We start from the raw sequence: 127941 nt of genomic DNA on the forward strand, positions 1-127941 counted from the left end.
TTAAATGATGGCAAGATGGAAACTTAATTAGTCTAGCAAGGCTTGGAGGTAAGTGTATTAACTCAACAGATTTGCAAAAAAAAAAAAGAATCTGCAGCTCTATCTGCTTGCAAAAACATTTTTAAAAAATCATAATGCAGAATGAAACATCTACACACAAAATCAGACTTGTAAATATGACTTAGCTCCAGGCTGCTTGTGGTATTGTTTTTTCTTCCTTTCTAGCTTTACAGAAAGGATCTGAATAGTTGTAAACACCGCAGTAATGTAAACATTAGTTGTTTGGGAAAAGATGACAAATGATCTCCACCCAGGCAAAAATAAAAATAAAAATCTGTGCGCATTTGAGGAGATCCCTGCCTACCTACCTACCTGCCTACCGTGGAGTTAAGTTAGACTTTAACCATGAACATGTCCGATCAACAGAGATTTTTAAAAAAGGAGGAAAAAAAGGCGCCTTGTTTTTGTTTGTCACCGTCCATTTTACTGACAGTAATCCGTCTGAGCGCTCGTCTTATCGGCCACTGAGGTGTGCTTTTATTTCGGTGCTTACACATCCCCGCCTGGTGATACGTGTTGTCAGCTGAGCGGAGAGAGAGAGAGAGAGAGAGAGAGAGAGAGAGAGAGAGAGAGAGAGAGAGAGAGAGAGAGAGAGAGAGAGAGAGAGAGAGAGAGAGAGAGAGAGAGAGAGAGAGAGAGAGAGAGAGAGAGAGAGAGAGAGAGAGGACAGCCTGCTGCGGTACAGCCTGTTCCCGGCCTGGCTCGGCACGGAACGGGTTACAGGGTCAGGGTGTCTATTGGAACACAGTGTTCTCATCAGCGGCGGCGGTGTGGTACAGCTACAGTACAGCCGGAACATTGTGTTACTTTGTGGCTGCTTTCCAAGACCTGCCCTTAATTTTACACTAAACGCCCTCCCACAACTCTACACGTTCCTTCTCTCTCTCTCTCCCTCTCTCTCCCCCCCCCTCTCTCTCGTGGGTCTCTACCTCTATCTCCCTGTGTCATTTTAAAGTCTAAGCTCCATGTGGCTACTACTACTACACCGGCATCGTCACCGGAGAGCCAAGGCACAAAAGAGGGGCGAGAGAGGAGGCAAAACAGAGACGCTACCCTACACCCAGAACATTTAGTACCCTGGATATGAGACGAGGAGGGAATTAGGAGGAAAGGAGAAAAAGGAGAAAAACAAAACCCACCGATTGACATATCAGCCGCTTCGATTTTTTTACACAACACCACAGGAAAATGTAAGTCAATTTATTTCCTCTTTTCTGTGCGTAAAAGATTAATTTAGGAGTCAATTAAGCCATAATGGTTTCCTTGCGCTTTTCTGCTCGCGCCTGCCTGACTTCCACTTGTTATACATCTTTTTATTATCCACAGTCTGCCGTGATCCACCGGTTAGAATAAAAGAATAAAATAGCGGGGCTGCATGTGGAGCCATAGGATGGATGCCGAATTGGCCACACGTGTGGGGGCATTTGAGGCTACAGCTGTATTCTACTGCGCTCTGGAAAATAAGGTCTGATTAAAGGCTGTGTGTGTTTGTAGGTGAGAGAGTGCGGTGAATGTGGCACTTGGCTGTGCTGTCTCAGCGGAGGTGGATGAGGACAACAGTTTACATCCAGAAACCCTGTAGGCTTAGGTGTATCTTCATAAATGACAGGTTGTGTAACTGTTTTCTCAGAACTGTGACGGTACACCGTGGGTTCATTCTGCAACCCTGCTCATTTTTGAACCAAGTTGCACATTACTGGGCATGATGGTGGCCTCTGGATAACTTCAGAAATGCATGGGTGCCACCGTGCATGTGTTTAGATTTAGTCTAAAGGTGGGCAGATGGAAGCAGATGTGGCCCTCCTGAAATGGACTCAGGTAGGAGTCCCACAGATGAATCACCCTGCCTCGGGGAGAGAGTTAACCAAGATAAATGACTTATATGTCCAAGAACACTAAAAGATAAATAATTGAAAAGCCACCACAGTGTTGCCTTACACCTGAAAAAACAAAGCACCTAGAATTGAGGGTTTGTGGTGTCACGTCATGTTAAAAGTAGCACTAAAACCCTCTGCAGCTTTCCCAAAAACATGATACCCCTTAACTTCACAGCATCATTGGAACACCCTGTGATGGAGGCTGTGAGGTGGAAATTTAAAAAAAGAAAAGAAAGACAGAGCACTCTCATGTTAGACAAAGCTCTGCTTCAGGATGTCAGCTTATAGGTCTGCCATGTACACTGTGTACTCACATGTTCACATGTGAATCAGCAGTGGAGCACGGATGTGAGACAGAATGTACAGATACTGTGTGCGTATGTGAAGGTGCTGTTTGCTTCATTGTGTTCTTGTTCCTGCATTCCTCCGCAGGCTATCAGAGTTTAGGTACATGAAGTCTACGTGCCTTCTTAATTTGTAAATATTTGCAGCTTGGTTCCCTTTTTCCAGTGTTTACTAGTACGATTCATAAGCAAACAAATTAAATGTTACTATCGACTCAATAGGTAACTTTTACTTATGTGAAATTAATAATGATACAATACATCACATTTATGCTCCCGTCGATTTATCCCAATTTAAATCACGTGCTAATGCAAATAAAAAGGTAGGCTTAATCTGACTTAATAAAATCAGCCTTTTTTCTTTGTCCAAAATTTGAAGCTGAGATGTATGTGAGGGGGTCTCAGATTGGTGAACACCATCAGGCTTTGCCAGCGGGGAACTGTGAATAGAAGGAACATTGTGTTCAGAGACACACACACACACACACACACACACACACACACACGCACATGCACGAGTTGCATCTAAAATAAAATCCATGAAATTTAAAAGACACGGGACAAGGTGCTGCTGCTGAGAAATGGATATTTTGCGCTGCTGAAGAGTTCCATGTACAAACATTTGATCTGCTGAAAGTGGCACCAAAGTGAGGGAGCCGAATAAACTGTACAGATGTCAAAAAGACAAATCTTTCTGGTTTCACCCTTGTGGGTTCAGCTTACACTTCTTTAGATCTCATTTGTTGCGTGTTGATACGATTAAGTACAAATTTTGCGGCTTAATTCTTGTGTTTACATTCTCTTGGAGACCTGCAGCAGAGCATAGTTTTTATGCATCTGGCATGTAAAGGATGTCAGACGGGACAGAAGATGGAAAAATCCGGAAGAACTGATGCAGGGAACGAGGAGCTGCTGTTCCTCTCTGTTAGAACAACCTGCCCCTGAGCAAAGTTTAGCCTCAAATCATCTCCGTGGAAATGTTAAGTGGCTGCTGCTGTGTGCTGTCCGGTGTACCCCACCCTGTCCCCCGCATCAGTCCCCCGGCCTCTACAGTCAGAAGGATTTTATGTAGTTTGCCAAAGGCAATGTGATTTAAATGTGTTTTAAACACAAAAACAGAAGAGCAAAGGTCTGTCTACACTTCTGGACCTAAACTGGGGTGAGAATTAAGGTGTGATAGTGATTAAACATCAGTGAGATGATCTCACATCCTTATTTATACAGTTCCTCTTATAAACACAAGAGATACAAATAAACAAAACAAAACAAAAAACCCCACAGACTTTATTTAAGTCTTTTTCTCTATGGATTCACTGATGTACAACCAGCATGCATTCAAGCATTTATTTAATTAAAATTAAACCACGTTTTGCTTGCAATACATTGATTTTAAAAAGAAAATGTCCTGTCTTCTTTGCTTGCACTTGTTGGTCAGTGTGAAAACACAAATTGCTTGTCCAAATGCGGAGTCCAAAAATTGCACATTGATTTCTGCCTTACCAAAAACTCCACAGCAGAAAATGCTCCCTGAAAAAAATAGCTTCATTATGTTTAGAAAAAGTATATTTTGTATCCAGTTTGGCCCGATAACTGTGTGCAAACGAAGAGACTATTTTAGCTGAAAATATTATACGTCTAAATATAATAATGTTCCTACAGGGAGAGCTCTACACGATTGTCTTTGACAAGCAAAAAAGCATTTGTTGGTCTGCCTGACATGTTCTGTCTCATTGTAAAAGTTATTGCAATTCACTGCTCCGGCCAACAGTGCTAACCTTAGTAACATCTCAACACGGAGCGCAGCAGCTGTGATCTGATGTGAGCAAGTGTTAACGACTCAGCTGTTGCATGTGATAATAATCACTGGATAGTGTTTGCCAACATGCTTAACATAGCTAAGTAGCTTTTTCATTGTCTTCAGACAATGTCAAGATTATTGTGTCAGGGCGGGCTGCTAGTCGTGTGCGTTGGTGCAGAAACATGTAGACAACAATTGCTGCTGTGATGAGAGAAGCAACATTTAGCAGCTGTAGCATCAACATGTAATTAGTTTTATTGCTCTGGCAAAGCTGCCGCCGAAAGTCTTTTTGCCACATGGAGGCGTGAAATGCTGGCAGCTAACTTCTGTCTATCTGTCAGTCTGTCAGGATGGATATCAAAGATTTTTGGTGCAGAAATGTTTCCTTCAGTGTCAGATGTTCTATTTCCTTATTATTTATTGTCACTGGATTATGATTTGAAATTTGAGTACTTCTTGTACTCGGGCAAGGTACTTTTGCCACTGCTTGTGTTTAGATAGCATTTTACATTTGATTGCATTTCAATTCCTGGGGAAAAGCATTTATCCAAGGTAAAACACTTCCGTGGTATTAAGTTTAAAATATACGATCTTTGGTCTCTACTTTTTATTTTTAAAGTATCATTTAGGTGCAGCACCAAACCAATCGTACTGGCACTATTATAGAAAAAAATAATTAAATGACATATAGTTGTCGTGAAATTATGAATTACTCTACTTCTGCTTCTAAAAATAAATATCAAACTTTAATACCTTTTCGGTACACTACAGACAGGTAGGAAAAGTAAGGCCACATTTGTAACATATTCATTTATTCTTAGATAAGATTGTCTTCATTTTACAAATTGACATGTATTTATATTTGTTTTCTTCACTGTGATTCTAGAAAGACTGTTGGTATTTAGATAGCATGTTCCATATTTATCATCCCTCTTTCCCCCACTGCACCCTGTCTTCCCCCGTCTCCCATCCCCCTCCCTTTTCCCACTGCCCTGTGCACAAGCACAAATGTGCACAGGGCACTCTGGAATAGTGTTGTGCAAATTGGTCCGAGAGACTTATCAGTCCCATTTTCAAGGCTGTGCTCTGACACCGGATTTTCTTTCAGTGCTCACTGCTCGTAGAGATATTCACTGAATCTGACAAAAAGTGTACAGGATTAGAATCCCTGACTTTACCTTTGAATTAAAAAAAAAAAGTCAAATATCTCTAAGCAAGTCTCCAAAAAAAGATGATACCACTAACCAAAACTCAACTATCATATTAGTACTAGATTAAAAAGTATATCTATCTATATTTGTGTAAGACAGGATATCAGAACTTGTTAATACAAATTAGTAAAACTTAAAGTACAAAAAGATGGCATGTCTTAACACAATATAAAGTATATCTCTACAATAGTGTTACGCAGTGGTTCATAATGATTTTGTAAAAGGGGAGAATGACAGTTTTTAGTCTGATTTACATGCTTTTATTTTGGTAAGAAAGCTAGTTCATTTATATACAATATCTGTATATAGTGAAGTAAAATATAAGAAAACACAAGAAAAAGAGAGTTATCTGGATATGATGATCCTTCACTTTATATTTTATTTGGCTAAAACAGTCAATACATTAAAGAAAAGCTGCAGAGAGACCCAGGAGAGTTTACATTAAATCATACTACTATTATACATACTGTATCACAGCACTGGAAGACAAGACCAAACCCCGATAAGATATTATATCAGTGTATCACCCCAGTTCCCTGGTCAAAATCAACATTTTCACCTGTGTCATCCTAAACACGAATAGAGATAACGTGACTCTATTTGTGATGCTGCAGCTTTATCAGTACAGTGTGTGCGAGTGTGGTTGAGCCCACGCTTTCTCTGTGCATATGAGGCTTTTTTAAGAGAGAAATCTGGAATAGTGTTGAAATGCTTCTTAGAAAATAAGCAGTGGGGACGTCTTATTCTGAATGAGGCTTGACTGTACTGCGGATTTAATTTCGGTGCCCGTGAAATACCCAGATGTCATTTATGGGCTGTCAAAGTGCACAAAGGGCCATAAAGGAACAGTGTTGTACATACTGTACCTCTGTGAGTACAGTGCATGTTACAAAATACAATGTGTGAAGTAAGCAACATCTTGCTGCCTTTAGGTTTATAGTTATGCAATTATCTGTGAAACTGAAACTGGAAATATATTTCTGGTGCTGGACATAGATTTAGAACACGTGTCCTTAAATAGCTGCAAGTTATGTAATGTGGTGGAAAAAGTCATATTTACTGGGTGGATTATGGAGATCTCATTGATAGTTTTTATCCAAGACCGTCATTTTTCCAGTCCTGCTCCACAATCATGCGTCGCTTTTCTTGTTTTAAATTCCCAGAGTGAAATAAAGAGACACACGGACATGTAGTTAACGGTGCTCTGATTGCTAACATGTCGGCTTGTGTGTTTATATCTTTTGCAGTGTTACTGTGTGATGCCCACACACAGAAATGACCACTGATCAAGATTTGTCTATGGATGGCCAGTCAGCCAGAGCTGTGCTTGCTGCAAAGGGCATTGATGTAACACCCAATAAAGACCAAGGAGTTATCAAGGTATTTATTGTCATTGCTACCGTTTATTTGTCTATTTTATACAAGGAGGAGAATTAAAAATCACAGAGGGATTATAGTGACTGTTTGATGCTGCTTTGATAGTACGTCTCAAGCCTCTAGAGAAGGTAGGTGTTATAGGAACAGTGTACTTTATTAACTTCCACAGTTGTTCTTACTCATTACAAGCTTCATGAGGATTAGACACAGCTCCACATCTCCAGGAATGTTTGAAGTTCACACTTCCTCTTTCAGCTGATCTGCGTATTTCCAGTTTGTCGCTATCAGTCTTTTAGCCGTCACGCATCCGGTTGTTACACTTTACATTGTTGTGTTTGGACCAGGTTCCTTCAACAGTGAAATCAAAGAGGTACATTGCTGGATGGCAACCAACAGTATTGCCAAGAAGCTTTCCCAGAGATTGCATAATGTTCTACTGGAGTGCAACCTTAAACCATATCATAAAAAGTGCCTTTATCTGGTTTGCAATGACAACAAAGATCAGAGCTAAAAATACCCATCCTATGTGATCTGTCAGGGGTTTGTACAAAATTACAATTGATCATTTTTTTCTTTAGCAATGTAAATGCCTTGAGAAGTGCTTTCCAGGCATGATCCCATTCTTCAGTTGCAAAGGATATACTAAAGTCAGATTGTTGCTTCAAATTTTATTGTACAAAGTAAGACTCCTGTCATGTTTTTTGTGTCTCCTCCTCTTTGGGTCTTACAGCTGCTCTCTCTGTAATTTCCTTTGTCCAGTGGTTAGTTGAAGTGGAAATGTGTCTTTGTGTGTGCAGGTGGTGAAACGTCAGGGACTAGATGGAGACCGGCCAATGATCGGGGACAGAGTAACGGTCCACTACACTGGGAAGCTGCTCACGGGGAAGAAATTTGACTGCAGTCGAGATCGTAAAGAACCTTTTTCCTTCAATGTAGGCAAAGGTAGGTGACTTTACATAACTGTCAAAACTGATGGTACTTCAGTGTTGTCTCTTTATTAAAGGAGTAGTTTAACATTTTCGAAAATATATTTATATACTTGCTGGGAGTTTGATGAGACAGATGTTACTCTCATTTCAGTTCATTAAATATGAAGCTTCAGCCAGCTACCGGTTAGCTTAGCATGAAGCATGGAAAATAGGTAGCCTCACTCTGTCCTGCTAATTTGCTTCATTAATGATGTTACCAAAAAAAAGCAATCAATTTGTCTTACATTTTTCCAAGTGCCCACGGGTGTTACTAATACAAAATACTGACTGATATTGAAATATTTGCATTTTAAGATTTTTTTCCATACTTGTCTCCTCTCAGCTCTGTGAAAACACAGCCTGCAGTTCAGCCGATAGCCCCTGAATTATTGTCATGTGACTGCTGGTCACATCTGAGTCAGTAATGACTTCTTAGCTGCGCAGATTTTTTCTCTCGAATATAGTGCATAGCTAGTTGCTCCGTGTTTTTAGATTCATGCTAAGCTAGGCTAACATCTTCTGGCAGTACCTTCATATTTCACAAACAGATTTGACAGTATATCAAACTTTTCACCCCATTTTTAGTGACAAAGTGATTGAAATGTCTTGACCGAAATAACGATCAATTCCTTTAAATTTCAGATGATTGTATGTATATTTGTTACATAACCTTTGAGGCATTTTTTTAAAAAAAAGGCAACAAAATCCCTTCATATTTTAAATTTGTTTCATCCACTCCCATGCAGGACAAGTCCTCAAAGCCTGGGACATCGGCGTGCTGTCCATGCAGCGAGGTGAGGTGTGCACGTTCTTGTGTAAACCGGAGTACGCTTATGGAGCTGCTGGAAATCCCAACAAAATTCCTCCCTGTTCTCCAGTAGTGTTCGAGGTAGGTGTGCCTGCGTCACTGCTGCCTTTTGTGCCGTGCATTAATTCTGCGTCGCACCGAGGGACTTTGATAATTGAGGAGTACGGCTCGTGTCTCTGCAGATAGAGCTCTCTGGTCATAAAATTAACTGGTTTGTCTATTTTAATCCCCTTCACTCAAACAGCCAGTGTAGTCCAGTCTGTCAGCCTGGACCTCAATGGGGATACAGATCTGATTATTCTGAAATTCTATTTCATTAAATAGATTATTCTATAAATATCTCATCAAAGATATTTATAATTTAAAGCTGGGGAAATTCAAAAGAGATGTAGTCAGCAGCTCTGCTTTACAAGTCACCCCCCTCTATAAACACAATTTATTCATAAACATGAAGGCTTTACCCCCATTTTACACCTTTTGTCGGTGTTTCAACTTTGCAGACTAACTGTGTCAGATGTTAACAAGTGTTTTATAGCAAGGTGTTGACTTCACATGTGACTGATGATTATATTATGCAAAAACAGACCTATTAAGGTTATATTAGGTTATAAATTAATGTATTTTTTTAACCATTAAAAATACTCCAGCTTGCATCCATATGTGGAGGCTGGTGTCTAAACTTATGAGTACAACCACAGTGAAAAATCTTTGTAATAATATAAAACAGTTCTTCAAAGCATTAAATGAAATTGTTGTCACCCATAAAATCTAAAACATTTAATTTAATTTAATTTAATTTTTATGAATTTACTACACAATACCAATACTTAATCTAGTGTGTTTTTGGCTATGTATGAAATGTTGTTATGCTGCCTTATAATATAAATATGGTGCAGTAAACCTCTACTGAATCTTGTTGCTCTTACTCTAAATCCCACAGACAACTGAAGGAACAGTCATTGCAAACTTGAGTCAATTTTTGTTTAAATCCAGAGAACGTTATTTTAAAAGTTAGCAGAGATTCAAAAGTTTCCAAAGACATCCAGGGTGAAATTGAGGAAGTTGTGTCCAAAATGATGAATGAGACATCAGTAAAGCGTTGGATAATAAAATCTAGCTTCAATAAAGAGCTACAACAATGCTGATGTATTTGTAGACACACTAAAGAGGTGGAATAAGAGGAAGCCCAAAAGGCACATTGTCTTTCAAAAAAATTGCCAGAATCTGTAAAAACAGAAAGCATTGTTTGATTCTTAACTTTCTGATGATCCGTCGACTACTTAGTCAATGTTCAATTAAGTCGTGAAAACTTAGCCACATCTAAGCTAAAATTGTGATTTTCATTAAAATCTCTTTATTCTACATGTCTTATTAAAGCATCTGCCAAAAGAGAAATATTTGCTCTAACCAGGTTTGGTAAAAGATAATTAGAATTTTCTGCCTCTTGGCACAACTGAGAAACCTTGCCTGACTCTGTAACTAACAGTCCTGTGAATAATAAAATTGAGGAACTTTTCGACTAAATGGGGCTAAACTGCAGGCTGTGTTTACACAGAGCAGAGAGAGGACAAGTCTGGAAACTAATTAAAAATATTAGTAGTAAAACATTTATAGTATATAGAGCCACTTTTCTTCCAGTATTGGTAACACATGTGGGCACTTGGAAAAAATGTTCAAATTGATTCTGGTTTTTCTTTCAACCTTTGTAAAATAAGTAAATAAAGATATTAAACTTGTGTTTTTTCCTCTCGTATGATTTATGTCTGTGTCATACTGAAGAACACAGAATACACTGCGTCATTTACAGTTAGATCCTGACTGATCCTGTCCTTCATGTTGGGAATAATTTAATATTTAATGAAGTTACCGCTGTTATGTCACATGAGTAAATGTGCACTGGAGAGGTTTTTGAGTTCTTTCTACTTCTAGCTGTGGTTGTACTGTTTCCACAGAGGTCAGGACTTTATATTTTCGTGAAAAATGAGCCCTCAGCAAGTAAAAATGTGACAGGAGCAAAAATGCTCCTGTCACAATTGATATTTAGTCATTTTGCATGGGAAAGACATTTACTGGTAATAACTGGCTGATCCATTGTATTTATCCTATTAGACATATAATGTATACACACACACTGTATGTCTGAGTTCACAGTGTACTTTTATCTCCAACAGTCATCATTATGTCTTCATTTGTTTTCTTGTTTTCTGTGATGACTCCTACTTATTTTTCGTTATGTATTTGGTTTTCTCCACCCACACCTACTGTAGCACCATATACAAAGCTCTGCAGAGCTGGAATTTGTATTCTGCCTTATATCACTATTTGTGAAGAACAATGATGGAATCAATTTTTGCAACAACGCAGATGGAGCTGCTCAAGTTTGAAGGTGAGGCGCTCACGGACGACGGCGGCATCGTAAGGAGAATAAAGGTCAAAGGGGACGGTTACACTAATCCCAACGATGGAGCAAGTGTTGACGGTAACAAGATTATTTGTTTCTTAGATAATTATGGATATTGTGTTAAATAACAAGTACATTAAATGGTAACATCAGAGGTTAAGCTGTGTCATGTGTCCCACAGTGCACCTGCAGGGAAGTTGTGGAGGCCGATTGTTTGACTGCAGGGACGTCAGCTTTGTTGTTGGTGAAGGTGAGGATAAAGGCATTCCCCTGGGAGTGGACCGAGCCTTAGACAAGATGCAGAAAGGAGAGTGCTGCGTACTTTACTTAAAACCAAAGTAAGTTACTAACAAAGCTTAGAATCTGTTTGCTCTCTCGATGTACATACAGTGAAGCCTCTCTGTGGGGTTTCTTTGTGAATTATGTCAGCTGGATTTTCATGCTGCGTTGGCTCATTCATTACACTTGTAAGCCCACAATGCGATTATGTTCCCCGGAACTGTTTACTTGATGGGACTTACAGTGCTGCTTCCAGTAAACTTTCATATGGGTGACCAGGTGGGGTCACTGAAAATCATTTGGTTGTTACACAGAATCCAAAAGTCATAACTGAATTTTAGGAATTCTATGCACTTTAGTTTGTTATTTTACAGTTATTGTCATTAACTGTCTGATGTGCATAGACTAACATAGACAGGAATAGTTAGCATTTTGGTTATTGGGAAGACCACCTTTCAAAATAGCCCAGGAGATGATGCTGCTGTAGTTGTACGGAAAAAATTCACTTACAGACAAGACAACCAAAGTATATTTCAATACAGACAATTTTGTCCATGTGTGATGATAATTTATTAACTACATCAACCTATGGAACAATAAAGTCTGTTTTGTTTATACGAGGTTACCTTTTGCCATATTTTGGTGCTTATTTTAATAATTAGAGAGGCCAGATCCACTCACACTGCTGCAAATATCCTGATGTGAAACAAAAAAATCTGCCTAGTACAAAAACACCTCTTGTAACTGAAAAATATTGTGACTTTAGTTAATGGATCAGAATTTTACAGTAAAATATTATCCAGCTGCGATGGAGCTCATGATTCCAATGTGTGACAAACAATGTAACTGCAGCCTAGAAACTATGTCTCTTTGTGTGGCAGCTCACCCGTCTGAACACAGAATACACTGCGTCATTTACGGTTAGATCCTGACTGATCCTGTCCTTCATGTTGGGGATAATTTAATATTTAATGAAGTTACTGCTGTTATGTCACATGGATGCAACTCTCTTGTTCATATGGGTCCTGCTACTGTTTGATGCTGCATGTGTGTGATAAATGTGGAGGACAGGTTCTAGCAAACTAAATTTCAGCTCCTGCTAATGTTTTGCCAAAATCCAGATTGCATTCATTATTATTAAAATTTGATGTGACTGTATTTGTTGTAGCAAACTTTCAGTTTGTAATAGATGTGAAACTGAGGAGCAAAGAGAATGAGATGAAACTCGACATACGTTAAAAAATGTTCTGTAATTTTGGTGAGGTCTGTGTGGGTACTGCTGTCAACTGAAGGCATGCAAACTGCATCTTTTGCTCTCTTTGGTATGTTTATGGACGGGTTATAAAGCCAACTGGCTGCTGTTTTGCATCTCTGTTGCAGGTCAGTTAATGCTGCTTTCACTTGCACTGGGATACTGTAGTTCCATTAACTGAAACTTACACATGGGAGGTTCGTTAAGTATAGTCAATGAATTATACTCAGATCTAGGATGGCCACTGGGGTTTCAGTGGGGCTTCAGGGTGGCTGTGGCCAGTGTTTGAGAAGTGCTCTACGTAGTAACATTTATGTTTCACACAGTGTGCAGTCACAAATCATCAAATCTCTGACAATTTAATCGTAGTCTTTTCAGTGGTGGAAAACACTCACTGAAAGTAATCTCAGTATGAATGAATGTCTACATAGTGTGGATATGGTACTGATACTGACCAAGTGATATACTTCACTGGTCAAAAACGTACATGTACAGTGGTTTCCACGTCTAAACTGTCAGGCTCACAGTCTAAAAGGCTTGAAATTTATCATTATTTCTGCTCATAGTATTCTCCTTTCATAAAAATAGCTCATATGTAACTTAGTTCAGCTCGCTTTTCATGTAGTTTTGTTTGTAGTTTTGTTTCCCCTTTTTTAAATTAGAATTTTTCATTTAAGCATAAATTACATGCAAACAATAAAGGTGGAAAATATGAACGGAAAACACATGCTCAGTAAAGCCCAGACCACAGTGTATCACTCCCTAAATTTAAATGTCACAAACGTCAATCAAATAGACAGGAAAACAGAGGGATTATAGAAACAAACAGTACACAGTGTACTGCCCTAACCACATCATATCATTCCCACAGCTGTGCCCACACCAGCCCTCCCCGTCATCCCTTCAGGCAAAAGCAAAACAAAGTACTGGTGATAAGTACTAGGAATACATAGCACACTAAGTTCAAACTAAAAGTTCAAGTAGCCTAATAACACAGGAACAAACCTAAAGGGATACAAACAAAAGACGTAAATGTTTCTACGGTTCAAATAAGAAAAAAATCCATACTTATCTCTAGAGAGGAACTTTTCCATCCGTTTCTGCAAATGCGCCAAAAATCTTTTTCAGACACTCCAAAATTTCCTGAAATGTGTTGTATATTTCTTGCGGTATATGTGTAATCATACCATATGCTCTTCAATCACTTCCACTTAGCATATTATAGCTTTTCCAGTTAAGAATTATTCGCCTCTCTGCTTTCAAAGTATACACGTTCACTGTGCATTCTGGATCTGTTTTATATTTAAATCCTTGGATGTATAATATAAATTCTTAGTCTAAACACAAGTCTATTAAAACCAACTGTTGCCCAACCATGTTGGGTAGTTTTTTCCATAAATTCATCACAAATTCCCTCAAAAATGAAAGCGGGTTTATTTTACATGTTTGCATTTTGAGACTGTGTTTTGAATAGAAGTTTTTACTGGGGTATTATATTATGTTACAGGCAGGATTATGACTCTTAATGTCATGTTTCAAAATAACTGTTCTTTTTTTTTTTCCAATTTCTTTAGTGTTGTTAACAGGCTCATGTCTTTTATGTTTACAGATATGGCTTTGGAAGCGAAGGTAAACCAGAGTACAACATTGGACCAGACAAAGACGTTGTATATGAAGTTACCCTCAAAGACTTTCAAAGGGTGAGCACTAGTTTTTACTTTCTATGGTTTAATGAATAAAACAACACATTAGATTAGAACTGAATAGAAGAATGTGCAATTTTGGACTTGGGATTGGCTTTTCATTTCTTTCTATCTACTCCATAGCATAGTTATGTACATACTTTGATCTAAAACATAATATCTAAATTAATTCACTCTCTGGGAATTTCCTAAAGGCTAAAGAATCCTGGGAAATGGACTTGAGTGAAAAGCTGGATTTGGTTGGTGACGTGAAGAATAAAGGGAATCAGTATTTTAAGGTACATTTCCTATGCTGGTCTTATGTCTTATCAAAAGATAATTTTTATCTTGTTTCTATCTTTGTAAGTAGCTGTTCTGTTTCTTTATTAGGCAGGACGGTACTACCAGGCAGTCATCCAGTACCAGCGCATCACTTCGTGGTTGGAGATGGAGTGTGGTTCTGGAATCGAGCAACAGAAGAGGATACAAGACTATATCGTGACAGCTCACCTTAACTTGGCGCTGTGTTTCCTGCGGATAAAAGAGTTTTCACAAGTCATAGACAACTGCAACAAGGTGAGCTGCATGACCCTGATGATGCTCCATGTCCTCCCTCAGTGCAGCTGCTGAATGTCCTGCGTAGTTTTTGTTGCTAATTGATATTGCGACGCTGTGTATGTTTGTGTCAGGTAATTGAGCTTGATAAGAGCAATGAGAAGGCTCTGTATCGTCGGGGGGAAGCCCGGCTCCTCCGCAACGAGTTTAGCCTGGCCATGGCGGACTTTCAGCAAGTGCTGCAAGTCAACTCCTCAAATCGTGCAGCTCGTGCTCAGATTTCCATCTGCCAGAGCAAGATTAAGGAACATCATGAACAGGACAAGAAAACCTACGCCAACATGTTCCAAAAATTTGCAGAACGGGATGCCAAGGTCTGTAAAATCACTACCCTTGGCTAAATGTAGAACATGTTGTCAGCCTGACTTGTTTTTGTGCTTTGCTCTTCCCCACTTTTTCATTTTGTTTCTTTTTCTGTTCTTTTTTCTATTTCTTTTCTCTTCCTTGAGAAATCACCATGTTTCCTAGAGTTTTACTAATAAACTAACAGTTGTTTTGGGATATTTTACAATGGAAAAACTAAATTGAAACAAAACAGCACCCATGGCACCCATTGCATTTATTTGTATTGAGGCAAATAAACAAGACAACTAAGCTTCACAACCACTAAGAGGTGGAGTTATTTTATTTCAGCCTGTACTGTAACAGGACCAGGTCTTTTATTTTTCCAGCTCTGGAAGATACATAAGAGGCTTTTTAGGCATGTCTGACTTCTGTAACTCCTTTCAGAATAAGTACATTTACCTTTTCTATTACTCATGATCGGCCATTTTGGGAATTATGGTGTAAGTTACTGATCCATCCCTCCAGTTCAGTTAACATTCTGGCACTAAACTGTGCTTCTGTATCATCCCAGCACTTCTACAGGGTGATACTGACCTCTAGTGTTGAGATTGAGTTTCTCATCTATTGATGCCGAATCCCTTTTCTGTCAAAAACAATGTCAAGAGCATTTAAAGCAAAAACACAATATTAATTTCATTGAAGTCAAAATAGTCTTCATTTATTTAAATTAAATTCTGTTTACCTAATTTTTGGAGACACATTTTATAAAATGGATAAATTGCTTGAGTGTTCAGGATGTATTGATTTCTATCATATTTCAGCTGGTCTTTAGGTATGAAGTATCACAAGAAATTCTCTTTTAGACGGCTGTAGTCATTCGTACTTCATCTGAAACATTGTGTCTCCTGAACAGACGAGGAGGACGAAGAGGAGGCGGGATGAGAGCGAGAGGAGCGGCATGAACGGAGAAGTGGGCATTAAACGGCGGCGGAGGAGTCAGGACTGCCTGCCATAACAGTGACGTTTGAGGGGGAGAAGAGAAAGCTTCCCTTTGCTTTCCAGGTCGGGGGCAGAGGCAGGAATGAAGTTAAATAAAAACCTCTAATCCAAACTTCTTTATCCCCAAATCCAGCGTGACCATTCCCGCATATAAAGTAGAGCGTAAGCAGGGACGTTTGCAAGCCACACAGCATTTCCCGTCACATGGACTGTCCAACTGCCAGGACGCAGCTCCCAGTGGATTTAGTTCTACAGAATCAGTGAGGTAAGACTGGTGAGCACTTCAAGCCCCCGTATTTTATTTTGAAAAACTATGGTTTGATTACTTCAAGAATGCAAAGAAATCTCATTTTCTTTGTCGTTAGCCTACTGTGTAGAGTTGTCATGTGCCTCCACAGTGTGCTTCTGATTCCAAAACCACACTTGTTGGTTTTCAGACCTCTGACTTGTGTTTGGTATTAAGCCTTTTTTCGGGGCAGCAGCATGCATGCACCATGAGGTGTTTGGGATTCAGACTTGAAACTTTGCTAATTTTTAAATGTGCAATATGTATTTAGATAAAAGGTTTAACAAGTTCTGTTAGCTCAGTGGTATGTTAAACAAAAATACAATCAATCCTGCATTTCTGTTTTGGCCACAACTTTGAATTTGGTTGACAATGAAGAATCAGAGTATAGGCACTTACATAAGCCTACGTTCACTTAGAGTTGGAATATTGTTAAAATCTGCAAATCAATGACTTTAAAAAATATTCTCCTGACCTAAATGTTTAATATGGTCTTAAATCACAGACACAAAGCATAAATTCTCACCAGACACCAAAAGCATTTAGCAGAATCTGAAAAAAGCACAAACTACAGATTGTAAATTCTATAAAATCACGACTCTGAAATTGTACAATACTCACAATTTAGAGCATTTGGTTATTGCAACTCAATTGTTATGAGATTTATTTCCAGCATTCGGCTGTTTCCTATAAAGCCAAATCACTACCTGGTCCTGCAAACCCAAACTGAGGTCTGGAGTTATTATTTCCACAAAACACAATTCAAATTTGGTGCTTGGTTTTGGGCAAAGATGAGGCATTGTTTTCCTAATATGAGCCAGGCAGCGGTCATGCACTAAAATAATTTATTCCTGAATACATGCATGCTGAAATCTTGTATTTTAACCATTAACCATGTGAGGCAGTAAATGTAGTTTATTTTACAAGAAGCCAATCTTGTATTGTAGTTGATCAAGCAAGCAAACAACAGAAGATAGTTGTCTGTTGAGTGATAACAGGTGAATTCTGTGGACTGATGGCAGCTGCAAAAACTTTAATAAAATAAAAAAAAATACAACAGAGAAAATATACACATATAAAAATGAATGTTTTCGCTCCTGAGCTTCAATAGAATTTAGTGACTGATGACTCAAACTTTCTTCTTCTGTTGCACTTATTGTACGTTGATCTGTCAGCTAATTGCATAAAGAGCATGGCACAATCTCCGATGCACATAAAACCGTCATTGAGCAGGTAAATACATGCAGCATTATTTCAGCTGATCAAAAAAAAAATTATGATTGAAACCGACCACAAAATGAATGCACTGCATTTCTGCCTTTGTATTTAGCAGGGTAAATGTAGTGAGTACAAGTGAGTGAGGGACATAAAAACTGCAATTTAGCTTTAAAAATAATCCGAACCACAGCTTTCTTTCAGCTTTTAACAAATGTCATGAATTTTTCTGTTTTGGTAATGTGATCAGCTACATATCTTTACATTTGTGCAGTTATTTTTGCCTCAGTCCTGAAACAGGTGTTTATTTCGCACTCAATCTACTCTTTTTTAAACTTTTATTTTTAAGTGTGTGAATGTTAGTGTAGTGGACAATGATGCACTTTGGTAACTGTTAAACCAACACTGTTATCTTTTCATAAACTGTCTGGATGAAATCTAGACAATAATTTTGAGATGTTTTATAAACATTGGTTCAGAATGAAAACCTCAGCTGTCTTAAATATTTTGTGTAAAAAAAAAAAAAATCAACAGTGTGTGTGTGTGTGTGTCGATACGTATTGTTGTATGTTAACAAGGTTTTTAAACAGCTTGTTGCTAAATGTTTTCAAGTACTGCTGGCTCTAAACACTCAAACATTTTGTACAGTGGAGATGAGCATGAAGTACTTTTTCTAGCCATTATAAATTGTATTTAAGAATATACAGACTATTTTACCCCACTGTCAACTACAGCTAAAAGTAAAAGATTGACAGGCCTCCTACTGCTACATTGACCATTTTGATAACTTGGACAAAAGAAAATTCCAGGAGTTATTTTGACAAAGAAGCAGGATAAAAAGAAACGGGGCGTTAAACTGCAGTATGGCCAATGTGAGATTAAATTCAAATTGAAATGTTATGTCATAAAAAAATGTTTACATGTATCCAGAAGATTATTCCCCTGTAAAGCAAAAAAATGTGATCAATGTTTTAAACCGGCATTTATGCAAAAGAAATATTTTCAGAAAAAAAACTGCATATGGTACCTTTGTTCATGTCCTCTTTATATATTTTTTTATTTTTTTGCACTTTAAAAGCATTAAATAAATCCAAGAGTTGCATTTAAAGAGCAATGTCATCTGCAGGTCACTATATTACTGTGTAATTACATCTTTACAGAGCTTTTAGCATTGGAAGAGCTTTTCTCACAAAAATGGTTAAATGGGGAGAAGTTTTTAGCTTTCATCAAAATTATGTATGTCAAGTTAATATATGAGTTGACATAAAACTACTTGAATTGCTATTTTTCTGTGTTTTATAACTGAAAATCTTGTTCCAAGTATGTTCCATGTAGAATATATTAGATACTTATATAGACATAGTTCAAGCATATTTCAACCAGGCATGTCTTTGAAGCTCATATGTGAAGTGAATGAGAGCTGCAGATTTTTACTGACACCCAGGATTCGGTGATAGACTGTATAATAAAGTTGGACGTAGCAACTGGCTCCAAAAATGAAGCCTACCTGAAAGTGTCAAAAACTTGCAGTACCACCACGTCCGACAGGGGGTGGCTCCATAACGCTCCATAGACCCCAAATCTACAAACTGAAACAGGAAAGACCGCTTTTCTACAGCTCAGGATTTTTTTCATTAGTTTTCATGGTGAAAACCAGAGATCAGGTGGCCAAGCTGAAAAAAAAAACAAAAAAAACCCAAAACAATATTCAATTTTAAATAAAGCCTTAAAGTTTTAGTCCAGGCAGGGGGCGGGGCTACGTGATTGACAGTCTGGTCTGGAAAGATTGACAGGTCCTATGGAGGAGGCAGCCCGGATGCTCATTCATCGTAAACTCTGTCCTCCTCCTTTGGATTAATTCTGATATAACTGTTAGTTTATTTATCGGTGGAGCAGCAGACAGTTTTCCTGCCCGTTGGCTTGTTTTAACCAGTTTTCTACCTTCGGCTGATTCTACCAGCAGACACTGAAAAGACTCTGATAGTTTGGTAAGTAAATGTTCATTTTCTTAATGGTGCTGATTTTAATGCACTTTATATGAAACTTTAAGTGTCAGATATAATGTATGCCATGCACTCCAGATGTTGGTGGGGTTTATTTCTGTGTGCGTTGACCAGAGAAGAGAGTTAGTATCCAGTAAATATTACCTTTTATGTGAATTAGCAAAACTAGCTGCTCAGTCGTAGCCTGATTAAAGTTGATGTAGCAGCATTAAGCTAAAAATGTTTGTGTTGTGTAGTGTAATGTAGTACTTTTAGTTAATAAAACTGTCTGTGGAGATGCTGGTTCACATCGATGTAACATTTAGAAAACCTAAATGTGATTAAAACATTAAGGTTAAGGTTCTGTGTTGTCAGTAGTCCTGAACATCTGCTGAGTCTGATGTTAAACTGGAGAAAACAGTAAATCCACTCTCTAATCATTCACATTGTTTAATGACCGATTCACATTGTAGTATTTTTTACTGCATAGAAGATTGGAAAAATAAACTCCCAGAATATGACCAAAATAATGATTAACACTACAGTTACAGTTACTACGTCCCGACCTCCTTCAATCTTTTTTTGCGTCTCTGGCTCCACATATCCAAGATGTCAACCAGGAAGTAGCAAAATATTGGCTTCACTTTCTCAGTGCAGAAACCAATGGTTGACGTCACGGTAGCTATGTCCAGCTTTATTATACAGTCTATGGTTTACCTACTGTAATTACCCTGAATCGTTCACACAGTCAGAGGATTTTGTTAAAGATGCGGTGGCTGCCTGTTTTAGTCAGTCGGGGGCAGCAGAAACAAGTTGTGACAACAACACATCTAGACATCTTAGCAAAAGGTTGCTTATTTACATCCTGCAGTTAACATTGTCATTAATCTTCCACCTGGTAATTCTTAGTCCAATATTCTCTCTGTTTTCGCTGTTTTTGGTCTTTACCATCTCCTAAGAGATATAAATAATGGCCCTTTATCAGCAAATTGCCCCATTATGTCCACTGGTGGTAATTCTCTGATAGTATACAAATATTGTTTACTGACACTTTTACATTGAAGTTGGTTCCTTTTTCTGCCATTAGCAGTGATCCATCTGAAGTGGAAAGTTCCGATTTCAGTTGCATATCGTGGGTTTTCAAGAACCGAAGGACATTCCAATTCAAATACACATCTTAAAAGCTTTTTGTTTTAAAATCAAACAAAGGTCTTGTGACGTCTTTCAACCAGAACAGATTGTAGCTGTTCTGGTTGAAAGGTCCAGAACAGCTACAATCTGGATGATGTAATGAGATTGTTTACCTCCTTTTCCAAGTTCAAGAATGACCTTTAAACCTCAGCTATTAGGCCAACTGAGGCAAGATGTCCTTAAATTGCTCGAAAAACAAAACAGAAAATCTAAACATCCTCATGACTCCATGACAGCTGGACAAACTCTATCTGCTACTTTTCCAGCTATGTTACAACCTGCTTGTTTTGATGCGTTTAAGGACACAAAGGTTTTCACCTTAGGATTCTTTTAATAGTAACAGTGAGCCACACAGCTCAGGAAAGGATTTGGATCTGTGTAGTGTTCACAAAACAAATCAGTTCTGAATTTATTATCAACATTTTATTAGCAATAACAGAGGTCAAACTTCACTATAGAATGACAATAAACTGCTAAGTGATGTTTGCAAATGATTAATGTTGTACTACTGTCATCTTATTGTAGCATGAAATACTGTTTTCTTCCCATTCAAGTCAAATCAATTTGAGCAAATAACAAGAGTAAACCATTTATTTGAGCATTTAACACTTAATCACATTAACATCCAACTGCCTCATTCATGGATCATATTTCAAGAATGGCGAGTTGTTTGCATAGATTTATATCATGAGATCAATCCCACTATTCAGCCCATCACACAAAAATTTAATACAACACTAAAATACTGGTTGTTTATGATGAATTTACTATTAACAACTGATTATGTTCAGTCTGACCATGTCAATTTAAACATGAATTCTCACAATTTCTGAAATCACACACATTTTAAGAAAATAACTCACTGATTGATCCTTAAAATGTCATATTACAGCATTCGTATGTATACATGAAACTCTTGCCACAAATTTCCATGACATACAAAATCATACAAAATGATAAAAACCTTCACCTGAAACCTTGACAAATGAGTATTCAGTATCAAAACTACAATTAAACACACCAAAAGTACAGTAAAATTTTCTCGATAGAATCTATGTAACTGTCAAAAGATATACTCTTTTTTTTTTTTATTCTGACTGGTAAAGCCAACAGATTTGCCGAGTCACTGGAATAGTCCCTTTAATTCAACACCAAACACGACTTTGCAAATGCTGGATAGTTTCATGCCTAGTGAGCAGTTGATGCACAATATTTACATATTTCTCAGTAATCTGGAGAGGTCAGAAACATTTCAGTGCTGGAAAGCCTGCTGGCTCGGTTGGTCAAGGTGCTCACACTGTCCAGAGTTTCAATCAAACCTTTATTGCTCAACATCCTCCCTTCTGTCGCTGCTCTTTTTGTTTTAGTTCACACTGTCAGCCGGAAACTGAATTTATGTCACTCACAGAGACCTAAAAGTGACTGTATGGCTTATTTGGCAAATGTGTATTACTGTTGCTGTACTTCAGACAGATACACAACTGTTGGCCTGTACCACAAAATGAGATTAGCAGTGAGATTAGCTGACAACCAACCAATCAGGTCAGTGAAGAAATTGAGTGATCATTCGTACAGGATCATGACAAGTACAAAAGTAATGAGTTTACAATAAGGCAGTAAGCGTCTCCATTTCAGATCTTATTTTAAAATATTGCTTGTAACAGGCGGAGGAGAGTTTACGATGTTGAATGCATAAGGATGGTCATATATGCATTTAACTGCACAATGTACCTTTAATTCCTGAAGGGATTTTGGACAGTGTCAATGCTTTTACATCTTATTCTATCACTGTAGTTCAGAACGACATGAGGCGACTTTGTGATGATAAGTGCAAAGAAAAAAATAAGTAGTATTAATCCATAATAAACTTACTATTAATGAGAATGAACGAATAAAAATGCAACATTTCGATAAGACACAACATGTCAGTTATTAATTACTTTTCTCACCTTCTTCCCACTTTGGCAACAGAACATGATACATTTCTATGATTTTGACCTTTTTTTATGTGTATCATATATTCATAATAGTTTGTTCATCGCCAGACAGAAACAAACAAACAAAAAAATACTAAAAGCACTTATCATAATTCTCGTTTCATCTCATTTCATTACACTGAGGGTTTTGTAGTTAACAAATGTGCCTTTCTCAGATGAACATGTGCTCACTGGCATTTGAGAAACGCAAAATTATCTGAGTGCTCATGAGCAACTTTGTGATTCAAGATGACCAGTGTTAGGGTTGGATAAGCCAGGTAATTCAAGAAGAACCAGACTAAATTGAAATTACCCTATGATACAGGCCACTGAGTTCAAATGAAACTAACAAAATAAGCAAAAAAAAAAAAAACATTCATACCTTTATCTTTAACGGATCAGAAATTAAAAAAATAAAAATATAAAATGTCAGTTTAAATTTGAGTATTGATACTTATTCATGGGGCCATGAAGAGAGTTTAAGGTCCACTTAAGTCATTTATCAAGCAGCAAACTCCAACTATTCTCAGTTTCCTGATTACTAACTGTGAGAGATTCTGTAGTTCACTGTTTTGCATTATTGTAAATTCAATATCTTTGGGTTTTTGGAAAAAAGACAGATGTCATCTTGGAAACTATGATGTGATGTTTGTCACTATTTTCTGTTATTTTATAAACTAAACAATGAATGGATTAAGCAAAAACAAAAAGACAATACATTAGTAATGAAAATTAGCTGAAACCCTACTGCCTAGTTTTCAGTCACAGTGAGTGAATGTCACATGATGACAACCTTTGTACCTAGATTATCTTTATCAAATCATTTCTGATGAGTTTCAAACTCTACAGAAAATATAATACATTTTTAAGTGTAGCACTCTCAACCATGGGGATTTCAAATTATATTAGAGCGTTCACCAGGTTATTATCAAGAAAGCAGAAAAAGACAATATTTCTGAATTTTTAAATTGAAGTTCCTTTCACTGTTGCATTTTTGTGAATTACTGGATAATCTTAAAAATTTCAGGCTCTTTATGAATTATTCAGATGTCTGTGGTTGAACTCAGTAAGACTGGCAGACATACCCAACCAGTTACAAGAATTTACTCTAGTTGGTCTATTCTCACAAAGATACTATCTTGTCCAGAGATGAATGCATGTCGAGCAGTTCAAGAGCTTTCTTCTCTGATTTGGTCAAAGGCAGGTCTTCAGCCGGAGTGCACAAGACCGAGATCCTCTACCAAAGAAGAATTTTTGTTTTAATAATAAAAAACATGAATCAAAGGTTTTGGGGGGATCCATGTTCATATACAAATAGGTTACCTGTCGCAGTGTACCCGGAGTGACGACCAGGTTGTACACCATCCAGAAAGGAACCATGAGTGTTGAGGAGAGTGTGAACCACCAGCCAAGAGCGTAACCCCACCATGGATACATAATTGAGTTGTTGAATTTCAGGGGCGTGTATTTGACCAAGGAGAAAATAAATGTTCCCTGAAAAGAATTATGGAAAAAATAATTACAGAGTTGAAATCTTGTAGGAAATGTGACAAATGTGTCTCAAAATTACTTGCAGTATGATTTAAATAGTCTGATTTGAATACTTTGATCTTTTACACGTTGTTAGGTTACGTGGTCTTGGTCCTGGGACATGTAGTTTTAGCCTCAATCTTTTAGTACGAGTTCATGTTTGTGGCCATCAGGTGCATATTAAAGATACATCAATATTCTCCACTTAAAATATAAACACTTTTTCAACCAACTCACAGAACTAATGTAATGCTTTGGTTAATGGTTGACATCAGTAAATAACAGCTGGCAGAATCCTGCAGTAACAACTGCCATTATAGCCAGCAGATCTGCCTTCTTGTTCCTGTTTGATGACCGATGCTGCTATCTTTGCAAGCTGCACACGTGTTGTACAAGAATAGAAAACTTGACCTCCCGGAAGACATTAACTAAGTGGGTGGGCTTAGCTAACTTTCAGTGAAACTCACCACACAGATTACTGGAGTGATATATTTCAAACAGTACTTAATCAGGGATAAAGGCTTGTATCCAATCATGTCCTCTATGTTTCCATAAAATCGGTCTGCACCTGTGAGTTGATGGAAACACAGAGATTAGCTTTTTTTTTTTTACTCAATGCAAAGAAGCAATATATAGTAAATTTCCCTTGTTTATAAACTCACCATATACCCATCCAATGCACAGAGACTGTAGTGCGGCAAAGAGAAGTATAGTCATCCCACTACAGGCGTAGTAGTCAAACACCTGGAAGATGTACAGTCCACCCTGTGTGGGAGACAGCAGCATACTTCATCATTGTCTTGCAGTCTTCAGTTAATAGGAAATGTGAACAATGTGACAGTTTAATTTGATCTTACCTGTGTAACCATCACTAGACCAATGAAAAAACATCCAACACTGATAGCAAGCAGCAGAAGTTTACGTCGATGGCCAGTGTGGAAGAAGGCTGGGTTCATGTCAGAAATTGCTGTCACAAGAGCTTCCAGACCCACAAACTGAAAAATAGACCTCACAGTTACATTCTCAGTAATACTAAATGTGGCACAAACATTAGAAGTGTGGGGATTTAGTAACTACTCAGAGTACACACTGTGCAATCTTACTGTAATTATTTTTTTAATGACAATAAAGATTAGTAAGATAAAGGTAAGATAAAAAAACTTTATTCATCCCCAGAGGGGAAATTCAGGTGTCCAGCAGCCCACAGTGTGCGACATACATTCAGACTTATCCATACACAGTAAAAAAGATAAATAGTAAAAAGATAAATAACAGGTTAAAAGCCACTATCAATAGTAATAAAGTGCACATTAGCAAGATCAGTTGTACAGTCTTATTGCGGTCGGTACAAATGACCTCCTGAACCTCTCAGTCCTGCAGCGCATAGAAAGAAGACGTGCACTGCAGCTGCTTGGCTGAGCGGCCACAGTTTCATGCAGGGGGTGCCTGCTGTTGCTAAGGACGCACTTCATCATGCTTGTTAAGATATGTGTGAAAAAACAAGTTAAAGAACTATGAGAGAATGCCTGAGACAGATTTTTGTCATATTACCAAGTAGGTGATGAAAATGTTGAAATGCCATTCTTTAAAAAAAAAAAAAAAATCCTGGCCCCTTATCTTGATCCACACCAACATGCAGTGTGATTTGTCATTCCTTGGCCAGTTGCTGAACTTTCCACTGAAATCCAGTGGAATCTGTTGAGCAGTTACTGAAACATCTGGATACACACAGGCAGATAACAGACTGAAAATGTCTCTCTGGACAGAGGTAATGAATCTGTTTTTCTTTAAAACTGTGATGAACCCACAGACCTTAAATCAATAGTTAAGGTTGAAGAACCTTAAGACTAAAACTATAACTTCAATAAGATGGTTGCATAGAAGTGGAAAAACAGGCACATGAAAATATTTCATCATTTTGTTTCATGCTCATTAAGAATATATTACCTAATTTAAAAATAGTTTTTAATGGAAAAACAAAACTACTTTTCTCATTCATCGTAAGTGTAAAAAAGTAATCTGACTACCTCACTGTCTAGTCCCAGTAGGATGATCATAATGAAAAAGAATATCGCCCAGAGCTGAGGAACAGGCATCATGGCAACTGCTCGAGGATAAGCAATAAATGCCAAGCCGGGACCTGCATATGGGAGAATAAGAAAACACAGGGGATGTCTGGTGACTTTTTTGGCTTGCTGAATCAAAATAATTGACCTTTGTGCATTCAATATATTTTGCAGTATCTACTTTTCAAAAGGGCAATGCTCATTTATACAAATACTCATCTTTAATTCACGTACTTAACTATTTATTTACATTTGCTTTCATAAACCCACCTGCTTCTGCCACTTTTGATATGTCTGTGTTCTGCTCATATGCCATGAATCCAAGTGCAGAGAAAATGGCAAAGCCAGCAACAAAACTGGTTCCACTGTTCAGAAGGCACAAATACAGACAATCCCTAAAAACAAACAAACAAAATTATATAGCATATCACACCATTTTGTATTAAATTAATTCAAATTTCACACTTGTCGTGCATACTTGTGACATAAACCATTTTTTTAAATCCATATTATTAGCACAATGAAAGTCATAAAACTAAGGAGATGGGTTTTGACATGACTAATAATTTCCTGTTTTGGAAGAAACTATGTGTAATTAAAAAAAAGGCTTTCCTTTATATAAACTACAACTTATCAATATATTATTTGCCTAAATTAGGCACTGGACAGGCTCTGATGCTCTGAGAACATCCAAAAAACTGAACAAAAACAGAAGCAGATGTTTTGTCAAACTTACTTGTAGCAGTTATTGTCATACTTATTATAGCTGCCAAGTGCAGTTAGACACCCAATGCAAATAGCGTAGGAAAAAAATATTTGTGTTCCAGCATCCATCCACACCTGCAAGACAGATAATGGTTATTGCTTCCCGCCATCTACAATAAGTTACATATGAAAAGTGTTTACAGTGTTATGCTTGCTGTTGCAAGTCTTGAAGGAACATTTATTAAAGTTTTACACTGCTGTGACATTGGAAAGAAATCATCTACAAATGCAGTTACATTAAGAATCAAAACTCAGTTCAAAATCATGTATAAGTAACCAGACTTTTGGAAGTCCTGAACGGTAATGTTCCCGGTAATTTTGTTTGGTCCATTACTCCATTTAGCTTCATTTTCCTTGGGTAAAATGTAATTATATGATGAAAGTCAAGATCAAGCTCCTTCTGGCTTCATCAATACAACAATTCAATGGAGAGGCTTTGATTTTTAAACAGTGTTCCTTCCTCGTGTCATTTAAACGGAGAAGTAATGAAATCTGTACATGCCTGGGGATCAGTGAGGCGGGATGGGTCTGGGTAGAGGTAAAACTTGATCCCATCTAAAGCCCCAGGCAATGTGACTCCACGCACAAGCAACACTGCCAACATCACATATGGAAATGTAGCAGTAAAATAAACCACCTGTGAAAGAACCATGGGGAGAGTTAATTTGTGACAAAATTGTGGAACCTGGATTATGTTCATAACATGTAATATAATAAATATTGCTTAATTTCACTTGGAAAGCACATATGAAATGTGAATTGCACTTTTTGGTTTATGCTGATCTGTTGTCTGTGAAAGTACAGAACTCCATGACTCACTATCCTAAAGCCTAAATGGGAAGGAGTTTTAATTACTAAGAAAAAATGTATCTGTTAATTTGGTTTTGAGTTTAGTGCCATTGTATTCATTAGCGCAGAGTTTTTAGCTGAATGCTATTGTTTACATGGAGACATTCTCAAAATGGCTACATGCAGGTGTTCAGCAGTTAATTTTCATCACATTGACTTAGCATGTTAGCATGCAAACCTTTACTAATTCACATTAAACACAGAATACAGCTAAAGATGGAGGAAAAGTCAGAAACAGATCATGAAACTGACTAGTATGTACAGTGTATGAAAATGGAGTAATTCCTATGATCTCAGGGCCCCATGTATGCAATTTATATGACATTAATATGACAATTAATATGAACTCGTCAAGAGTGTTTCTGTTTCCTAGCACTGTTTGCAGCTTTGGGCAACTCCATCTTTGGACTAGCTCTACTAGAAGGAATGCAGTTGTTTCAGTGTCTTCAGTTAACACTGGTGCTTTTCCTGCACAGACAGGCCAAAATATCCAGTGTGGAAAAAGTCTGTGGGACTGATTAGAGACTAGACTTTAGCAGTGCTTCTTAACCTTATTAGAAATACTTGTATTATAGTATTAATTACCTATTATTTATGTCATGCAACTGCTCAGTGTTTTATTAATAATCATTTGCTAAAGTTACCTTGATAAGCATCATATAGCTTTTGAAACTATCGTGGTTGAGTGGTGAACAGGAGGCTTCTTGTTGATGTATGAAGTTGTCGGGAGCATCACATCTCTGTATGTTTGTGTTGTGCTTGTTGGACAGGTGTTAAATTGCCTGTACGGTTTTCATTACTGGTAAATTTTATTGTCAGTATGGATAATAACATTGGCGTTGCCTAGTATAATACAGTCACACCTGTGCCATGCCCTCCTGTGTGCGTGTGTGTGTGTGTGTGTGTGTGTGTGTGTGTGTGTGTGTGTGTGTGTGTGTGTGTGTGTGTGCGCGCACTTGTATTACTCATGTTGTGGGCCCATAAACACATAGTCGCGTTCTGAGGACCAAAACCCCATTACACAAATCATTAGTTTTTAAAGTGAAGAATTAGTTTAAGGACATTTCCTTTTTTGTGAGGACCTTAATCGTAATCACAATTTTAAAGGCCATTTGAAGTGGAAGACTTGGTTTTAGGGTTTCAGGTTAGTATTACATTAAGGTTAGTTGAAGTTCAGTCAGGATTGGACAAGCTCAGCCTTGCCCTTCCTATAAACAGTAACTGTCACTGAGTCACTGAGTACAGAGACGAGGAGAGAAAGAGAGGCAGAATAGCAACAATTATTGCTCAAAAACAAGATTAAAAGGGTGTTAAAGTTGTACAGCATGCTCTGGATTCTTTTTTTTAATCTTTATTTATTTTAGCACATTCCTGACCCCTCATGGTTGCAAAACCAAGGTTAAAAGGAGAAGAAAATGGAAGAGAACTTCAAATTTCAATGAACCATAAACTTCATACAAGTTCACTCTGTTCTTAAAATGTTAATTAAGAGTATTGATGAGGGTAACATAATTTGGTACAATTACTAGGTAGAATATAATGGTTTTTTTTTTTTACCAAACATAATACTACTTTACTCATGTTTAAACAGTTACTTGGTATTTTGTGTACAGCTTTAGAAAATGATTAAGCCTTTTTCCTACCTTCCCGGTAGACTTTACTCCTCTCCAGACACAAAAGTAACAGATGATCCAGGACAGCAGAAGACACAGCGCCAGCTCCCACTGTATGCTGCCTAACTCATTGATGCTTCCTGTGATATTCAAAACTCTTCTCCTGTTAATCATAGTTGTATCAGTTAAAATTTGCAATTTCTGTCACGTTGACAGGTTGTCCACATCAAGCTTTAGCTTGCAGTTGATATTTTTTACTCACTCCCAAAACTCTCTCACTGGTGATGTTGCATTTTCAGATATGGTCATGTTAAAATAATCAGGCCTTTGATCAAACTCCACACAAGCATCTAAGAGAAACAGGATATTTAGAGCAAGTCAGTTGAGGAAATGTGCATACATTATCAACTCTTACCAAACTCCTGAATGAACTGATTTTTCTTTTTATGCTGGCATATAAACTGCGCTGTCATTAAAAAAAAAATCTGTGCTGTCTTTGTAATTATTTTGCATCGGCTATTCAATTAATGACAGCAAAGGTATTAAAATACCATTCTACATGGATTTAGTAACTGTTAGTAATCATTTTCTTTTGTATGATTGTAGAATATTGTTCAAGAGATTGAAAGTCAACCTCAAAACCACTTAAAAACTTCAACTGGATGTTTGTAGTTCAATATACAGAATGGCATATGCACTGAGTTTAATGCTAGATAGCTGTTTCCATAGTCAACTGCTAAAGAGAGGAATTATTTTGGTGATTTTCATTAATCAGAATTGAAACTATTTAACTGTATTGTTGGGGGAAAAACATATTATTGTGATTTATGTGTGTGGAGGGAGTCTGTAAATATGTTATGTAATGAAAACACCACAGCATGCAGAGCAATGGTGAGCCTTGAACTCAGCACTAACTTTAAATAAATTCTGTTACGTAATTCATGATCATGGACCAGGAAAACATACAAATCATGCAAAATAATAAACAGTCCAGTTTAATACAATTTAGAAGTAAATACCAACAGTCTACCAAAAATACTGTAAATTTGTCAATTACCTCGCTTAACCTGTACAATAGGCAGTACAGTGTGTCTGATGGAAAAAGTAATATAGGCCCAATAGTATAGTAATTTTCTATCAGGCTTTGTCCACAATAAAAATGCTCCGTTACAGTATCAAAATACATTGTTTTTGTTTTTTAATATATTTTTATAATAATAATTAATATAAAGATTGATAATTATATAAAAACCTGCAGCTAAGTGAAGGATACTTAATGTTAAGCTCCTTAAGACATAAATTGTTTAAAGCAAAAAATGTTTAGACACAAAACATACTCTTCAAATGCAGGGATTTGTGGCAATAGTGATTGCTTTCTAACCTAGTTGAGAACCTGACACACTAGTGAGTTGTAGAATATACAAGTAGCATGTGACACAAGGAAATAAGCCAGTAGTATAATTATTTCCCTAAACTTTATCAAATTGCAATCAGTCATGATAGCATTCATAATATTCAAGCATTTTGATGGTATTTATACTTCTTTTACTGGATCATACCTGTGTTCCAGCTGTTTCTGCAGCTCGCCCAGGGAAGTTCAGAGGTAAAACAAGAGAAGAGATACAGGAAGGCCCAAGCCAATATGATAATATAATAGATGCTGGAGTATAAAACAACCACTTGACTGCCATAACCCATTCCTGAAATAAACAACAACAAAAAAACAGAAAGTCTTCAAATTCCAGGCTTAAGACTTGAAATATGAAATATCACATCCATATACATTAATGCAATGAACTATATGCACTTTGATACCTTGTTGGTGACACTTTTTTGTGTTTAAATATCACAAATCACAAAATATAGTTTAATTACATAAACCAACAAATTTAGAAGAGAGTAAACAATTAAGTTTTAAAGTTTTATAAAGGCAAATATTGCAGAAAATGCTTCAGTTACTCAAAGCCCAAGGTCCCAAAATAAACATTATTCAAATGTAGTACAATATTTTTTTAAAAATGCCATCAAAATTTGATCTTGCCAGACAAATGAGGGATGCAGCCCAACAACTAACTGTTGTTAAAAAGTAAAAGCACTGTAGTTGAGACTTCACGTTAAAAACCAATCCTTGTAACTCATTCATTTGTCTCTATTTGGTAGTAGATGACAAGACAGAGACAGAGGAGACAAGAAAAAACAAGAAATGAAGATTAAATTAAGGCATGCAACAAAGGTCCCCTGGCTGGGGGTTAAACCAGTGACGGTATTTGATGTCAAAGAAACGATCTCTGACATTTTGACAAAGACTTTTTTTTCTCAGCCAAAGAATTTCAGCAGCAGACTTGTTATAAACAAAAACAATTTAGTGTGGAATACAAGCGTGAGACATGAGTTCAGCTGAGGTTCACTTTAGCAGGAATTTAATCTGTGCTAACATCAGTGCTTGTCAAGATTTATATTTCTTTTAGGAATTTCAGTGCTTATCTCCTTTCTACAGGTAAATATTTTCAACATGTCCTGACAAGATTTGAAGCAAAGGGGTGAGAACTCAATTGCCACATGGCTTTGCAAGTATTTGCATCTGAAACTTCATGAGGTATATCGGCTCGCAAATGATTTATGACATCACATTACAATACAACATACATATACGCATGTAAAAATCTTGTCTGTAAAGTCACAGCTATAGAAAAATACATAAATTTTGCATGTTTATCATCAACAACGGATACAATTGAAACTATAAAGCATTCCTACAAGTTTGAAACTCATATTTTGGGGGAGTTTTTTTTTTTAGACCCAAAGCCCCAACTTTGTCATACACATTGAGCATACATATTCACATATATTATCTGTCATCAGCTTATAGGTGTGTTTTGTAATGTATAACTGATGACTCAAAAGCTAGGACTGTTTAACTGCCTGATGAACTGTTAAGTAAAACCTTTCTAACACAAGAAAATATTTAACTTGAATGTAACAACATCATATCAATCAGTTTCAGATTAGTAGCAAGTTCCCATCCTAAGTTGGTGGTAAGACTTATTAAGTTTTAGATCACTGATCGTCCTATTGAGGACAGTGTCATGTTCCATTTTAAAATATTTTTGTTTTCCACCTTTTATGATTGAATTCACTGATAGATTTGCATTTCACACTGATAGTAAATCTAGATCTTTACCTTCAAATAGGGGACAAATTTTCTTCCAGCAGGTAATGCTTCCTTGTTTAGTGTACTGGCCAAGAGACGTCTCCAGCAGAAACAAGGGAATGCCGCAGGTGAAGAGGAAGAGTAAATAAGGGATGAAGAAAACCCCTGAGGACAGTTAGAAGTTACATCACATAAGCTGGTTGTGGGTTAAACACTTTAATAAATCTAGACGCATCACTCTGAACTAGTTCGTGTGTAAAAGTTTGTGAACATTGCATTTCTTCTTTATATAATATTGGAATGATGCATTAAGAAAACTACAACAACTATTGTTGGCTCTTTTTCCAACGTCAGTTCAGCAGATTGTTTATAACTTCATTGCATTGTTGTGTTCACCTTGTAGCTTTTGTGTGGTTTGCAATGCATTTCTTTATGCCATTTATGCATGAACATTTCTTAATTTGTGCTCAACTGCATTTTCCCCCTAAATGTTGTTTTTAAAATCCTAAATGTGTAACTAATATTACAAAAGATTTTTTTAAATTCATGTGCCTGTGTTGTGTCTGTTTGCTAGTGGTGTAAATTCCAATCTGCTGAACTCTCTTGGCCACTGTACAACAAGACCAGGTTTTTAAATTTCATACCAAACTATGTAATGCTGCACATTAGTGCATTGTGAATATGCAGAAGCACATTGCAAAAACAGCATAATGATTTTTGAAGTCTTTTCTTGTAATTATGAAATTGAATCATAATCACAATATCTTTAGCCTGGGGGTAGTTACTCCTAAACCAAGGATACATAGGTAAACACTGTAGCCATGTAAGTAAAGGTAATATTTACATAGTTTTTCTGAACTGCTGATAATACATAGACAGATGTTATTGTGATTTAAAAAAAAATAATCTAAATTGAATATTTATTTCTTATTGCCAACAAGTGCTGCCACAGAGTTGTTCTGCGCTTATGAGGAAAATAATGTTTATTTTCTTTAACCGTGACGAACTCACCTCCTCCATTTTTGTAGCAAAGGTAAGGAAACCGCCACACATTTCCTAAACCTATGATTTGTCCTGCAACAGCCAAGAGGAATTCCAGTTTGCTGGACCACTGTCCTCTGGGGTGGGTGCTTGGCGCAGGGTGATCTGTGCTTGTGCTCAGCCTGAACTTGACATCTGTACCATAGGGCTTATCCATTATGCTGTAAAGAGAAGATAGCAAAATTCTTGTAGTAAGTTTAACATTTCTGATCAGATAAGATAATTTGGGAGGCACTGACTGTGGTATTCATAGACCATCTGGCTATCAACAGCGATGTGTTATTCATGTATTGTTGAGCTGAATCTCAGGAAGTGGAACTAAATACTACACTTCCCAGAATGCACCGGCAGCAGCAAAGAGGTGCTTGACACCTGATCAGTGATCACTGATTGAAAGCACCTGGGAAGGACTGGCGGAAGCTCAGTCAGTCAGCCAAACAATCTTCAGAAGAGAAAGACATGAGGAAAGAACAAAGAAGATCCAAGTCCACTCATGGATTCAGTCCAAAGACACCAATGGTTGGTGAAATGTTTATCTGCTTTTCTGGTGGTTTGAGGTGTTTCTTGATATGGCCAAGTTTATGTTAACTGCTCACTGTGTGATTGGTTAATAAAAGCCTGCAGCATTTACTCCATTTTTATGTCAAATGAGTTTCAATTAAGATGTTTCATTTTGATTTTAAGTAAAGTAAAAATATAGAAAATATATATGTTCTGTTAAATGTTAAAACTTTACTAAACTTTACTAAAATGTTGGTTATTCTTTATTTGCTTTAAAAAGGTTTAAGTGATTGATTCATTTAAATGGTTAAGTGGGTAATATGTCAACTTTTTGGTTCTGTGTTTGATGGTGTGAAATTTGTTTCTGTCTTTAAAGGTTTACAACCTATTGAAATATCATGACCAACCAACTAAAAGGAAAATAAAAGTTTGAGTTGGAAATTTGAATTGAGTTGTCCTCATGTCCTTTGGAGGGAAAGAGAGGTGGACTTAACATGTATATAATTATGAATGGATTTTATTCTCTAAATTCTAACTATGAGGTCAATTTTCTTGTTGCTTATCGGTCCCATGTAAAAAAAAAAAAACATACCAACATAATCATAAACCACAGCAGAAATAATGAGATCATTAATAATTGTATATTAATATCCATTATCCACACAATGCCAGCAGTCTTGCTGCATTAGGTCAACAGAGGGTCACTGCAGCTTGGCATGAGGGTGAGTCTTTTTATCAATGTTGCTTTTGTGTTCCTGCCTTCAATTTGATGTGGGAGTGAAGTAAATAGACTGGAAAATATGTGCTATTACATTACGGTTAAAAAGCTTCTGTTACGGCCAGCGCCTCCTACCCCGTGTGTGTGTGTTTTAACCAAATGTTGTGAGTATGCAAATAGGGCTGTGTGATCCCCACTCCCTGGTTGGACCGTGACAGCAGAGGCGTGGCTGCGACCAGGAGCCCAGTGATTGGTGCGGCGATCCCCAGGCTGACCAACCGAAAACTGCCACCTCCTTTAAAAGAGTTGTCAGTTCAACTGAACGGCGCGGCTGACTTTCAGCGTGCCATTCTGTGTTCGTGTGTGGTCGAGGCAAGATTGTCTGTGTGATAGGAATTGGGTGAGGGTTAGAATCAAAAACTGATACAGCCTCATTTCATTCCAGGTAGTTCCTTTTGTATAGGTTTCACCAGGATTAGGGGTGCTGACTCCTGTGTAAGTTTTGTTTTGTCAGTTCCCATTTAGTGAGTTTTTTTTGTTCCGTTTTTCTTTTGTCCACCGCGATGGTAGTGTTAAGTTCTCCTTATGAGAACTCTTTTTGCTATTTTCTTTGATTTGAGCAGCATCCACCAGCCCTCTTCCTTAGTTTTGCCTCAGTTTGTATAGTAACGTGCACATTTCTGTTCAACCTTTTCTGTAATAAATAATTTGATTTTTACCACCAACAACTGTTTATGTTGCTTCCCTTCCCCCCCGAGCCGGGGTTGTAACAGCTTCAAATCTTGAGATGCTGAAAACAATTGTCCAAAACGATTTTAGTGATCATCAAGTTAGTTGACTGACAGGACAAGTATGAAAATCAGACTTATTCACACCAGAGACTGGCATTTAGGAACTAGAGTACAAAGCACTAGATAATCATCAAAGTTGTGTTTTTGAGACTAGTACCAATATGGATATTTATGATATAAAACAACATATATACAAAGATACATTTGCAGATAGTAATTTAAAAAACAAAACAAAAAAAATGCAGAACATATATAAGTAAGTATATGGATTCCACAATCGTGATTAAAAAGTACAGTGGTGACACTGATTCCAAATGCTGTAAATCAAGTCTGGATTTCTGCTCTGCAAGTTGTTCATATCAGCTGGCATGTTCATTGGGACGATATATCTGCAGAAAGCTAACAGTAACCTGGGGGAGTTTTTTGTGAAGTTCTGGAGAACACATCATTAAAGTCTAACATCAAAGGAATTAATGGAATTGTCTAAATGGATCTACTTTTGCAAATAATAATCCTGTCAGAGATGAGGTGGAACTGGACATGTTCAATATGTTTCTCTTGGATATGCACTAGCCTACATATCAAGTGCATACAGTTTAGCATCACGTGGCCTCTAGAATCAGAAGGAATTATTTATAGTAGTTAGTCTGATGTGTTTCTAAAATACTGACATATTTTAGTGCAAATGTAACAAATTCAAGTCAACAATGTGATCTGAATATATATTTCTACCATTGTCTTGTTTAGTCTTTGACCTGCACTATGTTTCAGTAACACACATGGTTAGTGTTTATTCCCTATGAGATTCCACTGTTAGGATTTTATCACATTAGCATGTCAGCATGTGTAAAATGGTGCACTACAAGTAAGAACAGCACATTTGCCAAAGTCAAGGGTCTTACAAAGCATGACTAGATACATATGCAGTGTTTTAGAAATTTAAAGAGACTAAGGCTATTGTCAACAGTCAATAGTACTCAGTGTGTAGGCAGGTTTTCACAACTGAAAATATATTTTTCTTGTTTGCTTAGGGAGTCTAACCTGAATGGAAGTCTTGTTGGTCCACATGAGGAAGTGTCTTTGCTCGACAAATGTAAGCTTAAGTTCTATTTTCTCATATGCACCTTTTTAAAACTAAAGCAGTCTCATTCAAAACTCCTCTGACACTCATACATGTTCACCGTACAATTACTTGGCATTTTCATAAATGTGTTTCATACTTGCCTGTGTATGTGGTTGTACTACACAGTTTGGACACCTTTTGCAATTGTTTTGACAGATGTTTCACGTATCATGATTTTAATAGGAATGCTCATTTTTAATTGTTTTTTCTGCTGAAAAAATATATCAAAATGCTGATGTGGTCATCATATAAGCAGGTGCCCTTATGACCGGATGATATGATTTGTATGCTGGGAAAGCTCGGTAGTACTAAATACTTTATTGATAACAGTATACTGTGAAACACTATAGCTTGTATACTGCCCTTGGATATACTGAGATTCAAATTAGATTTATATTAAATGCTGAGCCCCATCTGGAAGACTGCTTTTTGCTGCTCACCTCTTTCAGTCACTCCAGAACTTTAGAGATTGCAATGTCTTTCTGAAAGACATTTCACTGGGATTTCAATGTGACGATGCCTGTCAAGGTTGGTGTCTACATAGTAGTCTCCTCTGTTTGTGTTTGCTAGAGAAATTTCTCTCCTTGGTGTTAGGTTCAAAAAGGCTACACAACTGCTGTAAGGCAGAGCAAAGCTGTTATGTTTATCATGTGTTCACTTTTATGTCTGACAAACGCTGTCACTGAAAGACAAAGTCTTTTGGGACAGAGCTGCTCAACGTAGGAGGAATATAGTCACTCACAATCTCAGTTATTGATATTTGTACTGAAAGAAAGACCATTAACAGATTCATACACACATCAGTGACCTTGGACCTGTTCAACATCTCAAGAACACTCGAGCAGAAGGAGACACAACTGTAGCCGCAGACAACTGGCAATCCAAATGTTTTTCACATTTCAGACGTTGTTGAACTGTCTTCTGATAAGTCAGAGGTGACGGGCACAAACACGATTAACTGGTTGGGAAGCATCTGGCTCACATTCAAACGCCCAATGGCAGACTGACAGCAAGCAATTAAAATTGCGTCTTTAGAACACATTATCCTGTGTTACACTTTGTGTCCTTAAGTTTTTAATCAATAATTTGTAATATTTGTCAAAAGAATAACAATTTGTAATGGGTCAACAATATCAAAGCCATTCTGGAAAAGAAAAAAGTTAAATGGTGTACATACTGAGCAAGCAACATATTTTGTAATGATGGTGCAATATCAGGGTTAAACAAACAGGTGACACAAACCCTAAATTAACATTATTTTGGAACCAAAAGAATAAATTCATCCTAAGTATTTTCCTGCACAGCAACAACACTTGTGTTAGAATGCATCTGTCATTAACTACACAGCATCTAGGAAACCACGGGGTATGTGTGCAGCGAGGATAGCTGAATGAATCTCCCTAATCCAGCCTTTTCATTAGGTGCTGTGCTTTTTATCAATAGGCAAAGTCTTAGTGTGAAGGCTGGACTGCCCATCTTTACAGACACACAAATGTTGTGTACTCCGTTTTGTAGTGTTGTCCAAATGCCCAGTGGCAGTTAATGCACCCTACTCTATATGCCAGAGTTCAATGTAAGATCACGAGTCTGCAGATATGCTAGATGCTCTGAGGCTGCACTTAGGGCAAAGGTTAGCTAATATGCTCACAGTGACATGTTAACATGCTGATTTTTAGCAGGTTTACGTCTACCTTCACCACCTTAGTTTAGTGTGTTCTTGCTAGTTAGCCTTAAACAGAAATTGCAGTTGTGGCTGATGGGAAAGCCTTTAGTTCTTTAGATTTTTGAACATGACATTTTCAAATAAAATTCTGACCAACCTGTAGCCATACATTTTGTAGATAATTTCAGATTAACCATACAGAAAACCACAGCACCCAACATGGATAGCTGTTCTACTAGCCTATGCCAGAAAATGTTTTGCCTGGTAGAAGCTAGTAGAACAGTTGCCGATATCTCAAATTAGTTTCATAGGAAACGTAATTCCTTGGATGATTAGGTAATGAAGGGAAAAGGTGCCTTGCATGGCTGTACCTGTTTGTTATCTGTGCTGACATAAATTCTCATCAAAAATCCTTTAGGGCCTTCTTGGAAAATAACAAGTTGAATGTGCACAAACAATATTTACACGTGAGTGCCAAGAACGACTGCTGACAACAACCTTTGGTGGTTTAACAAAAATATCTCTGCTAATATTTTTTACTCTACAGGTGACCAAACTTTGAGAAACTTGGCAGTGGAAAGAATTGTTATTGGTCCCATCTGCAGGGTATGTTCCTTTTTTTAACCTCAGCCCACTACTGGCAGGGAGGCGTGGGCTCAATGGAAAATATTTTCCTCTTTCTGCTTTGATTGCTTCAGCACAACAAAACAGATGGATGAATGTTTTGATTATCCCACCATTTTACAACCCAACTAATGCTTACTAACTGCATTTTGTTGTTCTGCTGTAAATCCACATAAACTGCTGGTTTTTATTACATTTATTACAATTATTAAATTATGTATCCAGTTTTGTCTAAGTAACTCTCTAAAAAGAGTTTATTACTATTATCCAGTTGCATAACAGTAATTGCTCAAATATTTGTACAAGAGGAATGTTTTTGTTCTAAAATGCTAGCTTTTTGCAGCTGTGCTCACAGAGCAGCCTGAGGTGTTACACTAAACAAGGGAAATAGCTGCTCTCACTGCAGTGTAGCCGGTAACCTTTGGCCTAGATAATACAGCAACAAGCGGCAAGCGTTAGACCAGCAATAAAAACCCATTTGTCTTTGAACTGCAAAGATAGCACATGTTTTCTGATAAGGAATTTCAAACCACACACAATTCCACTCACAGTTCAGACAAAGAAATTCATACAGGAACAAGCAGAAAAGTAAACGTCCTGTGACATTGAGGGAAAGGGAAGAGTACCTTAGAAAGACAGCCTCACGTCAATGGTCTGTTGTTCTGTGTTACGCTTCCATTCCAGTCTATTCATCTGGTGCCGTTTGGGTAAAATACAAGTCTAGATGGACCAGTCACACCAGCACTAGTGCCATTCGCAGCTCTGACCATGAATGAGTCCATGAGTGGAATTTTGAGAGAGCTGTGTTTGAGCGGTCTGACAATGAGAGAGAGCACAGAGAGGAGGGGTTGGAGTGTTTCTGAATGAGCAACTTAAGGCGGAGACTGTTCCACCAGGCCACATGGTCTTACAGTAAAGCGAGCAGAAGGGGATTTGCACATTAGCCAGCCTAGTTGTATGGCTCTATAGGTACCTCCACTCCAGACTGAATAAATGCAACAGACTTATTATCTGACTTTTCCGCAGCGCCGCCATAAGGTTAACAAGAATATTGCTGGATGTAAAGTGCACCAGTATTTTGAGTTTGGAGATAATTCTTCTTGGTTTCTCAGACACACCAGCTACAGTGCCTACAAAAAATATTCATCCTCCCTTGGAAGGTTTCCATATTTATTATTGTTTAGCATTGAATCATGGTCAAATTAATTAGACTTTTTTGACCAGAATATATAACAAAAAAAGACTCTTCCACATCAAAATTAAAAAAGGATTTCAGAAAATAATGTCAAATAATTCAAAATGTCAAAGTCATTGTAAGTCTAAGTATTGAACCCCTATTTAAAGTGGTTCGCTTAATTCATGCAGTTGCAGCCAGTCGGTGTTAGAAGTTGCACAATTAATGAAATGGAGATCATGTGAGAACAGTGAAAGTGTCTCAAGTGATTGGAGTATAAAGACACTTGTATCTGTAAGGTCCGGTCGCTGGTAAATCAGTACTCCTGGTTATAACTACACCACAAAGACAAAAGAACACTCCAAGCAACTCCATGAAAAAGGTTATTGAAAAGTATAAGTCAGGGGATAAGTCAAGAAATTTTCTAGTGTAAATTACCAGCTTTTTGAAAATAAAAAAAGCTTTCTTCATTTCATGTCTTTAGTGACTAGAACACTGAATGCTACACTTTCTTTGACCTTCTGGATGATAATTTTCCAATAGGTGCCAAACACTGTTTTTGTGTGATATTAAATTGCCACAGGACAATTTTTTCACTGATGAGTTATCTGCCACAGTTATTATATAGTCCGGATTCTATTTTAATCTTTTTTGTAGTCTGTAGCCATTGCAGCCATAGATTGCAACATGGGTGTTTCACTCTCATCTCCCCTTTTGGATCCAAACCATGTCCTTTACATAGTTCTCTGATTTGGACTGTATCATAACAACCACTATCTAATATAATGCTTTGTCAAGTTTCGAAACCAAAGAGTGAAGTGAAAATGAAAAATGCCTGCATACAAAGCAATGGGTCAAGCCCTGACTCTCTGAATAATCTTTACATTGATATTTTATTCTATGTTTTACTTACTGTGTTGTAGGGAACATTTTCAAGTTAGGCTATATGTGACCCACTGCTCTGAGTTCTGAAATATCTAAAAATTGTGGAGTATCACTAGAATGGGAGATGCTAACACAATGCTGTTGCATCGCCTCCAGCTGTTGCCATAAAACCAAAGACATGAAACAAATTAGCAACATGAAGGTTGCACGCTTTGCACTGGTAAAGTAAACTTTAATTAGTGACTTGGTTGATCATAACTACTCATCCATCCATGTTCCTCAATTTATCTGGGGGAAGGTCATGGTGGGAGGCAAGCAGGGCATTCCAGACATCCCTCTTAACAGCAGTGCTTTGCAGTTCCTCAGTTCCTCTTGGGAGCAAAAGGCATTAACAGACAGATGAGATATGTAATCCTGCCGTGAGCTTAAAGTCTACCCTGGGATCTTCTCCCGGTTAGATGTGCCTGAAAAACCTCCATAGGAAAGCACCCATATGTAAGAAACATAATCAATGGCTGGTTACAGGAAGGAGCAAATCTGATCTCTTGCCAAATGTCCAAGTTCTTCGGCCTATACACAGAAAACTCATTTTGGCTGCCTGCATCTTTCATGATCTCATTGTTTCAGTCACTAACTGGAGCTCATGACGAGCTTTTCTTTCCAGCTCACTTCCTGCTTTACGACCATGGTCATATACAGTGTCCACAGTAATGCTGATGCTGCACAAATCCGTCTTTCCACCTCACATCAATTGTGAACTAGATCCCAAAATACCTAAACTTCTTCACTTAGGAATGATGGAGCTGACTCTCATCCCTTTCACTTCACACTCAGCTGCAAACCACCCCAGTTTGCACTGAAAGTCATTGTTTGATAAAGCCAACAGAAGCACATGATGAACAAGAAGGAGAGACAATTCTGAGGTTTTCTAACCGGACACCCTCCTCATCCTGGTTGCATCTTGAGACCGTCTCCATGGTTATCACAAACAGGACTGGAGATAAGGAGCCTCTGGAAAAGTGTTTGACTTTGTGAATAAGCCATCAATGGCCCCGGTTCCTTGTACTTCTGCAGTACCCTCTTCAAGGTTCTTTGGGGGATACAGACATAGGCCTTCTCAAAGTCCACAAAACACATTTGGGTCTATTTTAATGCTCTCTGGTAGGGAAATAGATAGTGGGACAGCTGACAGTTACAAAAGGTTACATCTGAAATGGCTTCATGTTGGGCAGTAACAGGTTAGTTCAATTTTGGTTGATGTTTCCATTTGTTGACTACAGAAGAAGTAGTTTTATGTTTTATCCCAGTGCAAACTGAATGACAAACATCATTCCACTGCATAAATTCCCAACATTTTTAGTGAGATCACAACTTTAATGTTCTCAAACCCCACATTTTAGTTTATACCATTTTTTCCTAGCCTGTTTTGGAAAAGTGATTGTGCCTTATATTTTAAACAAAAGGGAAATTTATTGAAATAATATTTGTATATTTTCTATTTATGTTCTGCTGCACTGTGCTGAATAACACAGAACAGTCAGAGCGATGCCTTTGTTTTCCAAAGTTAGTTTAACCCAGGTACTAACTAGGGCTGCACAGTGGGTCAGTGGTTAGCACTGTGGCCTCACAGCTCAAAGAGCCACGGCTGGGGCCTGGGATTTTTCTGCATGGAGTTTACATGTTCTCCCTGTGCATGCGTGGGTTTTCTCCGGGTACTCCAGCTTCCTCCTACAGTGTAAAAACATGCTGATGTTAACTGGTGATTCTAAATTGTCCGTACGTGTGAATGTGAGTGTGACTGTTTGTCTGTATGTGTGGCCCTGTGGTAGACTGGTGACCTGTCCTGCCTTCACCCTAAGTCAGCTGGGATAGACTCCAGCTCCCCCACGACCCTAATCAGGATTAAGCAGCGTGTAGATGATGGATGGAAGTTACTAACTAGTTGTGTAATAGTAGACTCAGACTCTTGGTCGGATATCTGAGGCTTGAGTGCCTTCTTCTGTTGGTAGGCTACATCACTCACTGCTGTTATCTGAAGTTGGAGTTTATTGCAGTAGAGAACAACAACACCAGAACAAGTTGTTATTGACAATGCTCTGATTCAGTGCCACAAAGCAATGCTAAATTTTACAAGCAGCACTCACCAGGGAATAAGGTGGTGATCAAATCTGAAGCGAATACAACCTTCACTTTGTTAATCTTTTTTTGTTGCTTCTACACAGCCTTTGTACACACTGACAAACCATATTATTGTTATAGTGAAATATTTAACATTATTCTTTCAACAAATCAGTTGCAAAATGTTTTGGGGGGAAATAGTGCAGAAAGTAAAATCACAGTGGTTTATCAGACGAAGACCTTAAGACAACAAGTACTAACTGAAGTTTGTGTAAAACAACAGACCTTTAACACATAATCAAAGAATGCCAGCATGGTGTTGAGAAAGTGCAAGGAAGCGGAGGGAGAACATATTATACAACCTTACACACACTAAACTATACAACTACAAGATTATACAAGATATGATTAAAAAAAATAAACACGTTTTTCTTGCACACAGGATATATGCAAACTTTTTGCAAACTGTACATTTTTGTTAATACACCTTTTGCTGGTTACATAGTGCTCTAAATATGTAGTACCTTGTAGTAATTCTGTGAAAAGCTTTGGTGCTAAATGTTCATAACAGTCATTTCAGCCATAGGAGGACATGGATGCTGAAATTAAGCCAATACTAGTCACAAACCAATGCTCTTTATTACCCGTAAAATTAACTCAAAAAGAAAAAGAAAAAAGAAAAAAAAAACAATAAAAGGAACAGAGTCACCAGAGCATTGGACTGTTGTGATTTTTTTTTTTGTCTGATATTGTTGATATTGCTTGTCTGTTATTGTTTTGTGGCATTTGAGGTAACATGCTGAACTCTTCTGTGTTGAGTGTAAAGCTGTGGCAGAGGGCTGAGGATGCTGGACTGCAGGGCGTCTGTATTGGGAAAGAGACTGACTCAGAGGGAGACAGAGAACAGATCAGCTCAGGTCACCAGCTGTGCCCTTCTATCAGTAAAACTATTTTGTGGCTAACAGAAATGGTTTACTTATTCTTGTATTTGAACGCATGTTCCTCACATCAAGCAGGTTTATTCATTTACTCTCGTTTTCATTTCCAGCATTGTTTGTAAAATTTGGCATTCTGTTTTGCAGCATCAGTTGCATACCATTTCATTTGCTACTGACATGGAAATTGGTTTCTGCATTAAAGTTTTGAGTCATATATAGCTTTACAAAGGAAAATATGCTCTGTTCTCAGCTGCCCTTAAACCCAAACAATTACAAAAACATCAGCAGAGTCAAATATTTAGTTCCACAGCTGTCAACTGGTCAGTCCCAGCAGCAGAAAAGTCATGATGCCACTTTATCTCACCGATCGTTCTTTGGTTCTGAAAAACTCACAGGGCACAGACTTCCGTTGTCAAAGAGATCCCTGTAAAGTTACTCATATTAAACTGCACAGAGTCATAGAGCAAATGTTTTCCTGCAAGGTGACACATTTATTCCTTTTCAGGGAGGTTTCATTTTGGTAAATTTGCCATCTCTTGAAGGTTACTTTATTGAATGTATAGTGCACACGGTCATAAGAGGGGCAACACAGTGACTCTGCACAAACACCCAAAATCTTGTTCTGCCAGATCTGTTTATTGCATGAAATGGGAGTAACAATATCAAACTCCATACATTGTACATGAGTAAGCTTTAGAGCAGGGACGTCTAACTCAATCACAGAGGTGGCCAAAATTTAAAAACTGGGTCAACATTCATTACAATTTGTTGTCCGTTTGCTCTCCCATGTTTATATATGTTTTAAACTTGCATTGTAAACCTTTCATAGACCATTTCATGAGGTAATCTCAACTCAAGGTCTGCTTCCTCACTGTTTTAGGAGCTCTGTGTGAAAGGTGCTTTGCTCATCTGATGTCATATAGTTTCAAAGTGCAGAGGTTTCGTTTATATGACACGCTGCTGAGTTATCTCTCTAATAACCATGAGAAACGCATAAACCCTCTGGCATCACTCGGTAAATGGACTTTGAGATTATGTTATGCGCTGTTTAATAAATGCTCGCGCTGAATTGCATAATCCACTTTGACACTGCTGTAAATGTTCGGACAAAACTGACCTTGAAATTTGAAGAAGTACAGTTGCTTCTGTAATATGAAATAAAGTGCATAGTCTCTGCACCGATTTACCAATGTCTGCAGATTATACCTTTATGTAACTAAATGAAAATCAATCACAGACTGTTGTTAAGCTACACAAGGTTGTTCAGTTTAAAAAACTTCGACACACGGTTCTTGACAAATAGAAAGAGGAATCAGACCTGATGCATACTCACCATTTGTCGTCTTTTGAAGTTTCTTGATTTTCTTGTGGTTGTCTTTCTACATTTGTTTTATATTCTTCCATTTTGAGACACTCGTTGCTTCAAAACTGATGGACGCTGTGTACACCAGCTGTGTATCTCCGACAGAGGAGCAGGGCATTAAGTACACTAGGTGTAGGTTGAACAAATCATTCTCCCATTTGTTAATCTCTTATCTTTGACAGCCTCTTTCAAAGCACTGTGCCGGCTCATGTGCGTTCAAAGAAACACAGCTGTCTCCTGAGCTATCAACACGAAACTGCTCTCAACTCAGCCGCACATAATTTACATATTTTCTAAGGCTATTTTATAATTATAGGGTGTTGTTTTCATTTTGACTTCTCTCAAGAACCTTTTGATTGCAATGTGACAGGCAATAACTATTTCTCTTCTGGCCACAAGCTGAGATCAAAGCTAAATGTGTTTTTTATAGGTTGCTCACACCATCCAATGATCCTAGACTTTCAGTCAAACAGGTAATTTCTCATTGTGCATGCATGTGCAAGCAAGAAAAACGGAGCTCCTCGAAGTGTTTTTCTTTACACACTGAAAGCTGAAGACATGTGCAGCTAAGAAACATGGTCACATGTTTAAAAAGCAAAGTCAAAATAGTGGGATGTTACTTGGCAACAAAAGCTCTTTGTGTCTTTTAAGGAGGAGGTTGTGTCAGGGTCTCCACCTCCATCCCCGCCTCAGCCTCCACCTGACCTCCTTTTTCCTCTCTCCCTCTCCCTCTGTTGTCTGACGGACAAAAATGTTTGTGCTATAATTTGTTGCATGATGGATTCTGTTTTGCTTTACTAACTGATATCAGCGTGATAATACGTGATGTTATCTTTCTCGTCAGTCATATTTGTGTGCAGGTCCAAGTGTTACATAAGCAAAACTGAAAAAAATAATTATTTTTTTCTTCCAAGAACTTGCTCAAAGTTGTGGGCTTTCTCTTTAAATTGTTATTATAAGGTCTTGACCTTATTATTTAAAGTATTACAAGTGTTACAACCTTTAAATCACTAGCAGGTGAAGTATAAAAAGTGACTCCTGTTACAGTGCAATGCTCTGCTGGCAAATCTTAGGCTCATGTGGATATTACTTTGACATGTCCCACCCACCTGAACACACATTCCCACGGCAAAGGCACCCACGAAAGACAGCAGCCTCCTCCAACAGGACGATACGACCCGCTACACTTCAAAAACTTCCCCAGAAATGACTCGAGGAACACTACAAAGAGCACAGGGTTTTAACCCATTTATATTGGGATCTGATTGAACATTCACAAGACAGTTTTTGGTTTTTCATGCCTGATCCATGGAGACAGACACCAGACTGTCCCTCAGTTTCTTTGAAGGCCTTCTGAAGATCATTGGTTCCCTCTAGTGTCAGCTGGCATTCAGAATATGACCATAGACTGTATATGTATTTCTCATACAGTCTATGTATGACTGGGAAACCATCAGCTGCAGCATATTTATTTTAAATGATCTAGCTGTACAGAATCCATATTTGGTATGATATGCATAAGGAGTAGGACTTTGTGACATTATTCTGAAAATTAAAAATTAAAATACACTGGGTACACACATCTGGATCACATTTTCCACCACACAATGCTTTTGTAAAATGGTAAAATAAATATTTAATAACACAAAATATAGAAAGAATTACCTTTAGCTTTAATTGTCTGACAGAGAAATGTAGGGTTACATCTTCTCCTCTGATTAGGTGCTTTTGTAATGTGATTTGAATGAAGGAAGGGAACAAACTGTCTCAGGTTGCCTTCAAACTCAGTTAAAAATGTAGTTTGAACCAAAATGTTTTGAAAATACATTTATCTGAAACCTCTAAGGCACAAGGGGTGAAGTATTACAGTCTTACCAGAAAATCAGTCCAAAAAGAAAACAGATGTTATTGACTCATGTTTCGCTCATCTGGCAATTAAATGACTGAGTTTTGAAAGGCTGTTTCAGATGTATTTCACAAAACTAGAGGGAGACAAATAGTCTGCATGTGAGCCTGTAGTCCCAAGATAAAGAAGAGCCCCTCAAGTGGTTATCTCTTTTATCATGACCGACAACACAGAAACTTAAATTGTGTGTGTGGTCGGGCATTATTCATGCTGTTGGGACCTCAGTCTGTTTAAACAAACACATTATGGCAACTTGTCTCACTAAGGAGACAAAAAGAAGACTTGTTTTGAGGTTAGGGAAAGGGTTAGAGTTGAGCAAGTGTGTAGATGTTTAAGATTAAAGCAGTTCTCCAGAAACTAACTGTAGGTCAGTGTAATGCCGTCAGAAGTAGGAAATGTGGGCTTTTGTGTTTGTTCCACTGGTTTCTATTGGTTCGAAAGAAAAGACTGGTTGTGTTAGTCCCACTGGCCACTCCTCACAGAAACCCACTTCACTCAACTTGGAGAGAAGCTGGCAGTTTTATTTCAGAAGACAGAGTAGAAAACGCCTGCGCTGCTCAAGGTAAGGTGTGAATAAGATGTTAATGAAGTGGTTATTAATGCAGTTAAACCTGGAGTCACATGATTATTTTACTAAAAATCTTAACTTTAAGGCAAATGTAATGCAGGTATTTCCCTTTGTATGTTGTGTTTTCATTTATTGTTTAGTATTTGGTAGGAAATGTGTTTGACCCCAACCATCTGGTATAAGTTTGTCTATTCACGCTATTGGTTTTGCCTCAAATGATAATTATAATTTGGAGATAAAATACATTGAAATACTTCTGATGAAAAATATATTTCTCATATTGTGTGTTGATTGTATCTTGGTATAAACATTCAGGGGTTTAAATATCAATAGGTAGTAGATATAAATTGGTTTTTACACTGGACAAACTATAATAAAATTCATGCGTTGGAAAGTTTTGTGACTTTTACTCGACATTATTCTGCTAGAACTGTTACTTGTTAGTTGTAACTACTTGTATCTAGTTCAGAGTTTGGAGTGTACAGTATTAAACTTGAACTTGACAGTTTCATTAATTAAGAAAAAGGAAAATAATTGTAAAATTAAAATACATTTGTGAATGCATTCTAAGACACCTTTAATGTAAAAAATAAAGAACTTTAAAAAAATGTCTATTGCTATTTTATATTTTGCATGTCAATTCATTGCTCACTTTTTTTTGCTTTTATTGATATTTTTGTGAATCTCATAAGTAATCTGTAAAATAAGAAGGAGAAATTACAGATTTTCCCATCAGTCTATTTGCATGCTAGCATGCATAGCTATGGTAAACACTTATTTAACACTGGTAGGTCATTCTAATTGTGTTAGCATGGCAAAGTTAGCATTTAGCTCAAACAACTGCTGTGCTAAAGCTTTTAGGTTGCAAGTAGGGTTTATCTTTGAAACTTTGAAATATGTTTCTGTCTTGCATTTAACATAACTTAGCAACATGTTGTCTACCACATTATTCGCTGACATACAGTGATTTAATGCCCAGTTTACTAGGTGTTGAAATGGACCCACAACCGAGCTCCCAGCTGAAAATAACTCTGACAAACTCTGGGAATAAACTGGGACACGTTCAGGCCAAACCTCAGGAGAGGGAGCAGTGGTCCAACAAGCTGGAGTTCATCCTGGCAGTGGCTGGACACATCATCGGCCTGGGAAATATCTGGAGGTTTCCGTACCTTTGCTACAAAAATGGAGGAGGTAATTTTTTGTTGTTTTGCTGCCTAAAAGACTGTTTGGCCTTCTTGCCAGAGATAAAGGTTGCATTCACTTACCCGTTGGCTTGTCAGGCCACATTTTTCAAATGCACATTTAAAGAAAAACCCAGTCGTTCATCCTTTGTTATAATGGAAACAGCAAGAAAAATAACAATGACTCGTTGACATGTTAAAGCACAAACTATGTGCACATATTTCTAAAACTTTTTTTTTTTTTTGCTAGGAGTTTTCTTGATTCCTTATGTCTTGTTTTTGTTCACCTGTGGCATCCCGCTCTTCTTCTTGGAGACATCTTTGGGCCAGTTCACCAGTCAGGGCGGAATAACATGTTGGAGAAAAATCTGCCCCCTTTTTGAAGGTAGGTTTTTAGCTTGGACTTTCAGCTATGTATGTTAACTTTATTTCATGTATGTAAGACATATAATACTGTTAGTACTCGTGCATCAGTGCGCTTGACAAATAATTCCCAAACTAATGGTGGACCCTCTCAAATTTATCTCATTTTTAAAAAAAACTTTTCTCTAAGTTTATTATAAACATTAGAGACTTTCATCTATTTGGATCTCAATCAGTCATTAAAATGAAATCACTGTAGTAGTTTAGATGGAAAATTGTACTTTTGCTCTTCCGTGGGAGGTCACAGTTGAGTGGTTTAACCTTTACCAGGGTACTGTATTTATAAGTTTATATGTTTTTAACTGCTATACTGAAAAGCAGCTCATAACTTAAACTAAAGTGGAGTAAAGTAAGTGCAATATACCCCTTTGAAATGTGATGGAGTAGAAACAGAAAGTGTCATAAAATGCTTTTAAGTGAAGGGTACAGGTGATTTTGTACCTGATCTTTGAGTTGAATCAGTCTAATTGTGAAGGTCAGTTTTGGTAATTTTCCATTCACTCTGTTCTTGGCCTTATCTCAGTGTCAGATGTCTGTAAGCGAAAGCTGAGTTTTATCATCACGGTTGCAGTGTGACAAAACTATCTCTCTTCAGGCTTAGGTTACGGAAGCCAAGTGGTTGTTTTGTACACTGGGGTGTATTACATCGTCATACTGGCTTGGACATTTCTCTACCTGTTTTCATCCGTCAGGACTGAGCTTCCATGGGCGAGCTGTGACAACAGCTGGAACACAGGTAGCAAGACGTCATTCTCCAGCTGTTACACACACACTTTGCACCGAGTTTGGATTAGTAATCACTTCCTATTCACAATCCCTTTGATTATTTCATGCTAGATGGCTGTGTCGAGCATGATCACAATCAGACGTCCCCTCAGCTCCTGTATGGAAACGGCACGTCTTCAGTTGTAGAGTTTTGGGAGTAAGTATCATGAATGAAATCATTATAAGAGTGCTGCTGTTTCTGGTGTATGTTACTCAATATTTTCTGTTAAAGGAGGAGAATATTAGGCCTATCTGAAGGAATTGATCAGATTGGCAATATTCGCTGGGACCTGGCTCTCTGTCTACTTCTTGCCTGGGTATTGTGTTACTTCTGTGTCTGGAATGGAGTCAAGTCCACAGGGAAGGTACAGAACAAATGTAATATTAAACTGTAATGTCTGATTTCATGTAAACTCTTCTCTAAATCTATGAAGTGTTTAATTTTAAAAAATGCCACCAATATTGGTTGTGCATTAGGTGGTATACTTCACAGCCACATTTCCGTATGTGATGCTGGTGGTGCTGCTTGTTCGTGGTCTTACATTACCGGGGGCCCAAGAAGGGATCGTGTTCTACCTCTACCCAGATCCGTCTCGCCTCACTGATCCAGAGGTACTGCTATTTATTATATATTCAGCTGGTGCTGTAATTTATGTACCTCCGTTTTGTTTTGCAGTATGTACTTGGAGGATATTGTTGAAAACCACTGATTTGACCTGATTTGGTGTGTTGCAAGCAGCCTCGTAAATATTTAGATGTAAAGCTAAGGGATGACCATTTTACGGTTGTTGACTTGATATGTGGCTGTACAGGTGGAATCAACAATCACATAAGTCAGTGGGCTTTATCCTCTGTAGCATTTGAACATTTTGTTAGAGGACATTTTACATTTTGTTTCCATTTATTAGTATATGAATGTAATTTCTCTGAGAATGTATTAACCTAAATTGAAAGTAAAATGAAATAAACTGAACATAACCTTATTGAAATCCAACAGGTGTGGATGGACGCTGGCAGCCAAATCTTTTACTCCTATGGAGTTTGCACGGGTGTTCTGACATCACTGGGAAGCTACAATAAATACAACAACAACTGCTACAGGTTTGTTTTTTTTATTTCTTTACTGACTGTAACTCTGTTTAAATGTGTTGAAACTGCTTATTGTTACACTGTAAAAAAAAGTAACATTTCAAACTATTTATCTATCTATTTATTAATTTATTCATTCATTCATGCATTATATTTTTAAAAATGGTATTTAGTGCTTTTACAATGTTTGCCCATAAAATTACACAATTTTTAACCAAAGTAAAATCAGTATAAATACTATTATGTAACAGAAAAACTTTGTATATTATAGGCAGAAAAATGCTCAATTTTTTTTTCAGCTGTTATTTTATAAATTTTCCGTTTTGCTAAATTCTAGATAATATCAGGTAAAATCACAAAAAGTATTAATTTACATGTTGACTATCAAGCGATCAAAAACCTGTTTTATTTTTAGATAAATAGTAATTCTTTCTTTTACAATGTGACTGTCAGATTACAGTTTTGCTGTTTTCAAATCAATTTAAAAAATGTAAAATTTTTACAGGTATGTGCTGTTATTTTCAGGATTTTTGCAGTTAAAATGTTATAATATTTAACAGTTTTGAACTTTTCAAATCTGTGACGCTCTTTCTGCAAGATTTTAACCATTTGTTTACTGTAGTCACTGTAGTTTTCATGCTTTCTAATGTTTGAATTTTTCGCCTACAGAGACTGTGTCTACCTGTGCCTGTTAAACAGTCTAACCAGCTTCGTAGCTGGCTTTGCCATCTTCTCAGTACTGGGTTTCATGGCAAAGGAGCAAGGTGTGGATATATCGATGGTGGCTGAATCAGGTATAGACGGCTGAAGATGCATACTCAACAGAAAATCAGAGCAATACCGTTATGAGTTGCATGATAATGTGACCATTTTTTCTCATGTACCTTTGCAGGCCCAGGGTTGGCATTCATTGCTTACCCTCGTGCTGTGGCATTGATGCCGCTTCCTCAGCTCTGGGCGATTTTCTTCTTTGTTATGATCATTTTCTTAGGGTTGGATAGTGAGGTAGGACCATGGATCAAGTCTAATTCTAATGTAATAGTAAATTCTGATACTACATCAACACAATTCATTTATAATAATACAAACTAATCTCTCTTATCACCACAGTTTGTATATCAGGAGGCGCTGGTCACAACCATCTCCGACATGTATCCTTCCTTCTTTCAAAACAGCTGTCGTCGTAAACTCCTCCTTCTTGCCATTAGTGTTGCAAGTTTCCTTGTTGGCCTTTTCATGGTGACAGAAGTAAGTGGTCTGAGATACTGATGTGCATAATTAATTAAGTCTATATTTATAGGATAAATGAAGTAAAATGGTTAGCTATCCTTAACTGAAGAAACAACATTAAGTGCTATGTTCATAAGAATACTGCATCTCTCTAAAACATAGTACCTCCATCAGTTTCTCTGCTCCTGTATATGGACTGTTCCCTCAGAATAACACAGTGTGTTGATGGTACAATGTGTGGTTGAATTTCAGTGATGAATCCTGTTTCTTCATATTTGCAGGGAGGCCTTTACATTTTCCAGTTGTTTGACTACTATGCCTGCAGTGGAATGACACTTCTACTGTTTGCTGTCCTTCAGTCTGTCTGCATTGGATGGGTTTACGGTGAGGTTCAGTTTTCACTGTTGGATGTATTTTATAAACTGGTATTTTACAGCTAAGTACATTTTAAACCAGCAGTTTCACACCTGTTTCCAAGACATTTGACTTTTTTGGGGGGTAAAAATCATTCACATAGAAAAGGGAAACATTACTAATGTGGTTTAAATAGCCGTACGCTTGTGCATACATATCTGTGATGATTAAATTAAGTCATATTTTAAGGAATTCAAAGTCATAACATAGTTTGAAAAACAAATCTTAAAGTGCTAGTTGAGATGCCAAAATGTACATACAGGCCAAATATGGCAAAAAAAAAAAAAATCTGAAAATTCTGCAGATACAGGGTTATTCAAAAAGAATGAATCTATTTCATTATGCAATATTTTTATAAAGAAAAGCAAAAGAAAATCCAGCCAAGTCACAAGTATTCTACTGAAAAACAACTTTTATTTCCTGTCTTACAAGTGTTCAATGTGTCCACCACCTGCAGCACAGGCAACATCAATGCGATAAGAGAATTCCTCCCAGATGCGTATCAGCATATCATAATCCGCTGAGTTGATTGCTGTTGTTATTTGATGTTATTCAACGACCTTAAAAATCAAATAAGAGTTGATTGTGAGTAGAATACTTGTGACTTGGCTGGAGTTTTTTTTTTTTTTTAATTGTTTTTCCTTATTAAAATATTGCATAATGAAATTGGTTCATTCTTTTTGAATAACTCTGTATAATACCTATATATTTTGTGTACTAACCCTAACCCTCTACAGGTGCAGATCGTCAATATGATAATATCAAGGACATGATTGGATATCGACCGTGGCCTTTCATGAAATATTGTTGGCAGTACGTCACACCAGCTATCTGCACTGTAAGTACACATGCCTGCTGTCTAACTTTGTACATGCGATCCAGCTAACAGCGAGTGTATCTGACAGCTGTCAGAGTCTTCTGCGCTTAAACTAGTCCATGTCTCAACCAGATGGACACCAGCTCCATTGATGGCCTGCTAGAAGTCAAGGCTGCTGAATCTAAGTGAAGTTAAATATTTATCAATCCATGTATTTTTCTAGCTCCTCACTGGTGTCTTTCTCCTGAAGAAATATTTGATTAAATAATGATTTAAGGAACTCAGGCGTGTGTTCTTTTGGCAGAGAATTTATTTTTAGATAAGCTAAGGCCGAGATTGCAGCTGTATTCAGGCATTCCATAAAAAGAGCTAGTAGCATAACTTGAGTGGATTTTCGGATTTACTTTTTTATGTTTCATTTCAGTCACAGATGGGTCAAAGATGCATATATATTACACAGTTATTCAGTTTGATTGAGTTAGAACTGACTAATGTAAAACAGAGAGAAAGTTGCACATGGACATTAGATATCAAAGTTTCAGTATGCAAGAAAGAGGAGAATTTGTGTTTTTACAGATCTGAATCAATGTTGGTATGAGGCTATGAATATTGTGTATAACATTGGAGACTCATTTTCTGTTTAATGTTCTTTTAAACTACATAAAATGATTAACTATAAATTTGACTTGCTATATGTATAATACAAATCTGGTAATTTAGAGTTTAAGTCTTTTCTTCTGTTCTCTCTGCTTGTACATTTTCAGTGCACATTTCTGTTCTCCTTGATCAAATACACCCCGCTGAAATTCAACAACACCTATGAATACCCCTGGTGGGGCTATGCCCTCGGAGGATTCTTCACTCTTTCGTCAACCCTCCTGGTTCCTCTATGGATGTTATATGCTGTGTGCGTCACTCCAGGAACACTGAAACAGGTACAATCCCACGTTTTTACTGGAACAAATTTGGGTGGTTCAGTCAAGGCCACTATTTTCTGTGGCCTCAGTAGCTGTGTAAACTAGTGCAGGTGATAGAGGAAACACTAAATTTCAAGCTGACACTGACAAAAGAAACTGTTTGATCTGGATGCTGTGTGAAGTCAGTACTGACCATGCTCATTGCTTTGATTTGATGTTTTTGATTGGTGTCTAAAGGTTCAAACTGATAGTATTGATTGATAGTTAAATGTTCAAATTTGTACCTGCTCTCTATTCATATCAAAAAGAACAAAAGTCTGGCTGTGTACCTGTTGTTAATGATATTTAGCTGTAAATATTGAGCTCATTAGCCATTACTCTTTATTCAGAGAAAGCATAGCTATGGCTCAGCATATTTTACTAAAGTTAATGATAACCTGTTGTCTTTCTCTTTCATCACACAGAGACTGAAACTTCTATGTACCCCATCAATGGACATTCCAAGAGCAACAAAGAAAGCATCAAACCATGAAGCATTTCAGACTTTCACAGAGCTTCACACCCTGCGCACGACAGAAAGTTCCACTGACAAAGATGGCAAAACTCAGACATTATCTGTTATTTAAACAGCAATGAATGAAAGACTTGAAAAGCGAGGAATGCAGATTTTCTACTTGGCAGCCAAGAACGAAGGGCATATTTCCACTGGGAGTAAGCTTAACACTCTTTCACTAACACTACTAAACTTTGTCCACTCAGCGGGAGAGCATCTCTGAGTTCATCCATTATGTATAAATGCTGGTTTGAGTCTACGTAAGATGTTTTTGCCCTGGGTTCAAGCCTCTAAGGCTACATGCATGGTGTCCTGTCTTCTTAATGGAGAGTCCTGGAGCACTGTGCACCTTGTAAAGAGCTGCAGACACAGCTCAGGGCTGGAAAAAGCCCTCAACTTCATAAACCTTCTAAAAAGACACTGGAACTGCTCATCAATCAACCACAATGCAGAAAAGGGCAGATCTCTGTAGCAAACAAGTAAATGAAACATTGATTTACCTTTAAGGTTCATTGTTGATGAAATGTATCATTACTTTGGTCTCACTGTTGTGCAGGCTTGGTAATCTCTGCACTCTTCACTATCTACATGCCCTGGCTGAGGAGTGTCTGCTGACTTCATGAGAAAACTGAGTCTGTAATGTTTGAAGGACAAATGCTACAGATGTATGAGCCCTGCCCTTTCAACTGCAATACTGACTCTGCATTTCTCTGCTTTATCATCCTTTATCATACTTTAATAAAATACAAATATTGTTGCACATTTCATTGCTTTATTATGGCTCATCCAAATTTTCACAACAGTTGACATGAAAAATGAGAGTTTGAATTTGTTTATTGTACATTTATATGACCTTTGTGCAGGTGTTTTTTTTTTTGTTTGTTGTTTTTTGGCTGTTAGACCATTCGTTGTATCAAGTGTGCTTGAGATGTTGAGGAACAAAAGACGGGTTTTGGTATCATTTTGTTTTCTGGCATTTAATGAATTTATACATATTCATGTTTATACAGCACTGACATGACAGGTTTATAAAGGTTATAAGCAATAAAGAATTTTGAGGTGTTTTGCAACAATTTAGGTGTAATTTAGTAGATTTCACAAGTAAATAAGACTAGGCCTGTACACCTTCAGTCACTGAAACTGGCCCAGCAGGCTGTAATTCAACACATTGCGTGTTCACAGCTTTTACTACAGAGTAATTGCAGGGTAAAATGAAGCTTCAGTGCTCAGCCATGTTACACTTTAAGTACAGGTTATTTAGGCTGCTTTAAAAAGTGTAGTACGATCCCTGTTGTAAGTAAAAGCTATTAACAATAAAATAAACTCCAATTTTGTAGTTTATAGTTTCATATTAAGTATATTTTAAGCACTACTTTTGACAGGTTTTTTGCTTTAGGATCATTGGATGTTCATATTTTATTTTCTTCAACCAGGCCAAGGCTGTCTGGTAACAGCACACTCAAAAGTAAAGACAAACTGTAATCATGGCTGTAGCACCAGCATTAAATGGCAGCTCATTTTTGGCGGGACTGGTATTGTACAAAGATGATTTCCTGACACTACTGGCCTCAAATTGTCTGCACTTTCTTGTGTTATCATAGACAAAAACCATAAAGCACCATATTTTACATTACATATTGTCAAAAGAACTTAAAAAAAAAACTTTGGAGACAGTAGCAGTTGGACTTGCTGATGAGTTAAATCCTCATGTTACACATTGGTGAGGCTCCACATTATACCACTGAAACCAGAAGTACTTGTACAAGTGTTGATCAGGCTCTGCTCTGGGCAAGACATCAATGGCAGGCTGGCACATTGCATGGCAGCTCTGCAACATTAAGGCACAAATATTAAGTTTTTCTGAAAACTTAGCATTAAAAGAGCAAAGATGTTAATACAAGACAGTTTACATCAACATAGCAAAAACTGCCCAAAATAAAGAGAGTCAGTGTGAATAATTAAAGAAACACATACTGTGCAAGCTAATGTTGTAGTACTCGAGACCGGTCTTGAGACCACTTTTTGAAGATCTCGGTCTTGTCTCGCGCTCGACCGGTCTTGTCTCGGTCTCGGGCACAGAGGACTCGGGATTTTTACTGCGAGACCAGCCGAGACCATGGCTTCACCGACAACACTGAACTACCTCTCAACTGTCTCATTGGGTCAGTAACAGCTTTGTTGTGATTGGATGCAAAACTCCCCGCCTCAAATGTAACCAATAACTTAACTGATTTTTAATTTGGATGATTTTTACGGGCTGTGACCTGTCACCTACCCCGCCCCTCTTCACACGTACTCCGCTACAGTTAATGCGGGAGGCGGAAGAAGGAGTCTGCTACCTGGGAAAGATGTCAACTAACTCTGCTGTAATAAAGTTTGGCTTTTCTAACCATAAACAGTTTATCTGTAAATCAACGTCAAAAAGAAAACCCACCGCTATATGCAAATTCTGCAACGCAACGCTCACTGAGGCGGCTGGAACCACACCAAACTTTTATCGACACTTGGAGAGGAAGCATAAAGAAAGGTAAGCTAACGCTACATGGCGCTAGCGAAGTAAGCGAGATAAATTCAGCAAGCTGTAGTTTGTGAATATATATATATATGTGTGTGTGTGTGTCTGTACATGTATATATAGGGAAAGGCATGTGGTAGTGTTTTACGCTGGCCTTGCGCTTCTCATAAACGATAAAGAGACAGGCTACATGAAGCTTTGTTTATGTTCCATCAGTGTTAGCTAATGTTAGCTCTGACATAGCGGCACATGTGACAGAGGAGTGTCCAGTTCAAATTATGCACCCCGTCTATGAAAAAGTTCCATCTCACGTGTGCAACTTGGCCTGGCAATGTACACACTTAATTTTAGTGCCAATTTTTAGAATTAAAACACACAATTGCATAATAAATGTGTAACTTAAATATAAATTAAAATAAATATGTGTATAAGTAGAGAGGGTTTTTAGCTGAGGGGGCATTATAATGAAACCCCATCGTGCACGTTTAGGTCACAAAATGTTGCAGTCTCTCATGCTTCTAAAATGCAACCAAACACTACTTTAAACTCACTTCCCATGATGTAATTTTTAAGGGCCATGTTGTTTGTAGTGTTTATAAACGACCCTTTCATGTGTTTATCCTTGGTGGTGAGCTTTGAATAACAAAGTATTTGCCTCAGCAGTTTGTCAAGGAAATACTTTCAGTGTCTGACCTCTTTGAAGATACATTGACATGTTATATTTCATTGCATTTTAGATGCTGATAAACATAAATACTTGAAAACAAGACAAAAATGAAGACGCAAGTATTAAATATTTGTTTGATACGTTCCATATTGAATGGTTGTTTGTCGTTGCAGACAAGAGTATTACAGGCAACCTTACACTTGCCTAAAAACTACATTGAGTAAGTACTGAATAAAATGGTTAAGTTAAATTTGATATGGTCTCGGTCTCGACTCGGTCTCGCTTTGTCTTGGTCTCGGTCTTGACTTGGTCTCGATCCCTCAAAGTCTTGGCCTTGTCTCGGTCTCGATACACTGTGGTCTCGGCCATGTCTTGGCCTCGGTTTAGGTGGTATTGACTACAACACTAGTGCAAGCAGCGTCTTCACCTTTTGTCCTGATCATAATTCATTCTCAGTTTTGACCTCCAGGAGGCACTGCAGTTCTGTGTTCACGACATACTACTCCAACATCAGTGGACAGTATTTCAGTACAGTAAGGACTCTGACATCTGCTGCAAAATTAGATCCATGCTCCCAAGCAATGTGTTACTTTTATTCCCCTGTTTGTGAACACTCAGAATGTTGTATCAAGATATGCTCTGCAGCCTAGATCCATTAAATGTCCTTGTTTGGTCTTGGAGGAAAAGGAATGTAGAGTGAAATTAGGTTATGTTAAGCACTGTGTGTTTTAATTGCAGCAAACATGGTAGAATGATGCTACAGTTACACAAATATGTGATTAGAGGAACCAAGTTGACAGGAGGACTGTCGTGACCTGCTGGTCGATCTGTGACATTACACACAGATACAGGACTGACCATGAAGCTTGTGCTTTTGCTTTGCTTTAGTATTTAGGAGTGTTAAACTCTGATCATGTCTGCGAGCAAAAACACCAAGCTAAAACATCAAGGAAATACACATCATATACAGCTGTGTGCAGAAAGACAAGTAATAAAAATTCTCTAACATCTCATAAACTCATCATAAAAGTAATTTTTAAATGCGTGAAAGAAAAGAAAACAACCTAATTTCAAATTGAGTTTGCAATGTGACCAGGATTAAAACAGCAACAGAATCAACACAAATGAATAATATAATCATTTCAATCAGTGCAGCAGTGCTGTTACCCAAACATACATGAAACAACCTCCACGATTATGTTTTACCGAGTGAACTGTGCTAAGAAGTGTTCAAGACCACCAGAGGGCGCTTCAGCAGCAGACGCAGACATCCAATCAGTGTCATCCTTGTTTTAACCCCCAGATTACTTGGAGCTTCAGGAAGTTACCACACAGGAAGTTGTTGGGCTCTTAGAAAAGCGCCATATCACACAAAAATATTTAAGATGATGGATGTGATGAAGTCACTGTTTTGTATCTGTGCAGTGGTCTTCACCATCACAAATATGTCTGTTTGTCATGTTTCTACCTTTTCCTCCTCTATTCATTACACATCATATTGTGGTGTATTTAAATGTATATATTTCATTTTTGGAGTGAAGTTATGAAAACGGGAGGGACAACATACAGTGACATAGTGTGACCCTCATAAATATCATTATTATTTAACAGTTCCACAACAGTTGGTTAACACACAAGCTGGGGCTAGTGTGAATGCTAATGTGCTAACAGTACCAGAATAGAGAAATAAGTAATGCTACTGCTTCAGTCCACTGGGAGGTGACATCTGATGGCTAAACTGTCGCATTGCAGTACACGAGGCAGTGTGAAGCTTGTGCTCTGGATTAATATCTAGCGTATAAACAGTGATATACAGGCAGAAAGTAACGACTCAGTATGACGTGGTGTCAATAAAGCTGAATCAACGCCTCTTTGAAATAATTCTTTATTATCAACTGGATTCTGAACTTCACAAAGGGAGGGTTAAATGTAGGGCTATTGCATAAAGCTGCTCTAGTTTTAAGCTACATGCACCAGATTAATTGCCAAGTGTGTATATAACACTTCCTGATACGACGAGAAGTATTAAACAGATTCCTAGAAAGTGCAGTGATATTATTCACATTCAATATTATGATTAGTAAATGATGACAAGATGGATGGTTAAAAGACTGTTTTTGTGCAATAATGAAGAATTTAAGATTGAACTCAACATTTAATCAAAATTTTAATGACAGACTCATGATGGTATGAGATTTTTGTAAGAATATACCACTGCCCGGCTGTTTTTATGTATTACAGCCATTATCGTATGCATTAATTGTATTGTGAATTTTACACGCAGGATTCTACTGTAACGTTATGAGAATTTGAGAATGAGTGGAATGCAGAGAGAGGATATTGAAATGTTACTGAATAAATATGAGGATTGATTATAATTTATTGGATGCAGTATCAGTGTTTTGTAACATCAAGGAATGTAGGTACTGGTCAGGAGAGGTGAGCATTAAAGCGTAATCGTCGATGCACACGAGTGTCTCGGCCTCTCTGGAAGCAGAGATTAGAAGTGCGCTGATCTCCTTAGATGGCACAGCGAGTGCGTGAGAGCAGGGCATGAGAGTTCGCCTATTTCACGTTTCTCCCATTATTGTAGAACACTTTCACAGCAGCTTCTTTATAATTCAAATCTTCACAGTCCCACTCTCCAAAAACGTGATTGTTTTGCAGTAAAGGAATCGATTGTCAGGATTAATTTACATTCAAGTCAAACGATGTTTATGTTTTCAGGAGAGACAAACGGTCTGGATCTCTCAGCTGCGTCTTACCTCATTCCTGCATGACTGTTGTGTGAAACATTTAGAATTTAGCAAACAATCTATTTATTAATTAGGCAGTTTTGTTTTTATTCTACTCTTGATATTTGAGCCAGAAATATAAAAGGCAAATAAGATGTTGCATACATTGTGTTATAGTGCCTGCTCTCTAAATGAGAAATTTGAATTTGTTTCTAGCTCTATTAGTCACTGAACTCTCTTTCAAACCTGTGGATTCATGTAAATAAAAAAAAAATTACACCTTTCTTGATAAGTTGTCTGAATCTTTAAATGAAAGAACGCCAGAACAAATGATTCTCGCTCCACATGTCTTGCTTAGACAAGTCTCTTTTGCACAAGTTTCAGAAACAACGGCAAACTTCAAATGCTCACCGTATCTTTGAAAAAATAAGTAAAATGGATAAAATTCAGAGGCTGTTACTGAAATACTGAATGTCAGTAGATGTTTTTGAGATACTTCAGGGCCCGCTGTTGCAAAAGCATTTCTGAAACTGTATGTTTAGTGTGTTAGTGTGTCATACTTTCACTGGTTGACACTTGATGTGGCAGAAAATGTTCTAGATCACTCATATAATGTTTCGTCCTGACCCACTGACAGATTAGTTACAGTTCCTGTTTGCTTCCTGTTACACTTTCAACAGACTTAACCTGCACAAGAGTGTGTTAAGTACTTGTAGCTGCAAAGCAGAAAGCTGATCCCAATTAACCGTTGTTTGCGTGTCACTTTAGGCACGCAGGCGTCACTGTGTTCATCTAAGCTTTTTTGGCCTTGTCACCTGCCTCAGGCTTTTATATAAATCTCATTTAGTGCTCAGCTCTCATATCCCCATTGTGCCAGATGCCCCAGAATTAACAAATCCCCGCTTTGACCTTCCAACAGGCTATCTATCTATCTATCTATCTATCTATCTATCTATCTATCTATCTATCTATCTATCTATCTATCTATCTATCTATCTATCTATCTATCTATCTATCTATCTATCTATCTATCTATCTATCTGTCTATCGTAAGTTTTGAAATAAGATATAAGACATTCGTGGTCTTGCATCAAAAGTTAGATATATTAGCACTAAAATGCACTTTTGGACAGGTCACTTCCCTATACAAAGGAGTTTTGATGTTGCAGCCTTAATTGCTCCTGATTACTAATGCTAGCTTTTAAAAAAAAAAAAAAAAAAAAAAAAAATATATATATATATATATATATATTTTTTTTTTAATTTATTTATTTATTTTTTTTAATAATTTTGCCATTTAAAAGAGTCTTTTATGCTTGATTTTTCATAATTTTGTTATTGTCACAACAGCGTTACATACATTTGCTTTGAGGTTCAAAGACTGTTTCAGTCACTCTTCCAAAAATAAATTTTTAGTGGTAAAAAACTGAATCTTTTATGTATTTATTTACTTGGCCTCTAATTAGTAATTAAGTCACAATTTACTTGAATGAGGATGTATATGTTCACCTAAATTTCCGCCAGATTTAGATCTATCTATATACATTGATGTATTTTTCACAATTTTTGTTTTTTAAATTCAAGATAATACATTGAAACAATACTTAAACAATACTGAACAGCTAATAAAGCCACTATCTGTCTATGTTTCTATCTATCCACAATTACAGTAACACAAACTATAACAGGAGTTTTGCAATTACAATCCCGTAAAAATTTAAAATTAGATTGCAGTTTTCTTCAGGAGATTGTTTTAATTACACTGTACTCATCTTTTACATTTAAGAATAAGAGAGACTAGATTTTATTCCCCAAAGCTAGAGCAGCTAACGGTCAATTTTATTATATCCTGGCAGACATAAGGGGCAGTGATGCCTATGTGTGTCTCTTAAACAGAAATATCTTGATTGTGATAGGAAACATTTGACCTTCATTCTCTGCCATCAGAGAACCTGACAAATGGAGTCAGAACGTGGCTGCGGTAATCACTTTTGACGACTGTGAATTGAAGGAGATGCCCGCCGTGACTTCCAGACAACCTACTAAACACCTCTAACTTGCGTAGAAGGTGTGAATCCAATTTGTGAAGATTGAAGATTAGAAAGGGACAAACCCCTCCGGTTTAACAGCTTGCAAGTGACAATTTTTGGATTCTAAGCGGATAAACACAAGCTCCTTGATCTGGAAATCCCACTTGTGGGAATTGGCATACTTATGAAAGCTGTGTGACAGATGGTTTCCTGTTCCTGTACATCCAGGGTACGCCCATAAGTAATTATCTTATCATTAGATTTTGTCCAAATCACTTTCTCGTGAAGTGTCAGCAGTCTGAATGTTTGCAAAAAAGAATAATCTGTTTTGGTGATAGATTAGGATATTGTACTGTTTAATTCAGCTTTAAGTGCATTACAAAGTAAAAAGCTTTTGCACTTGGAGCTTTTGATAAATTCTCTACATAAATAGCACTAAAACGTATGCCTGGACTGACATTAAATTAACTCAAAATACATTCAACTTTCTTTAAAACATTATTACTTTGCTTAAAATGTTACAGAAATGTATAGGCAATGCTGAACTCGTTCTATATTGCACTGATCAAGCGTTACAATGTCCAACAAGTTTTGCAAATTTTTTTTGAACAATAAACTTACAAATATTTATGCATTTTCATTCCACATTTGTACCATAAGAAGCTCTTGTTTATCCTTTTCTATCATTTTTAAGTTTTACTTTAACACTGTGAGAGACCATTCTACAATAAAATGACAGCATGTTTTACAAGACTGTGTTAGTAGTGAATATGCTGTTCTGTGGTATTGGTATCTTAAAAGTGTTTCCTCAATTTGAATCAAAATCTCTAAAGTGTAATTAATTCTTTAACGGTAGAATCTAGAATTTTCACAAGGCCCATATTTGAACAGAAAAATGTTTCTTCAACACTGTGCGGGATAAAGTCAATGTCTATTTCATAGACATTCACTGTGTTTATATCTTAAAATTTGTACACAGTAGAAGCGCCATTTAAATTTTTAAAATGTTTGAAGCTCATCATGATGCTACTGTCTACAGATAGGTATCAAGTATAACAGAGCCCATTCACAGCATTGCTCAACCATGTTCAGAGTAAACACAAAATTGAAAATATGCAGTTTGACACACTCATTAAACAAATGTGATCTCAGTGTGCTATAGTATAGTATTTCATATAGCATACAGTACTTCATAAAAATTCTAATTGTGAAATGCTCTGCAGGCACACACCTAAATACTCATATGATCATACAGTAATGATACAGTTTAAATTCAATATTAGTTACTGTATACAATTCATCAAAAGTTTGAATATTTTATGCATTTAGAATTTAATAATTATAAAAAAATAAAATATAACCAATTCATGTACTTATAGAAAATGTCAGCACAAAATCACGATTAAATGGAAACTAAAACAAACAAAAAAGCAAGCAGTAAAACAAAAACAGTCTCCTAAATTTAACTGGTCAGTATTTCAAAATTGAACAGAGGCTACTTGTGTCCTCAGGACCGTTCTGTAAATGACCAGACAAGCTAAATGTTTCTCATAAACTTTACTAAAAACCAATCATCTTTATTGAAGAGGTGGTGTCAGAGTTTAAAATTGCTGACTTTCTTAGATCAACAGGAAACATCTGTCTTTTTTAAATGTATCCGTCTGATAGACAGACCGACAAACAAACAAAAACCGAGACATCTGAGGTAAAAAGTCACTTTTGATTGTACACACTTTAATGAGATAATGAAATAAGCTTCTTTGAATCATCAAGACCAGACTTTAAAGGATTTACCTCAGACACCCCCAAACATTGCTCATCACTAGACGGTTTCCCTCCAGCCAGTGATCTAGTTGTTTAAATTGGTATTAGAATCCCTGTAGTCCAAAAGAGCCAAAACTTTCTGCTGAGTTTTGTTAAATTAAGGCCCCATACACAGTGAGAACATGACATTTTGTACCTATCTAACTCAGAATATGTCATTTTTATTTTCTGTCTTGTGTGGACAGATGGCTCTCATAAATGGATTAGTTGCAAATACTGTTAACGTAACTGACAGATAGAAAGAGTGAAACTTCATCTGGTTAGATAAAGTGGTATTAAGATGCAGAAATTAGGCCATTTAAAAGGATGTAAGAAATACACTGACTTCCTAGAGCACTTCACCTGGTAAATTCATGACCTTACAATTGTATGGACAGAAACCCACCAAAGCCCCCCTAAACTGAGACTTCAGGTAACATATAAGGAGGAAGGGGAAAGAGATAACAAGGTGTGGTACGGGGTCACCTAAGCAGCGCTAAGGATGAGCTTTGTGAAAAAGTACAATTTAAAATCTAATCTTATAATAGAGAGGATGTCCAAATTATGTCTTCAATCTAGTTTTAGAAACTCAGCAAGCCTCCACTGTATGAGCAAAGTATTCTGTTAGGACAATATAGTAATATGAGGATGGACATAATGCTTTGTCACTGGGAGCTTTGTATGTGAGGACAATGATTTTAAATCAGTAGTAGCCAGTGAAGAGAAACTAAAATCATAACAGGGTAAATACGATCTCTCTTGCTAGTTCCTGTCAGTACTCTGTCTGCAGCTGGTGGTTTTTCAGGGAGTTACTGGGGCACACAGATACTAAAAACTCACAATACTCCAGCCAGGAAATAACAAATGCATTGAATAGAATTTTTTTAGCATCACTGTGACACAAAATGTTCCTAATTTTGACAAGATTGAGCAGGGAAAAGGACATCCTAGAAACTTGTTTCATGTATGAGGTACAGGATACATCCTGGTCAAAGTAACTCCAAGGTTCCTCACAGTACATCCGGAGGCTAAGGTAGTAACATCCAGAGTGACAATGTGGTTAGATACAGTGTTTCTGAAGCATTTAGAGCCAAATAAAAAACTTCGTTTGTCCAGATTTAGAAGTAGACAATTACAGGTCAGGGAGAACTTTACGTCTGTATGTAAGATGTCTGACCAACTGATCTGCTTCGACTGCCCTCAAACATAAACACAGTTGTGCGTCATTCAAATACGCAGGATTGCTGTTGCTATTGAGCAATTTGTTCGCCAGGATTCACACCTTGTCAGTCACCAGTGGTAAGCAGACACGGGCCAAATTAGAGGTTTCTCTCTATAAAAGACATGGGTGCAGCACCGTAGTGTTTTCTTTAACCTTAGCCAAATGGAAATGGTTATGGTTTAGCACAGTCAGGGTTTAGTACAGTTTTTTGCAGTCAAAAACCTTGCACGTGTTGTAGAAGTATAACCTGCTATGGGTTTATTTTAGGGCAAAGTCACCAAACCTTTTAAGTATTTTTTGTCAGATCTAACTGGTGATTCTAGACATACAGTCTTTTTAATATGCTGACAACCACTGAAATTGTTCTTATGCTGAAATAACTGCCAGGCTGTATTACCGAGATGTCTGTCAAGTGGTGAGATGTAGATTTAGATTATAGTGTAGTTGTCAAGTGCAGCACCTAGGACTGTATTGATAACCCAGTACAAGAATAAGATTTCTTAAAAGAATCCTTCGACTGCCAGATAAAAAAAATACAATCTGTAAAAAAGTGTGAAAATGGTGCAGTTTTAAAGCTACTTGATAAATTTAATTCAAATATAAATCAGATCATCTCCGTGTTGACTTCAATTAAATATATGGGACTGTTGCCATAGTCTGTTAATTAAAGACAACAGTGAGACTCCACTGACTCTGTTTAACTGCAGCAATTGGTTTACAGGTCAACCGATGTGAAGCACAGGCCAACAATAATGAGGTAATAGGTTCCTGGTCCATGTAATTGAATAAGAACACGATCCGCAGGGAAGAAGTCAATACGCTTGCCTTCGAATTAGAATCAGCACCTTGCAGCTGCAAGCTTTCAGTATGCAACCAGTCAAGTTACAGTTTACAGTTTTCATCGACTTTAGAGAAGTTGCCAAATTTCTTCTGTGGATTTAGACCGTCTGTCTTTTCTGTCTTAATGTAATCCCACACTGCCCCCATGATATTTAGAGCTCTGAGGAGTCAGTACCATCTGCTGCAGGACTCCGTGTTCTTCTTTTCATTGAGGATGAACCACTGAGTCCAGAGTAACTGTAGTTTTATATTTTTTGATATCATAGTCTCAATAAACATATACACCAGAGCCTCCACTTGCTTGCTGTGTTTACAAATTTGAAAACATTTCTTTGCTGAAACTGTTGTTTTCTTATATTTGTCTCTTCTCTTCGTCCTTGAAAATATGTTTACTATCCAAATACCAGTATTGTTTGAAATGAAGAGGGAAACTAATGAAATAATCATTCTCAGGTAGCCCAGAAAAGTGGCCACATCCTCAGTCCAACATTCAATTTCAAAACACAAGCACAGCTTTAGTGTGACAGCTGAAATTATTACCTGCCACAGTTTGCAGGTTCGCCTATTAAAACATAACATTGCACTGTTCCTGGTGATAAGATAAGGGTGCTACTAACTGAGAAAATACACTATATTGACAAAAGTATTCGCTCACCCATCCAAAAATTCAGAATCAGGTGTTCCAATCACTTCCATGGCCACAGGTGTATAAAATCAAGCACCTAGGCATGCAGACTGCTTTTACAAACATTTGTGAAAGAATGGGTCGCTCTCAGGAGCTCAGTGAATTCCAGCGTGGAACTGTGATAGGATGCCACCTGTGCAACAAATCCAGTCGTGACATTTCCTCGCTCCTAAATATTCCACAGTCAACTGTCAGCTGTATTATAAGAAAGTGGAAGTGTTTGGGAATGACAGCAACTCAGCCACCAAGTGGTAGGCCACGTAAACTGACGGAGCGGGGTCAGTGGATGCTGAGGCGCATAGTGCCAAGAGGTCACCAACTTTCTGCAGAGTCAGTCGCTACAGACCTTCAAACTTCATGTGGCCTTCAAATTAGCTCAAGAACAGTGCTTCAGCAGAGAGCTTCATGGAATGGGTTTCCATGGTCAAGCAGCTGCATCCAAGCCATACATCACCAAGTGCAATGCAAAGCGTTGGATGCAGTGGTGTAAAGCACACCGCCACTGCACTCTAGAGCAGTGGAGACGTGTTCTCTGGAGTGACGAATCGCGCTTCTCCATCTGGCAATCTGATGGACGAGTCTGGGTTTGGTGGTTGTCAGGAGAACCATACTTGTCGGCCTGCATTGTGCCAAGTGTAAAGTTTGGTGGAGGGGGGATTATGGTGTGTGGTTGTTTTTCAGGAGCTGGGCTTGGCCCCTTAGTTCCAGTGAAAGGAACTCTGAATGCTTCAGCATACCAAGACATTTTGGACAATTCCATGCTCCCGACTTTGTGGGAACAGTTTAGAGCTGGCCCCTTCCTCTTCCAACATGACTGTGCACCAGTGCACAAAGCAAGGTCGATAAAGACATGGATGACAGAGTCTGGTGTGGATGAACTTGACTGGCCTGCACAGAGTCCTGACTTCAACCTGATAGAACACCTTTGGGATGAATTAGAGCGGAGACTGAGAGCCAGGCCTTCTGGTCCAACATCAGTGTGTGACCTCACAAATGCACTTCTGGAAGAATGGTCAAAAATTCCCATAAACACACTCCTAAACCTTGTGGACAGCCTTCCCAGAAGAGTTGAAGCTGTTCTAGCTGCAAAGGGTGGACTGGCGTCATATTGAACCCTATGGATTAGGAATGGGATGTCACTTACATTCATATGCGAGTCAAAGCAGGTGAATGAATATTTTTGGCAATATAGTGTATGTTGAGAAGTCGAGAAAGAATTGCAGGTATATTATTTAGTTTTTTTTTTTTTTCAATTTTAACAATCAGATATTACACTTTATATTTTAACATCTAGTATATTGCAGTAATTCATCTTATTCTCACAATCCTACAGTGCAGTAGTAATTGACACAAATAAAGAAAACTGTCAGTGGCATTCCAACTTAATGGATGGGGATCTAATTAAATTGGAGATTTTTTTATGGTCTTTAGGTCATAAACATATTAGTTGTTAAGTAATTAGAGCTTTATTCATTTTAAAACATTTACACGCCTCATTTTCAGAGTGCAGTTATTTAGGTTTCTTGCTGAAGTGGAAAGAGAAATGGGACGATATGCAAAATTTTTCAAAACAGTTTATGAAAAAACCAAAGGTCTGCTTGCAGTTTTATCAGTTTAAACAGATGAACAAGTGTTTAGTGAAAGTGTGCCTGGAGGAAAACTTCAAGACAAAAAAGGAAACAGGAAAAAAGTGTGACTCTTTCCGTCCCTCTTTCTCATGTTACGTGACCTCCACGATTCTGGGGCATTAATTAGCAAACATGTCCTATAAAAACTAAAAAAAAAAACCTAAAAAGATCACAGAGTAGCAGGTGATTATACCATGAGATTATGGGCTGATTTCAGAGATCCTCTTAACTCAACGTCTTATACAGGGGCTATAAAACCATCGCTGCTGAGTCACACGACAGAAGTAGGAGTTCCGACTCTGCTGCCTAGACAGTCCTCCAAGATTATCCTACTCTAGCCAGTCCAATCCTAACTTGCGAAGATGGAGAATGGCACAGAAGGCAAGAACTTCTACATCCCCATGAACAACAGGACAGGGCTTGTCAGGAGTCCTTTTGAATATCCACAGTATTACCTGGCAGACCCATGGCAATTCAAACTACTGGCCTTGTACATGTTTTTCCTGATCTGCACTGGATTCCCCATCAACTTTCTGACACTGGTGGTCACAGCGCAGAACAAGAAGCTTCGACAGCCTCTCAACTTTATCCTGGTTAACTTGGCCGTGGCTGGACTCATCATGGTCCTCTTTGGATTCACAGTCACCATTTATTCTTGCATGATGGGCTATTTCTCCTTGGGACCCATGGGCTGTGCTATTGAGGGATTCATGGCTACACTCGGAGGTAAACTTCAGCACACCTGTAGATCATTGTATTGTTCATCTGCTCTCAATTTTTTTTCAACCAGAGAGGCTGTACAATGATATCAGCTCAGTTGTAACAGGACTTGAAGGTTCTCATTACGACTTCTGCTCTGTTTCTTTCAACAGGTCAAGTGGCTCTGTGGTCTCTTGTGGTTCTTGCTGTTGAGAGGTACATTGTGGTCTGTAAACCCATGGGCAGCTTCAAATTCACAGCCACCCACTCTGCGATAGGCTGCGGATTCACCTGGTTCATGGCTTGCACCTGTGCTGTTCCTCCTCTGGTCGGCTGGTCAAGGTAATTCCTCAACATGCATGACAGGATTCTGTCCACATCTGGGGGATAGAATAGAGAATGTCAACATCTTTTATCGCAACTCTCTCCACACCGGAATTCCCAGCATTGCTTAGCTTTATACACATGATCACGCTGGCTACATGTAATATTTAAACCAAGCAGGCATGCTGTTGTATGCAGTGGATGATCATGATCCACAGCCTTGGTGTGTTCAGATTTAATTTTTATTTTAGATAAATATTAAGATATTTATTTCATCTACTGAGTTAAAATGCTCATGAGATTCACTTTAAAATCTTCACAAGACCTGTGTTCAAAAGTAGAAGGAGGAGAAAAGGATAACGGGATAACAGCGGAGCCATTCTTCACTGATACTTAAAGCACCAATCTTGGATCTAATAGTTCCACATTTACTAAACCGACAGGATTTTCAACAATTTTTTCTGAATCCTCTTGAGAATAAAATAAATATGTACTTCCAATGCAGCTAATACAGCTAAAGCAATCCTAGAGGAAGTCTATTTATTTGCTCAGGGGTTCAAATGATCAACTGATTTAAACATTTAATGCCTGTTTTGTTATTTAAGAACTTCTGCAGATGACACAGCACATAACCTGGCAACATCCTTGTAGCCTGCAAACATGATGCTGATTGGTTGTCTTCCTTTAAGGAAATATCTTTTGCTTCAGCCATTGCGACCTGCAAAACCTTTTGATTTGTTGTATTGGAAGTTGGTTCGACCATATCCCAGCACATATTTGACCACAAAGTTGTTGAATACAGAGCTTATACAGAGAGGCAGACAACCATTCACCTTCACACATAAGAAGAAATCATTTAGAATCACCTAGGAACCCAATAGGCTTGTCTCAGAACTGTGGAAGGCAACATTATAATGAATACTGTAAGCTCAAATATCAAGCCTCTAACTTTGTATGTTTTGTATTCACAGATATATCCCTGAGGGTATCCAGGTTTCCTGCGGACCTGACTACTACACTCTTTCTCCAGCTTACAACAATGAATCCTATGTGATGTACATGTTCAGCTGCCACTTCTGTGTTCCAGTCTTCCTCATTTTCTTCACTTATGGAAGCCTTGTGCTGACAGTCAAAGCCGTAAGTGAAGTTTAGGTTCTTCTTGCATTATATACTCACATTCATACATGAGTAAGCATAATGAATCAACAAGTTAAGCGCCACTGCTGTATTAAATTACTCTGAAGACAATTATTTTATGAGACAGCTATTTTAATTTAATGTGATGCTTTTGTATGTAGTTGTTCATATTAGTGTTATAGAGCACTACAGAAAATACAACACAAACTCAGAGTCCATCATCTGTCATCTAGTTATTATATCTGTATGTAAAGAAAACATTTATCTGACTGGGCATTCATATTCGTTAAAATCTTGGTCCCAGTACACAACGCAGTCAATAACCAATGATGGCCTCATTTTCAGGCTGCAGCCCAGCAGCAGGACTCTGCATCCACCCAGAAGGCTGAGAAGGAAGTCACACGTATGTGCGTCCTGATGGTCTTTGGCTTCCTCTTTGCCTGGACCCCATATGCTAGCTTTGCTGCATGGATCTTCTTCAACAAGGGCGCTGCCTTCTCAGCTGTCTCCATGGCCATCCCTGCTTTCTTCTCAAAGAGTTCAGCTTTGTTCAATCCTGTTATCTACATCCTTATGAACAAACAGGTCAGTTTATTTTTACACTGTTGCAACTCACAGTCTCTTCTATGGCAGCAGCAGTTATGAAAAAATGGTGACGGAATTGGAAGTTAGATGTTATATTGCTGAAGTCCTCTTGATGAACTAAAGACCTAAAGTAGCCCATTGATTTGGAGACCCACAAATAATTTGAAAGAAAAACCTTGAAGTCACTTTTTAAATTGTATCAGAAATTTGAATAATTGTTTTAGCATGAGCTCAAAATCAGTTTTCTTCTTGAGACATACGCACAATATTAACATCTTGCCTCTGTGTTTTTCTCCCTTTCAGTTCCGTAACTGCATGCTGAGCACCATTGGAATGGGTGGCATGGTTGAGGATGAGACCTCAGTATCTACCAGCAAGACAGAAGTCTCCTCAGTGTCCTAAGAATCATAATTCCACATCTCCAGACACCCTCCTTCCTGATGTCTTTCTGATTCTGAATGGCTGTCCCGACATGGAAATAAGCAAATGGCTACACGCTCATCTGTTCTCCAACAAATGGACATTAATCTTGGCATATGGCCAGCGACGACATTTTACTGTACACATTCTTAATTGTTGTGTGTGTCTGGCATAAAAACTGGACTCCAAAATGAAACACAGCCTGAAGTGTTTCACAGTTGCTTGTGAAATGTTTGGATGGATGAGTGGGTGAGAATCACCTTTGTATATTTATGACAGGGAGAGGTTTGCATATTTGTTAGCTTCTGTCATAATATTCTGTAAATATTTTATAAAACAAAAAAAATGTAGAAAAATATATTAAATGCATGCATGAAAAGATTTACTGGTTTCTGTTTCCTTATTTTACAGTCAAACATACTGTATGGTAATTTTGATGTGACCTTTTTCTTTTTTTCTCATAATTAAGAGGCACACAAGTACTTAACTAAGATTATTACCATTACAAACACAAGGATGAATACAAAACATAGACTTTACTGAAGGAGAGGTTAGTTCAGGAGACCTTCTTCAGCATTTGAAAGAATAACATATAATTTTACAATGACATTTACAAGTATATTACATAGTAATGTTTGAGAAGTAAATTAAGAGATTCTTATTGCATTAGATAGCTACTAAAAACTAAATTCCACTTTAACCATTAAGAAGTCTTGCCTATTGAAAATCAGAATTTCTCAAAACATTAAAGGTATAGCTAAAGTCACCTGAAAATGTTGCCACGACCAGTAGTTTTTATCTGACAGTACACTTGTGCACAGTTTTTCAAAGTACTTGAAGTAAGGTTGTTCCAAGCATCTTGGAACACTTGCCACAGTTCTCTGTGGATTTAGATGGTCTCAAGTGCTTCTGTCTCTTCATGTAATCCTAGACTGATGTCCTGATGTCAAGGTCAAGGCCCTGTAGATGGCGTCCCATCTGTTACTTACTAGCCACTGAAGATTGTTCCTTATGTTTGTGTATATCATGTTGCAGAATGAATTTGGGACTAATCAGACACACGACACGTGCACATGCTGTATGACAGAAGAGCCTAAAATTTTCACAGTACAGTATTTACTTTTTTTCCTTTTTCTTTTTGGCTGAGTATGTTAGGAATTTGACTCCAGGTCATTTCAGTGTAATAAAACATCACATTTATTTTCAGGAGAGGTATTTGCATACAAACAGATTTGTACACACAACTGAAGCAACAGTTCAAACCATTTCGATAGTATCTATACAAGTTGTACAAAGATTTATCAGTCAAAGTATGCAGGGAGTCTTGAAAAATATTAAATGCTACCTTGTATACATGTAATCAGTGGCTATATGTCCTATACATGTCCATTCATGGGGTAACACTTAACAATACTCCTGTGCAATACTGTGCACAAAATTATATGAACAAATGAGGAACAAACCTTAATCTAAAATCTGATAGTTAACACGTTTTTCATAAGTACGTTGCTCAGATCTCTGAATCCACCACTATGCAGTAATTATGGTTAGTTACTAGAGCACTAAGTCGGGGATTAGTAAATCATTGGGTCATGATTAGTTTAAAATGATCAGTAAATGAGTCACACTTCATGAGTCATCCCTCACAAGCTTTGATCCAAATGCTGAATAGCACAAAACAGTAATTATGACAATTCCTTCAGGATTCATAACTTGTGCACCCCTCAAGCAGTGATTCATCAAGCTAAGTATGATTCCTCATTACTTTATTATTGCCTTTCTTAACAATCGAGAGTGTAGACACTAAAAAGAGCATAGGAGAGATAGTAGCTGATTAAACAAGTGTTATGTGATCATGACAAGATGCAAAGATAACTAACACTGAAAATGGCTGACTGTGACCTGCCATACTGCTGATTATTTGTAGGAGACTCCTGATGAGAGAGGCTGCAGCCAGGCTGACTTTTGAAACTAAACACTAGTTGCTCATTGCTAAACTGAAAGAGGAACATTAATGGAGGGACCAGAATAAAGGAGGGGTGGAGGTACAGCCTACATCCACAAAGCCATAATTCAAGCTGTGCATTCATTTGGGACATAGGAAGATAATGTATTAAGCTGAATTTAGATCACCATTAGACACTGGACTGTTTAACTGTGGCTACTCTTCCTGGAGTCATTGTTTTTAAATTTCATACCTTTTTGAGACATATACTGCATAGCCATGAATTTGCTCCATGGCGCTGACTCATAATCTGCCCTTTATTATTCGTAGTGCTAATAATACAGTAAAAAAATTTGAATGATATAGAAATCATGTATTTGAATGTATTTGTGCTTTTATTCAATTTGACTATTCACTTTGTGCAAGACAGTGATGAAGGAAATAGCACACCTTTGGTACTAGTGTCACATGTCACCCCCTTCATTCCATTTCCCACGGTTATCCCCAATTCTGTTATCTTTGTTTATTGTTACTGTCTGTCAGACAACCCCCTCAATTCAAATTCAAATTCTTCTAATTATTATTGTTATTATATTTATATTGCAATAGTCCAAAATTATGTGAATATGCATGTAGGCTACATAGTTTTAGTGAAATAACATAACCTATGCCTCATTGCCTCTAGAAACACAGGAAACACACTGCAACTCACTGACAGTAAAATAATACATCTCTCCGATGCACTCTGCCCATAACAGAAACCTACAGAAACAAAAAGAAGCCTGGCAGACTGGCAGAGTCAGACACATACAGGATGCTCACTTCACTTCGTCAGTCATCTTGCAAAAGTACACCGTGCACAAACGAATCCCGCTGCAGAACCTCCTCACCATCAGGACCATCAGTTGTTGAAGTCCTCCCTCGGGTCTCCGGTTTCTCGACTAGCGGCGCTAGCTAGCACTGAGCTACAGGACGTCAGGACACGTCAGGGCAGTGAGGGACGTCTACGTAGATCATGTGACCGACCGAAGGTAGATCTGAATTATTATTATTTTTGCTTTATTTATTATTTTGGGCCACACACACACACACACACACACGCACACACGCACACGCACTTACAAATAAAAAATAAAATTAAACTAGATTAAAAAAAACAACTTTGACAAAAGGTCCCTTTGGGCATCACGTGCCTGATATTCATAACTACTTTTTCATTAGTGCAAAATCATCAGAAATAAAAATCACAGAGTTTTTGTTAATGTAGAATAAGCCCTTCAATCTGCTTGGAGAGCTCGCAATTTTGACTGTAGAGAGGTTCTTTCACTTGTGACCGCCATAGTTCCCTATACGCTAAGAAATGTCAGGCTGAGGGAGTTAGTTGCAATCTGCAACGCGACCACTAGATGCCACTAAATCTTACATACTGATCCTTTAAGGCCTTTAATCCTCATTAGAGTCGCGGGGGTGCCGGAGTCTTTCCCAGTTGATTTAAGGCAAAGGTGGGGGACAGTCTGGACAGAGAGACAGACAAACACACTCACATTCACACCTGCTGACAATTTACAATCACCAATTAACCTCAGCATGTTTTTGGACTGTGGGAGGAAGCCAGAGAACCTTGTGGAAATCCACACACACAAAGGGAGAAAATGCAAACTTCACACAGAAAAATCCATGGCCCAGGCTGGGACATGAACCGTGAAGCCACAGAGGACTATATGGATGTGAATATTATTTGTAGTGAACTGAGGAGCAGAACATTACAGAGCAACATGCAGAGAATCCAGAGACCCTTTCTCACAGCTATTCATTTGGTAAGACACATTTCAGAAGACAGCTCACCCAAAACTCACATTGGAAATGGAACATCTGCCAGTCATTTGTTTACTACTAAAGGACCACTCACGGCTCATTGGAGACCACAGGATGCCTACTACCTCCACCAGAATCTGATAAGGGCGAGGAAAACCACATCTCTTCAGAAGAGGATTTGCATTCTTCACAGTGATCTTCTAATCTCCCTTCCTAACACACAGAACTCACTATACAGGAATGGACTGAACAATTTAAATTAGGATATTAAGGAAATGCAGCATCACTAGAGTGACGATCTGGACTCAGTCTCTGATGCCAGACTGATCAGGACCAGTATGGAAGAAGAATCAAATCTGAAGTGTTTGTTAAGAAGAACAAACAAGACACAAACACCCCCTTCTCTCTGTCACAGACCACAGCCATAAAGGCACAGAGAGGCTTTTCACTCTAAGCATATATACTTCCTTTGCTTATTATTGAATGTATGTACTTGTGTTTTAGCTATGTTATAAATTTACTTTCATGTAGCCTTAAGTCCACAATTTGTAAGTTTATTCTTATGTTTACACCTCACTTTTGAAATGGGCTGTTTTGTGAAAACTAAAACAAAGGCTTAAAAAAGGGTTCTTTTATGATGGCTCAAAGAAACGTATGGCTTCACTTTGAACTAGGGCTTTGTTACCTATGTTTTGCTTAAAGTTGGACTCCTTAAATTATCTTTAATACTACAACAGCATGAATATTTTTTTTATAACTATGAGCTTCAACTCTTAGTGTTTTCAGTTCGGCTCAGTTCCGGCCAAAGTGCCTCCTTGTCGCTGCGTTCCTGAACCAACTCATTCAGCAGATCATCTCAGCTACACATCCTGCAGCAGCCTCCCATCTCTCCTCCAAAGGCTGCGCAAGTATCTTTTTCCTTCTGCTAAACGAGTTAATGTACAAATTACAATTGATTTCCCAATTTCAAAATAATTCTAAATTCATCGCATTCATTAGTTTATCTGCATTTATTCATCAGTTTTTTTCACTGTCTGCTGTTGTTACATCATTGTTGTTCATCGTTTGTTCGTAGTATTAGTTAATAAATGTTTGTATATAATTATCATTGGTTCTACAGTGTGTTTCTTCATTTCCTTCAACTGGAGGGAAATCAGAGTTTACGACTTTCATAATGAGACTGAACAATACAAATAGATTTGATTAATTATTGATTACTGAACTTGACATATTCTTGATAAAGGTCTCTTAGGGAGCCTAGATAAAAGATCTAACTGATGCTCCTGATAAACGAGTGTAATTTTAACTCACTGAGAATCCTGGTGTCTGATTTTTTGTGAAGAAAAGAATTCTGAAGATAATGAGATAATAAGGTCATCATTTAGTGATGAGAAATTATATTCATTGTGTTGTGTCACTAGAAGAAGCGTAACCTCTTTGTAAGAGGAGAATTTATAGTCACTCCAGCCCACATGGCTAATGGCCTATTAACAAGTCAGGTCGCACCCTGGACACAGACTGTTTCAACTTCTTCCCTCTGGTAGGCACTGCAGAGCTCTGAATGTCAAATCAACCAGACACAAGAGCAGTTTGTTTCCATAGGCCATCACGCTGATGAAAATTTAATTCATTCAGGAACAACTCTTCCTGAACTGAAACCCTGAACCACTGTATATACTGAATATCTCAGAAACCTTGGTCTCTATTCCATTACTCTGCAGTGTTCATCTGCCCCATGTATATCAGGTATTAAGTGTATTTATTAATAAAAGTATTTCTCCTAAACTTTTGTTCACTGCAATTTTACACTAAAGATTCTGATTTATTTTAAACTGTTTTAAACAAATTCTTGTTGTACATAGTAGTTAAGCACTTTTTTTCCTTCAGTAATCTGTTGTTTCTTGTTTAAATGCATTTCTGTTTTATTTTGGTTAAGCACTTCGAGAGCAAAAATTTTAAAAACTCAGAGTTAAATTCCATGTATGTGTTCATACAACTGGCCCAGGCAAGTTATAAAACCACCAGAGCAACAGGAAACGTCAGACTGTGCACACATGTCCATGCTTTGTGTCTCCTATTGATGATGCCATTGAGAGTTGATTTATTAAGTATGTTCTCTCCATTTGCATGTTTTTTGCCTAGACAGACTGAGGCAGTGGGTGGAGATATCTGGGACAACATTTCTTATCGTAGCTATGAAATATGATGTCTTGTGTCTCTGTCAGAAGTTACGTATCATTTTCTTCTGTCAAGCACAGTGTGCTCCAGGGCTCTGTTTTGGGACCAATTTTTTGTTTTCCAACTACATCCTCTCACTTGGGCACATTTTCATTAACATGATGTCTCTGCTGATGTTATGCAAACCATCAAATTATATCCTCTGAGCCTGGTTTGCGGAGTTTTCTTCATGACTATATTTCTGTAGTGAATAACTGGATGTCAAATTCCTCATTGCTGTTATTGGATCACAACACGTTTTAATTATATTGGACCTTTAAAGATACTGAGTCCATTGCACCTGTTTTTATTTATGTTTGTTTACTTTTTACTTTTTATTAGTAGCATGAAAAGACAGCATCTGCAGTTTTGCTGTACAATCTTTTGATGCATGGTGATGATGGATAAGAAATAAGAAATCTACATCTAAGCAGATGTCTGTGTAGATTCTCAGACACAAGAATCTACACAGACATCTGCTTAGGTGTAGATGTCAGAGTCATGCCGGTCATGCTTTTCCTAGGAGTTTCATTAGACAGCTAAGCCTAAAAATTAAGCTGAGCTGCTTTCTAATAAAGCTTCTAGCAATGCTCCTTAGTGAACGTTCTTGGAATGACTAATGAACAAACTGGGGAGTTTAATTGAAGTAGGGGAAGCTACAGCTGATCCAGAACACTGCTGCCAGAGTCCTAACACCAGGAAACTGGTCAATATTACCCCGATCCTCAAATCACTACACTGGCTTCATGTTAGTCAAGGGATAGAGTTGAAAATCTTACTCTTGGTCTACAAAGCACTGAATGTTCTTGGACCAAAAGACATCCTGGAGTTATTAGCTCCATCAGAAGCATCCAGAGCCCTCATTGTTACGGTGGGTGCAAAGGCTCAGGTGCAGGAAAGAGATTACAGACTCAGGTCAGATTGGTCTAAGTACTGTGTTAGTAGAGTACTGCAGCTGACCACAGCCTCAGGCTGTGGCCATAACACTCATGTCATCAGGGACTGGTTTACTGCGTGTTCCCAGAATCAGAACCAAGACTAGTGAAGCAGCATTCAGCGATTATGCTCCTCACCCGAGGAACAAACTTCCTGAACGCCTGAGGTCTGCTCAAACTGTCAGCTCTTTTAAATCAGGTCCGAAAACCAGATTGTTTACTACAGCTTTCTCTTAGATGCTCAGTCTATTTTCTTGCCTTTTAATGCACTTTTATGATCTTAATGTCTAGTTTTATGTTTTATTTCTATGATTTTAATTTGTGTCTAGCTTTAAATCATTTTTCTGAATATTTCTTTGTCATTGTAAAGCAACGTGAATTGTCGTGTGTGTATTGTGCTATACAAGTAAATTTGTCCTGCCTTGCCGTGTCTTGTAATTTCTTCAGAGAAGTCATAGTTGTCTTGGTGGCCTCCCTCACTAATCTCTTTTTGCACAGTTGCTCAAATTTTGAGGATGGCTTGTTCTAGGCAGAATTATCAATGTGCCATATTACTTCCATTTAGTAATGATAGATTTAACTGCACTCCAAGTGATGTTCGCTGAATTAGAAATGTGTTTGTATCCATCTCCTGACTTTTGCTTTTTAATTACATTTTCACAGAGTTGCTTGGAGTGTTTTCACCATATCTTAATGGTGTAGTTAAAGCCAGGAGTACTAACTCACCAGTAACTGGACCTTGGAGATACACGTGTCTTTATACTACAATCATATGAGTCACATTCACTTTCTAACACCAGCTGGCTGTAACTAGGCGTGAATACCTATGCAATCACTTAAATCATCTAGAATTTTTTGCATTAACTGACAATACTTTCAAGAAATCTATTTTCAATTTGACAGTAAAGAGTCCTTGTAGTAAATTCTTGTCAAAAAGCCAAATCATGTTGACCATGATTCAATGCTGGAGAGCAACAAAAGAATGAAACTTCCAAAGGGGGTGAATACTTTAAAAAAAAAAAAAAAGTTAAGTTCAGATAAGGTTAGGGATATTTTTACCTGTTCCAGAATGATTAAGGTCCTTCACTCAGTGACACTCTAAATACCCTGGGCCAATGGAAATCTTGTCATTGTAAAGTGGATTAACTTCACCTATGTCACATTTACTGTACGTCAGTGTTTCTTGTGTTCATGACTCGTTCCTAAGGTGCTTCATGTGGGGTGTGATGCCCTGTACAGGCAGAATGTAGAGACACGTCTGTGGCCAAGTTTACCCTTCCTGCTGATATACATCAGCTGTTCAAAATCTGGAATTGTGTGCCTGTTTTCTTCATGAATAGACAGCTATATTGTACTTACAGCTAGTTGTTAAAATACACTCATTATAACATGTCTTCATGCATGCATTTATTTATCTTAGCCATTTCTGATACATACAATGCTTACAATTCATGGCAACTACCACAGGTTATAAAAATAGTTTGACATTGTACAGAGTTGCTCAAACAGTACAAAATACTGCAAGACCCTACTGATGTATGAAAAATGATTTTTGTGGTTAGATATAGATGTTGAGGATTTTTTGTAGATTCAGTGATGCTAAATAGCTCAGATACTGTGAGTTTATCTGTGCCTTGCATGGCAGGGGGGAGTCAAAGTGAGCATCCACATACATGTGTACAAAGATGTAACTACTATTTGCAGTGATTTTAACTTTACAAACACTTCACAACATCCTTAAGACAAGAGAGCAATAAAAAAAGGTTCATGAGTTTGTTCCTGCAGTTGTTTGTCACAGGTCAAATAGTTCAGCTGTGCCTGGACTCCAATCAGTCCATGTCAAAGATTATTCAAGATCCAAGAGAAGTTAAGAAAGGAAAATGTCCAACAATCAAAATATGTGCATATTTAAGAGACTGAGGGCACTTCTGTCTTGCTGGTAGAAACTGAGGTCACATCCTCACACATGCCAGTAGTGCTGAGAAAGATCCAACCGATGAAAGTGCCATAATGTCCAAGACGTACATATCTCACGTCGCTCTCAGCTTTCTGGGTGTGCCCCGTCTCCTGCTGCTAGGCTGCAGCCTAAAGGGGTCACAGTAAAAGAAAATACAGGCAGAAATTATAATCAGCATTGACAGCACAGTCAGTAAATCAACTGTAAATCAGCAATTTCTTTGACTTAAACCTCTTAGGAATGCAAACCTATCTTACAGTTCTGGCTGTCAGCACACTTTCATTCAGAATGACATGTTGATTTAGCCTGGAGCCAGAGTGTGTTAGTCCGGTCTGCACAAGTACAGCGTGCTCTCCGACAGGTACCTGTACGTACCTGTATAAATGGTGCCAATTGTCACAGTTGCATTTACTTGGACCCAGAATCAGACAGCGACTCTGGAGTGACAGTTAAAAGGCTTATTTGGTGACTAGGGGAATGGCTATGGGAGCTGACTGACCTGTCTGACTGCCAAGCTGGCTGACAGAAGGTGAGTCGTATCTGTAAACTCAAAGAAATGTGGGCTTGGGCAGAGGAGGCAGATTTGGATGAAAAAAATCTGTGGTACAGGGAGCAGTAATGCACATGAAGGGGTCCACACATGGTTAGCAGACAATCTGGCAATCAGTGACTGGAGAGCTGGTGTTTACACACTTTGGAAGGGAATTAATGGATCAGGATGAGGTGCTTCGGTGGCGTAGGGTTAACACTTTCGCCTTGCAGTGAGAAGATCCCTGGTTTGTGTCCTAGCCTTCCTGGGATCTTTCTGCATGGAGTTTGCATGTTCTCCCTGTGCATGCATGGGTTTTCTCCAGGTACTCCAGCTTCCTCCCACAGTTCAAAAATATGCTGAGGTTAATTGATTATTCTATATTGGCCGTGGGAGTGAATGCGAGTGTGATTGTTTGTATGTGTAGCCCTGCGACAAACTGGTGACCTGTCCAGGGTCTCCCCTGCCTTTGCCCCAAGTCAGCTGGGATAGGCTCCAGCCACCCGCGACCCTAATGAGGATTAAGCGGTGTATAAATAATGGATGGATAAAGGATCAGGTGCTTGATTTCTGGATGCAGTTCAAGCAATGAGGGAGCCAACCAGAGGACAGAGAGGGGAGGAACAGAGGCGAGGAAAACAGAAAAAGACAAAAAATACCACAAAATATAGTTGCCATTTCATTGCCGCTGTGTCTGCCAATGTTGCAAATAAGTAGCACCATACAACAAGCTCTGTATCTACAATGTCTACCAACGTTGTGATTCCACTTTTACACTCAATTTCTTGAGGCTCAGTGGTTCCCTTTTTATTGTAAAGTTTAAAGTTATATTTACCGGAAGTGGAGTAAAAGATACAAGTGTGAACTACTTGGACCAGCCAATAAGTTGTGGTCCAGTGCATGAGAAGGCAATGATTCAGGTAAAAATGACTCCAGCTGCAACATGAGTTCCACTGAACATGAAGCTTCCCATGGGGACAATGTACTGGATATTCCACATTAACCTGCCAAATATCATATATGTCCCGCTTGTGATGCCATAACAGCTCTGAGTCATGGAGGCATTTACTCCACAAGACCTCTGAAGGTGTCCTGTGGTATCAGGCATCAAGAAGTTAGCTGAAGATCCTTGAAGTTCTGTAAGTTGTAAGATGGGGCGTATGGGGCCTCTGTGGTTGGTTTTTCAAGCACATCCCATTGATCCTTGATCAGACACAGATCAGGCGATTTCAAATCAACACATTGGACTCTTTTTCATGTTCCTCAAATACTTCCTGAAAAATGTTTGCAGTGTGGAAGGGTGCTTTACCCTGCCATTAGGGAATACTGAGATGATGTCTATGTGGTTTGCAGCAGGGGTTAGGTAGGTGGTGCCTGTCAAAGAAGCATCCACATGTACATATGATGTAAAAGAAAATGCGATTTGTCAGACCAGGCCACCTTCTACCACTGCTCCATGGTCCACATTTGATGCTCTGGTGCCCACTGTAGGTGCTTTCAGCAGTTGACAGGGATCAGAATGGACACTGAGCAGTTTACAGCTCCTCAGCTTCATATGCACCAGCTGAGATGCACTGTGCATTTCGACACCTGTCTATCATAACCAGCTTTAAGGTTTTCAGCAGTTTTGGCTGCAGGAGCTTTTCTGAGGGATTGTAACACAAGACAGTCTTTGCTCTTTACATACCTCAATGATCACTTTTGGCAGGCACTAACCATGGCATACCAGTATCATCCTGCCACTTTAGAGATGCTTGGAGCCAGTAACCATCACAGTTCGGCTCTTGCAAAGTTGATGAGATTCTTAATTTTGCGCATTTTTCCTGCTTCCAACACATTAACTTCGAGAAATGACTGTTTACTTGCTGCCTATATGACACCCCTTTACATGTGCCATTATAACAAGAAACTCAAAGTCATTCACTTCATCTGTCAATGGTTATAATGGTCAGTATATCTCTCACTGCTTATGGATGACAGGGTTTTTAAAAGATATACACTTCAAAAATACACTGTGTTTTATTACTTTCTTTTTAAGCTCTTTAGCTACATACTACACTGCACAGCACTTTTTCTGCATATGTTTTAATTACTGTACACTTTTGCTGCACTGATATTTTTGGAGTTAAAGACCGGAATGTTCCACTTAGCACAGACTGCACTACATTTTATTTGTTCTGCTGTCAGGCCTGATCCTCTGGATATCTGAGGTGCTCTCACTCTCTCTCTCCTCTGTTCACAGCAGTGAAAAGGCTGCAGCCAGCTGGACATATCAGCCAATAACTTCTAAACTGTCCACTGACCTTTCCTTTTGCACACAATGACATTACAAGTAAAAGGAAGAGAACTCTTTAGAATCATCTGCTATTTTTCTAACAACATAATAAATAAATCTACTCAAGGGTACCTTTAAATATTTTTAAATTGGTCCTGTCAGAGCACAGACCTTAACTCAAGCAAATTGTTCACATCCAACATCCTAAGAACAGAGCTGAAGCAGTTTCCTACAAGGAATTTAGTAAACATTTCCTGCTGAACATAGTGCAGGTCTGACCTGCTGCTTACGGAACATCTTGTATAAGGTTGTTGGTGCCAAAGGGGTTTAACTCGTAATTAAATCAATTGGGTTCAATTACTTTTGCTCCTGCACTGTTTAATGGGCGTATTCAATTAACATACAAAATATTCTCTTTGTGTGTCATAATCTTGACCTCTTGGTGCTTGTCTAATGTGACTTAAACAGAGATCGGTAATTGCAGAAATCCCCATGTACTACGTTTTTCTTATTTTTTTAAATCCCTGCTAGAGTTCCTTCACGGCTGAGACTCATTTTCATGAGCGCTTGTGCAACAAAACAGAAAATAATTCACATGGAATAAAAATAAAAAATAAAACCCAAACTTTCTCATAGGGGATAGAGGAATATTGGATTTGTTTGGGTTATATGTATATTTTTGAAGTGTCAAAACTTTAGCTCTACATTAATTGATATCTGAAACTAACAGTGCAGTTCTGTTATACTGCAGGGTCTGAGCTTTATTAATAAATTAGATTTATTTCCTAATGAACAACACTCTGTGGTCTGAGCCTTAATATGTGTTATAGTAATAAAAAGAAGTATTTCATGTAACTTTTGTTGGGTTAATGTTAATGTAAATGTAAAATTGAAATTACATTACACATCATCATTGACACCTTACACCAGGGCTATTCAATTAAAAATTCACTGGGGCCGGATTTTCAGACTAAGAACATGAGCTGGGCCGGATGTTTTTAGCAGACAGTGAGCAAAGTTTACCATTTAAAATAAACACAAACATGAGATAAAAAACACATTGGATGTTTATAAACGTATTGCCACATCCAAAAGGACATAAACACAATAGAAGAGCAGTACTTAGTCTAAACCTGTGCTGAAATACTGCTTCTTTAAATTTTACATTTCAAACACACAACTTCAACACATTTTGATAGGTAAATATAAGCACAGGTTAAGGTGCATATGAACATAAAAACTAAGTGCAGATTAGAAACACCATCTTTTGTTTTGGTCACATATGGAAGTGCATAAAAAAGTAACTTGCTTAACAGTAACTTTTCAGAACTTGAGATATTTTTTTCTTCTTTTGAAATAACAAAAGACAGAGTTTGTCCCTGTCCATATTTGGTCTCATCTGAGACAGTCACATCTTCAGTGCATATAATCAAAAAAATAAACAATGGGCACAATGCTATCCCTTTGAAATGAAGTAAAGCTGACATCAAAATGCATAATAAAGTGTAACAAAGTGAAATAACTGTAAAAACAAAACGTTTTTCTTAAAAGACCCCAATATTACCCCAATATTTAGTTACTTTCGTAATTAAATCGCAATCTTTATTTTATTTCATTCTTACCAGATGTCACTTTTACACAACGGCTGCCATCTTAAGTATTTTATCTTGTTTTATTGCATGCTTATTGTATTATTTATTTATTTGAATTAGTTTTCATTATTTTTCTCGTTTGGCATTGGTTTTGAAAAGGTGCTATAGAAATAAAGTTATCATTCTGCTTAATATTATTTCCAACACTTTAGATGTAATAAATTCTGAGAATTAGGTTGCCTTTTTGGTTTTAGTATTTTTGTTTTACTGGGATGATGACTTCTTTACGCCAGTTTTCAGTCTCCCGCCTCTAACTACACTTTGCTCTTTGCTGCTTTCTTATGTTTGTCGTAGGCTTTATGTTTCTGTGTTTTATGTATTTACTGTAATTAATTGAAGTTGGTGTAAGAAGACACTAAATTCACTGAAAACATGCCCTTCCTGTATAGGTACATGAATAAATGATCCTCTGCGTTTATCTTGACACTCTGCACAAGATGCTTTAGACTACACCTGGACTAGACAAGAATGGAAAGACATATAGGTCATAATGCAGCTGGAGACAACACTTGCTCCTATATAATCCATTACATACTTAAAGCTTTTCATCAGTTTGTAGACAGTCGTGTACCGTGTCTCTGAGAGGTCAGTGCTAACAATGATTAACATCCCAGACAGAGCAGGAAGAGAAATGATTTACATGTCTGGAATCTGTTTTGAAGACACAGACAACATAATTTCCTGGAAATCCTCAGAGGCATCTGTTTTTCATTGTTGCACCCAATTCTAGATTTAGACAAGTTGATGTCTAAGAATTTGGAAAGACTTTTGTGAGATGATCAAATTTTGTTCTCTATTCTGGCGCATGACTAAAGTTAAAAAACAGACAAGATATTTCTGACATCTTTGTCTGCACTTTACCTGTAAGTGTAGCCATGAATTCCTGGACAGTGCAGGTAGTTTAATAGGTGCGATGGTGAATCCATCATCAGTCCAACCAGGGCCAAGTTGACCAGAGTACAGTTGTGAGGTTGCTGGAGTTTTCTTGTGCAGACACAGCGAGGTTCCGGGTCAGATTGGCATAAACATGTAAAAATCTACAAAGATCTAACAAATAAAACAATGTCTCTTTAAAAAGCGGTCACACTCCCAGGCAGGTTAGACACGAGAATGTAAGTTCTGTTCGTCAGCACTGCTGCAATCTGTCAGGAATGACCCTCCAGTTAAGTTACTTAATGTGTCTTTTTTTAAAAACGGTGACAGACTGATATTAGTGAAATTAGATTTCAGGCTGGGTGAGGTAAGTACAAATTTGTTAATGATCTTAACCTCAGGTGATGTTTTAAGTCCTAATTTCTTATGTGTTAAGTCAGGTAATCAGGCTTTTCACCTTTAGTGTGTCAGAGAAGGTCATCATCTGTAGCCCTGTTTGGACTGTGGTGTTTTTGGGTTTGTTATGGAATATTTTTTTTTATGTCAAAACCAGCTACAGATGAAGAAATATAATGTAAATAAAAAAATGTGTGTGTGTGTGTGTGTGTGTGTGTGTGTGTGTGTGTGTGTGTGTGTGTGTGTGTGTGTGTGTGTGTGTGTGTGTGTGTGTATGTATGGGAGATATATATTACATATTTACACACATTTCTCACACTCTCTTCTTTTTGCTTTTAAATCATATGATAATTAACTTAATTTTCAAAAATTTATATCACTCTCAGCTATTGCATGCCTCTCTGTGAATAAGAATTACCAGTTATCAGCCTCTTTAAACACAAACCAACAATAAATAAGGAACATCAAATAAACAATGTTGAACAAGCAAAAAACGACTAACAAGCCAATAAAAAGGTAATTTAACTGGAAGTAAACAGAGCAATACAAGCAGCTTTACCAGAATTAATCATAGTTAACAGTGGATTGAGAACCATATTGCACTGTATGGAAGGGATGCAATGCAATTTAAAAAAACAATTGAAAACAAGGTTATCTGATACAGGACATTCATGGAAACTAATAGTGTTGCTGAAGCTTAAGCAAGGCAACAAATTGGTTAAATCTTTCTCAGACATTTTCTTTCTGACCTGTGACAGTAAGCTTTGCTGGGGGTGGCCAGGGCTAATCCAACCAGGATAATGACACCAACACTTCCCTCGTATGGACATGGATGCTGAGGCTTAAAGCACTGCTTGTGTTATGACATTGTAAACAAAAAAACATTCAAATCTGCCTATTTCAGCAATCACAAAAAGAAAGTAAGGACAGGAAGTGACTTAGCTTTTTGAATTTAATGTTACCAATGAATCAGTAGAATAATGGTTGAGGACCTTGTCCCACCACATGCACACATAAGAAAATTCACCTATACAGGTTTCCTGGCCTCAATTTGAGGTGCACTGTTGTGAAATGCATCATCGATTGCATAAATCCCATTGTTCCATATAAAAGAACAAAAAAATCTATAAAAAATATAAATGTTCTCAAAGTCAGGAGTCAGAGTTTACTGCTAATAAAGTTAGACTTACATTTGGATATTTCTCGTAACTCCTGGTTTGATTTATTTACTCTTAATATTGCCCTAAAAGGTGTAAAAGTTGGAAGTAATTCTCATTTTTTATGTCATGATTGATAGAATTCACCCACATTTGGCAAGTGAAGTATTATCCATGACTCCGGCGTCTATCCGGTGTTAAAATTGATTACCGACCTCTTAACCTCCCGCTACCTCACAATCCTGTAATCCTATTTTGGGCCGTTAACAAAAGGGTTAGTGGACGGGTATAAAAACCACACTGAGCAACTCACAAATTCATGTCCATCCTCCCTACTGAACACTTCCTCGCAGAGAAGCTCACCAGAACAACTGACTAGCAAACATGGTTTGGGAAGGAGGAATTGAGCCTAATGGCACTGAGGGCAAGAACTTCTACATTCCCATGTCCAACAGGACTGGGATTGTTAGAAGTCCTTTTGAATACCCTCAGTATTATATGGTGGACCCAATGATCTACAAGCTGCTAGCTTTCTACATGTTCTTCCTGATCTGCACTGGAACTCCCATCAACGGCCTGACATTGTTTGTGACGGCGCAGAACAAGAAGCTTCGGCAACCTCTCAACTACATCCTCGTCAACCTGGCTGTGGCTGGACTCATCATGTGCTGCTTCGGCTTCACCATCACCATTACATCTGCTCTCAACGGCTACTTCATTCTTGGACCCACTTTCTGCGCTATTGAGGGATTCATGGCCACACTTGGAGGTAAAAAAAGAAGAAGAAGAAGAAGCAAGCTGCCTTGTAGTAATGATATACTGGTGGGTGTAAAATAGAACTGAATATTTTATCTCCTACCTTTTGTCTCTACAGGTGAAGTTGCTCTCTGGTCACTGGTCGTCCTGGCTGTTGAGAGATACATTGTGGTCTGCAAACCCATGGGAAGCTTCAAGTTTACTGGAACTCATGCTGCAGCTGGAGTCATATTCACCTGGATCATGGCTATGGCTTGCGCTGCTCCCCCACTTGCCGGCTGGTCCAGGTAACAATAACATATTTCTTTTAGTTTAAAAGGACTTTGCACTTTAAAACCAAATAAATTCACCACTCCAAGGAGATGACAGCCTTTTAGTTGTGAGAATCTTAAATACTGTAGACGCAGAGGATAAAAGGTTCTTTGAACTGAATGAATACATGATTTTCTTTTCTTAACTCTCACACAGGTACCTTCCCGAGGGCATGCAGTGCTCCTGTGGACCTGACTACTACACTCTAGCCCCAGGCTTCAACAATGAGTCATATGTCATCTACATGTTTGTCGTCCACTTCTTCATTCCTGTCTTCCTCATTTTCTTCACCTATGGAAGCCTTGTGATGACAGTCAAAGCCGTAAGCTCTTCTTTCATTGTTAACACTTGTTCTTATATATCAGTAACACAGTTAAGCACCACTATTCTATGTAGCAGAAATAATTGAATAAATAACTGATGCTTATTGCCTTCTTACATCCAACAGGCTGCAGCCCAGCAGCAGGACTCAGCTTCCACCCAGAAAGCTGAGAAGGAAGTGACTCGCATGTGCGTCCTGATGGTCATTGGCTTCCTGGTAGCTTGGACACCATATGCCACCTTCGCCGGTTGGATCTTCCTGAACAAGGGCGCTGCCTTCACCGCCCTGACTGCAGCCCTCCCTGCTTTCTTTGCAAAGAGCTCTGCCTTGTACAACCCTGTAATCTATGTGCTGATGAACAAACAGGTTGGTTCTATTTATTCAAACAGCAATAGTTTCATCTACGGCTTTGTCAAACCCGAGCTATGTGTGCTTGCACTCTGAATTAATTCCCTCTACTCTGTCTTTCAGTTCCGTAACTGCATGCTGACCACTATTGGAATGGGCGGCATGGTGGAGGATGAGACTTCAGTCTCAACAAGCAAGACAGAGGTTTCCACTGCGTCTTAATCATGATGACCTCCTCAAACCTGTGGACATTTTCCTTACTAATTGCTTCCAGATTTTGAATGATCCCATCAAAAAAAGTCTTGAACTTTTGCCAAACGGATTCATGGATGTCACAATGGACTCTGGACCAAACCAACTAAGGAATTCTATCCCATCTGTTAATATGTGTAAACTAAGAAGTGTAAAGAAATCCATCTGCTGTGGATGTTATCTTGTATAGCATTTGTGCATCTGTGTGCATGTGAGCGCCTGAGTGTGTGAGGGAGAGAGGGTGAGGGAACTCAGACTCAAATCTCTCGAGGCAAACTGTAAATCTGTCATGCTATCACGTGTGGAATTTTCATGTAATTATATGGGAGAGCATGTGTGTCACTGGTCTGCCAGTGGTGGTATTTTTATGAATTTATTGAAAAACAAACAAAAAAAATATATAGTGTGAAATAGAAAATAAATGCATGCATAAAAAAACAACAAATTGTTGTGTTTATTTACCTCTGAAATATACATGCTGGTCTGATTATCTGCTGTTTGAGCTGAAGTGCAAATTTGCGTACATCATGGAAAGGGAATTACATCTTTAAGGCTACGCTTTTGGAGCAAAGTTCAAGACTGACTCGATGTACAACACTCTTAGCCAAATCCAAACCCTGACTTTCAGTTTCCTTGTAGGTTAAGTTTTTTTGTTTTCTTTACTTATGTGGCCCAAAGTAGTTTGTTAAACAAGTGCGGGTGAAAAAAACACCATAATAACACTTGACCAGGTAAGAAATATTGAAAAAAAAAAACTACACCCAAGCTCTTACTGATGCCATTTGGATCAAATCTAAAACTGTGAAACCCAAATGGTCACCTGCAAACTATATTCTCTTCTAAGGTTTGTCTAAGCACTTAAAAGTTATGGAGTCACTGATTGATTGTCAATGATCTTCCTTTTGAGCAGAGGATTATCATAATTTTGTAAGACTAAGGTACTGTAATCCTTTGTGAATCCCTTTAAATCATCAACAGGAACAGAGGATATCCCATGAAACTACTGCTGAAGGACTTAATTGTAAGATTTACAGCAATTGCTTCAGAGTTGCTGTTTGTTTTTTCAGGTAACACGTAGGGCTGGGTGATAAATCGATTTTATCGATTAATTCGACTTTGTACTTAATGTCGATTTGTTTTAATGAAATCGATTTTCTCATCGACATCTGCCACCAACGCCTTCCCTCTGGGCTCCCGTAGTTCAGAGTGCGCCTCCCCCCCCCCATAATCTTCCTGAACCAACACGTCTCCTGGTAAAGGTATGAGTTTACATTATTTTAAAAGGTTTCTGTAGGTAAGTTTTTAGTGCAATATATAAAATGAACAGAACTGACAAATGTCCATATCCTGAAAGCTGAGAATCTTCACAGATGATAACAACAGCGATGTACAGTAGTGAAGTACTGTGTTACCCTAGCTATAATAAATTTTTACCAGGACATGAATCTGAATGAACATTTCATTTTCTTGTACCTGTAAATGCAGAACAACATGTTTTTCCCCCACAAAACTTTCAATCTTAAGTTGAAATTGTCAAACATTGTTCTGGTGGGAAACCTTGAGTCTTGACATTTATGTGGATGTTTGACATGCACTACCCAACTAAACATTGCAGGTCAAGCGACCCCCAACCCCCCAGGGGCGGATCTAGAGAAAAATTAATAGGGTGGCAAAGGGGTAGATACATTTTAGGGGGTGGCATATATATATATATATATATATATATATATATATATATATATATATATATATATATATATATATATATATATATATATATATATATATATATATATATATATATATATATATATATATATACATATATATATATATATATATATATATATATATATATATATATATATATATATATATATATATATATATATACTCTGCCAAGGAGGCGGAGCCTTGGCAGAGTCACGTGATGACTGGCATTGGTTTGTCTGTCTGTCTGTTAGCAACATTACTCAAAAATGGAATGACAGATTTGGATGAAACCAACCAGCAAGCGTTATCAAATTGACGCAAATACTACTGAAATAAGTATTTTAAATAAGTAAATATCATTTGTATTTGTCAGCCAATCCTAAACATGAGTTGTTCTTATTAGCTGCCAATCACAATATGTGATTTGATATGTCTAGCAGAAAGGGGAAAAGATTTAAACAGAAATAAAATCAACTAAATGATATCACTGTACTATGATGAAACACATCAATGTTGGTGTTATGACCTTGACACCAAAATTATAAAAAACAGCATTAAACAAACAGGATATAGTTTTCAAACAGTGCATGAAAACCTGATGTGACTGGGGGTTTGGTTACACTTTAATGTCATGTAAAGTCTTAGTGAATGTGTGATTTCTTCTGACTTACAGTCTTGTCAGAACCACAGGTTGTAATTATCAAAAATAAAAAGAAAAACTTCCACAGACGATCCCCCACCATCCTTCTGTGGCTGTTCGCTGACATTAGCTAGCTACATAATTAAAAATTAGCAAGGCCCAGACTCACTGGAAACCGTGGCTCGTCTCACAAGCAAACACTTTATGTGAATTTAGACACTATTAGCATTTAATACATTGTGAACAGTTATATTAGCATATAGTCTAACCCAGTCTAACTAGTGTCTCACTGCCACACCGAAATCCAGCTGTCATCCACATGAGTGAGTTCTAAGAGCAGCCCCCTCAGTGGGGTCGTGTCGCCTCGTATCTGTAGCAGCATAGACTGTACAGGACGTGACGTCTACCTGGTGCATTCGAAAGCACTCGGACATTGGAGTTTCACTCGTTATTCGTCTTTCCTGGACTTTCGCTCTTCACGGCCGGCCACAGCCTTTCATATACATATTTTTGAATTAGATCGTTTAGAACTGGGGTGGCAGCCGGGGTGGCAAGGCATCAAATACGGGGTGGCAGTTGCCACCCTATGCCACCCCAGTAGATCCGCCCCTGCAACCACCCAACCACCCATGGCAACAGCAGTCCTTGATGCCAGTTGCCACCCTCAGCAGAACAACACACCCCAACACACCACAAGAACTGCTTAGGAGTGGCCCGGGGAACATGACAGAGCTAAGGTGTTCACCCGGGTTCTGCACTCCTCAGATCCAAATCTTGTTGAGCATCTGTTGGATGTACCAGGATAAGCCTGATCTAGGTAGATCCCGCTCTGCAACCCACAGGACCCACAGAATTCACTGCCACCATCCAATAAAGACAGAACCAAGCACATTTGACTTGTTGTGATGTTACACTGCCTCCTGGAGGTCAAATTTATAACATGCAACTTCTATGTTACATCTGCAGTGTAGCATGTCATGCTGCACTGCAGAAAATATAGGCTACACCTGCAAAAAAACGTACAAACAGGAAAAATTACACATCAATTCTGCTCAAGTGCAAAATCAGAGCTGTACAATCACATAAAATGCAGATTTTTTAAAAAAGGGCATTGCTGCATCCTGTGTTAGGAAGCCTTTAGTTGACAAAACAGGTAGATAATGCCCCCTGCAGGCCTATTCAAAAAATAGAAAATGTCCAGGCACCATTACAGTGTACATGTTCCACATTGTTCTCCAATAAAAATCATGGCTGCCTCGAGTTCTGCAGAGAACACAGCAAACCAACATTAAGCATTACACACCACTATAACATGTAAGAGCTCAAAGGGGATTAATTACATTTAAATATACCCTTCTTCCATCCTCGATGGCCCATCTATTTCATGATGTAGCCCCTTATTTCCTGCTAATAACCTGATCCTAATTGGTACGCTGTTTGCATATGCACCATAATTTTCTTGAAAGAGCCTTCTCTGGAAGCCTGCATGTGCTTATTCTCTCTGTCAAGAGGCTGGCAGAAACCAGCATCGCCTGTCTTTGTTCTAATTCCTCAGATCAGAGAGGAGGAGCTGCATACAGAGGTCTTAATAACAAACTTGGGGACACACAGACTATATTTCCAGGCAAATTCTAAGGAAGTTTAGAAGAAGACAATGGCTCTGCTAGCAGCAGCATACACTGTAGCAATAGTACATCAGTATCTTAGCTGGGGTTTTAAGACACAATAACTTCCACCAGTGGTCATCATTTAAAAAGAAGGTGAAGTAATAAGTGTATGCTTACCAATGAAATGTGCATATAACTTATTTTTTTATAGCAGACTTGTGTAGATGGATTGTTAATGGGGTGATATACTGTAGATGGGAACTGTGTTGACTCAGTGTGTGTGCCTTTATCTTTCTTCTTTATGCCAAGAAAAACAGCAGAAATTCAGCAGACATTTTATTGTCTTATCCTCAACATGTTGATACGTGTGTGATGATGTCCTCCATACAATGTCTGAGCTTTGCTCAAACTCCAGTTAAAGAAAAAAACTCACTTGTTGGCATTTAAGAACATAACATTGCCATCTGATATCAGCTTGCTGTGGAAAACAGTTTAAATAATGTTCTAAAAAAGTACATTTTGCCTGATATAACCCCAAAGCATCCCAGCTTCATGTCTTACTGTTCAGATGAACACCATGTTAAACATAAACAGAAGTAGTAAAGCAGAATGTCCATGTCTGCTGTGTCGCTGTATTGCTTTGCTTCCCAGGTACTGGATCAAAATGTTTTTACTTTTCATAGAAGAACACTTTGCTTAGCATCTTGAATCATGAAAGCAAATATTACTGTCAGGGCAACTGTTTAAGAATCGTTTCAGAAATCCAACTCCATCCATATTAACATACCTAAAACTGCATATCACATGATTCATTGCTGTTCATATTCAGGTTATGCTGGTGTAAACAGGAAAAGAGGGTTTATTTCTTATTTGTAGAGTTTGTACAACTGACTGCTAAAATTTAATCATGAAGAAAATTGTGTGTGAAAATTGTGTCACAGTGTGACTGTTTCCAAAGGTCTCAGCTTTCTTTGTCTACATGGCAACACTGCACACTGAGTTTCTAACAATCTTCACCCTTGAGGGGATTTTCCAAAAGGTCAGTTTTCAGTGACCTAAAACTGTGTTTGCATGTAAGTGAAAGGACACAACACATAGAAAGAGCTATATTTTTGAATAATACCCTAGCGCATGTGGACACGGTCTTGGCTGCCACCCTGGAGAATCATCTGGGCCACTGCTTTCACAGACTGTTTAGTACTTCAAATGTAAGGTTCAGTGTCCCTTTAAATGAAATATGAAATACAAACAGAAGGTTTACTGATAGCCACGAACCACAAACAGCTGTTTAGTGGAAGCGGCACCTATTGCTCATTCACAGCTTAAATAATCAACATAATATCCTTAATTAACTTGGGAAGAGTTACTAAATTTACTATCAATGCCTCTGATCTTTTGGGAAAGGCCTGAACAACCTGAACTCTGATTAACACATCCACTCACACCTAACTCACTGTCATCAACATACATCAACTTGTAGCAGTTCTACAGCGGTCAGACAGATAAGAGGTTTTAGGTATTAGTTAGTATTACATTAACTGTCTTAGACAGGATGAAATAGATACCCTGAGGGATTATCCCTTTGGCCTTTGCAGTCGAGATAATCCTGAAACACACAGGGAAACATACTTTAATATACACGCCTGTCTCCAAAAGAGTCGGTATTCATTAGTATTAGCATTTCAGTATTTCTTCACATTCCATCTTCTGTGCTTTGTCTCTTTTTCCATGGGAATCAAGAGGCCGACATTTCTCACCACATGAAAAAAACATGTTAACAACTGCTCCACAGTGGATTAACCCACTTTTATACTGATTACTAAGAACCAGAGTTACATTGAAGAAATGTGCAGAGCAAGATTCGAAAAAAAAACAGCCCCAAACTACACAGAATGCCTGCAATTTACATATAAACGCAACATCTCTATGAACAGATAACATACACCCTCAAGTTACTGTATAAGAGTGACATCAGTTACATTCAACGTGGGCATTTTAACATATTCTACATTAAATTTATGATTTATTGTCTTAGAATGCAACACACAATGCTCTATTAGAAGATGTATAGAGGAGAGATATTAACATGGAGGCATATAAAATAATTCTTAAAAGTAACAATATTATGTGAAGTTCCTCTGATGCAGCAGTCATTTTCCATTTGAAATCAGTATTCACTGAAAAAGTCCAAATGCAAACAATCTGGAGTCCCACATTGTTGAGCTGAAGCTCAGGAAATGGAACTAAATACTACACTTCCCAGAATGCACCGGCAGCAGCAAAGAGGTGCTTGACACCTGATCAGTGATCACTGATTGAAAGCACCTGGGAAGTACTGGCGGAAGCTCAGTCAGTCAGCCAAACAATCTTCAGAAGAGAAAGACACGAGGAAAGAACAAAGAAGATCCAAGTCCACTCATGGATTCAGTCCAAAGACACCAATGGTTGGTGAAATGTTTATTTGCTTTTCTGGTGGTTTGAAATGTTTCTTGATATGGCCAAGTTTATGTTAACTGCTCACTGTGTGATTGGTTAATAAAAGCCTGCAGCATTTACTTCATTTTTATGTCAAATGAGTTTGAATTAAGATGTTTCATTTTGATTTTAAGTAAAGTAAAAATATAGAAAATATATATGTTCTGTTAAATGTTAAAACTTTACTAAACTTTACTAAAATGTTGGTTATTCTTTATTTGCTTTAAAAAGGTTTAAGTGATTGATTCATTTAAATGGTTAAGTGGGTAATATGTCAACTTTTTGGTTCTGTGTTTGATGGTGTGAAATTTGTTTCTGTCTTTAAAGGTTTACAACCTATTGAAATATCATGACCAACCAACTAAAAGGAAAATAAAAGTTTGAGTTGGAAATTTGAATTGAGTTGTCCTCATGTCCTTTGGAGGGAAAGAGAGGTGGACTTGACACACATGGATTATAATATCAAGAAATCCATCAATAATGACAAAGTGAATAAATTATACAATAAAACATTAAATATTTATTGAGAGAACTGGAGCACATTGGTTATACTTCTGCACCGACACACTGCTTTTTCATACTCTTTATATGCTGTATAGCCCACAACATGTGCTGTAATGTAAAGTGTTTTCCATTTACAGTATAGGTAAGATTCAAAACATGTAGAATTCATAAAGCCCCGGCATTACGCTAAAGCAATTTGTCCTAATGTCAAGAACTTCCAAGACAATTCAAATGTAGTCACAGTAAATGAGAAATTCACAGAGGCATGAAGTATATCATGATAGAATAGAATCTCAATACTCCTGAGCTCAAAAATGTTTGTTTGGGAAATTTTCAACATTTTCAATGAAGGCAACAGACATGGAGTAAATCATTTAGTCTGTGTATATCTACCACAACACTTGACATAATTTGATTAAACCATTTATTTAACATAGTAAACAAACACTGCGCATTATAAAATATTTAAATATGACTTCTAATTCTAAGGAAGTGTAATGCAGCAAGAGACCATCACAGCGAATGTTTAGGCTACCTTCCAGAAAGCGTCGAGTTATATAACAAACATTATCTGTTCTCCGCTGTGACTGGGTTTCATGTTGCAAACAAGGTGCCAGTGTAGTTTCTGGTTGTTTTCATACATGTTTAGCATTCACACAAGAATATTGCTGAACAAGAGATTTTTGACACAAGGCTTGTCAAAAATCTCATTATGTTTCAACAGAGATGTATTTAGCTTAATTATAAATGTTTGAAAACTGGATTGAAATTGAGTAATTAAATGACCCTCATATTTCCTGTCGTTGGATGCACTAACTGTCTTTTTGTCCCGCTAATAGCTGGTGTCCTTATTTGCGAGGACATTGCATCTGGTGGATAAACTACAGTGATCTTGCACACATGCAAATTGCAAACTAACCAAATACAACATTTCATCCCGCAGTGTATTTTCTTGCGTTGTTTTGACTGCAAAACACTTGATGACTTACTGAGACATACACAGCAAACAGTCCACAACAGCACCTGCTTATCGCCAAAGATCCACCAAACATATAACAAAATTAGACATTTAAAGTAAATAAATAAATAAATATGCAACTCAAATACTCTTAGAGCAAAACGTAATTAAATTAATAACTCAAAATTTCTTCATTTGATGGTATAACTTACATTAAAAAAATCTATTATATTATAAATACTTTTTGTGACAAGCCATCAGAGCTTTATTTAGTGAGTAATCATGTATTCAGAAACTAAACATGGCAACAACACATTGTCATTTCCACACAATGCCCATTATTGAGCTATCACATCTCATTGACAAATATCATGGGCCCTTTAGAAACGACCTTATCCCGTCTATCATAAATGACCGGTTTACCCAGATATGTCTGCGGTAAGCTGAAGCTTACTTGTGACTGGTTGATGCTAGCTTGTCTCTGCAGACCAAAATCACTCTTTGACTGATTGAAACTGTTCTGCCTGGAGAGACCAAAACCCTCCTCTGGCTGGTCGAAGCTGCTCTCGCTGTAGAGTCGCTGTCGCATTTCACTTGAACGTTTCCCAGAAGCACTCCTGGTCGGGTATCTCTGCCCAGTCTTGTACCAGCCCGTCTCTTTGAAGACAAACCAAATATTCCCAACCCAGAGCACCACATTAACAAAACCAAAAACCTGCAGGTGAAAACACAAAAACAGACAGGTGTAAATGGCTTGTTTTATCCAGTTTTGTGTCAGATTGTGTGTCTTAATACCTACCGCTGCTGTATTAAGACGTGACCAGAGAGGCTCCTCTGTAACTGAACATTTGTTTTCCTGAGCTCTGCAGGCAGACATGAGAAGAAGCACCTGTGTTGGGTTTGTGGCTGTCTTGATGTCAGAGAGAGCTTTGGCCCAACAACAACTGCTGACCAGCCACATGAAGGAGAAGATGACTGTCACAACAAAATCCTGCTCAGGACAAACATAAAGAGAAAAAAATCACACAAAGTATTACATTAAAACTAATTTATCTCATGTCATACAATTGCCTAATTAAAGCTCATTAAAGGGGTAATTGTTAAAATTTGAAGGTAAAAACTCACTGACCACGAGTGGGCCTCTGTTGTGCTTCAGGTACTTGTTCTGGTAGAAGACGTAGACAATTGTTGCCAGCAGTGAGTAGAGGAAAGCAAAAACACCCACAGTCACGAAAAACTGAGCAGCTGAGGAGAAGTCGCCATCCAGGAAAAGAATCTCTTCTCTTTTCACGTCGCACAAAGGAGCCTTGAAATGCACTTGATGTAATCTGCAGTACAGAAAGAGGAAGAGGGGAAAAAAACGTTTGTTGTCAAACTAACATGTGTAGTGTCACTTGAGCAGCTCACAGCCACTTTGGGGAGCACTTTCATTAGCATAGGCTTGTTGCTAAAAATGGAAGCTTTAAGAAACCCAGCTAAGAAATACTATGCTAAATACCTTCTTTCCCATAAGATCATAAGATGTACAAGGCTTTGAAGTGGCTGCCAAAGACAGACAAGCTGTTCTGCACCTTGGCTTTTCTATGTGACAAAAGCAAGAAAATCAAAGCAATATCTAAAATTAGAGGTTTACAAAAAAGTAAAGTGGGCAGCTGTCACTTTAAGAAGATCAAGGTTAAATCTGGACATATATTGTGGATTAACCATGTTTTCAGTGAAAGAGTTGCCATTTTATCATTACTTTATATATTTTATTTCATGTTACATCCTTTCTAACGTGCTGTACGGCATCAGTGAGTACAGCTCCTGTGTGACTGTAATGATACTGACTTAATTATTGGGTTATCTTGCAGAGGGTAAAGGGGTGGTGACTGTGGGTGGCTGGGTGTTCATTACACTACTGGGGTTGCATTAGAGCATGAGCTTGTGATGAATAAATAATTAAAAATGGGTTCCAAACAACTATAGTAACAATAGAGGTTACATTTTTGCAACATCTTCACACTGTGCAGGTTTAGCAATGTATGTAAAAAAAAAACAAAAACAAAAAAATCCACATTCAGTCAGCAATCTGGATAACTGTGCAGTTTATAGAGCTTATTTGTGTGAAATAAGTCAAACCAGGTGAACTGTTTATAAGACGCTTGCCCATCGCTGACAGTGATTCTGTAGCACGTGGAATGGAGGCGGTTGATTACGCTGCTGTACCACGAAACCAGAGAGTTCACAGTCACAAGCACATGCACATCATTCATCACCCAAATAAAATGTAAACTGTGACCCGTAAATAGGAGTCACTCAGTTAAACAAGGAGGTCAGTCTTTTAGTCCATATGTGCTGAGCTGAAACGTAAACTCAAATACTGTTCAGTCCACAGCCCAGTCCTAACATACATCGATTTTATAAAGATTGGGGAGCAATCTTTTCCGATAAACACTAAAGCAGCTTTACTTCTTTTTTTTATCGTGTCTCTGTACTTTACTTTTGAAAAATAAACTCATTAACATCTGTTAAAGGCTCAGTTTTCTGCATTGAACTGTAATTTCATTTAATCCATGATGACTGCATTCTAATTTTAGGGCAAAACCTGACACATGACAGTAATCTATATATAGCTCTTGTATATATTATACTTTGTGATACAACAAGGCTTGAAACATTTCAGTGGTGTTTACCCAACTTGTCATTGAATCACTAAGCAGTTTAGATGCCACATATTTACAGATGTGACAAAATGGTAACAAAATGCTGTAAAAAGACCACAACAGACCACCTACGGTTAACTCTTAACTGATAAGACTCAAGGTACAGTCATGTCTAATGATGCAGGGAAACATTTTAGACTCTAGGATGTCAAACTGGGTCGACTTCTTGCTCAGCTGTCCAGCTTCCTGACCTTAAATTGGTTGAGCTTCGAAAGAGAACAGCTCTTCTGCTCAGAGCCTGACAACACGGTCAAACAGAGACGCAGTTTCAAATCTTTTCTGTCTCTTCTTTGCAGTACGGAGAGAAGGAGCGCATCGAGGAGAGACTGACTGAAGGATGGAACATCAGTGCAAGGAGAAAGAAAAGCAGCATGTTGGCAGCATCGGATCTGAAGGCCACGATGGAAGAAGAGAAGGAGGACGAATATGAACAAGGTATATGATGCCTAAAGCTATCCTAATGTGCCTCAATTTGGAGGCTGAGATTACTTAAGCTATAGAAGTGAACATGTATGGACAATGACTAAAGGATATTAAAGCTTAATTTAAAACCTGAAGTTGTCACAAAATATTAAAACAAAAGAGAACAGGTTCTGACGGAGGACTCTTTATGTTTACATGAGTCACACTCACTAAGACCTCTTTTACATGTCAATATAATATTGGTTATTATTGCACATTGTGTGCGATCTACCGCAGAGGGGTCAGGTCACCACCCTCTGTCCCATTATCACCGGGGGTCAGACATAGCTACAGATTATGTTCTGTGTCTGGCTGGAAATGTGGAAGTTCTGTTCTGTGTTCTTAATGTTCTTATTCTGTTCTACCTGAGACAAGTGGTGAATTTCAGTTTGCCTTTGCTAAATATTATGAACAATTATATAAGGGTCCCTTGCAAGAATCAAAAAAAGAAAAAATAAATTATTTCTTTAAAAATCTTAAGTTGGCCATAGAGGAGTGAGACAGGGAGATTCTCTTTCCCCCATCCTCTTTGCTCTAAGTATTGAGCCTCTTGCCGAGGCCATACGGCAGGATGTTCAGACTGGGGGGGTTGAGGACGGTGTGGGGAGAATTCATGAAATATCCCTCTTCGCGGACGACATCTTGATTTTTATAAAACATCCTTTTACTTCAATACCTCAACTCATGCAGTGTTTAAAAGGTTATGGAGACATCTCTGGATATAAAATTAATCAAAATAAATCAGAGGCAATGATGATATCAGGAATGTGGCTCAATCAACTTAACAGGACAGTGTCATTTCACTGGTCTAAACAAGGTTTTGGATACTTGGGTATTGTTATAACACCTCAAACCACAAAACTGTTTGAAGCAAACTATAATAAACTGATTGAAAAAATAAGGAGCGATCTGACCCGCTGGGAAGTCCTCCCCCTATCTCTGTTTGGCAGAGTTGAAACTGTAAGGATGAATCTGCTTCCTCGTCTCCTTTTTATTCCAGTCGCTGCACATAAGAGTTCCAAGTTTCATTTTTACCATGTTAAACAAATTAATCTCTCAATTTATATGGCAACACAAGAGACCCAGAATTAGACTTAAAATATTGTATCTGGATAAAAATAAAGGAGGTCTGGCATTGCCGAATTTGAAATTTTTTTATTGGCCAACCCAGTTAGCAGCGATTGTAACTTGGATCAGCGGCGATGAGGAGGTAAAGTGGACTCAAATAGAACAAGATGAGGTTAAGGGTGTACCATTATCTGTCCTGCCCTTTCTAGATTTGAAACATATCAATAAAATGAAGATTGGAAATGAATGGATAAAACATACTATAAAGGTTTGGGCAGAAGTTAAAAAGATGCTTAAAGATAGTGGATCTATCTCTCGAGCTATGCCCATAGTGGGCAATGTTGATTTTCCACCTTCGATTTTAGATCATGGCTTTAGGAGATGGGCGGCTAAAGGTCTTACTATTTTTGATCAGTTATTTAAAGAAACACACTTGAAGTCCTTCACCAAACTCCAGGAACAATTTGACCTTCCCTCAAATGATTTTTATAGATATTTGCAAATTAGGCACTACGTTACAAATCATAAAGAAAAAGACCGAATTTGCAAAATTCCAAATAGTATAGAATATTAGAATATTTTATTACAATCTTGGAAAAACATTTCCCATCATGTAAACATGTTTCCCATTTGTACAAAAGACTTTCATCAGACTCTTGTGAGAATACTTATAATATTAAGGAGAAATGGGAGCTGGAATCTAATACCAAAATAGAAGACGAACTTTGGGATGAACTTTGTAACAATAGTCATAAAGGTATCAACGGTCAGCAGTGGAAAGAATTCGACTAGAAACTTAAAACCAGATTTTTTCATGCTCCTTTGGATATCTCAAATTTTGTTAAAGATTCCTCAGCAGTTTCGTGCTGGAGACAATGCGGTAAAATAGGAGACCACACACACATATTCTGGGATTGTCCAGTTATCTTTGAATACTGGAAAAATATTAAAGATGAAATGGAGAAAATTATGAAAAAAGAAATCCCTTCAAATGTACTGTTTTACTTACTTGGTGTTATACCGGTCGACCTTTTCAGTGCTGACCAAAGATATAGTCTGCATATTTTATTGTTGGTTGCTAAGAAAACTATAACAGCAAATTGGAAGAATGTTAAACCACCAACTGTGGCTGAGTGGAAGCAGAGGTTAAGACAGGTGTATCTTATGGAAAGAATGACTGCGTCACTACAGTTGAGAATGGACCTTTTTGATCGGAGGTGGAGCATGGTCGGAAACTACCTGATAATGTGAACTGTTTGGGTTGTTGAGGTGGTTCTTTGAGTAATGGAAACGGGCCCTGACACACGATGAATAGGTATGTGTGTGTGAATGTGTACATGTGTATATATGTAGGGGTATGTGTGTATATATGCGTGCATATATGTATATATATGTATGTGTACATATTGGTCTGTATGTTATTCTGTGTCTTTCTCTTTACCTTTGCAATGTAGAATGTATATCGGCTGTACATTTGCACCATATGCAGCAATATTTATGTATGCATTATGTTTTGTACCTTTTTTTTGTATTATATCACTGATCTTGTCTCAGTTAAAGTTATATGTTAAACTGGAAAAATAAAAATAAAAAGTTAAAAAAAAGTGGACATCGGCAACTAGTTATATTTGAAAATTATATAAAATGATCTAAAAAAAATTGTAACCGTTCGTGAGTTAACTGTCAAAGACTAAATGATATACATGGCTATACTTTAATTATCCAATGAAATAAAAGGTGAAATGTTAATTATTTGCCATTATTTTCAGTGAAACTACTCTGTGTCAGATGCTTAGGACTTCAAAACAACAGTCTTTGGTTAGACAAGATGTAAAAGAAATCACAGCTACTCTACCTGAAAGGATAGCCAAAATCAATGTTGATGCTGAGGTTGCTCTGCCTCCTGTCTGCACAGTCCACTTTAACCTGGAGGTGACCATAGTATCCTCCACATGTTGCAAAAGCACAGATGGCAAAAATCTATGAAAAGAAAGAAAAGTCATTAAAGGATCACCATCAGTTCAAAATTCAGTTATTTGGATTCAGCAAAAGCATTTTATTTCGATCAATGTGCGACAGTAGCTTCCTGCATTATGTACACACATCAATAAATGACACGACTGATTATTAGGATGTATAATTGGTTTGAAAACAAAACCTGAATAATTTAAAGGTTGGAAGACAACTAACAAAGCTGCACACTGTGCCCTGGAGGGAGGCCACAGCAGTACAGTGAGATCCAGTTTGTGGATGTGATTACACAAGTCTGGAGCCTGTCAGTGTTTAATCTTTATATTTTGCTTGATTGCATTTTTACGCAAAGATGGAGATCTTTAATTTGTGTCAGCAACTCTGAACTTTCTTTTAAACGTTGACAAACTGCTCTGTCGCCAAACCAGAAGCACAATTTATCAAAAGGGCTTTTCACTTGGCAAATCATGACATCAAAAACATCAAGATCAAATCTAGAAACATGTTGTGATTCGTCCATTGTAATTAGCACTACAAGTGAAGAGGAGCAGACGTCACTGTCACCAAACTAAAGAGATGAATGGAACTTACCGGAGCGAATATAACCATACACATTTAAAAATCGCAGAGCCCAACTCCACACGGTGCTGACAGCTCCAGTCATCAGGTTGAAATGTCACAGATGCAGACAGAAAAAGCAGAGCGACTCTTCCAGCGGAGGGGAGGGCTGACAGGAGGCGCCTTCCCCAAGGAGGAGATTTTCTGCTACGCTACATTTGGTCACAAGCGCTGCAATAAACTATAGATACCAAACTCACTTTAAAATGCAAACTCTTATATGGCTGTATTATTCTGACTATCAGATTCACTCTCTCTGCATTCACATATATTTTATGTTGACTGTGAGATAATACCCAAAATAAGGCTAGATTATAAACATGAAACAAGTGCAAATATCTGGGGCAGTGTTGTCATCATGAATTATTTCTTTGAACTAAATCTGGTGGCTGCACAGAGCTAATGGTCAAACATAAACCCCTGAGTTTGTGTTATAGTGTCATATTGTGCAACCTTAGTCTGATCAGACTTTGTACATTTGGATATTTTACTGCAGTAACAATGGGAACACATGCTGGTTGTTTCATCTGTCTCACATTTAGCTTGGTGCAGCCTGAAAATATAGAGAAGCCAAACAAATGAATTCAACTAATGAGTTTGTTTCTCTTCTCTTCTGAATTCATTTTGTGGACATGATGATGTATGGTAATATATTTAATCTAATACACAGTACTGCAAGCCACTTTCACAGCATAAGATGTGTTTCCATAGTTCAAACATGATTTATCATGCAAACTACTGGGATTTTTTCTCATGCTGTGATTGAAACTACTAACTGCAAAACTCATAACTGTGATTACTTAAGGCATGATTCCATTTTAATGTGCTTCATATGGAATATATGCATCATATTTGAAACTAAAAGCAACATCATACCGAGGTCTGATGAATATATTGAATGTATTTCCCTCAACAACATATCAATAGTTCTTAGGGTGGTCCAACACATGCTTTCATATGGCCTCTCTACAAATCAGCATTTTCTGCTGTGATACCAGCTTAAGAATAGAGCTCAGTGTGACTGAATAAAGGGAAAGGATTGCAGATTACATGTGACTGTGGATTGTAATCACTGAAGGATACTTTAATTACATTTCATTCACTAAGATCAGCTCATATTTAGGCCAATTGCTCCGTTATAAAAAGCTTCTTGCTGCCCTCTTTTGGTGATAAATGTGTATTACAGATTTATTTTTAAGCAAGGAGGAAAATGAGGTTGAGCACATAACCAAGTAAAATTAGTAACACACCAAACTGCAAGCTGGATTTAAGCGATTTAGTAAATCAGGTGATATTGCAGACGCTGCATCAGCACCCAGTTTGTACATCCGAGAAATATTTTATGTTCCTTCATTCTTATTCGTTCAAAATGTACTGACTGTGAACTGATTGTTTTTTTTTTCTGAACAATACAGCAGCATGAGTAAATTTAGATGAGAGAATGAACAAGTGGAGACCTGGGGATGGTGATAATACAGGAACTTCTTGAAATTTTTTGCTTTTTTTTTTCCAATTTAGGTTTCTTTTAAACCAGAGTTTGTTTCCAGCTTCATTTCTACAGGTGTCAAAGTAGTGCAGCTACTATAATCACACTTATCACCTCACCACTGCACTACACTTTTAACTGGTGCTTCAAGACACAGAAAAGCACCAATTAATGGAGGAAGTAATATAAGACAAGCAACAACTGTTAAAAAACTGGATTTTCAACAAAAAAAAAATGAGCATAAATTGGAAAAGTAAACAAAAGATACATGGTAAAATAATTCAGAATGAAATTTAGATTACAAGATCAATACAAAAAAAATTATAAAAAAATGTTAGAAAATGAGAATTACATTATATAGCACTGGCTTATTGAACTGATTTAACTGCACAGTACAACAGCTGTTTTGAATGCCAGCTTATTGTTGCTGTGTGTCACAGAGCTTTAATTTCTTGAGGTAAAAAGGCCTCTGAACTTTATTTATCTTTGTGGTTAAGTTGGACATTTGATTTATTGTAAAGCTGCTCTAGATTTGACATCAATAGCCTTTGCAGTTTTACTGAAATAGACTGTGATTTAAATATGTCTTAAAATACCCTATAAATTACTGGAATATATACAGCAGTAAATGGGCCACTAGATTCTTGAAAGTCAGTCATCAACAACCGCAGCGACCGATTTAGGATTGAAACACCAACAATAATGCCTTATAAAAGTCATTAGAAGTCTGTCTTGAGGAGTTATTTGAAAGTGACTTTGATTGTCTAATTCCCTCAGGCAGGATTTTGGCATTAATGATAAAGTGATCAATCACATTTAGTTCTGTTTACTGAAAAACAGCCAGAAAAAAGTCTTTGCCAGAGGACGTCTGGCTGCTATGAGCTGAAAAGGTCTGAAAGGCAGAAAAAAATAGACTTTGAGTGTGTTTAGAAATCTCTCAAAAATCACTTCGAAAAGTGACAAATACCCAGAATGAGAAGGTAAAGACAGATATCATGAAGGGCTGATGGTAACATTAAAGTAAAAACAGAGGCGGATGTAGCAGTCTAGATGAGAATAGACAGGAAAACCACTCTCCAGTCAAAGATAGGCATAGTTACTTTCTTTCTCCTATTTTGTCAGTTATTCTCAGCTGAAAGAATGAGAACTGTCTGCATTGTGTTCATTTAAACGTATATTCCAACCTTCAATTAGTTTTGAAATCCTGACTAAATGAGACAGTGGCGCTGTGGAGATATAACAGCATTGCATATCTATTGTACTTGACTTGTCAGACAATTTTGTAACATCCAGGTCTTTTGGCTGCATGGACCTCTCACGAAGGTTGCCAGGAGTGTGCTGCACTAGATGTGAGGTATCTCTGGATATCATCAGTATGAGTGCAGAGAGGTGCAGTGTGTACCATAAAGAAGTGAAACCAAAGAGAAATATGTAGTTTTAAAAAAAAACATCACACATGTAGTAGAGATAGAGATTGTTGGTGAATCTTGCTGGGCTTACATAGAATATTCTGTTTAGTCGTGTTGCATCAGGTATACCACAGTGTGTCTACACGGACAACAACATTTGTCAGTGGCGGTGGAAGAAAAAATTGTGATTTTTTTTTTTTTTACTACAGAACATGCCAGAAGCAGCAATACAACTCCATTAAATGTAAAAGTTGTACATTTAAAATAACACAAGTAAAAGTGCAGAGTTATTGGCAAAAACATTTAGTATTATGTAGAATAGTTAGTGTTTTATTGTTACATTAGTATAAATGATTAGAATTGATGTCACTTTTCACTTCCATATTATTAGTATTATTTAGAAAAAAGCACTTTGGTGGGCAATACCTGAATCGTATCTCATCTTTGTCATAGTCTATTTGCTGGGTTATGACATTAGCATGCCTGCTACTGTTGTGGTTGGTCAAGCTGTAGCTAAGTTTACCTTCTTCATATACTCTTCTGTTTTATATGCCATTTGTAGCAAGACATACACAAACAGTAGCCAATCTATATTCCTCTGAAATGCTGTGGAGTAGAAGTATAAAGAGCCACAAAATCGATGTAGACCTTAGTTCAAGTGGACTACCTTTAAAGGCCTGTTTGTGGGATTTAGTGGCAGCTAGTGGTGATTTTGTGGATTCCAACCAACTAAATTCCCATCACCTCACCTCCCCTTCACAGTATAGTTAGAGAGCCTATGGCTGCTGCTAAAAATGTGAAAAACATCAAAGGCCCTCTCAGCAGACACATGGTGGGACTCTGTGGAGGAACCTGCTGTCTCTGCAGATACACAGGGCTCATGGTAAGCCAACAAGAACACAGCAGTTCTTATTTTTTCAGTGACTATACACTAATGAAATCACAATTGTGAATAATGTATTCCACTTCTGTCGATTACCCTAAATCCTACATACTGGACATGCAACTTCAAATACAGTAGTTCAATAAGTGCAGTTAATTACCTTTAGTGACTGGATTAATCCAAGCACCTCAGTGATTACAAAAATCCCTCATTATTGAGCGTAGATGTCATCTTAGTCCACAATCCTCTGAGGAGCAGTCACGCTTTGTTGCCAGTAGCAACCACCGCTGACAGTTCTGTCGCTCTGACAGACTTCCATCCAGCCTTTTGTCAGATCTGCAACCAAGAAAAGGCTGACAAGCATCTTTTATTTCCTCCCCAAATGTCCTTGCCGGATGACTATTTACAGTTACTTGTCATATGAAAGCTGTTTTGTAGTGCACTCTTTTCTTATAGAGGAAATTCGCTGCTGGAAAGTGAGTTATGCCATAAAACAAGGGCGTCCGTGACAACGTGAAATGATTTCTGAAACTAGAACATGACAGAGGAAACAGAGAGAAGTGGCTGCATTGGTTTCTACTGTGATCTACAACCACCACGATGCATCACAGTTTGTGTCTTCCAACTGCGTAGCCCAGGCTGCTGCTAGTGAAATAACTTATCTCGGCCTTTAATTAAGTTTTCCTATGATAGATTCACTGCTAGCGAAGCTTGTCAGTGGCCTTTTTAATACAAGACATGATGGCATTTCTTGAGCACAAGTGTGAATGTTGAAATCAGAAGTCTGGATTCAGCTGTTCTAGCTGTGAGAAAATACAGATGGCTGATGGTCTTGTCCACATTGACTTTAAACTTGACATTTGGGGATTTAAGTGAAATGTCTCAGCATCAAGGTGAACAAATGAACTGAAATGTCTGTATTTGTGCTTCTGTAGCCACATTGTGATCAAGTGACTGATCATCTTCTTGTTCTGTGATTGCTTGTTTATTTGTATCATTTAATTTGAATTGTTCAATAATGTTGTCACAGTTTGACATTTGCCTTGTGACTTTAACGGTCTTCTGCTGAAAACATTTCCAGGCATATTTTGCTAACTACACACATGGTGAGATTCAGAAACACAATGATGGCCACATTATTACCACAGGTGTGGGATTACACTGATTCTACTGTAATGTACTCTTTATTCTTTACTCATATAATCACAGTTATATTCACATTCATTCCTATTTGCACTTGTTCTTGCATAAATGGAGTTATGTTTAAGAAGCAAGCTGTGTAGTTTCTTAGGATTGTAGAAGTTAGATTGTGGTGTTTAATCATTCAGCCAATTAAAATATCAAAAAATGTATTGTGCAGTTTTCACTCATTTGCTACTAACTGAGACTAATCTTATTAGTGATGTAGTCAAACATTTGCTTTGTTTGCAGCCTCTGTTATTTCAACATCATTACTTTTATGCCCTTGGATCACTCATCCAACAGAGGGCAGTGCTTAGCCGTGCTGATTGAGGAGAAAATCTCAAGCTGCAGTGATGAGCTTCTCCTACTTTCTCACTGCATTTGATCTTTCTTCTCGCTCCGCAACTCAGTTGGCAAACACGTCTTCCGTATGCACAATAAGCTAAATATACTGCAGCTCATCTACGGTTGTGTACACTGGTTGGATAAATTGTGCTCTCCACTTGATGAGAGGATTGTGCTGGTCTAACAGCTGTAGGGTTTTTTCGTCATGTTAAAGTGGTGAGGCTCCAGCCTCTCGCTGCATTATTAATGAATCTTTTTCTGGCATCATCTCTCCTCTCTACCCTGAAAAGTGTGGGAGGAAGAGACAAGCATAAATCTGCTGCTTGTCATGAGGCCTCCACCTATCACTGAACAAACAGCATACTATACACACATACTGTCCGATGAGTTGATGCATATTTGTGTCCTTTTTTTCTGCAGAGGTTCTATCTGGATCATGGAAAAATACAAAATAAAACCTAAATTAACGCTCAGTAATTGCAATACTGCATAATTTTTAAAACGGTATTTCGTGTTAATGGCATCTGTATTTTTTGCTGCCAGAAAAGAAAGAAAAGGATTAATCTGATGAACTGAAAGACTCTTTCAGACCTGCTGGGATGTCACCTCAAATGTACTGCAAGACTGATAGCAAGAAGGGAACATGAAAAAAATGAAAATTGCATTTTCTATTTTTTACCATGGGGGGCAGGCATGGAAGACTGCGTTATGTAAAGGGATTTGCAGATTGTTAATTTCTTCTACATGGGTTTCTTCTTTCTCCAAAAAGCCATGTACATGCCATTTCCATTTTAAACTGGTAACCATTCTAGAAAATGGTTAACAGAACGAAAAAAAAGCAGCAGCTTGATCTTAAATATCTTAAAATGCCACTTTGCACAGATGTAAATAGATTCCTGGTAAAAATGTTGAGCGTCATCATTTGCTGGGTGTGAAGTCCTTTCTGAGACGGCTATAGTAGCTGCAATGCTGACACTGACCCTATTCCATCAATCTCACATTAAAAACGCTCCCAGCATTTAAATATTTCAAAGAGCTCCAGAGAAGCTCTGAGCCTCTGTGAGTGTGTATGGGTCCTTTTCCTTCTACTTTTTTTTTTTTTTTTTTTCTAATGCGGTTGAAGTCAGAGCTTATTGCTGATGACTAAACACCAAGCTGATGTCTGTAAGGAGGAATATACTGCAGATCTGACTGACATGAGCTCAAGTGCACAAGATAAACCTGTAATGGTAAAAATAATTGCGCTTCTCCTGCATCACTTACACTTTGGCAGTCTTTGAGAATATATACTCAATAAAATAAACATGCTATGCACATACACAGAACAGCAAGGATGGGGTATAAATAGGGAGAAGTCAGTGAGGAAAGTCATGAATATATTATCATGTAGTTAGTCTGTGATGTTTCAGCTGTGCAGCGCTGTCTGGTGCATCACTGTGGGCTTTACATATGCTGTCTGTGTCAAGTCTCCTAAGACAGCCACATGACAGAGTGACTAAAGACACAATTGTGCACATGTTAAAGCAAAAAAACGTGACTCTGGAGTGCTTTTATTGGTTCTCTTTGTGAGGGTATGATTTCACATTTTCCTTGGCATGTGTTCCTGTGTTCTTTATAGGTTTTAATAGCTCTTTGATGCATGCTCTCAACATTTAAAATAAAATGTGACAAAGAAAAAGAAAACACTCAGACTGGCATCAGGTGTGATGATAAAGTCAGCCACGTCCTCGTGGAGTACGACTATAATTAATAATTAATTTCTAGGTTAGGGTCAAGGGAAGTTCATATGATTCATTTCATCTCCTCTAATCATAGCCTCACTGTAGAAGCTGGTAAAAAATAAAATCTCGACAAGCAGTCATTTTATTTTTCTCCAGGTTGAACAAAGCTATCTAGTGTTTTTCCCCTCAGGATTAATTCGACAGACCTGTCAATATTCATGAGTAAAAAATTTTTTAAAAAGTCAATATGTTGCTTTCAAGTGGTCATGGAAGAGCACATCACCTTAAATTTTCTAAACACTACTCCAGAAGTCATGACCTTGTTAAGAGCAGTTGAGAAAATGATATCACCACAAGGTCAGTTTAGCAGGTGTTCTGGCGTTTTCAAGCCATGCCAAATGATTTGCATCAGAAGGAGTTTGCCTCATGTTCAAAAGCACTTTAAAGCTGTTTTGGCTGCTTTTTTTGTGGGTGGCTGTGGTTCAGGTGGTAGAACAAGGTTGTCCAGTAATCACAAAGGTTTGCATCCTCTTCATGCTGAAGCGTCCTTGGGCAAGACACTGAACTTAAAGTTGCTCCGATGGCAGACAAGCACCTTGCATGCCAGCCCTGTGGACATTGTTGAGTGAAGGTGTGTGGAAAAGCATGAATGGGGAACATCGTAGAGTGCTTTGAGTGCCACTAAGGTAGAAAAGCACTACATAAGTGCAGACCATTTCCATATATTCAACATTTCTATGCTAACAATAGATCACAGGGCTACTTGTGTGTGACAAACCCGCAGAGAATTGTGGCCTGACTCTGTAGTTCTTGACTTTGAGCTCATAGTTTTAGTTTTCCAGCTCATAGCTTCACTGTTCAGTTCTGATCACAGAGCTGCTGACAGGAAAAAAGGTCCTCAAGAGATGATCCAACAACTTCAGTAATTTCACCAAATGAACAGAAGTATTTGTTTATCTCCAAGTGACAAAAACCTGTAGCAACTTTAGTAAATCCAAAGGTGAAAGCCCTTCATTAGCAGTTTTGCACTTTTTAAGGTCAACAATGAATCTCAAGCTTTGGTGCTTCAACAGCTGCACAAATTTTTAATTTTTTTTTTACCACAGGTTAATCAAAAGCTCTGTGGAAGAGCTACTACCTGGATGCTGTGGTGAGACTTATTTAAAATGTATGTACATTAGTCTTGAAAGTGATAATCCCATATGAACTGAAAGCATACATGTTTTGCTAAAAACACAAACAACATTTTAGCCGTAGTTGCATGACAGAAGAGTAAAATTTTCTTCTCCACACTGGCCTTTGTGTTGTAGTACCCTAAAGAACATCAACATTTAATGTGTACACACTCAAGCTGAAGTAGAAGAGTGGAGCAAAGAACATCAGTCAATTATTAATGTTTAAATGGTTTGAGAAATCTGTCGCTGAGGTTAGTGCTAGACCTCTCCAAGAGATCTCAGGAGCAGAAAAGTGAAGGGAGTCTGCAAACCTCCTCACCCAACAAGAACTGACTGTGGCCTGTGGAGGACCTAATGAGCTCAGGATGACAGCAAACACAGGCAACCTTCACGCTCGGTATCCATGAGGACAGACTGTGTGAGCAGAACCTAAAGTCAGTGGCCCCAACGTCAGGGCAACAGGAGATCCACTAGAGAAAAAGTGAATATGAGGAGTCCTTGAAAGCATGGCTACCTGCAGGGAATTTGCTGGTCAGATGCATAAAGAACATCTGGAGTAGCAGCTCGTCAGTCCAGCTGTCAGATTCTATTTAATCTGAGAGGTGAAGTGGGCAGGCCTGCTCATCCTCTGCACATGCTGAGTTCACAGTGTTACAGTAAAGCTGTCATGCGTTCTGGCACTGTAAGTATTATGGAAGTGGGGGAGGTAAACACACTGCAGGGTCAGACGGGTGGCGAGTGGTACGAAAAGATGGTTTTAGTGGCTATACCCGAGAGGAAAAGTGTTCTCTAATCACCATGGGGTTTGTAGCTCTGTTTACATTCACCAGACCTCCCGAGAGCTGGTTGGTCAACACCGAGCGACGACATGACTATCAATTGGTTTTAGACCTTGGAAACAGTAGCTGAAAAAAAACAAGTCTTACTTAATCCTTGTTTCAGAGCTTTAAACTGAATTAAATGTAGACATTCAAGATATCATCTGCACTGTTCTATCATATTTACACAGCTCAATATTTTAACATATTTAACATGCAGATATGATTCTTTTTATAATATAAACATTTAATTCTCCCGTTACAATAACAGAACCTATTGATGGTTGGTTATAGCATCAAATGCGCACAACATTCATGAAATTAAACACACTAAATGGAATTCAGTCATCTCTATATTTAACTCATGCTCCTTCTACTGTGATCTATCAACAGCACTAGTCACTGATTACAACAGAGACTAACGCTGGTCATGAATTTCAATTATCTCTGGTGCCCAATCTAATACAGCTTTAGATAGGGCATTAGAATCAAGCATTTCCATCAAAAAATGTTGGTCAAAACTGGTGTCCCTGACTATGGGGGGTGTTACAGCAAGAAATTTGGCACCATTTTGATAAAACATAAGCAAAAGCCATATTCACCATGAAGTAATTCCCAAAGAAATTACCCCAACTTCCGCACCATAATGTTCAGCTCTCAAACCTGTTGAAGTGCGAACCAGTTCTGGAAATTTACCAAGCCAGAACTGTCTGTGCACCAGCAGAGAGACAAATGGCACAAATGTGAAAAAGACAAATAGCACTACATTTATTGTTCCAAACCTGGGAGTGAGATAAATCTGATGGGTCACAGGATGATAAACAAGATAGAAGAACATAAAACATATTCCCGCTGCACAACTTCTTTTTATTTCCTCAGACATTTTTAATCTTACTTTTACCTCTCCAGGTCTCAGAAACTAATTTCAAATCTGTGAAGGAAAAAATACTTTTTGGTGCAACTGCTTGACGTTCACAGAAAGATGCCTATGTGAGCAGATTTTATTTTTCTCTAAAAGGTCAAAATCCAAAAAAAGTTTGGAAGCCACGGCATCAAGGGCAAATCATTTCTTCAGACAACTCAAGAGAACAACACGAAAGGAAGAATGTAAACGCAAAAAGCGAGTTTGACTTACAAAAAGCAGGTTCAAGGCTACAAAAAACAGGTAGACCAACAAAGCACAGGGAGCAGACTGAGGCAGAATGTAGACTACTGTACAGGCAAGGTTAATAATAATAATAATTTTTTAAAAAGCTGTAAAGTTAAAGCAGTAAGTGCAAACGCAACCAGGCAGAAGAGTAGAGGTTAGATGGGGGTGTTTATACTGCAGAGGCTGATGAGCAGAATGTAATGGTGAGCAGAAGGGAGGGGAGATCAGGTGGATGAGGAGGCGGAGAAAGCAGAGCAGGTCTGAAGAAACATGAGAGTGGATTAAAAGGAATACAACAACCAGAGTGAATGAACAAAGATATCAGTGAGAAAACCACTAAACTGTGACAAAGTAGAGGAAGAATTGTTAGATGCAACATTGGTAAGTCCAGTCAGGTATGACAGAAGGGTCCGTGTATTTATCTGGTAATTGGATTTTCCGTTCTGAAACGGGTATTGAAAAAAAAAAAACCGAGTGGTTATTTGATTTTCGTTTTAAAATAAAAAAATTAAAATTGAAATACAAGGCGGTTTTCCTTTTCATGATCAGAAAGGGATATACGAAATTTTAAAAATGCTTTGATTTTCATTTTATATTTAGAATAACAAAAAAATAAAATCAGTAAGACAGAAACGAAAAAGTCAGTTTTTTTTTCATCTTCTGAGACCGGAAGTGGTCATCAGCAAGCGTGGAGCCAAACGACAACAAGATTCTCAGAGGGCGGAGCCAGAGAGCAGTGATTGGTCAGACTGACTGAGAGGCAGAGAGCAGTGATTGGTCAGACCATAGAGCATAGAGCTAGCGTATCTAGTCTGCTATATATAGCTATGGTCGGCACGTCTGGTAGCATCTCTGGCTGCTGTTGACCTTGTTTTGGAGTAAAACACGGTAAGAAGATAAATACTTCTAACCAGTAGCGTTGTTTTGTTGTACGTTAAGTCAGCAACTTGTGAAGAGTTGTGTTTTGTCGTGTTTGAGCAGTTGGTCCGGACGCGTTAGCTAGCTAAGCGGCTAAGTTAGCTAGCTAAGCGGCTAAGTTAGCTAGCGGGCTAATTAACACAGGTGGCTAACTTACCGCTGAACACCTGTGTCAGTTGCTGCTGCAGCTGTCCTCATTATTAGAATTACCTTCTCAACCTGTATTTCTCTGCTGTGTATTTTAGCCTTTAAAAAAGTTATTTTACTTTAAGGTTAACTGAAACCCATTCAGCTGCACTGAAGTTTAACATTCAGCTGGTTTGAATTAAACCGCGCTTAACTTAACATTGTGCAACATTACCTCTGTGAATCTCCATAATTTCATTAAATTCCTTCTCTCTTCCACTGCTCAAGTTCAATCTAGTATATAAAATGACATTAATAGTGAATAAACTAACAACCAGCCATTGTATTTATTTATTACTGCATGTATTTGTAGTAAAACATGAGATGAAACATCCTACTTTTGGATCTAGAACTACACAAGCTGTTCATTTTCAGTCACCTGACGAGTTAAACTCCCCTTTTTATGTGAGGTTGAAGCAGAAAGTCTGAGTTAACAAAGAAAGTTGTTCATAATTTGCGATACCTGTTATCTCTGACTGAGGCTTTAGTTTTTGTTGAGCTGATTTACACGTAGAAACTTTGTCCAGGAAGATTTCTCAGTAGCTCAGAGGACAGGCTGCTTTTTACACAACCTTGTAAGAGAATGTCCGTCAATGCTTTCAGCAGAATTTAGAAACGCAACACTTCCTAAACAGATATTTTGAGGCTGTGGGGTTGAACGTTTGAGAGTATATCAGTGTGTTTGTTTGTGGTCTTTCTGTTTCTAGGTGGAAGCTGAATTAGTGAGGATGACTCCGGCTCCTGTCATCTCTAAGCTCCTCACACATCTTTACCTGCACATGAGGAAAATCACTCCTGTAGAATGCAGGTATGTTTGTCATTATTATAAAAAGATGTTGCCTGGTGACCTGTCAGAAACCCATTATACAGAGTCAGCCAAAATAATGTTTACACACATCAGGAAAAGAAAAACTTGCATAAATATTTCAATACCAAATTTATTCAGACATCAACAGATTAATAAAAGTTATCTTTGGCCTCTACAATTACAAGAGGTGCTCAAAGTGGTGGCCACTGGCTTCCAGACATTTCTGTTGTGTTGTAGACGTCACTTGTTGATGCTGCATTCATGAGGGTAAAGCCGTCTGTTGGGAAAACATCGTAGAACAGGACACACAGTTATTGTGATTTGATCAAACTTTGAAAGAGGAATCTATATGTGTAGAAGTACTTATACAAATGAAATATCTGTAAAAGTTTTCCTTTTCCTGATGTGTGTGTACATTATTTTGTCTGACTGAACTTAATGAGAACAAAACTGTCATTTAATTGTTGCTTTGAAAGCTTCTTTAGTGAAAACCAGCTGGTGTTCTGCTTTGAAACAAACTGCTGTTGAGGTCTGTGTTTTTAGGTTTAACCCCACAGTTTCTGAATGAACTGATAGTTTGTTTTTTTTTCCTGATCAATGTGGACGTTATAATTGATGGTAACATTTACTGATCATATAATCAGCATGACAATATAACAGTATAACATTCTGACCACCTGACTAATACTGTGTTGGTCCCTTTATGCTGCTAAAACTCCTCTGACCCAGTGGTTCATCAGAACCTCTGGGGATCCTGTGGAATCTGTGGATCCTGTGGGTTGCAGGGTGGGTCCTACCTAGACCAGGCTGATCCTGGACCATCCCACAGATGCTCAATCAGATCTGGATGTGGGGAGTGTGGAACCCAGGTGAACAGCTTAGCTCTGTCGTGTTCCTCGGACCACTCCTGTAGTAGCAGTTCCAGTTTGTCCTGCTGAGGGAGGCAGCTGGCATCAAGGACTGCTGTTGCCATGGAGACTAGGGGGTTGTTTGTCCTGCAGTGTTTAGGTGGTGGTACATGTCAAACATCCACATGAACGTCAAGGTTTCCCAGCAGAACGTTACATTAGAACAAGATGATGGATGTTGTTCTCTTCAGCTGTCAGTGGTCAGAATGTTGTGGCTGATCGGTGGATCTGTCTGCCTTTACTCTGACATCCAGAGTTATACAAAAGTGTAGTATGTGTGCAGTGCAGAAGAGATTTACTTTATTGTATGCGTTTTTTTGTTTTTTAAGGGAGAGCATTTTTTCTTATCCACCTGAAGAAGACCTAATCTTTCCCTTCAAAGGATAGTTAAATGTTACTACGGCTTCCATAGTGGTCCCATCAGAGAAAATCATATCCATATACAGATTTTTATTAATTCCAGGACTGGTTCAGTAACAATTATAATAATAACTACATCAGATAATTCTTGGTCGCAGTTGGAATTTTGCAGCCTGAGAGATGGTTGAGAAGGTTTGCAGTTCTTGTTTTAGCAAAATATGTTATAATAGAAGATCTTTATTGTCATTGTACATGAAATTCTCTGCAAACCAGCAAAGTGCATCAGTCTGAGGTATCTAAAAATAAATAAGTAAAGAAAAATGCTTCTAAAGCCAATAATAAACAGAATATTTTGAGGGAATATTCTAAAAAGGAAAGAAAAGCTCCATTCTCACTCCTCTCAGGATAAACTGTCATTAAAATTGACTTTAAATTTAGCTTCAACATGAGATAAAAACATTTACTTTCATTACTGATGTTGTCAAGTTTTAATAAAGTTCATGCTACTTTTATAAAATGATGAAAGTGAATAAATTGTATTTCTGTGATCTGTGTTTGATTTCTGTCTTTTCTCCTGTCATCCAGATGTTCAGAGGGAGATGATGCCACATCTGGTCCAGCTGATGGAAGGTCTTGAAGTTCTCTGACTGGCCTCGACTGAAGATGGTCGTCTCACTGGATTTAAGGTTCAGATGCTCAGTAACAAACTCCACCAATGAGCCAACAGGGAAGCTTTAGGTTTATTAAATGTTGCTATGAAGGTTTCGCTGTTTTTCTTTGTGAATGCAATGTGCTCCAACTGAAACTTGAATTAGAACTTAGAAGTAAATCCTTCCATCTGAAAGTATTTAGTTGCATCAATAACCTCATAACATTCTAATTTTTATTCCAGTCTTGGTTGGAAATGGAATCTCTGTATTGATTCAGGTAAAAACTGAACTTCACAGCATGTTGGAGCAAAACAACCAGATGAAAACTGTGATGGTGTTGGATTGTCAGACCGTAATGTTGCAGCTCAAAGCAGCTTTTCTAGCTCAGTTCATTCTGACATTCAGCTATGAATCAACACAGCAGATGGTGATCCATGCTGTGGAAGTCTCACATCTCCTGATTTAATGCAGCTGCTTTGCACTTTTTACACTGTTTATTCACCAACACTTTATTTAATAAAAGTCCCATCTAGTTTTTATGAGGAATGTGATGTTTTAATTTCTCTGTGAATAACTGCAGTCTAATGTAACAGCTGGAGTTGTAACATCTGTCCTGATATTGATCATGAAGTATTGATCAGAATACTTATGATTAGCAGTCATTCCTGAAGTTTTACATTCAAATCTTTACTTGTGTTGTGAACTTTGGTAAGAAGCAGAAACTTTTGCGTTGCCATGGATACATGAGTGTTAAATTCTGTCCATGTTTCCATTTTGGGAAATGCAGTCCAGTTCCAGAATGTGGAGAAATTTAGTCTCACAATCACAGACAACAAATATTATCTGAAAGTCGGGTTATTGTTGTTTATCAGCACAATACAAAAAGATTAATGTTAGAAATATTCCAGTTAAGACTCTAGAATATCATGATTTATGTAAATATACCTCCAATAATATGAATGTTCAGGTTAAGATTGTACAGTGATATTTATTATGCAAGTTTAGCTGATTAAAGTTTATGACTCTGCACTAAAATATTATTTATTATTTAAATTGACATCATTATTATAATATTTAGGGTCAGACCCTACAGTATTGAGATTAAGAAATCAAATATTCTATAAAATGTAAATACACTGAACTCATTTGAATATATTTAAGTGAGACTCTACAATATTATTTGACACAAATCTATCTAAATCAGAATTTTAATAATTTTCACGCCAAACATTTACTGGACTGATTTAAACATTAAAATCACTCCTTTCTAATCCTCTGCTGTACGTTCAAACCTGAGGCCTTAAATAGAAACACACAAGTATCTGATTGAAAGAACTTCTGCAGAGTCCTGGTTCCAGAACATGATGATAGAATTATAGACAAACTTTAACAAAAGCTGCCTGAGAGTTTACAGGTTTTTATGTTAGATTTCTTCAGTAATTTAGTGAGAGTTATCAGCAGAAATCAAGTGTTCATTTGATGAACTTCATTTCCTAAAACATCCAGAATTGGAGCTCATATCTTTGGCAGTTGTAAAGTTTCTGCTCCTTTAAAGTTCACAACACAATGAATGAATTCCTAAAACACTCTCAATGCTGGAGAGCATTTGATGCTGAAGCAGTGACCAGTTTTTCTGTTTCTTCTCTGGAGATGCACAATGACGGACGTCTGCAGAGACAGAGAAAGAGTCTCACCACATCCTGACATGAGGAAAAAGACTACAATGAGAAAACCTATCAGACAGCAGACGGCATGCATTCAAGGTGAGCTCTGAACATTTGATCTGGAACAGGAATTCAATAACGGCAGCATGAGCTTCATTTCAGTCTGTAGCTGCTGAATTCATGGATGAATCATCTGGCACTAGAGAGGAAGACCATCAAACATCCACGTCAGCTGATGGAGGTCCAAGAGTCTCACCAAACAAACAACCTACAGAGTGAAGACCTCAAATCTGATTGGACGGCCTCCTATTCAGCCACATGTTGGAACAAATGCCTCTAAGCTGATTTGTTTTCTAAAATAAATCTAGTTTGAGTCCTAATCTATGCCTGTGTGTTTGCTTCTTGACACTGCTGTTAACAGTTTAGGCTGTTAGATTGTTCCAGATAAGACAAGTACAAGATTCTTCAGAGCCGGGTCCTAATGTTTTTTGAGCAACACACCATACTATGACGTTTTTACAATGATGGTTCTACTATGGAACCAGTTTGACATGTTCAGGTGTTCTTTGTGTGAAAACTCAGAGATTTGAGGGATCAGAAGATGGTTTTCAACTTTCTTTGTTAACTTTCTGCTTCAACTTTAAACTAAATTTCCTTCACTAAGCCAGCCCTCTGGACTCCCAGTAAGCTGTGTTCCTATTGGCTGTCCAGGTGGCTGCTTGGTGTTATCAGGAACACCTGAGCAGCTCAGTGTCTTCCTGCTTTATTTAGCTGCAGGCAAACATTTCCTCTGCTTCTCTTCACCACTGAACTGGGTTTGGCTCTGTTGCTTTAGGTTGTTCTTTAGGCGTTGGCTTGCAGCTTCCAGCAGTAAACTCGTCTTTAATGTGTTTCTTGGTGTGTTTTAGGGCTTTGTACTGGATAGTTGTCTTGGTAAATGTGGTTCTTTAGCCACAGTTAGCACATGGTGCTAATGTGTGCAGTGATTAGTGGATTTGGTACAGCTGAGTTGTGTCTTTATCTTGGTTGTGGTGAGTCTTTAGAGGTTTTTGGTCAGACACATTCTGTATTCTTGTGAACCAACGTTGGTTGTCCAGAAGGTAAGAGTTCCTGTCCTGATTCTCTGTTCTCAGAGGTTCTCTGGTAGGCTGCAGGAGACTTTAGCGTTTGGGTTGTGCTAGTTTGGTTTTTGTACGGTTTCATTTGGACAACTATCTTGAGGCCCCTCCATGTGGTTTAGTGAGGTTTTCAGTAACCGTTCTACAAAGCAACCTGCAGCAGAAGAGGCTTTGAGAGTTTTTAGGAAGTTTTGGAGAGCAGACTTTAGAGCAGCAGAAACATTTGTCAGCAGTTTGAGCAGGAGAAGGTGATCTTCAGAGTAGAAATGAGACAGAAACCTTCTTGACCCGTGTAGTGAGGTCCTGTACCAAGAGTTTGAGCATGTTGTGAAGAGTCTGTAGTTCTTTGGTCTGAAAGCACAAGAAGAGTCGACTCATTTAAGGAGAAAACGGGAGATATTGTTGCTTCTTCTGTCGCTCTGCAGTTTCCATAGACTGAATATCAAGTTTATATTTTAAATGATTTCCCATGTGAGCCCAAGAAGACTTCAATAAACTCCCTCCATCCCCTGGACACAACATATTTTATTACCATGTTAAATCTTTTTTTTTAAATATATTTTTGAGTTTTAATCATCGTTTTAATCTTAGTTTTTTCTGTTTGCTTGTTTAGTTTTGTCATCTGTGTGAAAGGCGCTAAACAAATAAAGCTGAATTGATAAACTGAATAATTGACTAACTCATGATTGTGACAACAGAAGTATTTTCATTGTGATTTAAGGGTTTGTTTCATTTTCAAGGTTAGGGTTAAAATCTTGACAGAAAAAAAGATTAAAGAAATAAACTACATTAAAAAAAAGCAATCAAAGGAAAAAAACATTTAATACAATAAAACTGAAAAAAAAACATTAAATACAATTAAATGATATTAAACAGGCAAAATATTGAATTAGATTATTAAACAGAAGCTACAAAATATGTAATTATGAAAATAAACAAAATTTTTTGAACAAAAATATTAAACATTAAAGACGAAATATTTTAGATAATTAAACATTTAAAAAATACAATTAAACAAGAACATTAAACATTTAAAAAATACTAAACATTTAATTAGATTATTGAACCTTTCAAAAGACAAAACAGTTAATAAAAAAATGAAATGTTTAATTGGAAATTAAATTTTAAAGACAATAAAACTTCAAATAGGAATTAAACAGAAAATACAATGAATCATTTAAAAAGAAAATTAAACATTAAAAGGTGGTAAAACATTTAAAAAGAAAAACCTTAAAGATTTAATCGAAAAATTAAATATTGGGAAAGAAAAAAATTCAAGCAAGCTGATAAAACATTTGAAAAAACAATTAAACATTAAAAAGACAAAACATTTGGAAATCAAATCAGACATTAGAAAAGAATAAAAGGTGAGAAAAGAGCAAAACTAAACGTTTAAGAAGAATCAAACTAAAGACAAAACATTTGAAAAGACACCAGTTAAACTTTAGAAGATCAAATTAAACAGAAGAGACAATAAAACGATCAAAAAGAGCAAAAACAAATAAAGGTCTTACAGCGTTTTCTAGTCTGAAACGAAAACATCAAGTTGTTTCTTCAAACATTTCCTCTTTCTATGTTCTTGGTTTGATTGTGGATAGATTTACTAAGAACTCATTTCAGAAAACTGCTTTCCAGATAAAGTCTACTTGTAGTTGAAGGCATTGATCAAACTAATGTTACCTTCTGATCTCCACAAACTTTACTGTTCAGTGAAGAGAATCAAAGTTTGTTGAGGATTTCTAAAAAACCCACAGGTGAAAGTCTGAGAAGAACTCAGATGGATGGTCTAAATGTGAAATCAAGACTCATGGTCACAAGTTTTAAGGCTTCTGTTAACCACAAAGTTCAAACTAACAGAGAAGTACTGAGAAACTTTTAAAACTTCAGTCCTCAGACTGTCTAAAGGTTCAAACTAACAGAGAAGTACTGAGAAACTTCTAAGATTTCAGCCCTCAGACTGTCTGAAGGTTCAAACTAACAGAGAACTACTCAGGAACTTAGAAGATATCAGTCCTTGGACTGTCTGAAAGTTCAATCTAACAGAGAACTACTGTGGGACTCAGAAAATTTCAGCCCTCAGACTGTGTGAAAGCTCAGGTCCTGAGGACTCGGGAGGTCTGGAGGCTTGGAAAGTCTTGGAACTGAGGGTTCAACCCCCCAGCACAAAGGCTAAAGTCCAACCTCCTGAGAAAAACGGTCGAGTCGAGACTTGAATAAAAAAAAATTTGAAAACGACAAAAAAATAGATGATAAATGCGCAAAAAAAAGAAGAATTAGTATCTGAGCGAGTAGCTCAGGAGGATAAGAAGAGGACTACCAAGCGGAGGGTCGCAGGTTCGAGACCCACCACCGGCAATTTTCTTTGTTTGTCTTTGTCAGGATTTTGAGAAAATTTAAGAAGTGTCTGGTCTTGAACCAGCGACCTGCAGCTCCATAGGCGAATTCTTAACTCACTGAGCTACAGATCAGATAAAAAGAAATAAATTCGTCGTCCCTTTGGCATCGTAGTTCCTGCAGTGACCACATGGGTGGAGCCAAGGCGGAGTCTGGGTGGAGTCAGGGCGGAGAGTAGGCGGGGAGGTGGGTGGCAGCCTCCCTCCTCTACTCCCCCACCTCCCCCCACCACCCACCACACCTTCCCCCGCCCCACGAGTTCTTCGAGTCTCCACGAGTTCTTCGAGTCTCCACGGGTTTTCCAGAGTTTCTGGAGTTTCCACCAGGTCAGATGTAGAACAAGCTGTCATGAAGAGATGTTGAAGTCGGCCAGGATGGACTGACTTTTTACAGCGACTAGAAGGAAGACCACTAGAAGAGCAGGTCTTTAACCACCATCCATAAAATCCATGGAGTCGACTCCAGAGAAATGAAGGGAGGTCACTTTTATCAACCTCCATCCAGATGTTCAACTTGATATCTTTACTTTGACATTTTTAGGCACCACAAACCTTTAGTATCACACTTTATTATCCTTTATTAGGACTTTAATGGAATCCACCAGCAGATTTAGTTTTTGTTGAAAAACTTTATTCTTGTCATCGTGGGACTGCAGTATTTAAAACTGTTCCTTCTATTTGACCTCATGTTTATTAGTTTTAGTGGAGAAAGTTATTTTGTCGATTAGTCTCTTAAAAACCAAGTAATAAATTGGATTAGTCAAGAGGTTTAAATTTCTTACTTTGTCATATTCTAAATATGAAAAAAAATATAAAAATTAAGCGTCTTGAGACAATTTGACCTGTATTTGGCGTTATATAAATAAAATTGAATTCAAATTGTATGTATCTTGTAATGTTGGAGTAATTCAGCCATATATGTTGGAAAACACATTTTCTTTGTCCATTAATCTGTTGATTGTTTTCTCCACTAATTCATTTCTTGTTTTGGTTTATAAAATGTCAAACCCAAACATATTCAGTTTTACTGTCATAAAACCCAAAAAGATTTACATTCATGATGCAGGAATCAGGCAGTTTTTCACTTTTTATCTTAGTTTAGTCAGAAAGATAGTTGATAATGTGTGAACTGTTGCAGCTTGTGAGCCGTATGAAGGTTTAATCTTTGGGGCCGAGTGTCAAAAAACATTTAGAAACCAACATCAACAAAACACTCAACAAAGATTTGAACATCATTAAAGGGAAATCCAACTTTTGCATAACAATGTCTAATTAAAGGACATTTATTTCCAACGTAAATGTGTGATATTCATCCTCTGGAGCTTTCTCTTCACATCGTCTTCCACCTGGACTGGTTTAGTTGGGAGCATGTGCAACAAACATTTGAAAAACTGCACTTTAACATCAATGAATGACACTGAAGTTTAATCTCTACATAAATGAGACTGAGTCTGGATGTGCTGCTCTGTCATTAACTCCTAAGTTTAGGGAAAGTTCAAACAAAAGAGGACAGTTTAGGTAAGACTTGAGAATGAGCTTATTCTGAACAAACATCTCAGACTTTCTGAGCTTCAGCACCTCTAGCAAGATATTTTAACAACAAGCAACTCAAGAGATCCAGAAGTTGGAGAGAGTTAGCTTTAGCTGAGCCAAAGAACATGTGGGACGCTAACCTAGCAAACATTTCAGACTTTTCTCTGTGAATTCTGAGAAATAATTTACTATTTAATGACAGAGCTACACATCTTAACTGACTCTCATTAATACAGACTCTAATTCAGTGTCATCCATCCATATTAAAGTGCAGTTACCCAAAATGTTTGTTGCATGAGCTCCAACAAAACCTGTCCAGGTAGAAGGCCACTTTGACAAACAGGAAGTGGAAGATTCCAAGCAGATTTATAGAAGGGGGGAACCGGACTGTACTAAGTGTGGTCGAGTATAGAGGGGTGTTTTGTGGGTTTTTAAGGCTGATAATGATTATTAGTGAGACATTTTGGAGTAGATATTAATTTGCAGTAAAGTATTTAAAATCTTGGAGTTAAACTCTGAAGAACACAAACTCTAACAGAAAACTTTGTTGATACGTTTTTGTTTTGTTTACAGATGTTAAGTTAAAGGAGTTTTATTCGTGACGTATAACCAATCAAATCACTCCAGAAGACAGCGACCACAGGTAGATAAAGGTTCAGAGCCAAAGTAGCGCCATTTTAAATTTATTTATTACCGTAAATCAGTAAAAAATAAAATATTGATAATCAGTAAATCAGTCAGCCCACAATTACTACAATTCTACAATGTATGTCTCTTTCCTTTGACTTGTTATATGTACAATATACGATGTATATGATGGCGTTTTTTCATAGCAAAGGCTATACTATGATGTTTTCTAAGAGACATACTGTTTGTTCTGGCCCTGGGTCACTGCACTCCTCCTCTGTTGTTTTCTGGATTGTACTCAGCTGCATGCCTTCGTCCACCCGGCCTCCGTTGACTCGTCCTGCCTGCCGTCTCTGGAGCTGAAGCTGGATTGGAACAGACCAAAGTACAGTCCAATCACGATGCCAGCTGCCTCTCAAAAGGCTCCTTCATCTGGCAGGTGGCGGCACTTCTTCTGAGGGGAAGCTGAGCTGGGCCTGGCAGAACTTTGGAGATGTGTTCCAGTGGTTGGTGGATGTGTAGCGAGATAGAGAGGGACCTGTGAATTGTTCAGAAAGGAAAACAGGGGAACCCATTGGTAGTTTTAGTTTTGGGTGCTACTGCGGTGTGTTTTGGGTTTTAAGAGGTGAACAGGAAGAGTTTTTTTTTTTTGTATTGATTATCTTTTACTTTGTTTCTGGTTGGAATGCCCATCAATGTCAACATTAAGTTCACTTTTATGTCTGTTTATTTATTTTTATTTTACTAACACCACTTGCTTTTAACTCCCTCACATGTTGTGTTGTTGTAAACATACTCTTTAAAATAAATACTCGTCTAACCCTCTGGAAACCAGCGTTTGGACTGTTTTTGTGTTGCTCCTCACCGACTCAGACAGCTGTGGACTAAAGGCTATACTATGACGTTTTTGAGTGACATGCTATACGATGACGTTTAGAGCGCACATGTATACTATGACGTTTTTAGAGCGACATGCATACTATGACGTTTTTAGAGCGACATGCTATAGTATGACGTTTTTTGGACCAAAGGCTATACTGTGACTTTTAGAACGACATGCTACACTATGACGTTTGTCGAGCACTGTTATACTATGACGTTTTTTGGGTGACATGCTCTACACTATGACGTTTCAAGAGCGAGATGCTACGACGATTTTGTTTGACGACATGCTATACTATGACTTTTAGAGCGACATGCTACACTATGACGTTTTTGAGCGACTTACTATACTATGGTGTTTTTTGGGCGACTGCTATCTATGCATTTTTAGAGCGACATGCTACACTATGATGTTTTTAGAGCGACATGCTATACGATGATGTTTTTAGAGCGACATGCTATACTATAATGTTTTTGAGCGACATGCTATACGATGACTTTTTTTGGAGGACATGCTATACTATGACAGTTGTTGAACCAAAGGCTACACTATTACATTTTTAGAGCGACATGCTACACTATGACGTTTTT

The 127941-nt window shown here is 37.8% G+C and overlaps 6 protein-coding genes and 2 long non-coding RNA genes across 14 annotated transcripts; 5 read left to right on the top strand and 3 right to left on the bottom strand.

The window, feature by feature from the left end:
* Positions 1–843: 843 nt before the first annotated feature.
* On the top strand, positions 844–18565 carry fkbp5 (FKBP prolyl isomerase 5). Its single transcript, XM_023280262.3, is given in 12 exon segments — positions 844–1250; positions 6538–6670; positions 7465–7609; positions 8382–8524; positions 10808–10922; positions 11026–11182; positions 13985–14075; positions 14273–14356; positions 14448–14633; positions 14747–14986; positions 15871–15963; positions 15966–18565. Coding segments are annotated over 11 exon segments (1446 nt in total). The 5' UTR covers positions 844–1250; positions 6538–6565; the 3' UTR covers positions 16053–18565.
* Positions 18566–21203: 2638 nt separating this feature from the next.
* On the bottom strand, positions 21204–45750 carry LOC111575252 (sodium- and chloride-dependent GABA transporter 2-like). 2 transcript variants are annotated; one of them, XM_023280261.3, is made up of 16 exons: positions 45490–45508; positions 39668–39857; positions 33592–33782; positions 32611–32745; positions 30989–31129; positions 29692–29779; positions 29460–29592; positions 27470–27604; positions 26939–27042; positions 26473–26597; positions 26164–26276; positions 24994–25131; positions 24799–24901; positions 24604–24704; positions 23930–24100; positions 21204–23843 (listed from the first exon to the last, which is right to left on the bottom strand). In XM_023280261.3, exons 3-16 carry the CDS (start codon positions 33776–33778, stop codon positions 23730–23732), a joined length of 1788 nt encoding a protein of 595 aa, XP_023136029.1. In that variant the 5' UTR covers positions 33779–33782; positions 39668–39857; positions 45490–45508; the 3' UTR covers positions 21204–23729. The 2 variants fall into 2 exon arrangements, with proteins under 2 accessions (XP_023136029.1, XP_023136028.1); XM_023280260.3 differs by lacking the exon at positions 39668–39857 and having other exon boundaries at positions 45490–45750.
* Positions 45751–47603: 1853 nt separating this feature from the next.
* LOC111575258 (sodium- and chloride-dependent GABA transporter 2-like) lies at positions 47604–56455 on the top strand. Of its 2 annotated transcripts, XM_023280270.3 has the most exons (15): positions 47604–47987; positions 48973–49184; positions 49425–49559; positions 50193–50333; positions 50435–50519; positions 50595–50727; positions 50840–50974; positions 51360–51463; positions 52121–52245; positions 52344–52456; positions 52562–52699; positions 52963–53065; positions 53833–53933; positions 54677–54847; positions 55294–56455. In XM_023280270.3, exons 1-15 carry the CDS (start codon positions 47821–47823, stop codon positions 55453–55455), a joined length of 2025 nt encoding a protein of 674 aa, XP_023136038.2. In that variant the 5' UTR covers positions 47604–47820; the 3' UTR covers positions 55456–56455. The 2 variants fall into 2 exon arrangements, with proteins under 2 accessions (XP_023136038.2, XP_035808746.1); XM_035952853.2 differs by lacking the exon at positions 47604–47987 and having other exon boundaries at positions 49054–49184; positions 49490–49559.
* Positions 56456–69869: 13414 nt separating this feature from the next.
* On the top strand, positions 69870–73053 carry LOC111575250 (green-sensitive opsin). The gene is made up of 5 exons (XM_023280254.3): positions 69870–70233; positions 70380–70548; positions 71502–71667; positions 72013–72252; positions 72556–73053. The coding sequence occupies exons 1-5, from the start codon at positions 69870–69872 to the stop codon at positions 72652–72654; spliced, it is 1038 nt and encodes a 345-aa protein (XP_023136022.1). The 3' UTR covers positions 72655–73053.
* Positions 70461–89422, bottom strand: LOC118470991 (uncharacterized). Of its 4 annotated transcripts, none has more exons than XR_008601806.1 (4): positions 89283–89422; positions 86859–86981; positions 75440–81669; positions 70461–70586 (listed from the first exon to the last, which is right to left on the bottom strand). It is a non-coding gene; the product is annotated as an uncharacterized LOC118470991 (long non-coding RNA). The 4 variants fall into 4 exon arrangements; XR_008601807.1 differs by having other exon boundaries at positions 86859–87044; positions 89283–89419; XR_008601808.1 differs by lacking the exon at positions 89283–89422 and adding an exon at positions 88016–88608.
* LOC111575293 (green-sensitive opsin-like) lies at positions 88741–90858 on the top strand. Its single transcript, XM_023280336.3, has 5 exons — positions 88741–89192; positions 89298–89466; positions 89648–89813; positions 89940–90179; positions 90285–90858. Exons 1-5 carry the CDS (start codon positions 88808–88810, stop codon positions 90381–90383), a joined length of 1059 nt encoding a protein of 352 aa, XP_023136104.1. The 5' UTR covers positions 88741–88807; the 3' UTR covers positions 90384–90858.
* A 5959-nt stretch (positions 90859–96817) lies between these two features.
* Positions 96818–105243, bottom strand: synprb (synaptoporin b). Its single transcript, XM_023280333.3, has 5 exons — positions 105108–105243; positions 104401–104525; positions 99440–99638; positions 99110–99301; positions 96818–99025 (listed from the first exon to the last, which is right to left on the bottom strand). Exons 1-5 carry the CDS (start codon positions 105129–105131, stop codon positions 98660–98662), a joined length of 906 nt encoding a protein of 301 aa, XP_023136101.1. The 5' UTR covers positions 105132–105243; the 3' UTR covers positions 96818–98659.
* A 10811-nt stretch (positions 105244–116054) lies between these two features.
* Positions 116055–121177, top strand: LOC129348880 (uncharacterized). 2 transcript variants are annotated; one of them, XR_008601613.1, is made up of 4 exons: positions 116055–116191; positions 117115–117215; positions 119069–120896; positions 120960–121177. It is a non-coding gene; the product is annotated as an uncharacterized LOC129348880 (long non-coding RNA). The 2 variants fall into 2 exon arrangements; XR_008601614.1 differs by having other exon boundaries at positions 119069–121177.
* The last annotated feature ends 6764 nt before the right edge of the window (positions 121178–127941 follow it).

Source organism: Amphiprion ocellaris, chromosome 5 (genome assembly GCF_022539595.1).
Source record: "Amphiprion ocellaris isolate individual 3 ecotype Okinawa chromosome 5, ASM2253959v1, whole genome shotgun sequence".
Lineage (NCBI taxonomy): Eukaryota > Metazoa > Chordata > Actinopteri > Pomacentridae > Amphiprion > Amphiprion ocellaris.

What these genes read in the sequence shown, in the direction of transcription:
- LOC111575252 (XM_023280260.3), bottom strand. Translation starts at nt 45,560, where the DNA reads ATGGAAGAATATAAAACAAATGTAGAAAGACAACCACAAGAAAATCAA. An exon ending in ACTTCAAAAGACGACAAATG is followed by an intron (nt 33,783 to 45,489) that starts GTGAGTATGCAT and finishes TTCTCTTTACAG; the next exon opens with CATAATGGATAAGCCCTATG. An exon ending in GAGTAAAGTCTACCGGGAAG is followed by an intron (nt 27,605 to 29,459) that starts GTAGGAAAAAGG and finishes GTTCTTTCACAG; the next exon opens with GTGGTTTATTTTACTGCTAC.
- LOC111575258 (XM_023280270.3), top strand. Translation starts at nt 47,821, where the DNA reads ATGTGGGCTTTTGTGTTTGTTCCACTGGTTTCTATTGGTTCGAAAGAA. An exon ending in CTGCATTGGATGGGTTTACG is followed by an intron (nt 53,066 to 53,832) that starts GTGAGGTTCAGT and finishes AACCCTCTACAG; the next exon opens with GTGCAGATCGTCAATATGAT. An exon ending in TCACACCAGCTATCTGCACT is followed by an intron (nt 53,934 to 54,676) that starts GTAAGTACACAT and finishes GTACATTTTCAG; the next exon opens with TGCACATTTCTGTTCTCCTT.
- LOC111575250 (XM_023280254.3), top strand. Translation starts at nt 69,870, where the DNA reads ATGGAGAATGGCACAGAAGGCAAGAACTTCTACATCCCCATGAACAAC. An exon ending in ATTCATGGCTACACTCGGAG is followed by an intron (nt 70,234 to 70,379) that starts GTAAACTTCAGC and finishes TTCTTTCAACAG; the next exon opens with GTCAAGTGGCTCTGTGGTCT. An exon ending in ACATCCTTATGAACAAACAG is followed by an intron (nt 72,253 to 72,555) that starts GTCAGTTTATTT and finishes TCTCCCTTTCAG; the next exon opens with TTCCGTAACTGCATGCTGAG.
- LOC111575293 (XM_023280336.3), top strand. Translation starts at nt 88,808, where the DNA reads ATGGTTTGGGAAGGAGGAATTGAGCCTAATGGCACTGAGGGCAAGAAC. An exon ending in ATTCATGGCCACACTTGGAG is followed by an intron (nt 89,193 to 89,297) that starts GTAAAAAAAGAA and finishes TTGTCTCTACAG; the next exon opens with GTGAAGTTGCTCTCTGGTCA. An exon ending in ATGTGCTGATGAACAAACAG is followed by an intron (nt 90,180 to 90,284) that starts GTTGGTTCTATT and finishes TCTGTCTTTCAG; the next exon opens with TTCCGTAACTGCATGCTGAC.
- synprb (XM_023280333.3), bottom strand. Translation starts at nt 105,131, where the DNA reads ATGTGTATGGTTATATTCGCTCCG. An exon ending in ACAACAGAGGCCCACTCGTG is followed by an intron (nt 99,302 to 99,439) that starts GTCAGTGAGTTT and finishes TGTCCTGAGCAG; the next exon opens with GATTTTGTTGTGACAGTCAT. An exon ending in CACGTCTTAATACAGCAGCG is followed by an intron (nt 99,026 to 99,109) that starts GTAGGTATTAAG and finishes TTTCACCTGCAG; the next exon opens with GTTTTTGGTTTTGTTAATGT.